At 42.8% G+C, this 134,673-nt stretch overlaps 1 protein-coding gene across 1 annotated transcript; it reads right to left on the bottom strand.

Moving 5' to 3' along the window:
- Positions 1–19,473: 19,473 nt before the first annotated feature.
- On the bottom strand, positions 19,474–84,154 carry LOC120029320 (TANK-binding kinase 1-binding protein 1-like). Its single transcript, XM_038974541.1, has 10 exons — positions 83,927–84,154; positions 75,223–75,348; positions 72,196–72,300; positions 71,305–71,449; positions 62,101–62,303; positions 61,844–61,905; positions 23,266–23,385; positions 20,328–20,857; positions 19,948–20,162; positions 19,474–19,602 (listed from the first exon to the last, which is right to left on the bottom strand). Exons 1-10 carry the CDS (start codon positions 84,152–84,154, stop codon positions 19,474–19,476), a joined length of 1,863 nt encoding a protein of 620 aa, XP_038830469.1.
- Between the last annotated feature and the right edge of the window lie 50,519 nt (positions 84,155–134,673).

Below are 134,673 nucleotides of genomic sequence, written 5' to 3'. Positions count from 1 at the left end.
GTGTGTTCCTGGTGTACCTGTCCCGCAGGTGTGATGTTTGGATGTACCGATCCTGTGCAGGTGTTGTTACACGTGGTCTGCCACTGCGAGGACGATCAGCTGTCTGTCCTGTCTCCCTGTAGCGCTGTCTTAGGCGTCTCACAGTACGGACATTGCAATTTATTGAGCAGGGACCCTGGGCATCTATCTTTTGGTGTTTTTCAGAGTCAGTAGAAAGGCCTCTTTAGTGTCCTAAATTTTCATAACTGTGACCTTAATTGCCTACTGTAAGCTGTTAGTGTCTTAACGACAGTTCCACAGGTGCATGTTCATTAATTTTTTATGGTTCATTGAACAAGCATGGGAAACAGTGTTTAAACCCTTTACAATGAAGATCTGTGAAGTTATTTGGATTTTTAAGAATTATATTTGAAAGACAGGGTCCTGAAAAGGGACGTTTCTTTTTTTGCTGAGTTTATGTGTTAGGTACTTATTGGCCTTTAACGAGCAGGTAGGGCAGCCTCAACAGATGTTGTCAGAATGTTTAAGTAACATTCCTCTAGCTCAACCTTTCCAATGCCTCTCTGCACAATCCTTATGCCCACAGTCAAGAGTGTTATTTTGCAGCAATTGGATTCAAAACTGTGTTATTCTTGTTGTGCATGTTAAGTTGTCCATGCAAGCCAAGTGTGAGTATAATCATATTCAGATGCAGTATTTCACACAAAACACCACTTAGATATAATTGAGGTCAAGTGGGAACAGTGCAATCCAGGCAGAAATATTACCCTTTTCACATGCAATTCATTCCTAAATGCTGATGGTAAAGCATGATACCATATGAAAGTGTAACACCAGCTTGCTGTTAGAAATCACTTGCCATCAAAGGATAAGGGAAATCCTTGTCATGGAAAGTATCAAAGTGACGCCATTTTAGTCTTCTACAAGATTGAAACGCCGCGGTTCTTTCCACACGTACATTTGTTGTTTGTAAAAAAGGATTACCCACAAAGACGACTGAGTCGGTGGAAGTCGAGGTATTACGCCGTCTTCCCTGCATGAGTAGAGACCTCACCGACATCCAGTGCGTCTCTCTCAACACATTATGGACTTTCAGAGACACTCTCGGCCTTCCATTTTTAGGTTTTGTTCGGATGAACCTGTCTGTGTGCATTCTATGCTGTAGAATTGATTTGTTCATCCATATAATCTACGCTATCCTCCTGTTGAGGCTGTTCATGTTCATAGCAGTTGTTCACCCAAGATGTGAACTTCCGCCCACCTTGACAGTCTGCTCTGCTCTACCCAGTGTCCCTTGATGCTGGTGTCCGTAGGTATGCAGTGGGGCCCCTGCCATAGTGCTGCAGTACACTGTCTGAGCTGTGGTAGCAGTGACAGTGTTGGTGGGGGATGTGTGATATATTGTGACAGCGGGAGCCAGAGCTGGCGGGCGATGACCGTGCGGCACCATATTGCCAGGCTCCCTGGGGACGGGGGATCAGCGTGCCAGCCTTACCAGGAAGTGCTAATAGGCACAACACGTCTTGCTTTCGCACATTAGGGCGAGCGAAGGGTGACAGATCGGAGCTGTGATACTGCCGTGTGGGGAAAAAAGGGCCTACACCACCTGTTTGCCATGCGGCGTCGCCTAATGATGAAAAGGAACGGCCCTAGTCGATCAACATGCCCACCCGGAAATCACCGGGCTGATGTGTTCTCAGATGGACATTTCCCTATCTCTCTGTTGTCATCAAACGTCAGCGGACATGACCCTACTATTCCTCAAGTGACAGTCACTGACTGTACATACTGTATCTGAGAATAAAGTTACAAGTGTGAGGATAGGCCTATACTCCTGAAAACAAGCTGTTTGACTACAAGTGCCAGGCTTGAGGGTACAACACGATTGTGATATCTGTTATTTGATACCCAAATAACAGGGTTGTTAACGGGTCTTTAAACCGCTGAACCGTGCTTTTCACAATGGAGAAAGAATGGCACTCCTGGATACAGTATGGAGCTAGGTGTTCGTTTTGGTAGATCCCACTTCTGACACCAATTGTGTTTAGCATTTTCACTCCCTCCACTTATTTGGCAATTGTTTTTGATATTAGGAATCTCATAGAGAACTGGGGCTGAGATCATTAGGTAGCTACAGTACCGTACCTGAATGTTCCTGACACAAAAAAGATCAGGGCCAATACTAACCTTAACTTAATAGTTTTTCTTCATAATTATTATTGGCCGGCAGTGTGCTGTACATGTGGGGTTGCTGGTGTGTAAATGTGTCATGGATATTGTGTCATTGAGGATACAGCGTTTCCCGGACTCTCTGTCTGTTTAATATTTCAGATAGAACTCTCAAGAATGACAAACATTGCAGCCAGCGCCTAATGCAAAATTTGAAAATGTACATGGAAATGAAATTAATGATTCATAGAGAGAGAGAGAGAGAAGCTCACCTCTCTGTCAACTGTGCTTGTGTAGAGAAGAATCCCTGCGAGTCTATGGCTCTGAGTGGTTCAGACAGGCTAGCAGCAGAACCGACTACAACAGGCACACACTACATTTACACCACACACACACACACACACACACACACACACACACACACACACACACACACACACACACACACACACACACACACACACACACACACACACACACACACACACACACACACACACACACACACACACACACACACACACACACAACTTGTGATCAACCACACTTTTGTCTGATCATCCTAAGGCTATATTTGTTATCTGTGTGCTTGCTATGCCTTTCAAACATCCTACAGTGCCTTCAGAAGTATTCATACCCATTGACTTTTTCCACATTTTGTTGTAAAAATGAAAAGCTGAAATGTCTCGAGTCAATAAGTATTCAACCCCTTTGTTATGGCAAGCCAAAAATAACTCCAGGAGTAAAATTGTGCTTAACAAGTCACATGATAAGTTGCATGGACTCACTCTGTGTGCGATAATAGTGTTTAATATTTTTGAATGACTACCTCATCTCTGTACCCCCACACATCACTTATCTGTCTAGGTTCCTCAGTCGAGAAGTGAATTTCACACAGATTCAACCACAAAGACCAGGGAGGTTTTCCAATGTCTCACAAAGAAGGGCACCTATTGGTAGATGGGTAATGTAAACAAAAAAGAAGCAGATATTGAATATCCCTTTGAGCATGGTGAAGTTATTAATTACACTTTGGATGGTGCATCAATACACCTAGTCACTACAAAGATACAGGCGTCCTTCCTAACTCAGTTGCCAAAGAGTTAGGAAACCGCTCAGGGATTTCACCAAGAGGCCAATGGTGACTTTAAAACAGTTACAGAGTTGAATGGCTGTGACAGGAGAAAACTGAGGATGGATCACCTACGTTGTAGATACTCCCAAATACTGACCTAATTGACAGAGTGAAAAGAAGGAAGCCTGTACAGAATAAAAATATTCCAAAACATGCATCCTGTTTGCAACAAGGCACTAAAATAATACTGCTAAACATTTTGGCAATGCAATCAACTTTTTGTCCTGAATACAAAGCATTATGTTCGGGGAAAATCCAATGCAACATATTATTGAGTTCCACTCTCAATATTTTCACGCATACTGGTGGCTGCATCATGTTATGGGAATGCTTGTAATCGATGGGAGTTTTCCAGGATAAAAAAATTAAAGGAAGGGAGCCAAGCACAGGCAAAATCCTAGAGGAAAATCTGGTTCAGTCTGCTTTCCAAATTCACATTTCAGGAGGACAAAAGCCTGAAACACAAAGCCAAATCCTGCTTACTAAGAAGACCGTTACAGTACATTGAATGTTACTGAGTGGCCGAGTTACAGTTTTGACTTAAATCTACTTGAAAAACTATGACAAGACCTGAAAATGGTTGTCTAGCAATGATCAAGAACCAATTTGACAGAGCTTGAAGAATTTTGAAAAGAATAATGAGCAGATGTTGCAAAATACAGGTGTGGAAAGCTCTTATAGAGACTTACCTAGAAAGAGACTTACCCAGAAATTCACATTTCATATTTCATTTTTCAATTTGCAAAAAATTCTAAAAAAGTTTTTTCATTTGGTTTTCATGGGGTGGGGTATTGTGTGTAGATGGGTGAGGCAGAAATCTATTTAATACATTTTGAGTTCAGGCTGTAACACAACAAAATGTGGAATAAATCAAGGGGTGTGAATACTTTCTGAAGACACTGTATGTTTATCCTCTGCTGCAGTATGTATTTCTGCCAAGCTTCCCCTCTCTACCCCTGCACCATAGCCCTGTTTCCTAGCTCTAATTTAGCATGTTGAACTGGGGACAGAAAGGCAGGGCATGAGTTTAAACTGTAGCATTATCCAGTTAACTTTCACTAACCCTGCCTGGGGGGCACATTGTGTGCTCATTGTTCTCTCTCTCTCTCTCTGCATCTTTCCTCTTTGCCTCAGTAATTATTGCAGTGTAAAAATTCAACATATCAACCCAACTCTCCTCCGCTGGCAGACTGGCACTCCTGCCTCTGTTTTTGACTCGGGCTCATCTCTCTCTCTCTCTCTCTCTCTCTCTCTCTCTCTCTCTCTCTCTCTCTCTCTCTCTCTCTCTCTCTCTCTCTCTCTCTCTCTCTCTCTCTCTCTCTCTCTCTCTCTCTCTCTCTCTCTCTCTCTCTCTCTCTCTCTCTCTCCATCCCTTCCCCACACGTCTCACTCCCCCTCCACTCTGACACCCAGTGCCCCTTGGGCCATGCTGTGCCTGCTGAAGCGCTATGCTGTGAGTGAGCGAGAGCGTGGCCCGCCATCAATAGGGGTGAGTTACACAGGTCGGCGGTTCAAACGCAGGTCACAGCGTCACGGCGACGCTCGACATCTCTACCCGAGCGCGCCTGTGTGTGTGTGTGCAGCTCATCATTTATGCCAACGTGTGTTTACTGACTGAGTCTCAGCATCCAGGGTTCGATCCCTTCACTGGGCTAGTTTCCAATTAACATGCAATGAACATGTGATGGGGGCACAATCAGAGGCAGTGATTCTCCGATGCTGTGTTGTATATTTGCTGTTCATCAGAGATCTTAGACTGTAAAATAAATAGTAGGCTAACTTTTATAAGCACATACTGGGGGGCGGCAGGTAGACTAGTGGTTAGAGTGTTGGGCCAGTAACCGAAAGATTGCTGGATCGAATCCCTGAGCTGACAAGGTAAAAATCTGTCATTCTGCCCCTGAACAAGGCAGTTAACCCACTGTTCCTAAGCCATCATTGTAAATACAAATTTGTTCTTAACTGACTTGCCTAGTTAAATAAATAAAAATACTGACTGATAAAAGAGCAACGGTCATAATGTGAATGATGATAGACGGAATAATCACATCTTTCTCATCCTTATTACCATGATCAACATATTTGTGTCCTTTTGCAAATATAACTGTAACACTTTTGGGAAACCCTATTCTCTGATTTATATAATTACTTTCTCATTATCATTGAAATAATACTGTTTTATATCCTGCTTGAAATTAAATGCTATTTGAACGTGCAAATGCTACATGATGTACATGTTGTACGGGTTATGTTTGACATTCAATAGGTTATGATGACAGTGGAGTTGGAGGTTGCCCTGTGTAAGGTGGTTGTTGTGGTCTGGATGGCCACCTAGTGGGCTGTGTGGAATGTTCTGGCCATGGATACAGGACAAGACAGGGATGCATTGGAACAGCATCAAACTCTTAGAAAGAAAGTGCTATATAGAACCTAAAACGGTTCTTCAGTTGTCCCCATAGGAGAAGCCTTTGAAAAAATCCTTCTGGTTCCAGGTAAAAACCCATTTGGGTTCCATGTAAAAACCCTTTCCACAGAGGGTTCTACATAGAACCCAAAAGGGTTATACCTGCAACCAAAAAGGGTTCACCCTGGAAACAAAAAGGTTTCTCCTATGGGAACAGGCAAAGAACCCTTTTGGAATCCTTTTTTCTAAGTCCAGGCATGCTAGACTTAGAAAAATATATGCTGAATATAGCTTAGCATTGAATACATTTTCAGGAGTGTAGTGCACAGCAATCATTTTGCAACTAACTACTCATCTTACAAAACATTTCACCCAGTGTTGATCCCGCAGTGGTTTCTGTTTGAAGGTAGAGCACAATGTGGCAGAACAGTCATGTCAGAAGTGAAAGAAGGAGCATTAGAGAGCAGAGACAGGGCAGAACCCGCTCACATTCTACAGTGATAGAAAGTAACACTTTACAGTCCCTTAATTATCTGGAAATTACTTACAAATCAGTGCATTTGGAAAGTACTCAGACGCCTTCCCTTTTGCCACATTTTGTTACATTACAGTCTTATTCTAATTTTTTCCCAAATCAATATACACACCATACCCCATAATGACAGAGCAAAAACAGGTTTTTAGAAATGTTTGCAAAATTCTTACAAATAAAATACGGAAATATCACATTTACAAAGTATTCAGACCCTTTACTCAGTGCTTTGTTGAAGCACCTTTGGCAGCGATTACAGCCTCAAGTCTTCTTGGGTATGATGGTACAAGCTTGGTACACCTGCATTTGGGGATTTCTCCTATTCTTCTCTGCAGATCCTCTCAAGCTCTGTCAGGTTGGATGGGGAACGTCACTGCACAGCTATTTTCAGGTCTCTCCAGAGATGTTCGATCGGGTTCAAGTCCGGGCTCTGGCTGAGCCACTCAAGGACATTCAGAGACTTGTCTCGCAGCCACTCCTGCATTGTCTTGGATGTGTGCTTAGGGTCGTTGTCCAGTTGGAAGGTGAACCTTCGCCCCCAGTCTGAGGTCCTGAGAGCTCTGGAGCAGGTTTTCATCAAGGATCTCTCTGTACTTTGCTCCATTAATCTTTCCATCGATCCTGACTAGTCTCCCAGTCCCTGCCACTGAAAAACATCCACACCGCATGATGCTGCCACCACCATGCTTCACCTTAGGGATGGTGCCATGTTTATGGGATGTTTATGAGTAATGCTCACTAACAGGGATGTAAACAAATTTGTGCACAACATTTTTGAGAAATAAGCTTTTTGTCCGTATGGAACATTTCTGGGATCTTTTATTTCAGCTCATGAAAACATGAGACCAACAGTAAACATTATGATTTGTTATTAATAGGTATTCACTAAGAATTACTTCTCGGGTACATAGGGACTTTTTGTTGAATCATTTCAAGTAATTGTTAATACCAAATGAGTGTAAAATTAAGGATTGTAAAATAAAACAAAATTGTTTTTTTTTGCTGTACAGCTAAAAGCTAGGGCTGACTCAGACCCTGTGATAATGAGGACCAACAGAGAAGAGAGGATTACTCTTTTGGTGTTAGGCTGCATAGCTCTAAATTAAAACAGTGGCTGAATAAAATGAATATGTTATTGGCTAAGGTGAAATGTTATAAAAAAATGTGTCGAACAGCACAGCTTCTCTTTACTCAGTTCCTGTTTCCTTTTCAAGAGACATGAAAACATGTTCTTCCTCTTCTTTCTTTGCCATTTTAAAATGTTAAAATCTGTCATTCATGCTACAATATTAATTTATTTAAAAACAAGTTTACGCGACACATTTTATTTAATATATTTGTAATACTTTTTTCGACCAAATATATATTTTGGAGCTGTGATCAATTTGGGCCCACATAAAAGTCGAACACTTAGTGTATATACTGATTGAGAAATGGCAATTGTTTGTGCTTAGGCCCACTCTGTATTCTTAAAAAATGTGAAGGATCACACTTTTAGATATTCTTCGCACTTTAGGGTGCAAGCTGACAGACCACAACACAGTAAAATACTTTTACCGGTGTTAACCTCACTACGAGCTCTTCTTTAGTTGTTGTTTAAAGGAAATTGTGTAGTTTTAAAGCATCTAACCACAGCACACTTCAAATACAGCATTTAAAAAATGTTTTACAGATTCATTGATGTACTTGTCATACAGACTAGTATGAAGGTATAAAAGTAGATAACATGTATATATACACACACGTATGTATATACAGTGCTGTGAAAAAGTATTTGCCCCCTTCCTGATTTCTTATTTCTTTGCACATTTGTCACACTTAAATGTTTCAGATCAAACAAATTGAAACATTACACAAAGATAACCCAAGTAAACACAAAATGCAGTTTAAGTGATGATTTTATTTAGTAAGGGAAAAAAAGCTATCCGAACCTTTATGGCCCTATGTGAAAAGTAATTGCCCCCTAAACCTAATAACTGGTTGTGCCACCCTCAGCAGCAACAACTGCAATCAAGTGTTTGTGATAACTGGCAATCAGTCTTTCACATCGCTGTGGAGGAATTTTGGCCCACTCTTCTTTGCAGAATTGTTTTAATTCAGCCACATTGGAGGGTTTGAGCGTGAACCGTCTTTTTAAGGCCACGCCACAGCATCTCAATTGGATTCAAGTTCGGACTTTGACTAGACTAATTTTTTATTTTTTTTAAGCCATTCAGAGGTGGACTTGCTGGTGTGTTTTGGATCATTGTCCTGCTGCAGAACCCAAGTGCGCTTCAGGTCACGAACTGATGGCCGGACATTCTCCTTCAGGATTTTTTGGTAGGGAGCAGAATTCATGGTTCCATCAATCACAGCAAGTCGTCCAGGTCCTAAAGCAGCAAAGCAGCCCCAGACCATCACACTACCACCACCATATTTGACTGTTGGTATGGTGTCCTTTTTCTGAAATGCTGTGTTACTTTTACACCAGATGTAACAGGACGCACACCTTCCCAAAAAGTTCAACTTTTGTCTCGTCAGTCCACAGAATATTTTCCCTAAAAAGTATTGATGATCGTCTAGATGTTTTTTGCCAAAAGTGAGACGAGACTTTATGTCCTTTTTGGTCAGCAGTGGTTTTTGCCTTGGAACCTTAACTGAGGCAAGTGAGGCCTGCAGTTCTTTAGATGTTGTTGGTTCTTTTGTGACCTCTTGGATGAGTTGTCGCTGCGCTCTTGGGGTAATTTTGGTAGGCCGGCCACTCCTGGGAAGGTTCACCACTGTTCCAAATGTCCTCATTTGTGGATAATGTCTCTCACCGTGGAGTCCCAAAGCTTTAGAAATGGCTTTGTAACCCTTTCCAGACTGATAAATGTCAATTACTTTGTTTCTCATCTGTTCCTGAATTTCTTTGGATCGCGGCATGATGTCTTTCTTTTTGAGATCTTTTGGCCTACTTCACTTCGTCAGACAGGTTCTATTTAAGTGATTTCTTGATTCAACAGGTCTGGCAGTAATCAGGCCTGGGTGTGGCTAGTGAAATTGAACTCCGCTTTCCAAAAAATGTGATTAACCACAGTAAATTCATGATTTAACAAGGGGGGGGGGGGGGGGGGGGGGCAATTACTTTGTCACATAGGGCCATGAAGGTTCGGATAGCTTTTTTCCCTTTATAAATAAAATGATCACTTAAAGTGCATTTTGTGTTTACTTGGGTTATCTTTGTGTAATATTAACATTTGTTTGATGATCTGAATCATTTAAGTGTGACAAATGTGCAAAAAAATAAGAAATCAGGAAGGGGGCAAATACTTTTTCACAGCACTGTATATATATATATATATATATATATAGTACCAGTAAAAGGTTTGGACACACCTACTCATTCAAGGGATTTTCTTTATTTTTACTATTTTGTACATTGTATAATAGCGAAGACATCAAATATCATCATCGCTATTGTATAATAGCAAAGACATCAAAACTATGAAAAAACACATATGGAATCATGTAGTAACCAAAAAGTGTAAACATTTTTTTTTTTTTTTTTTTTTTAAATGTCATTCTCTCAACCAGCTTCATGAGCTAGTCACCTGGAATGCATTTCAATTAACAGGTGTGCCTTATTACAAGTTTATTTGTGGAATTTCTTTCCTTCTTTATGCGTTTGAGCCAATCAGTTGTGCTGTTACAAGCAAGTATACAGAAGATAGCCCTATTTGGTAAAATATATTATGGCAAGAACAGCTCAAATAAGCAAAGAGAAACGACAGTCCATCATTCCTTTAAGACATGAAGGTCAGTCAATATGGAACATTTCAAGAACTTGGAAAGTTTCTTCAAGTGCAGTCGCAAAAACCATCAAGCGCTATGATGAAACTGGCTCGCCACCACAGGAAAGGAAGACACAGAGTTAATTAGAGTTACCACCCTCAGAAATTGCAGCCCCAAAAAAGTAACAGACACATCTCAACATCAACTGTTCAGAGGAGACTGCGTGAATCATGGTCGAATTGCTGCAAAGAAACCACTACTAAAGGACAAGGACACCAATAATAAGAAGAGACTTGCTTGGGCCAAGAAACATGAGCAATGGACATTAGACCAGTGGAAATCTGTCCTTTGGTCTATTCAGTCCAAATTTGAGATTTTTGTTTCCAAACGCCGTATCTTTGTGAGACGCAAGGTGAACGGATGATCTCCGCATGTGTGGTTCCCACCGTGAAACATGGAGGAGGATGTGTGATGGTGTGGGATGCTTTGCTGGTGACACTTTCTGTGATTTTTTTTAGAATTCATGGCACAAATAACCAGCATGGCTACCACAGCATTCTGCAGCGATACGTCATCCCATCTGGTTTGCGCTTATTGGGACTATCATTTGTTTTTCAACAGGACAATGACCCAAAACACACCTTCAGGCTGTGTAAGGGCTATTTGACCAAGGAGAGTGATGGAGTGCTGCATCAGATGACCTGGCCTCCACAATCACCCGACCTCAACCCAATTGAGATGATTTGGGATGAGTTGGATCGCAAAGTGAAGGAAAAGCAGCCAACAAGTGCTCAGTATATGTGGGAACTCCTTCGAGACTGTTGGAAAATCATTCCTCATGAAGCTGGTTAAGAGAATGCCAAGAGTGTGCAAAGCTGTCATCAAGGCAAAGGGTGGCTACTTTGAAGAATCTCAAATCTCAAATATATTTTGATTTGTTTAACACTTTTTTGGTTACTACATGATTCTATATGTGTTATTTCATAATTTTGATGTATTCACTACTATTCTACAATGTAGAAAATAGTAAAAATAAAGAAAATCCCTTGAATTAGTATGTGTGTCCAAACCTTTGACTGGTACTGTATGTATGTGTGCGTGCGCGGAGTTTAGGAGTTTTTTTTCATTAGAGAGGAAGGTATGGCCTGTATCACTATTTGAATAGGTCAATACGTGTGGCGTTTTTCTTGGTACTGTAGCTCTTCAGTCCAGACTATACATGGGTATGTACGCACATCCTGTGCTCAGCTCTGCTAGGGGTTTGTGGTTAGTAAGGACCGGATGGGTGGATGCTCTGAGGTATAGCTCGAGAATAGCGGCAGAGAGCTGAAGCTAGGAAACGGGGCTATGGTGCAGGGGTAGAGAGGGGGAGTTTGGCAGAAATACTTACTGCAGCAGAGGATAAACATACAGTGCCTTCAGAAATATTCACAGCCTTCGACTTATTCCACATGGTGTTGTGTTACAGCCTGAATTCAAAATGGATTAAATAGATGTTTTTTTTCTCTCACCCATCTACACACAGTACCCCATAATGACAAAGTAAAAACAGGTACATTTTTTTTGCAAATGTATTTAAAATGAAATACAGAAATATCTAATTTACATTTACAAGTATTCACACCTGAGTCAATGCATGTTAGATTCACTGTTGGCAGTGAGTACAGCTGTGAGTCTCTCTGGGTAAGTCTCTAAGAGCTTTGCACACCTGGATTGTACAGTATTTGCACATTATTCTTCAAGCTCTGTCAAGTAGGTTGTTGAACATTGCTAGACAGCCATTTTCATGCCGATTTAAGTCAAAACTGTAACTAGGCCACTCAGGAACATTCAATGTCATCTTGGTAAGCAACTCCAGTATATAATTGACCTTGTGTTTTAGGGTATTGTCCTGCTCAAAGGTGAATTTGTCTCCCAGTGTCTGTTGGAAAGCAGACTGAACCAGATTTTGCCTGTGCTTAGTTCTAGTTTATTTTTACCCTAAAAAAACTCCCTTGTCCATGCCAATGACAAGCATACCTATAACATGATGCAGCCACCACCAAACTAGAAAATATTGAAGAGTGGTACTCAGTGATGTGTTGTATTAGATTTGCCCCAAACATAACACTTTGTATTCAGGACATAAAGTTTATTTATTTGCCACATTTTTAACAGTTTTACCTTAGTCCATTGTAAACAGGATGCATGTTTTGGAATATTTATATTCTGTACAGGCTTCCTTCTTTTCACTCTGTCATTTAGGTTAGTATTGCGGAGCAACTACAATGTTGTTGATCCATCCTCAGTTTTCTCCTATCACAGCCATTCAACTCTATAACTGTTTTAAAGTCACCATTGGCCTCATGTTGAAATCCCTGAGCGGTTTCCTACCTCTCCGGCAACTGAGTTAGGAAGGACGCCTGTATCTTTGTAGTGACTGGGTATATTGATACACCATCCAATGTGTAATTAATGCTCAAAGGGATATTCACTGTCTGCTTTTTTCTATATATACCCATCTACCAATAGGTGCCCTTCTATGCGAGGCATTGGAAAAACCTCCCTGGTCTTTGTGATTGAATCTGTACTTGAAATTCACTGCTCGACTGAGGTTAGGTAGTCAATTCAAATAAAAATAAAATACAAATAAATGTTATTTGGCACATGCGCCGAATACAACATTTGTAGACCTTACCGTTGAATGCTTACTTACAAGACCTTAACCAACAACGCAGTTCAAGAAATACAGCTGAAAAAATATTTACTAAATAAACTAAAGTAAAGAAAATCGAATCAATCAAAAAGTAACACAAGGAATGTACATAACAATAACGAGGCTATACACAGGGGGCACTGGTACCGAGTCAATGTGCGTGGGTGCAGGTTAGTCAAGATCATTTGAGAGCTGCTCTACAGAGGTTAGGTAGTCATAAAAAAAGATGTTAAACACTATTATTGCACACAGAGTGAGTCCATGCAACTTATTATGTGACTTGTCAAGCAAATGTTTCCTCCTGAACTTATTTAGGTTTGCCATAACAAAGGGGTTGAATACTTATTGACTCAAGACATTTCAGCTTTTCATTTTCTATCAATTAGTTGTGTTTTTTAAAATCTAAAAACATAATTCCACTTCGACATTGTGGGGTATTGTGTGTAGGCCAGTGACACAAAATCTAAATGTTATCCATTTTAAATTCAGGCTGTAACAGAACAAAATGTGGAAAAAAGTAAATGGGTGTGAATACTTTCGGAAGGCACTGTGTTTTGCTCATGTAACAAAGATGTGGATTTGCTTTTGTCCTATTTTTATGCACAGTGGCTACGGTGGACGACTATAGTAAGTGAGAAATGGAGCCTAGGTTATTCTTTTATACAGAGGAGGAAAGAAAGAAAACAAGAGCTGAGATATTTTTGGTGTCTGTATATAAAGTGGTATACGCTGTGGTGGAGTGTAGGCCTATGTGGTCCAGCAAAGTATTTTTGTGTAGATTCACCAAGAACAAACAATCACATCAGACTAAGAGTTGTAAATTGGCAGGCAAATTAGCATAAAAAAAGACATTGGTCCCTAAACCCACTATAAATGCATTGCACTATCAATGCAAACTAGTTATCACATAACCTTACTATAAACTATAGTGGAATCATCTGGATTGTTTAGTGTGATACAACAGCAGAGCTCTCCTCAAAGTTGATTACTTCTGAAACAGTATGTTTTGGGTGGGCTGAAGAACATGTTTTCACAGTAAGCTCAGCTCTCTCTCTCTCACAGTGTGTAGTCAGCACTGGGCTCGAATGAATGTGTCTGATTACAGCTGCTGATGACCCACTGCTCGTGACAGCTGCATGCACAGTGCAACACAGCCCACACATTTCATCACACCTTGTGTGTGTGCATGTGATCTTGTTCTTCTACCTCGTGGGGACCTAAAACCCCACAAAATCTCCACAAGGATAGTAAAACAAGGAAAATTCTCCCTAGTGGGGACATTTCCCACGTCCCCACGAGGACAAAGGCCATTTTAAGCTTAGGGGTTAGGTTTAGGGTCCAATTAGGGTTAGCATAGGTTAAGGGGTTAGGGTTTAGGGAGGATAGAAAAACAAGTGTGTGCATGCGAGAGAAAGAGAGCTCGATTGGGTTTATGCCTATCTGTAGTTTACGAAATAGACAGTAAAGAGAGTGGATTGTAATTCCCAATGTGATTCCGTCTGTCTGCTTCCCTCTTGTGCTCAGATTCCGCTCTGCAGTTTGGAGTGGCTCTGGGAGGGATAGATAGAAATATGGGAAATAGACACTACAGCAGCCTGGTAAAGCTTAGCACTGACTGGCCTGGATAACTGTTAATCTCTGAATATTCACCACACCATAATTTTAGAGATACAGAATAAATGTGTGGAGATGCACAATAAATGCTATCTTGACTACTAAATAGCATTCATTGTGTATCTCTACATATTTCTCCTGTATCTCTAATATTATATCTCCACTGTGGTGAATATTCAGAGATAAACAGTTATCCAGGCCAGTCATTGCTAAGCTTTACCAGGCTCCTGTGAAACCAACCAATTCCAAGAGTAATTTCAGTGCAAGTTACAGTTTATTCATCAGAATATTTACATACTTACAGAAAAAAAGAAGTCCTTATGCATCTCTTTTTATTCGAATTTTTTACACATTGTTGAAAGTCCTTGAAAGCCAGCGGTGTACTCACAAAATACCTCCATTATGATTATTCTTCCTCGTTAGCGGCCCTTTAGCTTGCTAGACATTTCTGATGAGTTCTTATCAGTCAGTCGTCGCGGGGTCCCCAGAGCCACAGAGAGGCCCCAAGAGAGGAGCCAGATTCACAAAGCTTTGCCCCCGGAGTCTTTCCAGACGAGGGTTTCCTGTTATCATCAGATCAGTCTCAGAGTTAGAAATCACAGGCTGAGGGATTGAGGATTGTTTTTAGACTGCTAACGCCAGCGCTCGATCTGATTTGATTCTTGCTGGAGGATTTGAGGGAAAAAGAAAAGCGAAAGAGGAAATCTTTACACATCTCCCGAGTTGACTCTTTGTGAATAGTGGCTTGAGTGTCGGACTCCTATTCCAACGACGTGTCTGTGTATATGTGGCCATTGAAATGACAACATGCTGTACCGGTATATACATTTCACTGCTTAACATTGTGAGCTGACAGGCATGTTTGCTATGCGCTACAGCTGCTGGTCAACATATTTTGGTCATGAATGTGTTCCCCGGAACAGTGTAATCTATCTATTCATATCTACTGTATGTATCATCTCTCCATTCATATATGTGAGCATGATATGATCAGTTGGTACTGAGTCATCATCAAGAGAGATAAGCGTGTATATGCTGTAGACATACCGTGCAGAGCCTTCAGAAAGTATTCATACATTCTGTTGTGTTGCAGCCTGAATTCAAAATGGATTACATTTTTTTTTCTCTCACCCGTCTACACACAATACCCCATAATGACAAAGTGAAAACATGTTAATCATTTCTTCTCTCAAATGTATTTAGAATGAAATACAGAAATCTCATTGACATAAGTATTCACACCCGAGTCAATCCTTTGTAGAAACACCTTTGGCGCCGATTACAGCTTTGAGTCTTGGGTATGTCTGTGTCAGCTTTACACATCTGGATTTGGGGGTTTTCTCTCATTCTTCCTTGCAGATTTTCTCAAGTTCTGTTAAATTAGATGGGCAGCGGTGGCGAACCACAATCGTCAAGTCTTTCCACAGATTTTCAATGGAATTCAAGTCTGGGCTTTGGCTGGGCCACTCAAGGACAAACATTCTTGCTCTGAAGCCATTCCAGCATTGCTTTGGTTGTATGCTTGGGGTCATTGTCCTATTGGAACGTAAATCTTCGCCCCCAAGTCTAAGGTCATTAGAACTCTGAAGCAGATGCTCATCAAGGATTTGCCTGTATTCACCTCTATCCTTACCAGTCTCTGCCACTGAAAAGCATCTCCATAGCATGATGCTGCTACCACCATGCTTCATGGTAGGGATGGTGTTAGACGGGTGATGAGCTTCATGCATTCAGGCCAAATAGTTACATTTTTGTCTCACCAGACCACAGAATCTTTTGCCTTATGCTCTCAGAGTCTTTCATGTGCCTTTTTCTCAGGAGTGGCTTCCATCTGTCCACTCTCCCATAAAGCCCAGATTGGTAAAGTGCTGTAGAGACTGTTTTCCTTCTGGCAGGTTCTCCCATCTCAGCCAAGGAACTCTGTAGTTCTGTCAGAGGTCATTGGGTTGTCCAGGGATGTGACCAATGCAGGTCACCTGCATTGGTCACATCCCTGGACAACTCCCAAGGTCCTTCTTGATCTGCGTCACACAAAATGGGGAGCGTCACAAACACCAGGAATCCTCAACTTAAATTGCTCCAGCTCCACACTTAACGCTACCCCAGGAATCATTCCCTTCAACACTGCCCTGTACCTCAGCGCAAAGCAAGATACAGGTCTTTCCTCAAGTTGATCAGCAAAAAAACCCTGGTTCCACCCTCTTCAAAAATCTCACTCGCACTGGACCAAACGTATCTTTGCCATAACCATGTCCATCAATGCAAAGCTCAGGCTCTGAGCTCCTCACAACACCTTCTACCCCTTCCATTACACCTCCAGAACTCGAACTGACATCCGGCTCACTCCGTTTGATCTTGACACCAATCTTTCTCGACATACCCTCTCCCTTGTTATTGCTAGCTTCAACAGATTCAAACCTATCCTCTGCCTCCCTCAGTCTTTTCAACCTCCTCTCTCTTTCCCTGCAATCTTCCTCCCTTAACTAATTACCCGACTCCTCCTGAAAATATTAAACTTTTCCAAGCCAAAATCTATTTTTAGCCTTCTTGAGAGACATGCTAAGCCCTGTACTCACTCCACTTCAAACTCGAGCCATCCCTAGCAACAAAAAAATCAAAAACTGTGAAGCTTGAATCTCTGACATGCACTGTCAACTGTCGGACCTTATATACTGTACATAGGTGTGTTTCTTTCTAAATCATGTCCAAAACAATGAATTGGCCACGGGTGGACTCCAATCAAGTTGTAGCGACAATTGGAAATTGGATGCACCTGAGCTCAATTTGGAGTGTCATAACAAAAGGGTGTGAATACTTGTAAATGAGATATTTCTGTTCTTCATTTTCAATAAAATTGTAAACATTTCTAAAAACATGTTTTCACTTCGTCATAGTTTTTCTAAATCAATTTTGTAATCCAGGCTGTAGCACATCAAAATGTGGAATAAGTCAAGGGGTCTGAAGGCACTGTATCTAATCTAGCTTTCTTTGGTTATAAAAGAGTAGTGACTGATCCTTCAGTCAAAGCAATCAAAAGGTATACAATCTAACACGGAATTCTGTACACAGTCAATGATAGCCAATATTGTCTGTGTGGGCGTGGAAGTAATTAATACTATTAATCTAACTGCCCAATCACATATTGTGATATCGTTGTTAGTTTCAAATTAGAATATAGATGTACTGTACTACCAGGGGTGGAAGTGGGCGGGAATTCCCAAAGTGAAATAATTTGAGATTTAAAAATGTGTCGTTTTTTTTTTTACATAGAATCATAGGAATATACATCAGTAAATTCTCAGAGGCTGCGTTTACACAGTCAGCCCAATTCTGATATTTTGTCCGCTAATTGGTCTTTTGACCAATGACATCAGATATTTTAACATCAGATCTTTTTCAGAGCTGATTTGATTGGAATTTAATTTTCCCACCCCTTTGTACTAGGCTTTAGAACATATAGTAACCAGAGCCATACACATACATACAGAACCAGTCAAATGTCTGGACACACCTACTCATTCAAGAGTTTTTCTTTATTTTTTACTATTTTCTACATTGTAGAATAATAGTGAAGACATCACAACTATGAAATAACACATATGGAATCATGTTGTAACCAAAAAAGTGTTAAACCAATCAAAATATATTTTATATTTGAGATTCTTCAAAGTAGCCATGCCAAGACTGTGCAAAGCTGTCATCAAGTCAAAGGGTGGCTACTTAGAAGAATCTCAAATATAAAATATATTTTGATTTGTTTAACACTTTTTTTTGGATACTACATGATTCCATATGTGTTATTAGATATTAGATATATATTAAATATAAAATGCAAAGTGTGCCAGCTTCAGACTGTAAGATGGAGAAATCTTATAAATACTTTATCAGATGTGTTTGCAGGTCGGTTCTTCAGGAAGACTAAAGAGACTCCCAGTTGAATCATTGTTATCATATACAAATATATTCCATTCCCTCTTCCATGTACAAACTCCTGTCCCACTAGCTATATACAGTATTGTGCAAGCTTAGGAGGGGGACATTTCACCAACATAAGACATGTTCAGCACAAATATTATTTTTTTTACATATTTTTTTTGCCTCATTACTTACAGATATATCAAATGATACATTAAAGGGCAATCACGACACTTTTCAACCTCATATTCATTTTCTCCAGCACCAAACCAGTGTCTGCATATGTGAAAACAGCGCGTTTCTATGATCTGTGGTTAAAAAGAGAAGAACCAAGGTCCTAAAAAAATGCTTCTCTGTGACATCACAGGGTAGCATAATAAAAAATAAAAAAAACATTGATTAGCCAGAGGGCATTTTCTTGCTCCTCACTTCACTGTGTTTGAGAATCACAGTTTTTTAAAATGTTGGAACTTTTGATGATGTCATCTGGGAGAACTTTTAAACTTTATATTTATATCTACAAAAGCATAGATATGCACCATTTTCACATATGTAGACACTGGTATTGTGCTGGAGATAATGACAATTAGGTTAAAAAGTGGTGGAATTGCCCTTTAACCCATTACAGTCTAAGCCCTGTCTAAGCCGGGGAGGTGGGGTGGGGTTCTACTAAGCTATATGTAATTGTTTAAAGAAGGTCATACCAAGCATATTTTTGCTATATGATTTTGAACTTTAAAACCCTTTGATGTATCCCCAAAAATATTACAAAATAATTTTGTGCAAAAAAAATGTTTGGCCTTACTGCTATTAGCCCATACCAACGCATTGAATAACATATTCACTACATGGAACAACAGATAAAGGAAGTTTGTTCTGAAGTGTCTGTCCTATATCTGAAAGATATAAGAAAGATCAGGAAACATTATATATATATATTTTTTACATGTATTTAACCCCTTATTTTTGGCACTAAACAGTCTCCAGATATACAGTACTTCCATTTTTTTCCAACTGGTACGGGGAGAACTTCAACTGATATGTTCGTGAGAGTCTCACCTTTCCACAGAGGGGTCATATGAGCGTGTAGCGCAAACTGTTCGGACGCTAAAGACAGAAGTTGGCAGATTGGCTGTAAGCCCTCTTGTCTTGTCAAACAAAAAGGCACCCAGCTATAAAACCAAACCTAAAATCACTCCACAACGTAAGTAAAGAATTGTTGCAACTAAAAAGAGGGTGCAGTGTTGCCGTGGTGATCAGATCTTGCTGTTCTCCAGGTGCGAGTCGATGTGCTTGATTAGGGCGTCATCAGGGTAACCCATGGGAAAGATCAGCTGGCACAGAGGGCAGCTCCTCATGTCACTCTCTTCTGTCTCCATCCACAGCTGCAATGAAAACACACACACACAACATTCAGGTCAACAAGCAGTGTGGGTCTATGGCAACAATCAATGATAATAGTTTGACCATTTAGGTAATTTCTTGAAGAAAATAAGCTTATATGTAGAGGTGCATCAGAACATATGTCATGTTACACAGAGCATTTCCCATGAAATAGCACAGTGTAGGAAGACATTGGCAAGTCAAGGGCAGTTAATTTACAAAGAGAGAGATTTTGACTGATCGGAATAGCAAGCTAACTGACCCATTTTACAATTTTAGAGAATGTTTTGATATAACAAAGATATTATTATACAGTATATTTGGGATAGAGTGTGCGTGTGACTCACATTGATGGAGGGCCAGGACTGGGCGTGGTCTGTGTGCAGGTATCCTGGCGGGTGGCAGGTCAGTGTGTTGGGTCTGGATGGGATGGGGAAGGCCGAGCAGGACGCTGGCCCCTTCATGACCCCATGAGCTGACACATTGTTGGGCACGCCCAGCGTCCGTGGGGGGCTGATGGGGTGCGGACAGGTCCACTCTTCCTCGTCTTCGGAGGACTGCGTAAGCTGGGGGGCAGGCGTGGGGGGTGGCAGGGGTTCAAAGTGCAGGTGAGACCTGGGAGAGACCTCGGACAGGGGGAAGGGCAGCTCTCGAGAGTGGCAGGAAATTTCGTGGAGGCCCACCTCACTCCCTGCCCTCTCTAGCCCAGACTGGGAAGCTCGGAGCTGGCCTCCTCTGTGGGGTGACCCTCCATGCTGGGAGCCTCCATGCTCATGCTGCTGATGCTGCTTTGAGTAGCCGGAGTCCCTGTAGGGCCGGGGTTTGGGCAGGGTGGACACGGGGTCCAGGCTGAAGCGCGGTGGCCGCTGGTAGGCCGAGGGGTCGGCCACCTCGGAGTAGCTCCGTCGGCCCTGGAAGCTGGCCCTCAGATGGTGGCTGGCTGGCCGGCAGGAGTACGAGGCAGGCCCATCGTTGACGTCCAGCAGCGGCGAGCGGCGGTGCATGTCCGGGGAGAGGTGCTGCGGCTGGAGCACCGGGGAGCGGCACTGGGCAATGGGGGAGTGGTGCTGAGGAGGGACGGGGGAGTGGCGTTGGGGGATGGGGGAGTGGCGTTGGGGGATGGGGGAATGTCGCGGGGGCACGGGGGAGTGGCGTTGGTGAGGGATGGGAGATGGGGGGTGGGAGTGGCGTTGGACTGAGGAGACAGGAGAGACACGGGGAGTTAGAGAGCAGCACACGAGACAAGACTGCCTGTGGCTGTCTCTGGAAGATCAAAATGATAGATTCTCACCAAAATAGGACTAGAGCCTGTTGTTATTCATAATTACATATGAGAAGTAACTAGGGTCAGTGTAATATATTTTTGATAATGATGAAGAAAAAGTGTATTATCTTTCATGTCTATTTTCTTGAGTAACATTCCTGTACTTCTCTCTACTGTGTGTCAGACATGCTGTGTTGCTCTGGATTTGCAGTGCAAATGTTTGTCTGATCAAAAGACTCAATTCGCAACAAGCGGCACACCCGACAAGATATGCAAAAAAGAAACACCCTTGAATAGATTTATTTTCCGCTTACCTAAGACACAGATCTCAGATGATGTAGACAATTTTTACAGTACATTATGTTGTGCTTCCTGTAATCATCAGATAACTATCAGCCATCTAGCTAAAAACAAGACTTGCATCGGTGAATCAGAAGCATCTCAAAGGGGAAACGTATGGTTCTGTGGTTGAGTGAAAAAACTATAAAAAAAAAAAAGAGGGGGGTTGCTGTGCTCTCAAACTATCCACAGAAACTTGAAATACAGAGAAAACATAGACTCAAGGAAGAGGATTTTTTGTTGTTGTATTTCAGTACATATACTGTAGTTGTAACTCTGCAACCCCAGGAGAGTAAAAAAACAGCTGCAGGCCTACTTATATCCCAATATAGTCTAGGTCATTCTTCTATTTTTCATCTTGAAACAGGGCTGAGTATGAGCTGAGTATGTAGTTAGAGAGGCAGGCCAGTAACCGGAGGGTTGCTGGTTCAAATCCCTGAGCTGACTGGGGGGAAATCTGCAGGGAGTGAGCTGTAAGCCATAGTATACTGTACACTACCGTTCAAAAGTTTGGGGTCACTTTTTGAGAGAAAAGCACATTTTTTTGTCCATTAAAATAACATCAAATTGATCAGAAATCCAGTGTAAATTGCTTCTTTAATCAGAACAACAGTTTTCAGCTGTGCTAAAATAATTGCAAAAGGGTTTTCTAATGATCAATTAGCCTTTTAAAATGACACACTTGGATTAGCTAACACAACGTGCCATTCGAACACAGGAGTGATGGTTGTTGATAATGGGCCTCTGTACGCCTATGTAGATATTCCATTAAAAATCAGCCGTTTCCAGCTACAATAGTCATTTACAACATTAACAATGTCTACACTGTATTTCTGATCAATTTTATGTTATTTTAAAATGTGCTTTTCTTTCAAAAACAAGGATATTTCTAAGTGACCCCAAACTTTTGAATGGTAGTGTATGTCCCATATACTATCTACCTCTGTTTTTTTTACCCCTCATTTCTCCAGGGGTGTTGCTCTGCAGCAGCCAATGTGCTGCTCCCAGCCTGTGACGTGTGTGTTGTGTCAGGTTGAGTACTGTGACAGCACAAAATTAAGAATATCTGTGCAAATGGACCAATAAAGCAAGTATTGTATTGTAAGGTGAGCATGACAATGCTGATTTCAAGATGTGCGTGTAAAGCTTACTCATTTCCCACCCTGTATTTCAGTATATGTACAGTATAACAATATACTGTACAAAACATTATGAACACCTGCTCTTACCATGACACGGACTGACCAGGTGAATCCAGGTGAAAGCTATGATCCCTTATTGATGTCAGTTGTTAAATCCACTTCAATCAGTGTAGATGAAGGGGAGGAGACAGGTTAAAAAAAGGATTTCTAAGCCTTGAGACAATTGAGACATTGTGTATGTGTGCCATTCAGAGTGTGAAGGGGCAATACAAAATATATAAGTGCCTTTGAAATGGGGTATGGTAGTAGGTGCCATGTGCACTGGTTTGAGCGTGTCAAGAACTGCAACGCTGTTGGGTTTTTCACACTCAACAGTTTCCCGTGTGTATCAAGAATGGTCCACCACCCAGAGGACATCCAGCCAACTTGACACAACTGGGGGAAGCATCGTAGTCAACATGGGCCAGCATCCCTGTGGAATGCTTTCGACACCTCGTAAGAGTCCATGTCCTGACGAATTCAGGCTGTTCTGAGGCAAAGAGGGGGGGGGGGGGGGGGGGGGGCTGTGTAACTCAATATTAGGAAAGTGTTCTTATTGTTTTGTACACTCAGAGCATGCATTAGGGATAGGGAGCAACACCTTTTCGGATTGGGGTTTGCGGTAAAGAGATAGGTGAGAGAAAAGTCTGTTGATACGACACAGGAAGAGAAAGGTGTTGATTGAATGTTTCCAGTGGACAAAACTGGTTGCAACAATGTTACTTTAGCGTCTTTTGTGATGTCATGGTAAAGTTGTATAGTGATTGTGGATGTTTTAAATATTTTCTATACGTTATTAAGATGTAAACTTCTATAGGGATGCTGCTAACCTGGGCTAGCCTGTTTAATGTGGGCCATATATCATTTTCTAGGGATGTTACTAACCTGGGCTATGCTGCTCCTGAGAGACCATCCTCAAGATCTCGTTTTGTTTGGAGCTCAGAGCCTGGAGACGTCCCAACTCCTCAGTTAGCTCTGTGTAGGCTAGCGCCAAATTCACCCTGCAGGGGGAAAGAACAGAGTCAATCAATCAATTGGAGAGATTGACTGCATCACTTCTAGATTTGATTAGAAATATGAATGTGTTAAATTAAAAATGGTCTATTTAATCAACTAACATACAGCTCTGACAGACCCTTGTCTTCGTCTCCAGTATCTATGCTTCAATAGTCTATGTGCTGGGGGGGGCTAGGGTCAGTCTGTCCTGGTGTAATCTGATTTTAAGTATGCTCCCTCTAATTTTCCCATCTCTCTCTCCCCTTCCGGAGGACCTGAGCCCTACGACCATGCCTCAGGACTCCCTGACCTGACGACTCCTGTCTGTCCCCATTCCCAGTCCACCTCGTCGTGCTGCTGTTCCAGTGTTTGCTGTTCTGCCTGCGGCTATGGAATCCTGACCTGTTCACCGGACGTGCTACCTCGTCGTGCTGCTGTTCCAGTTTCTGCTTTTCTAGCCTGTGCTATGGAACCCTGACCTGTTCACCGGATGTGCTACCTTGACCCGGACCTGCTGTTTCGACCCTCTATAACCACCCTGATTATTATTTGACCCTGCAGGTCATCTATGAACGTTTGAACATCTTGAAGAATGATCTGTCCTTAATGGCCATGGACTCTTGCAATCTTTACCAGGCACAGCCAGAAGAGGACTGGCCACCCTCAGAGAGCCTGGTCCTCTCTAGGTTTCTTCATAGGTTCCAGCCTTTCTAGAGAGTTTTACATAGCCACTGTGCTTCTACAGTATATCTGCATTGCCTTCTCTTTAGGGTTTTAGGCTGGGTTTCTGTATCACTTTGTGACATCTGCTGATATAATCTGCTGTATAAATAAATGTGATTGATTGATTGATACCCCACAAGGCATTCAGGTTTCAAGTTTTAATGCCACATGCACAAGTACAGTGAAATTCCTTTCTTGCAAACTCAAAACCCAACAATGCAATAATCAATATCAATGTAATACTAGAAAAAAAACACACAAGAAATAAGAAGAAATATGAAGAACACAATAAGTAAGTAAATAAGCATACTATATACAGGGTCTGTTCCAATACCATATTTAAAATGTGCAGGGATACTGGCGTGATGTAGGTAGATACTGTATGTATAGCGGTAAGGTGACTAGCCAACAAGATATAAGATAAACAGAGTAGCAGCAGCTTGTATGTGAGTGGGTGTGCATGTGTCAGTATAAATGTATGCGGATATTACAGTGCATTCGGAAAGTATTCAGACCCCGACACTTTTCCACATTTTGTTACGTTACAGCCTTATTCTAAAATTGATTAAATACATGGTTTTCCTTATCAGTCTAAACACAATACCCCATGAGGACAACGCAAAAACAGGTTTTGAGAATTTTTTGCAAATGTATAATAATAAAAACATTGAAATAAATTATTTACAGGAGCGGCAGGTGGTTAGAGCATTGGGCCAGTAACCGAAAGGATGCTATATCGAATCCCCGAGCTGACAAGGTAAAAACTGTTGTCCTGCCCCTGAACAAGGCAGTTAACCCACCGTTCCTAGGTCGTCATTGTAAATAAGAATTTGTTCTTAACTGACTTGCCTAGTTAAATAAAGGTAAAAAAAAAAATTTACATTCACATAAGTATTCAGACCCTTTGTTATGAGACTCGAAAATGAGCTCAGGTGCATCCTGTTTCCATTGATCATCCTTGAGATGTTTTTACTTTTTAATTCAGATTTGACATGATTTGGAAAGCTGTCTATATAAGGTCCCACAGATGACAGTGAATGTCAGAGCAAAAACCAAGCCATGAGGTCGAGGAATTTTCCGTAGAGCTCTGAGACAGGACTGTGTCGAGGCACAGATCTGGTACCAAAACATTTCTGCATCATTTAAGGTCCCCAAGAACACAGTGGCTTCTATCACTCTTAAATGGAAGAAGTTTGGAGCCACCAAGACACTTCCTTGAGCTGGCCGCCCAGCCAAACTGAGCAATCGGGGTCACTGACAGAACCTCCAGAGTTCCTCTGTGGAGATGGGAGAACCTTTCAGAAGCACCACCATCTCTGCAGCACTTCACCAATCAGGCCTTTATGGTAGAGTGGCAAGACGGAAACCACTCCTTCGTAAAAGACACATGACAGCCTGCTTGGAGTTTTCAAAAACGCACCTAAAGACTCTCAGACCATGGGAAAATATTTTCTGTTCTGATGAAACCAAGATTGAACTCTTTGGCCTGAATGCCAAGCGTCACGTCTGGAGGAAACCTGGCACCATCTCTACGGTGAAGCATGATGGTGGCAGCATCATGCTGTGGGGATGTTTTTCAGCGGCAGAGACCGGGAGACAAGATTGAGGCAAAGTACAGAGAGATCCTTGATGAAAACCTGCTCCAAAGCACTCAGGACCTCAGACTAGGGCAAAGGTTCACCTTCCAACAGGATAACGACCCTAAGCACACAGCCAAGACAATGCAGGAGTGGCTTCGGGACAAGTCTCTGAATGTCCTTGAGTGGCCCAACCAGAGCCTGGACTTGAACCCGATCAAACATCTCTGGAGAGACCTGCAAACAGCTGTGAAGCGATGCTCCCCATACAACCTGACAGAGCTTGAGAGGATCTGCAGAGAAGAACTCCCCAAATACAGGTGTCATACCCAAGAAGACTCGAGGCTGTAATCACTGCCAAAGGTGCTTAAAGAAAGTACTGAGTAAAGGGTCTGGAAATGTCTAAAAACCTGTATTTGCTTTGTCAATATGGGGTATTGTGTGTAGACTGATGTGAAAAACAAACAATTTAATCCATTTTGGAATAAGACTGTAACGTAACTAAATGTGGAAAAAGTCAAGTGGTCTGAATACTTTCCGAATGAGTAGATGATGGAGTCAGTGTGTGTGTGTAGGGCCCTGTGAGTGTGCATAAAGACAGTGCAAAAATAAAAATAAAAGGTCAATAAAGATATAAGGTTAACTCAGATAGTCTGTATAGCTATTTTGTCAGCTACTGTATTTATCAGTCTCATTGCTTGGGGATAGAAGCTGTTCAAGAGCCTGTTGGGGCCAGACTTGATGCACTGGTACCGCTTGCCGTGTGGAAGCAGAGAGAATAGTCTATGGCTTGGGTGGTTGCCTGATATAGAGGTCCTCGATGGCAGGGAGCTCGGCCCCAGTGATGTACTGGGCTGTATGCACCACCCTCTGTAGCGCCATGCAATTGAGGGCGGTGCTATTTACATACCAGGCAGTGATGCAGCCAGTCAAGATACTCTCAGTGGTACAGCTGTAGAACGTTTAGAGGATTTGAGGGCATGCTCACCACCACTCCCCATTTCCAGTAGTCCACGATCAGCTCCTTTGTCTTACTGATGTTGAGGGAGAGGTTGTTGTTCTGGCACCACATTGCCAGGTCAATGACCTCCTCCCTGTAGGCTGACTCATTGTTGCCGGTGATCAGGCCTACCACCATTGTGTCGTCAGCAAACTTGATGATGGTGTTGGAGTCGTGGGTGAACAGGGAGTACAGGAAGGGACTACGCACACACCCCTGCGGGGCCCCCGCGTTGAGGGTCAGCGTGGCAGAGGGGATGTTGCCTACCCTCACCACCTGGGGTCGGCCCGACAGGAAGTCCAGCATCCAGTTGCAGAGGGAGGTATTCAGACCCAGATTCCTAAGCTTAGTAACGGATTTAGAGGGGACAGTGTTGTTGAAAGCTGAGCTGTAGTCAATGAACAGCATTCTCACATAGGTATTCCTCTTATCTAGGTGGGGGAGGGCAGTGTGAAGAGCAATTGAGATTGCGTCATCTATGGATCTGTTGTGCCGGTATGCAAATTGTAGTGGGTCTAGGGTGTCTGGGATGGTGGAGTTAATGCGTGCCATAACCAGCCTCTCAAAGCACTTCATGATTACAGAAGTGAGTGCTACAGGGAGGTAGTCATTGTGGCATGAAGCCTTAGAGTTCTTGGGAACAGGAATGATGGTGGTCATGTTTAAATATGGGGGGATTACAGACTGGGACAAGGAGAGATTGAAGATTACAGTGAATATGCCTGCCAACTGCTCTGCAGTGAGAACACGCCTTGGAATGACGTCGGGCCCAGTGGCTTTGCGGGTGTTGACCCGATGAAAGACCTTTGTCACGTCGGCCTCGGAGAGGGAGATCACCCAGTCCTCTGGGCCGGTGCGGGCCCTCACACAGTGTTGTTATTGTTGAAGCGTGCAGGAAATGCATCGAGTTCGTCTGGAAGACAGGCATCGTTGGGCAGATCACGGCTGGGTCTTTCTTTGTAATCCGCAATGGACTGTAGCCCCTGCCACATGCAGCAGGCGTCGGAGCCTGTGTCGTACGATTCCACCTTATTCCTATATTGTCCTTCTGCTCGTTTGATGACTCTGCGGAGGTCATAGCGGGACATCTTGTACTTAATCCTGTCCTCGGCCGTAGCCTCAGAGTTGTCTATGACAGCTCTGTGTGTGGTAACCATGTCCTTTAGTTCAGCTCCAACCTCTGTATTAATCCAGGGCTTTTGATTAGGGAAGTAACGAACCCTCACCGTGGGGACAACGTCACTGATACATTTTTTATACTCTCCCAGGGGTCTCTTCATAGACCCCAAGTCCAAAACAAATTCAAGGCAACGCACAGTATTATATAGAGCCATGATTGCATTGAACTCCCTGCCATCTCAAATCACTCAAGCAAACAGCAAAATGTGCATTAAAAACACATTAAATAGCACCTCACATCACAACGCCTCTCCCGTTTCTGACCTAAATAACTTGTAGACCTACAGTATGTACACTGAGTATACAAAACATTAAGAACACCTGCTCTTTCCATTACTGACTGACCAGGTGAATCCATGTGAATGCTTTGATCCCTTGTTGATGTCACTTGTTAAATCCACTTCAATCAGTGTAGATGAAGGGGAGGAGACAGGTTAAAGAATAATGTTTAAGGCTTGAGACAATTGAGACATGGATTGTGTATGTGTGCCATTCAGAGGGTGAATGGGCAAGACAAACGATTTAAGTGCCTTTGAATGGGGTATGGTAGTAGGTGCCAGGTGCACCAGTTTGAGTAAAGAACTGCAACGCTGCTGGGTTTTTCACTCTCAACAGTTTCCCGTGTATATCAACAATGGTTCACCACCCAAAGGACATCTAGCCAACTTGACACAACCGTGGGAAGCGTTGGAGTCAACATGGGCCAGCATCCCGGTGGAACGCGTTTGACACCTTGTAGAGTCCATGCCCCGACTCTACAACAGAGGCTGTTCTGAGGGCAAAAGGGGGGAATGCAACTCAATATTTAAAAGGTGTTCCTAATGTTTGGTATATGCAGTGTACTGTACAGTATATGTACTGATATGTACATACTGTATGTACGCGTGTATTCTTATTTTACATCCATGTAGTTCAGTCCTTGAGCTGTTCTTGTCTGTTAATGTTCTGTATTATGTTTTGTGTGGACCCCAGGAAGAGTAGCTGCCGCTTTGAAATCATGCTACTACATTGCTTCAAATGTGTACACACTAATGCGTGAGGTTACCTGACCTAATGCATTCCAGTTTTCAAATGTCTACGGTTAATTCACATTTACCGTCTATCCAAGCAGTTCCTACATGCATTTCTTCCTCATCTCCAGATTGACTGAATACCAATGACATTGTTGATATCATTACGTAATATAAAGAGTATTTTTTAGAATACCAATCATACAAATCACACATGAATCACACTATTGTGTAGCAGTTAGCCAGCCGTACAGTAACTCTCGCAGGGTATATATTGACAGAGCAGCTCTATTTCCAGCTGCCTAAATATTACACACAGGCATTTGCTTCACCATGGCAACGAGGCAGCTATTTCAAACAGCTCTGTTACAAGGCAACACCGGTGGTAATCGAAAACATAGAGAGAAAGGGAGGTGGTTGTGGCAGATAGATGCCAGCAGTGTGTGTCTGCTATCCAGACTAAGATCTGACAAAAACATAGCCTATCTGAACTTACAAACCAATTTCCCAAAAGCTTTTTGTTATTTATGTGGACTTGAACACTATCATTTCACATATTGATGATGGTGGTAGATAAAGATGGTAAAATGACTGGTAAAAAACGGACACCTTACTGAATAAGGTGCTACAGTAGTAATGGAAAATGTGACGCTTGGAGAAAGAAATGAAAGTCTCACATTCTATGGCTGTGTTTACATGGGAAGCCCAATTCTGTATGTTTTTTTCCCTCATTTATTGGTCAGATCAGATCAGCTCTGAAAAAGAGCTGATGTGAAAAGATCTGATGTGATTGGTCAAAATACCAATAAGTGGGATAAAAGATCCGAATTGGCTTGCCTGTGTAAACGCAGCCTATTGGTCTTTGCTGTGTGATTTATTTTATTGTTTAACTTCAGCAGCGTTTTAGTAATATTTTACAGACGATAGTTAAATAAAGCGGTGTGATAAATGCGACTGCAGTGAAAAATAGAGTGCACCTTTCATCTCCTTTTCAGAAATACAAGATGGCAAATAATAGTTTGTTTGGACTGGACCTGTAGAACATCTTTCTTGGCTCTTTATCCAGAAGAGAAGCAATGATTTAGACAACTGACAAAGGTCATGACCTATACTGTATGAACCATGTACTGTATCATATTTTCGAGCAGAAATATTGCCCCAAACCTTATGTAATATTATAAAATTGATTGACTTCTGACATTTGTGTAAGCACAACCCCATTTGGGGATGAAAAGAGGGAACTAGGGAGGAATTAGAATACATTCAGTGCCTATCATAAGTATTCACCCGCTTTGATTTCTTCACATTTTAGTATGTTACAAAGTGGGATTAAATTGTCATTTTTGTAAACAATCTGCACAAAATACCCTAATGTCAAAGTGGAAGATTTGTTTAATTCTGGGAGGGGGGGTGAATGATAAATAAAACACTAATATACTTTGATTAGATAAGTATTCACCCTGCTAAGTCAAAACATATTAGAACACCTTCTTGGGTAAGAAGGTAACACCTTATTGAGCTTTGCACACGTGGAGTGTGCAGTATTTGCCCATTATTATTTTCAAAAATCTTCAAGCTCTGTTAAGGTGTTGGGGATCATGGCTAGACAGCGATTTCAAGTCTTTCCATAGCTTTTCAAGCAGATTTAGGTCAGAACTTGGCCACTCAGGAACATTCAGGAACAGTCTTCTTGGTAAGCAACTCCATTATAGACTTGGCCTTATGTGGTAGGTTATTGTTCTGCTGAAAGGTGAATTCCTCTCCTAGTGTCTGGTGTAAAGCAGACAAGCAGGTTTTTCTCTAGGATTTTGCCTGTGCTTAGCGCCATCCAGTTTTTTTTTATCCTGAAAAACTCCCCAGTCTTTGCCGATGTCAAGCATACCCATACCATGATGCAGCCACAACCATGCTTGAACATATGGAGGCAGTTACTCGGTGATGTGTTGTTGGATTTGCCTCAAACTTAAGGCTTTACATTAAAGCCAAAACGTGTATTCCTATGCCTTGTTTTTTGTTGTTGCAGTATTAATTTAGTGCCTTGTTGCATACAGGATGCATGTTTTGGGAATATTCTGAATTCTAAAAAATATTTTCACTCAGTCATTTAGGTAATTACAACTACAATTACAACTACAAATCTTGTTGATCCATCCTTAGTTTTCTCCAATCAAAGCCATTGAACTCGGTAGCTGTTTTAAAATCACCAATGGCCTCATGGTAACATCCCTGAGCAGTTTCTTTCCTGTCCTGCAGCTCAGTTCAGAAGGACAACTGTATCTTTTGATGTGTCTGGGTGGTTTGTCCATCATCCACAGCAGAATTATTAACTTGGCCATGCTTAAAGAGATATTTAATGTCTGATTTGTTATTGTTACCCATCTACAAATCACTGCTCTTCTTTATGAGGCTTTTTTTAAAAGCTCCCTGGTCTTTGTAGTTGACTCTATGCTTGAAATTCAATATTTGACTGAGGAACTTTACAGATGTTGTATGTATGGGAGACAGAGGAAGGATTAGTAACACAAATATCATGAAGTGAGTCCATGTAACTTACTATGTGATTTGTAAAGGCACATTTCACTCCTGAACTAATTTAGGCTTGCTTAAACGAAGGTGATCAATACTTATGCAACAACTATATTTTCGTTATATAATTTGTATTAATTTGATAAAAATATATAATTTTCTTTTCACTTTGACATTATGGAGTATTTTGGGTAGATCAATGAACAAATTATATATTTTAAAATCTACTTCAATCCCACTTTGTAAATCAACAAAATGTGAAAAAATCCAAAGGGGAAGAATAAGTATGATATCTTCTGTATGTACTGTAGATATGCTGTGGTAGATAGGTGCCAGTCTGTATCCAGACAGATCTGTTAAAGCTTATCTGAGCTCTCGAACCAATATCCATAAAAAATCTGACTCAGCTAACTCTACATAGTGATAGCAAGACATATAGAGAAAGATTTTCAACGGACAAACAACTTCTTCTTCAGACTTCAACTGTACAACGGCGAATCTGGAAACATCTCAATTAATTTATATGGTCATGCCAATTATAGAGCCAACAAGAGAAGTCTCACCTTGTCATAGGAAAATGATGAGTACTCTCCACAACCCACTGAATAACTTCATTGAGTCTTAATGTGTTAGGTTTTTTGTGTGTAGGAGGGGAGAGGGAGGCAGTAGAAAACATACCCCATTTTGCCTGGAGGTTTTTGACCAGTAAACACTGAACCATTAGCTAAAGGAAATGGCAGTCATCATGAGTCATTATTGTTGAATCTTTTCCATGAACACATGAACTGTCATCACAATATATTTCAGCCAGGAGAATGGTGTTGACCCCAGAAATGAATTACAGCTAGATCTGTTTACCGAAGAAACATGTCATCACATTTCCATTTTAGGGTCTCGATAGAACCTCTATTTTGAGGAAAATTGAGAACTTCAACAAAATCATTTCGACCACAGACAACGCATTCATACATTCCATCACTTAGTTAGTCCTTCAGACAGACCTACCAAGTCCTCCCACTATGTTTCTGTATGACTCAGACAGGGCTATTGAGTGGGCTTTTGAAGCCCCTTCAACACCTTCACAACAACCTGAAAATAGAAGAGATCATACATAACTTACAGGAACCGTGGAAGCCATTGATGAGAGTAGGAGCCCTTATTCCCTCCTTCCTAACTGCCTCTATCGAACGCTTTCATGAATATGGAAGTACCGGTATTCTATTTGAGAGCTGAAATCTCCTTTCCTTCTTTTACAGTCCAAGGGGGATGTCTGAGTGACTATCTACACCTCGGTTACAGTCTCAAGTCTCTCGGATTTTCCATGCACCAAACTGTATTTATTGACTATTTTGACATCCGCGACTCTTCCTTTTCACACTTCTGCACACACAATTCTCAACTTCGCCTGGAGCCTCTCGACAATCTTTGAAAAGCACGGCTTGGAATGCAACACATTTCACTCACACGCGTGTGATCTCTTATGTTTGCTCATCAAAGCTACCAAGACTTCAATTTGCACTGTAGCCCCCTTTGCTTTGGAAAAGCTTTTTGGAGGTGTGTGTGTGTGTGTGTGTGTGTGTGTGTGTGTGTGTGTGTGTGTGTGTGTGTGTGTGTGTGTGTGTGGGAGGAGAGATGATGAGTGTGTATCTAGCGAGAGGAGATTCATGACAGCCAATCTATATGCTGGTGTGTGTGGGAGAGGAATTGTGTGTGGGCCGTATGAGCTGGAGCTGACCTCTGAATACACATTAGAGAGTACGGACTGTAGGCTTGCTGTTTCTGTAACTGCTACACAGCTTTTTGTTTGTGTGCTCTAACATCTATTTTGCCATACTACTATTGAGTACAGCCTGTCTGCTGTCACTCAACTGTAAGTAACGCAGATCCTAAACATAACTCAACATATCCACTACCGTTCAAAAGTTTGGGGTCACGTAGAAATGCCATTGTTTTCCATGAAAACCTACATGAAATGAGTTGCAAAATGAATAGGAAATATAGTCAAGACATTGACAAGGTTCTAAATAATGATTTTTAATTGAAATAATAATTGTGTCCTTCAAACTTTGCTTTCGTCAAAGAGTCCTCCATTTGCAGCAATTACAGCCTTGCAGATGTAACAGGTGAAAAATATACTTTATGTATTTCACCGAAAATCCCTCATATTTATTTACATTTATTATTTTAAGGTTATTTTAAGATGTATTTCATTACTTTCAAGAGTGAATTATTTTATTGTATTTCTTTTCTAAATTGTGTTAATGCTGTGATGTCATCAAAGGGAGCCATGCTCTTACTCCTCAGTTTGCTCAGAGCGTGATGAGGAGAGGCAAATATACTTGTATGGAGTCCAGACTACAGCAGTAACTTTTGCCTTGTATTTGTATCCATTCCATGCAGTCATTAAGCGAGAGACAACCGGCTGAATTGTGTCCAGAGTCTTATCTTCCACCTACACCTTACCAGAACACAACGCAGAAAGGTACCGGTGCAGAACCGGTTACATTGGTGCCGTGACCCAGATCAACGTGGATCATTGTGAATTTCCGTTTATCAACACCAGCTTGGTCGCCGGGAGTTGCTATGCTATAAATAGGTTGGAAGTGAAATCTCTTACACACGCAAGGGAATTTTTTTAAATGTTTCGTTAGGTCTATCTCTTAGATTAACTGATTCATTTGAAATTGTTGATACATATATTTCATTTTATTTGTGTATATTGATAGTGAATATGACTTATATTGTTGGAAAAGGAGACTGTGTTTTCAGTGATGAGCTTGAACTGGGTCTTGGGAGAGGGAGGTTTTTCAGGGAGTTGCCTCAGACCCCAGCTAGAACTATAGATGTAGTAGATTGACCAAAGTTTTGCTCTACTCGGGTGCCTAACGACACACCCTCAGCTCCTGTAATTATGCCGTGTGACACTCACTCAGATAGTTCAGAGGTGGCCAGTCCTGACTTGGGAAATCTTACCACACGACTCGCCCATCAGATAGGACAGTCTATATCAGCTCAAATTAGGAAGGAAGGTGAGAGGAAGGATGATAGAGGCGCACATGCTCAGAGCACCAGTGCAGGCCAGGCATTCACTGACACACCCTCCTTTCATTTATCTGGTATGAAGTTGGTTATGCAGTCTGACGTGAGAGAGCCTCCATGTTTCAGAGGGGATGGTACTCAGTACATGAATGGGAGGAACTCATGTACGTTTACCTGAGAAAGAGGGGCGTGCCGGTCATAGAACAGTCACAGGAGATCATATCCAAGCTTATGGGTAGAGCTAGAGACATCGTAAAGATAACACTCCCCAGCAATACATCTCTGAAACCTCACGAGAACCCTAAAGTGTTAATAGATATACTGAAACAACATTTCAGTGAGTTAACATATTCATCCATGCCTCTTGCCGATTTGTATAACACTGTGCCAGTACTAGGGGAAAATGCCATGGAGCACTGGATCCGGTTGAACAAGGCAGTAGATGTGGCCGATGAGTGTTTGAGGAGGCAGGGTCGGAGCATCGAGGACTCCAGCCGAGAGGTAACGATGATGTTTGTGAAACACTGCCCAGATCCTTCTCTTTCTGCGGTTTAAAGTTCAAAACAGCTGATAGGTGGACAGCAACTGAGATACAAGAACGTCTAGACGAGTATCAGTCTGAAATGAAAGCCCAAATGTTGACCAGGTCAAAGCGCCCTGCTGCTGTGAGACAGGTGGCCGCACATGTCCAGACACCTGTACTTGAAGATGAAGTGACATCCTGTCCAGTGTCTCCTAACCAGAGTGAGGTAATTGTCACACCCTCTAATCAAACTTTAGGGAAACTGCATGCAAACGTTGATAAGTCTACTTGATCGTGTGCTAACGCAGAACACTCAGACAGCAGTAAGACCACAGAACCCACCTAACCAAGGGTAATCTTACAGGAAATACTGCAAGGTGTGTAACGGTTCAAACCACTCTACACTTGCACACTGTAGAAGGGAGGGTGTTTGTCATGCTTTGAGTCAGGTCACTGGAAGAAAAACTGTCTGACGTCTGGGCCTAGATACAGTGAGGAGCACACTCAGAGCCATTAAACTAGCGGGCCCGCATTTGGAGGGGGGATATGCGGGTCAAGAGAAACAAACCCTTGAGTGTGATGAAGATTTAGAGCGACAATATGTGAACGCATGTAGTACAGCACCAGAAGGGGTTCGGGTCATAGCGCAGAATATACAAAGAGTAACGCCATTTGATGAACTGTTTTATGCACCAGTCACTGGAAATAACCAGTTCCAATTGAAAAGGATGCTTGACACCGGCTCCATGGCCTGTACTTTAAGCGAAGCAGCCGAACAAAGAATGCTTGCGGAAAATATTAGTCTAGAGAAGAAGCCACTATCAGAGCCAGTCATTCTCGTTGGTGTAGGGGGAAAACGGCACAACCAAAATGCATGTATGAAGTTGACCTTAACGTGTATGGGATTAGTTGTTTAGTTCCTGTGCTCATAGTCCCAGGTCAGCATCATGATCTCATTCTCGGTACAAACTTGATAAAACACCTTATGCATCAAATGAAGGGTAATGACGTGTACTGGAGACTCATATCAGAATGTACTCCGCAGCCATCACCTGCAGGTGAATACTTCTTGAACATGATGTCTAACCTGACATGTTGGCAGAGTGAAGAAATTCCCAGAAAAATAGGGACAGTCAAACTCAACCAGGCAGTCGCACTCCTCGCTAAACAAGAGCATCTAGTATGGGGAAGGCTTCCCAACAGCGTGCCAATGTCTCCAGGGAGCACTATTTTGGTCAAACCCACATCATCCAAGACCATGCCACGAAATATCATGGTGGGTCGAGTCATCACACCCATGTGGGGCGACAGGTGGGTGCCCATGAAAGTCACTAACCTATCGGACAAACCTATCACTCCAAAGAGAAACTGCAAGCTGGCTGATGTGTCTCCCTGTCTGGATGTGGAGGACTTCACCATTTTCCAAGGCTCCTGCAAGATGGAAGGGTGAACTCTAGGGAAGCAGCCCATCACAACTGACTCCGTGGATTTGAAGCAGAGACTGCTAGATGTAGGGTTGGGAGAGATTGACATCGAACCCTGTAAAATCAGTCAAGCATCAAGAGAGGAATTAGTTCAGTTACTTATTAACTACAACGATGTGTTCTCCAAGAGCGCTCTGGATTGTGGCGAAGCCAAGGGCTTTGAGCATCGCATTCGACTCACAGATGACAGACCATTTCACTTACCATATCGGAAGGTTCCGCCTGCCCATTACCAGAAACTACGACAAGTGTTGACGGAAATGGAGGAACAGGAATTAATCAGGAAATCCGTTAGCGAATATGCTTCCCCTCTAGTAATGGTGTGGAAGAAAGACGGTGGGCTTCGTATATGTACAGATTTCAGATGGCTAAATGCAAGGACACTCAAAGATGCACATCCACTTCCACACCAATCTGACTGTCTTGCAGCCCTAGGGGGAAACACTTACATGGACTTGACGTCAGGCTTTTACAACATACCTGCAGTTGAAGTCGGAAGTTTACATACACTTAAGTTGGAGTCATTAAAACTCGTTTTCAACCACTCTTGTTAACAAACTATAGTTTTGGTAAGGGTTAATGATGCTGTTGACCGTAAAGGCCCAGTGCAGTCAAAAACGTGGTTTCCTGTGTTTTATATACAGTTGAGGTCGGAAGTTTACATACACTTAGATTGGAGTCATTAAAACTCGCTTTTTAAACACTCCACAAATTTCTTGTTAACAAACTATAGTTTTGGCAAGTCGGTTAGGACATCTACTTAGTGCATGACACAAGTAATTTTTCCAACAATTGCTCACAGACAAATTATTTCACTTATAATTCACTATTCCAGTGGGTCAGAAGTTTACATACACTAAGTTGACTGTGCCTTTAAACAGTTTGGAAAATTTCTGAAAATTATGTCATGGCTTTAGAAGCTTCTGATAGGCTAATTGACATCATTTGAGTCAATTGGAGGTGTACATGTGGATATATTTCAAGGCCTACCTTCAAACTCAGTGCCTCTTTGCCTGACTTTCAAAAGAAATCAGCCAAGACCTCAGAAAAAAAATTGTAGACCTCCACAAGTCTGTTTCATCCTTGGGAGCAATTTCCAAACGCCTGAAGGTACCACGTTCATCTGTACAAACAATAGTACGCAAGTATAAACACCATGGGACCACACAGTCGTCAGACCGCTCACGAAGGAGTAGCGTTCTGTCTCCTAGAGATGAATGTACTTGGTGCGAAAAGTGAAAATCAATCACAGAACAACAGCAAAGGACCTTGTGAAGATGCTGGAGGAAACAGGTACAAAAGTATCTATATCCACAGTAAAACGAGTCCTATATCGACATAACCTGAAAGGCCGCTCAGCAAGGAAGAAGCCACTGCTCCAAAACCGCCATAAAAAAGCCAGACTACGGTTTGCAACTGCACATGGGGACAAAGATTGTACTTTTTGGACAAATGTCCTCTGGTCTGATGAAACAAAAATAGAACTGTTTTGCCATCATGACCATCGTTATGTTTGGAGGAAAAGGGGTGAGGCTTGCAAGCCGAAGAACACCATCCCAACCGTGAAGCACGGGGGTGGCAGCATCATGTTGTGGGGGTGCTTTGCTGCAGGAGGGACTGGTGCACTTCACAAAATAGATGGCATCATGAGGATGGAAAATTATGTGGATATATTGAAACAACATCTCAAGACATCAGTCAGGAAGTTAAAACTTGGTTGCAAATGAGTCTTCCAAATGGACAATGACCGCAAGCATACTTCCAAAGTTGTGGCAAAATGTCTTAACCTCTCTGGGATATGTGGGACGCTAGCGTCCAGCATGGCCAACATCCAGTGAAAATGCAGAGCGCCAAATTCAAATAAATTACTATAAAAATTTAACTTTCATGAAATCACACATGCAATACACCAAATTAAAGCTACACTTGTTGTGAATCCAGCCAACGTGTCAGATTTCAAAAAGGCTTTACAACGAAAGCAGGTCAGTACATAGCCACAGAAAAACACAGCCATTTTTCCAGCCAAAGACAGGAGTCACAAAAAGCAGAAATAGAGATAAAATTAATCACCAACCTTTGATGATCTTCATCAGATGACACTCATAGGACTTCATGTTACACAATACATGTAGGTTTTGTTCGATAAAGTTCATATTTATATCCAAAAATCTCAGTTTACATTGGCGCGTTACGTTCAGTAATGTTTTGCTTCCAAAATATCCGGTGATTTTGCAGATGAATGTTGATGAAAATACATGTGTTATGCATGGAACTTTAGATAAACTTCTCCTTAATGCAACCGCTGTGTCAGATTTTTAAAAGCTTTACCGAAAAAGCACACCATGTAATAATCTGAGTACAGCGCTCAGAGCCCAAACAAGCCAAACAGATATCCGCCATGTTGTGGAGTCAACAAAGTCAGAAATAGCATTATAAATATGAACTTACCTTTGATGATCTTCAACAGAATGCACTCCCAGGAATCTCATTTCCACAATAAATGTTTGATTTGTTCGATAAAGTCCATCATTTATGTCCAAATACTTCCTTTTGTTCGCGCGTTTAGTACACAATCCAAACTGACGTCGCGGGCAGGTCCAGGCGAAAGTTCAGACGAAAAGTCATATTACAGTTCGTAGAAACATGTCAAACTAAGTATAGAATCAATCTTTAGGATGTTTTTAACATAAATCTTCAATAATGTTCCAACCAGAGAATTCCTTTGTCTTCAGAAATGCAATGGAACGCAAGCTAACTCTCATGTGAATGCGCTTGACCAGCTCATGGCACTCTGCCAGACCTCTGACTCAATCCCCTCTCATTCCCCCCTCCTTTATAGTAGAAGCATCAAACAAGGTTCTAAAGACTGTTGACATCTAGTGGAAGCCTTAGGAAATGCAATACGACCCCATTTCCACTCTATCTTGGATAGACAAAGAGTTGAAAAACTACAAACCTCAGATTTCCCACTTCCTGGTTGCATATTTTCTCAGGTTTTTGCCTGCCATATGAGTTCTGTTATACTCACAGACATCATTCAAACAGTTTTAGAAACTTCAGAGTGTTTTCTATCAAAATCTACTAATTATATGCATATTCTAGCTTTTAGGACCGAGTAGCAGGCAGTTTACTCTGGGAACCTTTTTATCCAAGCTACTCAATACTGCCCCCCTGTCCCAAAGAAGTTAAACAATTTAAAGGCAATGCTACCAAATACTAATTGAGTGTATGTAAACTTCTGACCCACTGGGAATGTGATGAAAGAAATAAAAGCTGAAATAAATAATTTTCTCTACTATTATTCTGACATTTCACATTCTTAAAATAAAATGGGTGATGCTAAGTGACCTAAAACAGGGAATTCTTACTTGGATTAAATGTCTGGAATTGTGAAAAACTGAGTTTAAATGTATTTGGCTAAGGTGTATGTAAACTTCCAACTTCAACTGTATGTGTGAGGAGGACAAAAAATATACAGCCTTCACTACCCCACTGGGTCTGCATGAATACAATCGAATACCACAGGGCCTATGCAATAGTCCAGCCTCATTTATGAGGATGATGCTTAGCATTTTTGGAGACCTAAACTTCAGTAGCCTGCTGTGCTACCTAGACGACCTCTTGGTGTTTGCACCAAGCGAAAGACAAGCCTTGGATAGATTAGAGCTAGTGTTCCAGAGACTGAGACAGCACTACCTGAAACTGAGCCCAAAGAAATGCAATTTCTTGCGGACGTCTGTAAGATTTTTGGGTCATGTCATTAATGGTGACGGGGTGGCAGTGGACCCGACCAAGGTGGATGTGATATCCAAAATTACAAAGTTGGATCTATGGGTGCACGCCTTCAGTACAAAGGATCAAACCCTTCCTAGGAATGATATTCTAGTATCAACATTTCATTCCAAACGGTTCCGCTATTGCCAAACCGCTCTTCGCTCTCACTGCAGGTCAGAAGAGAAGGGGGAAGGTGAAGCCTGAGAAGCAAGCTGGCAGCTTCAGAAAGTTGAAACCTACTGACTGGACTAATGAGTGTGATTCTTCACTTAACAGCCTTAAGGAGAAGTTGTTAAACTGTGCTGTTCTTGGTCATCCGGATTTCACAAGGTCATTGATCCTGTCAATTGATGCCTCCCTGGACAGGTTGGGTGCAGTACTGTCTCAAATAGCTGCTGGTGAAGATAGAGCACGTCCCATCGCTTTTGCCAGTAAAACATTGAGTGGCTCACAAGAAAGATATCCTGCCCACATACTCAAGTTTTTGGCCTTGAAATGGAGTGTGTGTGAATAGTTTAGCCACTGGCTCAAGGGACATTCATTTACAGTTTGGACTGATAATAATCCCCTCACATACATAATGACGAAACCAAAACTCGACGCCTGCAAACAACAATGGGTAGCCAAATTGGCGCCCTACTCATTCGATCTGAAGCATATAGCAGGTACAAAGAACGTTGTGGCTGATGCCCTCAGTAGGGACCCATTTGCCAAGTTAGTTAGTCACAGGTTGATCAGTGAGAACTATGTCAGTCTGCTTGCTGAAGCCCGATGCTATAGGAGAAGATGGGATTCAAGAGGTGTTTCGCTTGAAGGTCCAGAGTCACATAGTGAAAAAACAAGGATAGGCAATCTCTGGAAATCAGTCTGACAGCTGTCCTTTAACCTGTGGCTCTGCAGTAGTGAAAGCGATCTGTGAAGTCTATGATCAGTGGGATGTAACGACCGAAGCTCGGGCAGTACAGTTAGTGCAGTCTGTGCAACAACTCATATCTCCAAGCCAAGACTCCCTTCCTGCGATCTCTTTTGAGGAGCTTCAGTGGAGTCAAGAACTTGATCCTACGATTTCTAAGGCTATCCTGTTTGTCAACCGCAAAATACGTCCTTCAAGGCGAGAGAGGGATGGATTTGATTCACAAACCCTTGCACTCATCAAGCAGTGGGAAAGGCTCTGGATACAAGATGGAGTGCTTTACAGGGTGACAAAGGATCCCCTGAGCAAACAAAAGAGACATCAGTATGGGTTGCACACAAATATGAAGGAGAAAGCATTGAGTGGTGTGCATGACCTTGCTGGCCACCAAGGGCAAGCTACAACTCTTCATTTGGCAAGGCAGCGTTTATTCTGGCCCAAGATGGAGCATGATGTGAAGGAGTATGTCAAGTGCTGTCGGAGATGCATCCTGGCTAAGTCTCCTGAGCCGTCTGCTCGAGCTCCCCTCGAAAGCATCAGAACCTCCGCGCCTATGGAGTTAGTATGTCTCAACTTTTGGAGTGCTGAGGACAACAAGCAATGCTCAGTGGATGTCTTGGTTCTGACAGATCACTTCACCAAGTTAGCTCACGCCTTTCCATGCTCAAATCAAACGGCAAAGCAAGTAGCCAGAAAGATATGGGACAACGTATTTTGTGTTTATGGATTTGCTGAGCGGATCCACACGGATCAAGGGGCCAATTTTGAGAGTGAGCTAATCGCAGAACTTCTCAAGCTCTCTGGTGTTGCCAAGTCACACACAACTGTGTATCATCCCATAGGGAATGGGGGAACGGAAACGTTCAATCAAACTCTGGGAAATATGCTTCGCTCACTCCCTCTAAAAGCTAAAGAGAAATGTCCACAGCAGATACAAACTCTAACGTTTGCCTACAATGCTACTGTACACGAAACCACTAGCTATGCTTCATTCCAGCTCATGTTTGGTCGCGTTCCGAGACTCCCTGTTGATGTAATGTTCAAGCAAGTTTTGAGGGATCCTGTGGGTTCTTGACTATAGTAGCTATGTCAAAACACTGATGTCCCATGTCCATGAAGCAGCGAGCATCGCTCAACGGCATACAGTTAAAGAACAGAAACAGGCCAAACAATATGACAGAAAAGTCAGAGGCACTCGCCTGAACAAAGGAGACGGAGTGCTTCTCGCTAACAAAGGAGAAAGGGGAAAAAGAAAACTTGCCGACAAGTGGGAAGCTAAGGTGTTCACGGTCATTGACAAAAAACTACATACACACATATATAAGCTGGTGGATGATAAAGGAAACACCAAGGTGGTACATCAGCCTAAGGATGATTCACGTGAATCTCAATCAGATGGAGCTGTAGATCCAGAGTATGAGGGTCAGTCAACGAACCTTTCAGGCTTTGATGAAGAGGAAAGCTCTGGAGATATGACCAGTTCATGGATACTCAGTGGAGTAGATGACCCCGCAAGTCAGGAATCTTCGGAGAGACAGGAGTCAGTCAGAGATAAAATGGAGCAACAGCTGCAGTCAGCGTACAGCTGCAGGGACAATCCAAATCAAGACCGTCAAGCTCAGCTATCTCTCGATAATGAGACTGCTATTAGCATTCCTGACTATGACAGGGTAGCAGTAGTCCCTGACACAGAACCTTCAGGTTTTCCTGACTCAGTTGCACCAGCTGATTTAGCTAGTGACCAAGACTTACAAAGACCGGGTTCACATGATTCGCAAGATTTGGTCAGAACACGCACTGGCAGGGTAGTGAAATCTGTACGTCGTCTTATTGAGACAATGGCTCAGAGACCATTCACTATGGAGGGCTTAGCCACCAAACTAGGAAAGAAGTCCCAGTCTCTTCTAACTAAGTTTTAAAAAGGGGTTTCTTTATTTCTTCTATTGTTCTGAGGAATATTCATGGATATGTAAAGCTAGTCGTGGCCAAAAGTTTTGAGAATGACAAAAATATGAATTTTCACAAAGTCTGCTACCTCAGTTTGTAGGATATTGTTGCCAGTAAGATTGCACCTAAATCAACCATTTATCGGATCACCAAGAACTTCAAGGAGAGCGGTTCAATTGTTGTGAAGAAGGCTTCAGGGCGCCCAAGAAAGTCCAGCAAGCGCCAGGACTGTCTCCTAAAGTTGATTCAGCTGCGGGATTGGGGCACCACCAGTACAGAGCTTGCTCAGGAATGGCAGCAGGCAGGTGTGAGTGCATCTGCACGCACAGTGAGGCGAAGACTTTTGGAGGATGGCCTGGTGTCAAGAAGGGCAGCAAAGATGCCACTTCTCCACAGGAAAAACATCAGGGACAGACTGATATTCTGCAAAAGGTACAGGGATTGGACTGCTGAGGACTGGGGTAAAGTCATATTCTCTGATGAATCCCTTTTGTTTGGGGCATCCTGAAAAAAGTTTGTCCGGAGAAGACAAGGTGAGCGCTACCATCAGTCCTGTGTCATGCCAACAGTAAAGCCTCCTCAGACCATTCATGTGTGGGGTTGCTGCTCAGCCAAGGGAGTGGGCTCACAATTTTGCCTAAGAACACAGCCATGAATAAAGAATGGTACCAACACATCCTCCGAGAGTGTCACGTTCCTGACCTGTTTTCCCTTGTTTTTGTATTTGTTTAGTATGGTCAGGGCGTGAGTTGGGGTGGGCATTCTATGTTGTGTGTCTAGTTTGTCTGTTTCTGTGTCCAGCCTAATATGGTTCTCAATCAGAGACAGCTGTCAATCGTTGTGCCTGATTGAGAATCATATATAGGTGGCTTGTTTTGTGTTGGGGATTGTGGGTGGTTGTTTCCTGTCTCTGTGTTTGTGTTCTGCATCAGATAGGACTGTCTCGGCTTTCACGTTTGTTATTTTGGTATTTGTTAATGTTCATCGTTTATCGTCTTATTAAACATGTTGAACAATAACCGCGCTGCATTTTGGTCCTCTCCTTCATCCCAGGAAGAAAGCCGTTACAGAACCACCCACCTAACCCGGACCAAGCAGCAGCAGCAGAAGAGGCTGCAGCAGCAGCAGCAGCAGCAGGAGAGGCTGCACTATTTGGAGGAATGGACATGGGAGGACGAATTAGACGGCAAAGGACCCTGGGCAGAGCCAGGGGAATATCGCCGCCCCAAAGAAGAGCTGGAGGCAGCGAAGGCGGAGAGGCGCTATTATGAGGCGCTAGCACGGCAGAGCGGCTGGAGGCCCGAGAGGCAGCCCCAAAAATGTATTGGGGGGGGCACACGGGGGGTGTGGCAGAGTCAGGAGTCAGACCTGAGCCAACTCCCCCTACTTACCATAAGGAGCAGTTGGCGAAATTGAGGTACGAGTCGGAGAATGTGGAGGAGTTATTGGACAGATTGGAGGAAAGTGAAAGGATGGGAGATTATGAGACATTTGATGAGTTGTTGGTGATATTGGAGGAGAGTGAAGAGAGAGAGATGTTGGTTTGGCGTAGTATACACGGTACTCGCCCTGAGGTGTGTGATTACCGTGGAGAGCGGGAGTACGGGCAGACACCGTGTTATGCGGAAGAGTGCACGGTGTCTCCTGTACGTGTGCATAGCCCGGTGCGGGTTATTCCACCTCCCCGCACTGGCCGGGCTAGATTGAGCATTGAGCCAAGTGCCATGAAGCCGGCTCTACATATCTGGCCTCCAGTACGTCTCCTCGGGCCGGTGTACATGGCACCAACCTTACGCATGGTGTCCCCGGTTCGCCAACACAGCCCAGTGCGGGTTATTCCATCTCCCCGCACTGGACAGGCTACGGGGAGCATTCAACCAGGTAAGGTTGGGCAGGCTCGGTGCTCAAGGGAGCCAGTACGCCTGCACGGTCCGGTATATCCGGTGCCACCTTCCCGCCCCAGCCCAGTACCACCAGTGCCTAAACCACGCACCAGGCTTCCAGTGCGTCTCCAGAGCCCTGTTCCTCCTCCACGCACTCTCCCCGTGGTGCGTGTCTCCAGCCCAGTACCTCCAGTTCCGGCACCACGCACCAAGCCTCCTGTGCATATCCAGAGTCCTGTATGCACTGTTCCTTCTCCCCGCACTCGCCCTGAGGTGCGTGCCCCCAGCCCAGTGCCTCCAGTTCCGGCACCACGCATCAAGCCTCCTGTGCGTCTCCAGAGCCTTGTGCGCACTGTTCCTTCTCCCCGCACTCGCCCTGAGGTGCGTGCCCTCAGTCCGGTACCACCAGTTCCGGCACCACGCACCAGGCCTATAGTGCGCTTTGAGAAACCAGTGTGCCCTGTTCCTGCTCCTCGCACTAGCCTTGAGGTGCGTGTCTCCAGTCCGGTACCACCAGTTCCGGCACCACGCACCAGGCCTACTGTGCTCCTCAGCAGGTCAGAGCCGGCCGTCTGCCCAACGCCGCCTGCACTGCTCGTCTGCTCAACGCCGCCTGCACTGCTCGTCTGCCCAGCGCCGTCTGAACTGCCTGCACTGCTCGTCTGCTCAACTCCCCACTGTAAATATGAACTTTACCGAACAAAACATACATGTATTGTGTAACATGAAGTCCTATGAGTGTCATCTGATGAAGATCATCAAAGGTTGGTGATTAATTTTATCTCTATTTCTGCTTTTTGTGACTCCTCTCTTTGGCTGGAAAAATGACTGTGTTTTTCTGGGACTTGGCTCTGACCTAACATAATCGTTTGGTGTGCTTTCGTCGTAAAGCCTTTTGAAATCGGACACTGTGGCTGGATTTACAACAAGTGTATTTTTAAAATGGTGTAAAATACTTGTATGTTTGAGGAATGTTAATTATGGGATGTTTTGTTTTGAATTTGGCGCCCTGCAGTTTCACTGGCTGTTGATGAGGTGAGACGCTACCGTCCCACATACCCTAGAGAGGTTAATGCTGTGATGTCATCAAAGGGAGCCATGCTCTTACTCCTCCGTTTGCTCAGAGCGTGATGAGGAGAGGTAGGTGTTACGTATGCTCCGGTCTTTTGAATGCACATGTTCGCAAATGTTCACAAATTCACAAGAAAAGACAAGCAAAAGTTATATCGTCACTGATTTAGTGTTGCATTACTGTTTATAGGAATATATATATTCATTTGAATGGGGATAATGTTCGAGTGCAACTTTGCAAGGCTAGCTCAACTATCGTTAGCTTTGTGGCGGGAGAGGGTCTCTTTCAGGTGCAGTTTTTAAAATTATTTTCTCCTTGGTTTTCTGCACTGTCTTTTGTCTTTTATCAGGCAAATATACTTGTATGGAGTCCAGACTGCAGAAGTAACTTTTGCCTTGTATTTGTATCCATTCCATGCAGTCATTAAAAGAGAGACAACCGGCTAAATTGTGTCCAGAGCCTTATGTTCCACCTACACCTTACCAGAACACAACACAGAAAGGTACCGGTGCAGAACCGGTTACACAGACCTTTGGCATTCTAGTTGTCAATTTCTTGAGGTAATCTGAAGAGATTTCATTCCAAACTTCCTGAAGCACCTCCTACAATTTGGATTGGCTTGATGTGCACAATTTACATACCATACGGTCAATCTGCTCCCACAACAGCTCAATAGGGTTGAGATCCGGTGGCTGTGCTGGCCACTCCATTAAAGAGCACACCAGCTGACTGCTTCTTCCCAAATAGTTCTTGCATAGTTTGGAGCTCTGCTTTGGGTCATTGTCCTGGAAGTTGGCTCCAATTTAACGCTGTCCACAGGGCATGGCGTTGCAAAATGGAGTGATAGCCTTCTTCAAGATCCATTTTACCCTGTACAAATATCCCACTTTACCACCACCAAAGCACCCCCAGACCATCACATTGCCTCCACCATGCTTGACAGATGGCGTCAAGCACTCCTCCAGCATCTTTTCATTTTTTCTGCGTCTCATGAATGTTCTTCTTTGTGATCCGAACACCTCAAACTTAGATTCGTCTGTCCATAACCAATCTTACTCTGTCCAGTGTCTGTGTTCTTTTGCCCATCTTAATCTTTTATTTTTATTGCCAGTCTGAGATATGTCTTTTTCTTTGCAACTCTGCCTAGAAGGCCAGCATCCCGGAGTCGCCTCTTCACTGTTGATGTTGAGACTGGTGTTTTACAGGTACTATTTAATGAAGCTGCCAGTTGACAACTTGTGTTGTTGTTTCTCAAACTAGACACTCTAATGTACTTGTCCTCTTGCTCAGTTGTGCACCGGGGCCTCCCACTCCTCTTTCTATTCTGGTTAAAGCCAGTTTGCTCTGTTCTGTGAAGGGAGTAGGACACAGCGTTGTGCCAGATCTTCACTTTCTTGGCAATTTCTCGGATGGAATAGCCTTCATTTCTCAGAACAAGAATGGACTGATGAGTTTCAGAAGAAAGGTCTTTGTTTCTGGCCATTTTGAGCCTGTAATTGAACCCACAAATGCTGATGCTCCAGATACTCAACTAGTCTAAAGGCCAGGTTTATTGCTTCTTTAAACAGAACAACAGTTTTCAGCTGTGCTAATATAATTGCAAAAGGCTTTTCTAATGATCAATTAGCCTTTTAAATGCTCAACTTGGATTAGCTAACACAACGTGCCATTGGAACACAGGAGTGATGGTTGCTGATAATGGGCCTCTGTACGCTTATGTAGATATTCCATAAAAAATCAGCCGTTTCCAGCTACGATAGTCATTTACAACATTAACAATGTCTACACTGTTTTTCTGATCAATTTGATGTTATTTTAATGGACAATTTTATTTTTTCCCCCTTCAAAAACAAGAACATTTCTAAGTGACCCCAAACCTTTGAACGGTAGTGTACATACGCACAACGCATCACCGGGGGCAAACTACCTGCCCTCCAGGACACCTACACCACCCGATGTCACAGGAAGGCCATAAAGATCATCAAGGACAACAACCACCCGAGCCACTGCCTGTTCACCCCGCTATCATCCAGAAGGCGAGGTCAGTACAGGTGCATCAAAGCAGGGACCGAGAGACAGAAGCTGTTTTTCAATCTCAAGGCCATCAGACTGTTAAACAGCCACCACTAACATTTAGTGGCCGCTGCCAACATACTGACTCAACTCCAGCCACTTTAATAATGGGAATTGATGGAAATTATGTAAAAATGTATCACTAGCCACTTAAAACAATGCCACTTAATATAATGTTTACATACCCTACATTACTCATCTCATATGTATATGTATATACTGTACTCTATATCATCTACTGCATCTTGCCATCTTTATGTAATACATGTATCACTAGCCACTTTAAACTATTCCACTTTATGTTTATATACCCTACATTACTCATCTCATATGTATATACTGTACTCTATACCATCTACTGCATCTTGCCTATGCCGTTCTGTACCATCACTCATTCATATATCTTTATGTACATATTCTTTATCCCTTTACACTTGTGTGTATAAGGTAGTAGTTGTGGAATTGTTAGGTTAGATGACTTGTTGGTTATTACTGCATTGTCGGAACTAGAAGCACAAGCATTTCGCTACACTCGCATTAACATCTGCTAACCATGTGTATGTGACAAATACAATTTGATTTGCTTTGATTTGCTTTGAGGGCCAAACTCACAGACAATTACTCACATGCAACACGCGACCAGTTTCACAAGAATCTAAGAGCCGTTTACATTAAACAAGAGCACTTACAAGAAGTCAGTTCTCATTCAGAAAGAAAATAGGGTGAGTAAGGCAGTGAAACCAAGATGTGACTGAGGTCTGGAAAAGTAGTAGGCTTCCCCTCCCTGGCCTTTGCCCCACTCAATCTCAGCTCCTCTGCAGTGCAATTCACATCCACTTTCTTATAGAAACAGTATTCACGTTTCACATGTTGGTTTTTCATACAGCTAGTGGGCGAGCTGTATGTGGTGTGACTGATGTGTGTAGGAGGATGGGGAGAGTGAACCGGGGCAGGGGGGCGCATAGTCCCCACAGAGGTGTCAGTGTAGGTTCCCCTGAGAAACAACATGACGAACTGCTGTCAGGAAACGCTGTGCTCACACTGCCCTCTACTGTTGTCTTATGTATTACCACACAAGACAAAACTGTCCCCCACATGGAAAGACACTGAGGTCCACAAAATGATCCAGTGCAAGTTGTATGGGCACTAATGTACTAGTAATATCAATGCATGCAAATGCAATGGAGAGACCATTATTCTAGGCAGAGTTCTACTTTAAGATGGGCCTGGAAAAAAGCTCATTTAGATTCTAATGAGTTCTCTAGAGATTACCCTTTAGACCCTGTAATGTCTAGACCAGGGATGGGCAACTAGCGGCCAGCAGACTAATTTAAAGCATAATAATACATCAATAGAATAAAAATGTTTGGCGGAGGGGAACTCAGTCATGGTCTCAACTTACTGTTGAAAGTTAGAATAATAGAATACACAAGGTGCAATTTCAAAATTTGGTTGTGCATCAGCAGTCACTTAATTAGCCCATGTCAGCATTTTATTTTAGATTGGTAAATGAGTCTAGCTGTCAGCTACACTATACAGTGGGGCAAAAAAGTATTTAGTGAGCCACCAATTGTGCAAGTACTCCCACTTAAAAAGATGAGAGAGGCCTGTCATTTTCATCATAGGTACACTTCAACTATGACAGACAAAAGGAGAAAAAAAATCCAGAAAATCACATTGTAGGATGTTTAATGAATTTATTTGCTAATTATGGTGGAAAATAAGTATTTGGTCAATAACAAAAATTTCTCTCAATACTTTGTTATATACCCTTTGTTGGCAATGACAGAGGTCAAACGTTTTCTGTAAGTCTTCACAAGGTTTTCACACACTGTTGCTGGTATTTTGGCCCATTCCTCCATGCAGATCTCCTCTAGAGCAGTGCTGTTTGGGGCTGTTGCTGGGCAACACGGACTTTCAACTCCCTACAAAGATTTTCTACTGGCTAGGCCACTCCAGGACCTTGAAATGCTTCTTACGAAGCCACTCCTTCGTTGCCCGGGCGGTGTGTCGTGGATCATTGTCATGCTGAAAGACCCAGAGACGTTTCATCTTCAATGCCCTTGCTGATGGAAGGAGGTTTTCACTCAAAATCTCACGATACATGGCCCCATTCATTCTTTCCTTTACACGGATCAGTCGTCCTGGTCCCTTTTGTAACGGTGGTTCTCCTCCTCTTCAACCGAAAAGGAGGAGTAGTGATTGAACCAAGGCGCAGCGGGTTGTGAATACATAATTTAATAAAGACACGACAAAACAATGAAGACAGAAAACGACCTAGACTTGAATAAACTACAAAATAACAAAACCGAAATGTATAGACAGACCTGAACAATACGAACTTACAAATAACGCGAAGAACGCACGAACAGGTAAAAATAGACTACACAAAATGACGATGTACAAAACAAACCGAACAGTCCCGTATGGTGCGACAAACACTGACACAGGAGACAACCACCCACAACGAACACTGTGAAACAACCTACCTAAATATGACTCTCAATTAGAGGAACGCCAAACACCTGCCTCTAATTAAGAGCCATACCAGGCAACCCTAAACCAACATAGAAACAGACAACATAGAATGCCCACCCAAACTCACGTCCTGACCAACTAACACATACAACAAACTAACAGAAATAGGTCAGGAACGTGACATAACCCCCCCCATAAGGTGCGAACTCCGGGCGCACCAGCACAAAGTCTAGGGGAGGGTCTGGGTGGGCATCTGACCACGGTGGTGGCTCAGGCTCAGGGCGAGGTCCCCACCCCACCATAGTCAATCCCAGCTTACATCTCCCCCTACAAATGACCACCCTCATCTTACACCCACTAAATCTTTTAGGTAACATCGACACAAGGGGCAGCACCGGGATAGAGGGATAGCTCAGGACAGAGGGATAGCTCAGGACAGAGGGATAGCTCAGGATAGAGAGGTAGCTCAGGATAGAGAGGTAGCTCAGGATAGAGGGGCAACTCCGGACTGAAAGGCAGCTACGGACAGAGAGACAGCTCTGGACTGAGGGGCAGTTCTGGATAAATAGCCGCTCTGGGCTGAGGGACAGCTCATGACTGGCTGACGACTCTGGACGCTCATGGCTGGCTGACGGCTCTGGACGCTCATGGCTGGCTGACGGCTCTGGACGCTCATGGCTGGCTGACGGCTCTGGACGCTCATGGCTGGCTGACGGCTCTGGACGCTCATGGCTGGCTGACGGCTCTGGACGCTCATGGCTGGCTGACGGCTCTGGACGCTCATGGCTGGCTGACGGCTCTGGACGCTCATGGCTCGCTGACGGCTCTGGCAGATCCTGTCTGGTTGGCGGCTCTGGCAGATCCTGTCTGGTTGGCGGCTCTGGCAGATCCTGTCTGGTTGGCGGCTCTGGCAGATCCTGTCTGGTTGGCGGCTCTGGCAGATCCTGTCTGGTTGGCGGCTCTGGCAGATCCTGTCTGGTTGGCGGCTCTGGCAGATCCTGACTGACGAATGGCTCTAGCGGCTCCTGACTGACTAACGGCTCTGACGGCTCGGGACAGACGGGCGGCTCTAATTGCTCGGGACAGACGGATGGCTCAGACGGCGCTGGGGAGACGGATGGCTCAGATGGCGCTACGGAGACGGATGGCTCAGATGGCGCTGCGGAGACGGATGGCTCAGATGGCGCTGCGGAGACGGATGGCTCAGACTGATCCTGTCTGGCGGAAGGCTTTGGCTGCTCCTGTCTGGCGGAAGGCTCTGTAGGCTCATGGCAGACGGGCAGTTCATGCGGCGCTTGGCAGACGGACAGTTCAGGCGCCGTTGGGCAGACGGCAGACTCTGGCCGGCTGAGACGCACTGTAGGCCTGGTGCGTGGTGCCGGAACTGGAGGCACCGGACTGGAGACACGCACTTCAAGCCTAGTGCGGGGAGCAGGGACAGGGCACACTGGACTCTCAAAACGTACTATATGCCTGGTGCGTGGTACCGGCACTGGTGGCACCGGGCTGAGTGCACGCACCTCAGGACGAGTACGGGGAGAAGGAACAGTGTGTACAGGGCTCTGGAGACGCACAGGTGGCTTAGTGCGTGGTGCCGGAACTGGAGGCACCGGACTGGAGACACGCACCATAGAGAGAGTGCGTGGAGGAGGAACAGGGCTCTGGAAACGCACTGGAAGCCTGTTGCGTGGTGTAGGCACTGGTGGTACTGGGCTGGGGCGGGGAGGTAGCGCCGGAAATACCGGACCGTGCAGGCGTATTGGCTCCCTTGAGCACTGAGCCTGCCCAACCTTACCTGGCTGAATGCTCCCCGTCGCCCGACCAGTGCAGGGAGGTGGAATAACCCGCACCGGGCTATGTAGGCGAACCGGGGACACCATGCGTAAGGCTGGTGCCATGTAAGCCGGCCCGAGGAGACGTACTGGTGGCCAGATATGTAGAGCCAGCTTCATGGCGCTTGGCTCAATGCTCCATCTAGCCCTACCAGTGCGGGGAGGTGGAATAACCCGCACTGGGCTATGCACACGTACAGGAGACACCGTGCGCTCTACTGCGTAACACGGTGTCTGCCCGTACTCCCGCTCTCCACGGTTAGCCTGGGAAGTGGGCGCAGGTCTCCTACCTGCCCTTGGCCCACTACCTCTTAGCCCCCCCCCAAGAAATTTTTGGGTAGTACTCACGGGCTTTTCGGGCTTCCGTGCTAGACGCGTCCCCTCATAACGCCGGTTCCCTTCTCCGGTTGCCTCTGCTCTCCTCAGTGCCTCCAGCTGTTCCCATGGGAGGCGATCCCTTCCAGCCAGGATCTCCTCCCATGTGTAGCAACCTTTACCGTCCAAAACATCCTCCCATGTCCATTCCTCCTTCTTGCGCTGTCCCTTCCTCCGATTACCCCGCTGCTTGGTTCTGGATTGGTTTAGGTGGGTGGTTCTGTAACGGTGGTTCTCCTCCTCTTCAACCGAAAAGGAGGAGTAGTGATTGAACCAAGGCGCAGCGGGTTGTGAATACATAATTTAATAAAGACACGACAAAACAATGAAGACAGAAAACGACCTAGACTTGAATAAACTACAAAATAACAAAACCGAAATGTATAGACAGACCTGAACAATACGAACTTACAAATAACGCGAAGAACGCACGAACAGGTAAAAATAGACTACACAAAATGACGATGTACAAAACAAACCGAACAGTCCCGTATGGTGCGACAAACACTGACACAGGAGACAACCACCCACAACGAACACTGTGAAACAACCTACCTAAATATGACTCTCAATTAGAGGAACCCCAAACACCTGCCTCTAATTAAGAGCCATACCAGGCAACCCTAAACCAACATAGAAACAGACAACATAGAATGCCCACCCAAACTCACGTCCTGACCAACTAACACATACAACAAACTAACAGAAATAGGTCAGGAACGTGACACCTTTGCAGAAAAACAGCCCCAGAGCATGATGTTTCCACCCCCATGCTTCACAGTAGGTATGGTGTTCTTTGGATGCAACTCAGCATTCTTTGTCCTCCAAACACGACGAGTTGAGTTTTTACCAAAAAGTTATATTTTGGTTTCATCTGACCATATGACATTCTCCCAATCTTCTTCTGGATCATCCAAATGCTCTCTAGCAAACTTCAGACGGGCCTGGACATGTACTGGCTTAAGCAGGGGGACACGTCTGGCACTGCAGGATTTGAGTCCCTGGCGGCGTAGTGTGTTACTGATGGTAGGCTTTGTTACTTTGGTCCCAGCTCTCTGCAGGTCATTCACTAGGTCCCCCCGTGTGGTTCTGGGATTTTTGCTCACCGTTCTTGTGATCATTTTGACCCCACGGGGTGAGATCTTGCGTGGAGCCCCAGATCGAGGGAGATTATCAGTGGTCTTGTATGTCTTCCATTTCCTAATAATTACTCCCACAGTTGATTTCTTCAAACCAAGCTGCTTGCCTATTGCAGATTCAGTCTTCCCAGCCTGGTGCAGGTCTACAATTTTGTTTCTGGTGTCCTTTGACAGCTCTTTGGTCTTGGCCATAGTGGAGTTTGGAGTGTAACTGTTTGAGGTTGTAGACAGGTGTCACGTTCCTGACCTGTTTTCTCTTGTTTTTGTATGTGTTTAGTTGGTCAGGGCGTGAGTTGGGGTGGGCATTCTATGTATTGTGTTTCTATGTTGGGTTTAATGTGTTGCCTGATATGGTTCTCAATTAGAGGCAGGTGTTTGACGTTTCCTCTGATTGAGAACCATATTAAGGTAGGCTGTTCTCACTGTTTGTTTGTGGGTGATTGTCTTCCGTGTCTGTATGTTCGTACCACACGGGACTGTAGCGTTGGTTTGTAGTCTGTACCTGTTCGTGCGTTCTTCGTGTATTTGTAAGTTCTCATGTTTTATGTCAGTCTACGTCGTTTATTTGTTTTGTAGTTTGTTTAAGAGTTTTCGTGTTTCGTCGTTCCGTTAATAAATATTCATTATGTCTTCATCACCCGCTGCGCCTTGGTCCGCTCATTCACCACAAGACGTCCGTTACAGAATCACCCACCAAACAAGGACCAAGCAGCGTGAAAAGCAACAACAGCGATCGCAGGATTTCTGGACATGGGAGGAAATACTGGACGGTAAAGGTCCATGGGCTCAACCTGGAGAATATCGCCGCCCTCGTGAAGAGCTGGAGGCAGCTAAAGCCGAGAGTCGGCGGTATGAGGAGGCAGCACGGAAGCAGGAGAAGGATCTGGGCTACACTACGTGGGAGGAGATTGACAGGTGGGCGATCGACCCAAGGAGAGTGCCGGAGCCCGCCTGGGATTCTCTGGCACAGTGTGAGGAGGGATACCGGCGAATGGAGGCAGCACGACGACGCGGTAGGAAGCCTGTTAGTCAAGCCCAAAAATGTCTTTGGAGGGGGCTAAAGGGTAGTGTGGCGAAGTCAGGTAGGAGACCTGCGCCAACTTCCCGATCTTACCGTGGAGAGCGAGAGTACGGGCAGACACCGTGTTATGCGGTAGAGCGCACGGTGTCTCCTGTACGTGTGCTTAGCCCGGTGCGGGTTATTCCACCTCCCCGCACTGGCAGGGCTAGATTGAGTATTGAGCCGGATGTCATGAAGCCGGCCCAACGCATCTGGCCACCAGTGCGTCTCCTCGGGCCGGCATACATGGCACCAGCCTTACGCATGGTGTCCCCGGTTCGCCTACATAGCCCAGTGCGGGTTATTCCACCTCCCCGCACTGGTCGGGCTACGGGGAGCATACAACCAGGTAAGGTTGGGCAGGCTCAGTGCTCAAGGGAGCCAGTACGCCTGCATGGTCCGGTATATCCGGCGCCACCTCCCCGCCCCAGCCCAGTACCACCAGTGCCTACACCACGCACCAGGCTGTCTGTGCGTCTCCAGAGCCCTGTTCCTCCTCCACGCACTAGCCCTGTGGTGCGTGTCTCCAGCCCATTACCACCAGTACCGGCACCACGCACCAAGCCTCCTGTGCGTCTCCAGAGCCCTGTTCCTCCTCCACGCACTAGCCCTATGGTGCGTGTCTCCAGCCCATTACCACCAGTGCCTACACCAAGCACCAAGCCTCCTGTGCGCCTCCAGAGTCCTGTGCGTCCTGTTGCTGCTCCCCGCACTAGCCTGAAGGTGCGTGTTCTTAGCCCGGTACCTCCAGTTCCGGCACCACGCACCAGGCCTACAGTGCGTCTCAGCCGGCCAGAGTCTGCCGTCTGCCCAGCGGCGCCTGAACTGCCCGTCTGCCCAGCGGCGCCTGAACTGCCCGTCTGCCCAACGCCGTCTGAACTGTCCGTCTGCCAAGCGCCGCATGAACTGCCCGTCTGTACTGAGCCTTCAAAGCCGCCCGTCTGTACTGAGCCTTCAAAGCCGCCCGTCTGTACTGAGCCTGCAAAGCAGCCCGTCTGCCATGAGCCTTCAGAGCCGTCCGCCAGACAGGAGCCGCTAGAGCCTTCCGCCAGACAGGAGCAGCCAGAGCCTTCCGCCAGACAGGAGCAGCCAGAGCCTTCCGCCAGACAGGAGCAGCCAGAGCCTTCCGCCAGACAGGATCAGCCAGAGCCGTCCGCCAGACAGGACCAGCCAGAGCCGTCAGCCAGCCATGAGCAGCCAGAGCCGTCAGCCAGCCATGAGCAGCCAGAGCCGTCAGCCAGCCATGACCAGCCAGAGCCGTCAGCCAGCCATGACCAGCCAGAGCCGTCAGCCAGCCATGACCAACCAGAGCCGTCAGCCAGCCATGACCAGCCAGAGCCGTCAGCCAGCCATGACCAGCCAGAGCCGTCAGCCAGCCATGACCAGCCAGAGCCGTCAGCCAGCCATGACCAGCCAGAGCCGTCCCTCAGTCCGGAGCTGCCGTCCCTCAGTCCGGAGCTGCCGTCCCTCAGTCCGGAGCTGCCGTCCCTCAGTCCGGAGCTGCCGTCCCTCAGTCCGGAGCTGCCGTCCCTCAGTCCGGAGCTGCCGTCCCTCAGTCCGGAGCTGCCGTCCCTCAGTCCGGAGCTGCCGTCCCTCAGTCCGGAGCTGCCGTCCCTCAGTCCGGAGCTGCCCCTTAGTCCGGAGCTTCCCCTCATTCCGGTGCTGCCCCTTAGTCCGGTGCTGCCCCTTAGTCCAGTGGGGTTAATTTGGAGGGTGGTCATTGGGAGGAGGCTACAAAAGCGGGGATTGACTATGGTGGGATGGGGACCATAACCCTAACCCACCATAATTAGCAAATAAATTCATTAAAAATCCTACAATGTGATTTTCTGGATTTTTTTCCCTCATTTTGTCTGTCATAGTTGAAGTGTACCTATGATGAAAATTACAGGCCTCTCTCATCTTTTTAAGTGGGAGAACTTGTACAATTGGTGGCTGACTAAATACTTTTTTCCCCCACTGTATATACTAGCTAGGGTCAGTCTGTTATATCTGGAGTACTTCTCCTGTCTTATCCGGTGTCCTGTGTGAATTTAAGTATGCTCTCTCTAATTCTCTCTTTCTTTCTCTCTCTCAGAGGACCTGAGCCCTAGGACCATGCCTCAGGACTACCTGGCATGATGACTCCTTGCTGTCCCCAGTCCACCTGGCCGTGCTGCTGCTCCAGTTTCAACTGTTCTGCCTGCGGCTATGGAACCCTGACCTGTTCACCGGACGTGCTACCTGTCCCAGACCTACTGTTTTCAACTCTCTAGAGACCGCAGGAGCGGTAGAGATACTCTTAATGATCGGCTATGAAAAGCCAACTGACATTTACTCCTGAGGTGCTGACTTGCTGCATCCTCGACAACTACTGTGATTATTATTATTTGACCATGCTGGTCATTTACGAACATTTGAACATCTTGGCCATGTTCTGTTATAATCTCTGGCCATGTTCTGTTATAATCTCTTCTGGCACAGCCAGAAGAGGACTTGCCACCCTGGTTCCTCTCTAGGTTTCTTCCTAGGTTTTGGCCTTTCTAGGGAGTTTTTCCTAGCCACCGTGCTTCTACACCTGCATTGCTTGCTGTTTGGGGTTTTAGGCTGGGTTTCTGTACAGCACTTTGAGATATCAGCTGATGTAAGAAGGGCTATATAAATAAATTTGATTTGATTTGATATAGAAAAGTATGTGGAAACCCCTTCAAATTAGTTGATTCGGCTATTTCAGCCACAGCTGTTGCTGACAGTTGTATAAAATTGAGCACATAGCCATGCCGTCTACATAGACAAAAACATTGGCAGTAGAATGGCCCGTACTGAAGAGCTCAGTGACTTTCAACACGGCACCGTCATAGGATGCCACCTTTCCAACAAGTCAGTCTAGCTCTGCTAGAGCTGCCCTGTAAATGTTGTTATTGTTAAATGGAAATATCTAAGAGCAATCATGGCTCAGCTGCAAAGTCTGTCCTCGGTTGCAACACTCATTACCGAGTTCCAAACTGCCTCTGGAAGCAACATCAGCACAATAACTGTGAAGTGGATTTCCATGGCAGTGCAACCGCACACAAGCCTAAGATCACCATGCGCAATGCCAAGTGTCAGCTGGAGAGGTGTAAAGCTTACCGCCATTGGACTCTGGAGCAGTGGAAATGCGTTCTCTGGAGTCATGAATCGTGCTTCACCATCTGGGAGTCTAACGGACGAATCTGGGTTTGGCGGACGCCAGGAGAACGCTATCTGTCCAAATGCATAGTGCCAACTGTAAAGTTTGGTGGAGGAGGAATAATGGTCTGGGGCTGTTTTTCATGGTTCGGGCTAGGCCCTTAGTTCCAGGGAAGGGTAATCATAACGCTACAGCATACAATGATATTCTAGACGATTCTGTGCTTCCAACTTTGTGACAATAGTTTGGGGAATGCCCTTTCCTGTTTCAGCATGACAATGCCCCCGTGCACAAAGCGAGGTCCATACAGAAATGGTTTGATGAGATCGGTGTGGAAGATCTTGACTGGCCTGCACAGAGCCCTGACTTCAACCCTATCGAACACCTTTGGGATGAATTGGATCGCCGAGCCTGGTTGCCCAAAACCAGTGTCAGACCTCACTAATGCTCTTGTGGCTGAATGGAAGCAAGTCCCCGCAGCAATGTTCCAACATCTAGTGGAAAGCCTTCCAGATGAGTGGAGGCTGTTATGTCAGCAAAGGGGGGACCAACTACATGTTAACTTCTTATGGATCCCTTCGGGATAGCGGGATCGATTTGACAACACCCAGTGAAATTGCAGCTCGCCAAATTCAAAAACAGAAATACTCATAATAAGAATTCATAAATCATACAAGTGTTATACATCGGTTTAAAGATGAACTTCTTGTTAATCCAGCCGCAGTGTCAGATTTCAAAAAGGCTTTACGGCGAAAGCAAACCATGCGATTATCTGAGGACAGCACCCAGCATGCCAACACATGAAAATCAGATTTCAACCAGGCAGGTGCTACACAAAAGTCAGAAATAACGATATAATTCATGCCTTACCTTTGAAGATCTTCTTCTGTTGGCACTCCAATATGTCCCATAAACATCACAAATGGTCCTTTTGCTCGATAAATTTCGTCGTTATATCCCCAAAATGTCCATTTATTTGGCACGTTTGATTCAGAAAATACACCGGTTCCAACTCGCCCAACATGACTACAAAGTATCTAATAAGTTACCTGTAAACTTGATCAAAACATTTCAAACAACTTTCCTAATCCAACTTTAGGTATTTTAAAATGTAAATAATCGATAAAATTTAAGACGGAATATACTGTGTTCAATAGCGGATAAAATGAAAGTGGAGCGAGTTTCAGGTCGTGCGCACCAAACAAAACAGTCCACTCGGCTCTACACTCAGAAAGGAAAGGGCTACTTCTTCATTTCTCAAAGGAAAAACATCAACCAATTTCTAAGGACTGTTGACATCTAGTGGAAGCCATAGGAACTGCAACCAGGTCCCTCATAAATCTAGTTCCCCATAGAAAAACAATTGAAAAGACAGTGACCTCAATTTTTTTTTCTCCCTGGATGGTTTGTCCTCAGGGTTTTGCCTGACAAATAAGTTCTGTTATACTCACAGACATAATTTTAACAGTTTTGGAAACTTTAGAGTGTTTTCTATCCAAATCAACCAATGATATGCATATCCAACTTCTGGGCCTGAGTAGCAGGCAGTTTACTTTGGGCACATTTTTCATCCGGACGTGAAAATAGTGCCCCCTAGCCCAAAGAGGTTTTAATGCCCATGATTGTGGAATGAGATGTTCGACGAGCAGGTGTCCACATACTTTGGTCATGTAGTGTACTTCGAGTAAACATGGTCAAATTACCGACCGGGGTGGGAAAAGGGGGAAAGGGGGATACATAGTCAGTGTATAACTGAATGCCTTCAACTGAAATGTGTCCTCCGCATTTAACCCAACCCTTCTGAATCAGAGAGGTGCGGGGGGGCTGCCATAATCGACATCCACGTCTTCGGTGCCCGAGGAAAAGTGGGTTAACTGCCTTGCTCAAGAATAGAAGGACAGATTTTGACCTTGTTGGCTCTGGGATTCGATCCAGCAACCTTTCGGTTACTGGCCCAACGATCTAATCACTAGGCTACGTGATCATCAGTTATCATATTAAAAACTGCAAATATTTGCCTCTACCCTATGGCAAAATGTGTAGAATTGCAGAAAATTAGCTGTAAAACGGACAATGAACACAATTGCCTTTTATCGATGGCATTTTGAATGCACAGAGATACCGTGACGAAATCCTGAGACCCGTTGTCGTGCCAATCATCCATCCCCATCACTTCATGTTCAGCATGATAATGCACAGCCTCATGTCACAAGGATCTGAACACAATTCCTGAAAGCTAAAAATGTCTTCTTCCATGGCCTGCATACTCACCAGACATGTCACCCATTGAGCCTGTTTTGGATGCTCTGGATTTACGTGTACGACAGTGTTCCAGTTCCCGCCAACATCCAGCAACTTCGCACCGCCATGGAAGAGGAGGGACAACATTCCACAGGCCACAATCAACAGCCTTATCAACTCTATGCAAAGGAGATGTGTTGCACTGCATGAGGCAAATGGTGGTCACACCAGATACTGACTGGTTTTCTGATCCATGCCCCTACCTTTTTTGTAAAGGTATCTGTGACGAACAGATGCATATCTGTATTCCCAGTCATGTAAATCCATACATTAGGGTATAATGAATTAATTTAAATTGACTCATTTTCTTATATGAACTGTAACTCCGTAAAAAACTATTTCATGTTGCGTTTATGTTTTTGTTCAGGGTACATTATTGCCACCGTGGTCCGCCAGTGTAACTGCTAAACTGCTTACTGACTGTACACTGTACTGCATGATTGTAGCGGGTTTACTAACACGTTATTTCTATTAGACTATGTTGACTATGACATTACTTTAGCGAATGTGGTGACAACGATGTAGGCCTTGTGTAGCGGTTATGATATGAAGTTTTGGCTTGGAAATGTTTTTGCGCCTGGTCACAGACAGCTGATGTGTTGTGCATTAAAATGCACAAGCAAAGGGAAAAGGTGAGAGGAGGAGAGCACGTAGATGTGAGAAGGAATCCGACGAGCTGTTTTGTATGTGGCTATGAAAGTGAACTGTTTGCGTGTGTTCAGGTGTGTATTCAGTCTGCCCGATTCTATTGAAAAACCTTTCTTAAATGGAAGCGAACGGGGAAAATACATACCTGAATTTGTCCAATAGGTACTCTCCTTTGCAACCATTGGACTACTGATTACAGCCTAGATCAGCTAGATGCAGGTAAGAGTGTGCAAGGCATGACTGTTCTCTTGACCTGTGTGCACCTACGTTGTAAGCTTCCATTCATTGGCTAGGTTGCAGCAACCTCATGATGTAATAGCCTCAACCTATCGATGTTACGTTGAGCTGAGTGAATGGAATATGAATGAGAGTCATCCAATATGCTGTAATAGAAATAAGGCCTTGCTCATTAAAAAGCACTGCGGACCTCATGATGAGTGAGGTTTTTTTGTGGCCCCCGTCCCCATCAAAGTTGCCCATCCCTGGTCTAGACCTTCAGATATGAGTCAGGTACAGATCCTAGTGAAACATTACTGTCTGCTACTATTCTCTCTCTCTGTCTCTCTCCCTCTCTCTTTCTCCCTCTGTATGTCTCCCTGTCTCTCTCTCTCTCTGCCTCTCTCTCAAACTATTTATCTCATAGTCCCCTCTCGCTTTCTCTCCCTCCGTCGCTCCCAACCTCTCCCTCTCTCTATCCGGCAGATAAAAAGTTGCAGGTCTTATGGTGTCACATAGTAAATGGTTGTTTTCGTCACTTACTGCTCATCTCCCACCTTCTTTATCCACTCCACATCACACTGCTCACACGGCGAAGTCATTTCCTGCCGAAGTAGAGCATGAAATTACATTAGCAGGCAGGTGCTCGAAGTGGATTGGACAAGATGGGACAGCAAGAGCCAGGTGAGAACAAGAGTTAGACAGAACTGACTATGCTTAAATTTTTTTTAGGGAGAATATATCAGTTTGTTATACATACCAGTGTGTTAGGTGTGTGTGTGTGTGTGTTGTTCACTGACCCTCCCTATGTGGTTGTTCTGGATCTGTCTCAGCTCCTCCTGCAGTCTCTCACACTCGGCCTTCACTTCCTCTTCCCTCTGACACGCCCGCTCTGCCTCATGCCGCGCCCTCTCTAGCTCCGCCTCCAGACGCTGCAGCTTCAGGTCTGACAGAGTGTCTAGACTACGAGAGCTCTGCAGGGTCAGCGCAGGACAGTCCAGCACTGGGGAGGGGGAACACACACGCACAAGCGCAAACACACACACTCACAGCATCAATCTAGAGGGACTTAATTATCCCAGTGTTTATAACATCCATCATTGTACTTTGATGTGAAGGGATAATAAGGGATAGAGAAGTGGACTTAAGGCCAGATAAGAACTCCACGTTTCTTAATTTTCCACTTCGGTGGTTGCGCGTGCGTGGGAACAGCCATGGAGCCAAGCTCATACCGACTCCGTCCTTAAACCAGTATGGATTGTTCAGCAGGAGACGTCTTTATTTCATCTCACCCAGCCAGCCAGCCTAAAGAAGGGCAGTTTAATTGCAAAGGGGTTTTCTAATGATCAATTAGCCTTTTAAAACGATAAACTTGGATTAGCTAACACAACGCGCCATTGGAACACAGGAGTGATGGTTGCTGATAATGGGCCTCTGTACGCCTGTGTAGATATTCCATAAAAAATCTGCCGTTTCCAGCTACAATAGTCATTTACAACATTAACAATGTCTACACTGTATTTCTGATCAATTTGATGTTATTTTAATGGGAAAAAAGCTTTTCTTTCAAAAACAAGGACTTTTCTAAGTGATCCCAAACTTTTGAACGGTAGTGTATAATAATTTAAATAGAAAAACATGAAGTTTTGAATCCAGCATTGTTTTGTATATCAGTTTATAAACCATAAGCCATGGAATTGGCACATCAAAAATCTCACTATTTTGCAACCTTTATGGCGCAGCTGTAATTTTTTGGGGTCCTTAATGGAACTGGTTAAACATTCTTATTTGTATACATACTGCTGCTCTTTAATTAATTGTATTTCTTATTCTTATCCATATTTTTTTTAAACTGCATTGTTGGTTAGGGATTCGTAAGTAAGCATTTCACTGTATTCGGCGCATGTGAGTAATACGATTTGATTTGATTTGTAAGGTGCCAGTCAAAAGTTTGGACACACATACAAGTTTGGACACAAGTTTGGACACACCAAAAAAGTGTTAAACAAATCAAAATATATTTGAGATTCTTCAAAGTAGCCACCCTTTGCCTTGATGACAGCTTTGCACACTCTTGGCATTCTCTCAACCAGTTTCATGTGGTATATTTGTTTAACACTTTTTTGGTTACTACATGATTCCATATGTGTTGTTTCATAGTTTGTGACATGCTACGCAGCATGCGTTAGCATATAACAAGCAGCAGGGCCAGAGAAATATATTTATTTACAGTGCCTTCGGAAAGTATTTAGGCCTCTTGACTTTTTCCACATTTTGTTACGTTACAGCATATTCTAAAATTGATTAAATACACATTTTTCTTCATCAATCTACACACAATACCCCATAATGACAAAGCGAAAACAGGATTTTACACATTTTTGCAAATTTATAAAAAATAACAAACAGAAATACCTTAAGTATGCAGACCCTTTGCTATGAGACTCAAAGTGAGCTCAGGTGCATCCTGTTTCCACTGATCATCCTTGAGATGTTTCTACAACTTGATTGCAGTCCACCTGTGGTAAATTCAATTGATTGGACATGATTTGAAAAGGCACACAATTGTCTATGTGAGGCACAGAAGGTTACCAAAGAATTTATGCAGCATTGAAGATCCCCAAGAACATAGTGGCCTCCATCATTCATAAATGGAAGAAGATTCTTCCTAGAGCTGACCGCCCAGCCAAACTGAGCAATCTGGGGAGAAGGGTCTTGGTCAGGGAGGTGAACAAGAACCCGATGGTCACTCTGACAGAGCTCTAGAGTTCCTCTGTGGAGATAGGAGAACCTTCCAGAAGGACAACCATCTCTGCAGCACTCCACCAATCAGGCCTTTATGGTAGAGTGACCAGACGGAAGCCACTCCTCAGTAAAAAGCACATGACAGCCTGCTTGGAGTTTTCCAATAGGTACCTAAAGAATCTCAGACCATGAGAAACAAGATTCTCTGGTCTGATGAAACCAAGACTGAACTCTTTGGCCTGAATGCCAAGCGTCACGCCTGGAGGAAATCTGACACCGTCCCTAAGGTGAAGCATGGTGGTGGTAGCATCATGCTGTGGGGATGTTTTTCAGCAGCAGGGGCTGGGAACCTAGTCAGGATTGAGGCAAAGATGAAGGGAGCAAAGATCCTTGATGAAAACCTGCTCCAGAGTGTTCAGGACCTCAGACTGGGGGCAAAGCTTCACCTTTCAACAGGACAACGACCCTAAGCAAACAGCCAAGACAACGCAGGAGTGGCTTTGGGACAAGTCTGAATGTCCTTGAGTGGCCCAGCTAGAGCCCGTACTTGAACCCGATCGACCATCTCTGGAGAGACCTGAAAATAGCTACAGGTGTGCCAAGCTTGTAGTGTCATACCCAAAAAGACTCGAGGCTATAATCGCTGCAAAAGGTGCTTCACCAAAGTACTGAGAAAAGGGTCTGAAAACTTTTATTTAAAAGAAATGTTGGCCAGCTCTGGCCCGTGCTGACAATATTTTTTTATGCAGTGGCGTGTATTCGTGGATGCCAAGGGAAGCCAGGCTTCCCAAATATTTGACCAATAGAAATATTAAAATGATAAAATAATTGATCTTTCGTCTCTCTGTTTTTTCATAATTTTCAGTCAATTTGCAAGTGGCTGAATCTCACAAATCAGAGCGAAGAAATCAGTGGTCCTCTGTATGAGTATGAGTACTCAGTATGAGTACTCAGTATGAGTAGCCCATGTATCTGACGCTGTCTGGACCAAAAGAGTATAACATGTTGCCGCCGTAGCATTTGATTGATTGATGCCAGCAAGAATTTGGCCTCCCTTGATAATTCACCAATTAGCGTTGAGCTGAGCTCAACTGTGGGTTGTTCTGGTGCAGCAAAATGCCCCCCAAGGGAGGCCAGTTTGGATTTGGCTTCAGACCAATCAAATCACTTCCTAAGCAAAACGTAATTTTCAGAAAAATGTGTCTGTTTCTGGTCCGCTTATGTTGATGTCCTGCAGTAGCTAATTTGCTAAATTGTCCCTTTCCTAATCTATGGATGGAGATGTGGATTTGGACTTGTGGTTTTGACTTCAGTCTCTGTACAGGCCAACGATTATGATGCCGATTCTGATCTAACGATACATTTATATGTTGTGCCACTGGCCTGAGATGATTGAAGTTCAATATGTAGCCTAGATGTAGCCTAGTAGGCTCACGTTAACTAGCTAGCTAGCTAACTTAGCTGGTTCATTGTTGCCCATGTGAGGAACTTCAGCTAGTAGCAAGCATTTTAGCTAGCCTCTGACAACAAAAACTACAAAGTCTACTGTATGACAGCGCCATTAGACCGTTTAGCCAACATGAAAGAGAGGAGGATGGCATTGGCGTTCAACTAGTCTACAAGTGGGATGAGTCAACGCAGGCACAAATTCAAACGCAGACACACACACGGACACACACAGAAATCAGTACCATGGACAGCCACATGATATTTAGCAACATTGATTGGACTAAATTATTTTTGGTATCTTTAAGTTTGTTTTCACTGTATTAAACTAAGCATATATAGCCCTGTTGATCTGTTTAAACGTTTAAGTTGAAATGGTGCTGGAATAGCGGAGGCAAGGGCTCCTGTGGTCTTTGTGCTGATTTGCGGAAACGCCGTGGTTCTAAATCAGTAGCTGTTTAGTAAACTGTTCGAAAACATGAACTTGCTTGACCATGCTACAGGTGATATAACTGTTTGTTACATGCATTATTTGCTTCTCGGACTTCACCGGACAGATGTTACTCTCCGGTTTTGTGATGAAACAAACGAAAGTGTAGTTGAGTTTATTCCTCCACTGTGTGACTGTTGTCTTTTTGTTGTCACGGCCTCATTGTATATCACGGGGGGGGGGGGGGGGGGGGGTATGGACGAATATGTTATAGAGCAAACAACGCAATTATCACAACATAGTGTGTAATATGGCTTCTTTTTTTTTTTTTTTTTTTTTTTCTTCTTTTGGGGGGTGGATCAGCTTAATATTGCGGAAAGAATGTTGCTTCCAATGTAATTGTCTGCATCATTTCCAATCCCCCATATTTTTTTGGGTAAATATATATATCCATTCACGTATGCATACATATACACATATATACATACACATACCTACATAGACATACATACTTTTTTTAAAGAGTATACCTTTATTATTATTCCCCGCAAACCCTACCACCGATCCCCCAATTGGAGTAAACTGATAAACATTTCTGTTTTTACCTTCAATTTATACATCTTATACACATTTTACAGACACAGTCTACTTTATAATAGTTCTCTCTTGTTTGTTCTTAGTCCTTCCTCTATTTCTGTTGTCCATCCAGTTTGATTTCCACTTGTAACTGTGCTATTTCACAATAGCTCCGCACCTATACACATTTCACAGATCCCGTATGCCCTACATTGTTTATCTTGTTATTAGTCCCACCCTTCAGCTCCACTCAACCTTTCCCATCTATCTTCCAACATCATCCATTTCGGATTTTTATTTGCCATATATTTTTCAACTGTGCTGTGATGCTTCACAAAAGATTTGAATCTTCCTATTCTCATAGCTTCCACGGATTGTAAATTAAAAATAAACATTTTTGCTAAAATAATTATTATATTATTGATTGATTGACTATGGCTTTTCAAATCCCCCAGTATTGCTATCTGTAGCGTTAGTTCTACGCAAATGTTGCAATTCTTCAACCATTCCTGGACCTGTGACCAAAAACGAGCTACATGCGGACAATACCAAAATAAATGGTCTAATGACTCTGCCTCCTCACAGCAGAATCTACAGAGCTGGGAAGATTGTATCCCCCATATATATAACATTCTATTAGTTGCAAGAATTTTGTACAATAATTTAAATTGAAAAATTCGAAGTTTTGAATCCGGCGTTGTTTTGCGTATCAATTCATAAACCATGTGCCATGGAATGGGTACATCGAAAATCTCTTCCCAACTATTTTGCAATTTATATGGCACAGCTGTAAGTTTTTTGGTCCTTAAATGAAATTGGTATATGTTTTTATTTATCACACTTTTCTTTAACCATTTATGTTCTTTAATATAAGGCCGACATACAAGTTCCTTACTTTTATCCCCTTCCACCTGCCTCTTCCATTTTTGTGGTAATGCCGCAATTAATTGGTTGTAATTTTGGGTAGAGCAGACATTTCCATATGTCTGTGTTAGCTGCATGTGTGACATTACTCCACCAGTCCTATTTATGATATCATTCACAAAAATTATACCTTTTTTAAACATTTCTTCGATAAATACAGTTTTTTTATCAATTACTATATTTGAATTTAACCACAAGATTTGTTGTACTATTTGTTCCGTCCTTTCAGGTGGATTAAACTGAAATTGCAACCAACTTTCTAAGGCTTGTTTAAAAAATAAAGATATTTTGGAAATTATTTCCTTTTCAAGCAACCGAAAGTGAGCAGGTGTAATCTGAATAAAGGGAAAAAGGCCCTTCTTGAACATAGGATGAGACATTCGTACCAATCTACTAGAGAACCAGTTTGGATTTAAGTATAACTTTTGTATGACTGATGCCTTTAGTGAGAGGTCTAATGCTTTAATATTTAATAATTTCTGCCCTCCGAATTCATATTCGTTATATAAATAGGCCCTTTTAATTTTATCTGGCTTGCCGTTCCAAATAAAATTGAATATTTTTTGTTCATATAATTTAAAAAGCAGGTCACTAGGTGTAGGCAAAACCATAAGCAAATAGGTAAACTGTGATATGATTAAAGAGTTAATCAGGGTGATTTTCCCACAAATAGACAGGTATTTTCCTTTCCATGGTAGCAAGATCTTATCTATTTTTGCTAACTTTCTATAAAAATTTATTGGAGTGAGATCATTTCTTTCTTTTGGGATTTGTATACCGAGTATGTCCACATCACCGTCAGACCATTTAATTGGTAAACTACATGGCAATGTAAAATGTGTATTTTTTAGTGATCCAATACGTAATATGGTACATTTATCATAATTTGGTTTTAATCCAGAGAGGATAGCAAATGTATCTAGATCCTCTAAGAGGCCGTGGAGAGTTTCTAGTTGTGGTTTTAAAAGAAAACATGAATCATCAGCGTACAATGACACCTTAGTTTTTAGGCCCTGGATTTCTAATCCCTTAATATTAATGTTTGATCTAATTTTAACAGCTAACATTTCGATGGCAATAATAAATAGATATGCCGATTGTGGACAACCTTGTTTTACTCCTCTAGATAGTTTAAAACTTTCTGAGATGTAGCCATTATTTACTATTTTACACCTAGGGTTACTATACATAATTTTTACCCATTTTATAAGAGATTCCCCAAAATTGAAATATTCTAGGCATTTATATATAAACTCCAGTCGTACTTTATCAAAAGCCTTTTCAAAATCAGCTATGAAAACCAGGCCTGGTGTCCCCGATATTTCATAGTGTTCCATTGTTTCCAGTACTTGCCTTATATTATCTCCAATGTATCGTCCATGTAAAAAACCTGTCTGATTAGGATGAATAATATCTGACAAAACTTTTTTTATTCTATGCGCCAAGCATTTTGCTAGGATTTTTGCATCACAACACTGAAGTGTAAGAGGTCTCCAATTTTTTAAATGGACTGGATCTTTATATATACCACTTGGGTCCTGTTTCAGTAATAATGATATCACACCTTCTTGTTGCGTGTCTGATAATCTATCATTTATATAGGAGTGGTTAAAACAAGCTAATAATGGTCCTTTGAGTATATCAAAAAAATGTTTGTATACTTCCACTGGTATGCCATCCAGTCCTGGAGTTTTCCCATCCTTAAAGGCCCCAATTGCATCAAGTAGTTCCTCCTCTGTAATTAGGCCTTCACATGAGTCTTTCTGTACAGATGTTAATTTTACATTATTATTAGGGAAAAAATCCATACAATTAGTTTCAGTTAGTGGAGATGGAGGAGCCTGAAACGAAAATATATTCTTAAAGTACTTTACTTCCTCTTTCAAAATATCATTTGGTGAATCATGCGTGACTCCATCATTTGTAACAAGTTTTAATACGTTTTTTTTGGTAGCATTTCTATATTGACGATTGAAAAAGAATTTGGTGCATTTTTCCCCATATTCCATCCAGTTCGCTTTATTTTTGTAATATATTACACTGGATCTTTCTTGAATAAGTTCCTCCATTTCTTTTTGTTTTTCCTCTAACTTATTCTGTGCCTCTATGGTACCGTTTTTATTGTTATCTAACTGTACTGTTAGTCCTTCAATTTCCTTTGTTAATATGGACTCTTTTGATCGAAATTGCTTTTGTTTTATAGATGAGTACTGAATTGCATGGCCTCTAAAGGCACACTTAAAAGTGTCCCATACAATATGGGGATCTGCTGTACCTATGTTATGTCTAAAAAAGTCAGTTATAAATTCTTCTGTCCTAGTTCTAAACAATTTATCATCTAGTAGGCTTTGATTAAATTTCCAATATCCTCGCCCACGTGGAAATTCTGTAAGAGTAATATATATGCCAATTATGTGATGGTCCGACCGCATTCTGTCCCCTATCAAACACTTTTTAACTTTTGGTGCCAGAGAGAATGATATAAGAAAGTAGTCAAGGCGACTAGCTCGATTAAGCCTCCGCCATGTATATCTCACTAGGTCAGGGTATTTAAGTCTCCATATATCCACTAATTCCAATACATCCATGACATTCCTGATTTCCTTAAGTGCCTGAGGGTGATAGTTTGTAGTGTGATTTCCTTTCCGGTCCATAGAGGTATTTAAGACCGTATTAAAATCTCCCACTATAATAATAGAGTCTAGTGTTGCTTGTAGAGTTGATACATTCTTATATATATTGTCAAAGAAGCTTGGATCATCATTATTCGGACCGTATAGGTTAATAAGCCATATATGTTTATTGTCCAATAACATATTTAAAATAATCCATCTACCTTGAGGATCTGTTTGGACAAGTTGCACATTTGGATCAAAGTTATTATTAATTAAAACCATCACCCCTTTTGAATTTCTTTGCCCATGGGAGAAATATATTTTGCCCCCCCAGTTCTTTTTCCACAAAACTTCATCTAAAACTGTCGAATGGGTTTCCTGTAAACAGTAGATATTATAATCCTTCTCTTTTAGCCAGGTAAATACTGATCGTCTTTTCTTATTATCTGCTAAGCCATTACAATTGTAACTGGCTATACTTATTTCACCACTTACCATAATGAGACACACCTTTCAATTATTTTTATCAAAATATATGTTTGTAAACGTCCTATTAAAAAGTAACATAATGATTGAGTGTCTATATAGTTGTACCATGACATTTGCATCTCCACTAAGCAAACCTCCAATTGGTCCCCACTATTCCACCCGCCAAAAGCCCCCATCTCGAGTTGGGTTGTCATCCCAATGCCCGGCAGACCACCCCCGACCCACCGCATCGCACAGCCCCGGACCGACTGGGATCCATCCTTCGAAAAGTGCACACAGCACCATCCACCGAACCGAAGCAGATCCATTGCCAAATGCATTTCCATCGCCCTCACCTCGATTTTTATTACATATTGCTGTGAATCATCCTCTATAGTCCCTAACATCTTTTACTTCTTCCTTCGCAACAGTTGTGGGATACACACATACACCCACACACATTCAGCCCTTACCCCCACACAACCAAAAGCTCACCCTCTCAACAATAATATGGCTTCTTTACTGGCTTGGCTTCCTCAGTGATTTTACCCACGCACCACTACTGTTTTTATGAGAACATTGACTAATCCAAATCAGCTCCTGAACTAAAGTGTATTGAAATGAACAATCTAATTCGATCCTGCAAGTGTCAGCTGACAATATAGAGTCTGAGAACGGTATCATCTATCCTACAAGTGCCAGTAGAAAAGAGAGAGTGAGAAGGGTATCTATCCTGCAAGCGCCAACATAGAGTGTGTGAGAAGGGTTTCAAGCCTTATGTCACACCCATAGGGACTCACTGTGATTGTCTGGGCTGTGTAGCTGCAGGTATTGGATGTCCTTGCTGTGTAGCTGGGTGTTGAGCTTCTGTAGCGAGTTGCCTCTCTGTCTCAGAGCAGACTCCAGATCCACGATATGCTCCACGTGCTTCTCCACTAGACTGGTCTAGGATCAGATACAGAAACACACACAGACGTCATTGACAACAATATTCTGAGCACAGACAGATCTGGAATCAGACTAGGCTTATTAGTGTCCTGGTTAGGGTTTGATAGATAGCATACATAGTGGCAGGTCTAACATAGTTAAAATCTTAGACAATGTAAAGAAATTTTATGGGATTTCACATTTACTGTAAATTGTTCAGGGCTTGGCAGGTGATCTCTACAACCAACCTCTTTCGGACACTTGATCTAAAATCATTTGGAACACATGCAAAATGCTGAGACTGCAGAGTGTTGCTTTTCAATTTCAGATAACATTTTCTTAGATTCGTTTTTTTTGAAGTAATCTTGAAAGTAATCTTGGGCATCTCTGCTTCATTGGGCTTCAAGTTGGCTTATAACCAGGTAGAACACAGGTGGGGGGTAGAACCATGGCCTCAATCATAAGAGACTGATATACTGTAGGGGTTTCTGAACAGCTACTTATGGTGGTTAAGTAAGGCTCTAGCCACCATGTCGCCATTGTAGCTTAGAGCTCATTAAATAATAAATGTTCCTAGAAAGTTTTAATGTGAATATTTAAGATCATGATATGGATGTTAAAAAAGCATTTTAGGAACATTTGGGAGCATGTTTTAGATTGAATGGATGGAGGGATGGAGGGATGGAGGGAGGAAGAACACGGATGGAATATTGGATGGATGGGAGAGTGGAGGGACGCAGGCATGGAGGTATGGGATGTCTGACCATTTTGTCCAGGTCTCTCTGGAGGTTGTTCTTCTCCATGTGGATCTTCTCATAGGCCTGGATCACATCCTCCAGCTGCTCCTGGCGCTCTTTCCTCTTCTGGAGCTGAGAGAGGGAAAGAGAGGGCGAGAACGAGAGAGACGGAAAGAGGTAGAGGGAAAGAGAGAGACAGAAAAAAAAGTCCAGTCGCTGGGACCACAAATACAAATTCTATCTAGACACAGATGCCCTAGAGCACACAAAAAACTATACATACCTTGGCCTAAACATCAGCGCACAGGTAACTTCCACAAAGCTGTGAACGAGCTGAGAGACAAGGCAAGAAGGGCCTTCTATGCCATAAAAAGGAACATAAAATTCAAAATACCAATTAGGATCTGGCTAAAAATACTTGAATCAGTTATAGAACCCATTGCCCTTTATGGTTGTGAGGTCTGGGGTCCGCTCACCAACCAAGAATTCACAAAATGGGACAAACACCAAATTGAGACTCTGCATGCAGAATTCGGCAAAAATATCCTCCGTGTACAACGTAAAACACCAAATAATGCATGCAGAGCAGAATTAGGCAGATACCCGCTAATTATCAAAATCCAGAAAAGAGCCGTTAAATTCTACAACTACCTAAAAGGAAGTGATTCCCAAACCTTCCATAACAAAGCCATAACCTACAGAGAGATGAACCTGGAGAAGAGTCCCCTAAGCAATCTGGTCCTGGGGCTCTGTTCACAAACACAAACATACCCCACAGAGCCCAAGGACATCAACACAATTAGACACAACCAAATCATGAGAAAACAAAAGATAATTACTTGACACATTGGAAAGAATTAACAAAAGAACAGAGCAAACTAGAATGCTACTTGGCCCTAAACAGAGAGTACACAGTGGCAGAATACCTGGCCACTGTGACTGACCCACTGTGACTGACCCAAACTTAAGGAAAGCTTTGATTATGTACAGACTCAGTGAGCATAGCATTGGCTCTCAAGACAAGACAGGCTATGTGCACAATGCCCACAAAATGAGGTGGAAACTGAGCTGCACTTCCTAACCTCCTGCCAAATGTATGACCATATTAGAGACAAATATTTCCCTCAGATTACACAGATCCACAAAGAATTTGAAAACAAACCCAATTTTGATGAACTCCCATATTTACTGCGTGAAATACCACAGTGTGCCATCACAGCAGTAAGATTTGTGACCTGTTGCCACAAGAAAAGGGCAACCAGGGAAGAACAAACACCATTGTAAATACAACCCATATTTATGTTTATTTATTTTCCTTTTGTACTTTAACTATTTGCACATCATCACAACACTGTATATAGCATAATATGACATTTGAAATGTCTGTATTCTTTTGGAACTTCTGTGAGTGGAATGTTTACTGTTCATTTTTATTGTTTATTTCACTTTTGTTTATCATCTATTTCACTTGCTATGGCAATATTAACATATGTTTCCCATGCCAATAAAGCCCTTGAATTTAATTGAATTAAAAGAGAAAGAAAGGGAGACGAGGAATTAAATGATCGAAGAGCCCGTCCCAATCTCCTGTTTTCATTAATTTCACTGTTGAAACTTCTTTTTAGAAGCAAAATAACTAAACTTGTTCTATTATAGTTTGTTTTTTATCTAATGCTTCTCTCAGTCTGAAGCCTAAAGAAATACTCCATAATGATTCTCATGCAGGACACAAACATAACTTCAGACAGTGCCGGTGTCTCCCAGACAGTCTAGACAGCCATTACATGCATTTCCATTCCAGCAACTACTTGTAATATTGAGACAAGAACATTTGCAACAATAGTATCTTGACGACTTTCACACCCACAGATCAAGGCCCGTAATTCAAGCATCTCAGAGTAGAATCAGGACCCGCTGTCCATATAATAATTTATTATTATCTAAAAGGCCAACCTGCTCCCATATCAGCACCCCTACTCTGAGACTCTTTATGAACATGGGCCCTGTCTGATGTCAAAATCATAGACACTCAATACTGTAAATTATATCCAGTGATTTAAGTGGGAGACATGGTGGACAAATGGATAGATGACTGAGGAAGAAGACAAATGAATAAGATGAAGATGGAAACGAAGGAGGGGATTGGGGGTCACTGGAGGAAACGCTGACAAAGAGAGGGAAACTGAATGAATCTGACGAGAAAGGAAAACGGAGAGAAAGAGGGAGAGAGAAGGAGAGGGGGGAGAAGAGGTCCAGAGAGAACGAGGGAGTGAGAGAAAGAGAGAGACAGTCACACAAAAAAAGAGAGGGAAAGAGAGAAAGCAACTTAGGACAAAGAGAGATATGACAGTACAAGATGCTTGAGCAGTGGAGAATTCAGCAGAAGCGTGTCTATGGTAACACATTGAAATCACGGCCAAGGTGAGCCAGGCAGTCAACATCGTGACAAAGAGCCAGGCAGTCAACATCGTGACAAAGAGGAGTGGAGACAGATTACCGGTGAAGCAGACTCGCTCGCTGCCCTCCTGGCTGTGTGGATAGAAAACGTGGTTTCCTAGGTGGAAGCCACTGTTTCAGGTTGGCAGGGGAAGCAAATATTGCCTTGACTGTGTATGGGGCTTGCTCATTGAGGCGTGACACTAACAATCTTTATAAAGGCCTTTGTCGAAGCGCTCTGACCTTGTGTGTTCAAGGGACAAAGCGCATCCCTTGAACATGTTCCCATAAACCTCTTCCTCCCCCTCGCTCTTTTTTTAATCACGGCTTCGTATTCTTCCTTCACACCACTCCCCCTCTCCTCACCTCTCCTCTCCTGCCTCTCCTTCCGCCCTCTCAACAATAGACAAAGAGATATATAAATTGTTCAGGGAAGAATAGAGTAGTTCTTTCGTTTTATAGCTAGCTATAGCAATGTTTACACTGTGTACTTGCTAATAGCTAATAGTTTTTCACAGTACTCCTCATCCTGTGATTTTACATGCCACGCAAAGGAAATTATAAATACTGCATTGTGGGTAGGATTAAATGAAGCCCCAGGTGTTTTCTCAGTCTCACCTCGTGGGTGAGGGTGCTGACTTTCTGCTGCAGGTTGCCGTTCTCTGACTGCAGTAGAGTTGTCTCCTTGGACTCAAAGCTGCAGTAGGAGTTCCTGTCCTCCCCAAACTCACTGATCATAGGGAACTGGAGAGGGAGAGAGGAGCATAACATTATTTATAATTCGTACGATACAGGTCTTGTCATGTAACTTTTTTCCCACACATTCTCCATACATAACAGTATACAATAATCTTTCAATCTTGTTAGACATTACTCTTATAACTCCTATATTGTTTGAGAAATACAGAGAAAAACAGCGCACCGAGCAACAGCATAGAGTGAGTTGAGCATCTGTTTACTTGGGGAAACTCATGGTCCAAACACACCAGGACAGTCGTGAAGAGGGCACGACAATGCCTATTCCCCCTCAGGAGACTGAAAAGATTTGGCATGGGTCCTCAGATCCTCACAAAGTTATACAGCTGCACCATTGAGAGCATCCTGACTGGTTGCATCACCGCCTGGTATTGCAACTGCTCGGCCTCCGACTGCAAGGAGCTACAGAGGGTAGTGCGAACGGCCCAGTAGATCACTGAGGCCAAGCTTCCTGCCATCCAGGACCTCTATACCAGGCGTGTCAGAGGAAGGCCCTAAATATTGCCAAAGACTCCAGCCATACTATTCATAGACTGTTCTCTCTGCTACCGCAAGTGGTACCGGAGTGCCAAGTCCGTGTCCAAAAGGTTTCTTAACAGCTTCTACCCTCAAGCCATAAGACTGCTAAACAGTTAATCAAATGGCTAACCGGACTATTTGCATTGACCCCCCCCCCCCCCACACTTTTTTTTCTTAAAAAACAAAATCATTATTATTATATATTTTTGGGGGTATTATTATTTACGCTGCTGCTACTCACTGTTTATTATCTATGCATAGTCACTTTACCCCTACCTACATTTACATATTACCTAAATTACCTCGACTAACCTGTACCCCCGCACATTGACTCGGTACCGCATGTATATAGCCTCGTTATTGTTATTTTATTGTTACTTTAATTTTTTTTTTTACATTCGTATATTTAGTAAATATTTTCTTAACTATATTTTCTTAAAACTGCATTGTTGGTTAAGGGCTTGTAAAGTAAGCATTTCATGGTAAGTGTAAAAACGGCCAGCTCATCTCCTTTCCAAGACCCCAACTTTCTTTTGGTTTTCCTATTAGCCAATCAGCAGCCGTTTTTCCCGGGACTTAGCATAATGCCTGGCCAGGCAGGGTCTGTAGTGTCCAGTCTGATAACCAACCTGTTTTTCTCCTGCTTATTCTACCTCCTTTTAAGAAATTGCTTTTCTTTCTGATGTTTATTGTGCGTGCAGCTAAATGTAAGTGCCAAAATCCTGATGTCTTGTTGTTTGGAGCTAAATAGTGTCTGTTGTAAATATGTACCATTTGTGTTAAACTTGCTAGCTAATGCTAGCTTGTGTACTCCCGCTAGCATTAGCATTGTCATCCAGAATGCATTACTATTTAGCATGCTTATTAGCGATTAGCATTTGTTAGCATTTGTCTGTGGTGCTAGGCTATTTTTGGTTGTAGATCGATCATGCTTATTATGTTTTATAATGTTTAGATATTTCTACATTGCTCTATTGTTCTTTGTGCATCCAGCATGTGTTTGGGTCCACATAGCCTATTTAGTTGTTGACATGCAAATAGGCATATTTTTCAATACTGTGCTATAGCCTAAGTTCTCCTCTTTTCTTTACAGAGAAGATCCTCCATAAGTTGTGGTTCATCCCCGCCATCAGACTCGCCCTCCACATCGTCTGGTTGACTATGAGGTAAGCTACGAGTCAAGGCAAACACCACACACAACAACACACCACTCCAGCGAGGGACCACAAGCAGAGGGCACTGTGAGTGGAATTAATTACTCTCACAACAAGACGAGCAGCAGCTATCCTCCTGTACAAGATGAGAGAAAAACCCGTTCTTCTTCCAGAACAGTCGTAACGTGCCTGAAGCTGGTTGGAGAGGAAACTGAGAAGTTGACACAGGAGATACTGGAGCTATCGGAAGAGCTAAATTCATCGGTTCCAATGGGCCCCACAATTGCTCACACATCTCCCGCCTCTTAGCTAAATTACCACACAACCTAAGAGCCAGCTTCAAGAGATATGTGAACCCCATCAAGACACCCATTCCAACCCTCCTTCACCTGGCAGAGGGGCTCGAGTATGAGGCGCGAGTGCAAGTAGATGGCACGCAGTTCAGTAGCAACCAAAGCAGGGACCACCCTAGCTCACGCCGAGATCAGTGTAAAGCTAATCCTTCCCCAAGACCACCACCATCCTCCACGGAGGTGAGCATAGAAAGGATGAAGTCAGTCTCTGCATAGAACCAGTCTCCGCAGTAAAAGTCACGGGAGAAGCCAAAAAATTATTGTCTGTTCTACATCACCACCGAGCATTACATGAATCAATGCACCAATTTTCAGCTCCTTTCCAAAGAACAGAAAGAATCCTGGATCAAGACAAATGAAAGATGTTGGAAGTGTGAATGCGAACACCAAGCAGCTCAGTGTACTCTCAAGGCTAAGTGCAAGAAGTGCGAGAAGAAGCATCTTGAGATTGTCCACGAGGTCAACACTAGCCCGACTGCTACAAAGAACGCTAGCACGAATGCAATGAAGACCGCCAGCACACTGTCGCCAACAGAGAGCATTTGCCTGGTGAGCTCCACTGCAGGCTCTCTACGTTGATCGACCTTGCGGCAGCAGCAAGGTGCTGCTGAAGATGAGTCAAGTCATCTTGCGGAGCAGCAACAAGTCACTTGACACGTACGACCTGTTGCACTATACTTCTACACAAAACAGCAGAGCAGCTAGCCCTCCAAGGCAATCAAGAGGACTTGGCACCTTGTACGGTGCATCAAGATGTCAATCAACCATGGAGCTTCTGTGTCATTCTCTGTGGACCCTGTTACTCAACCAAACAGGTCCTTTGACATCCACAGAGCCTTCACAGCTGAAGAGTTGGGCCTTGCACCGCATACCTTCCCGATCAAAGCCCTTCAGAAAAGATATCGGCACCTCAAAGGCCTACCCCTTCAACCACTGGATCAGGTGCAGCCGTTACTGCTCATCGGATCAGATTATCCCCATCTAATCACTCCGACAGAGCCAGTGCATTTTAGTCCCCCTGGCGGACCTGCCACCATCAAGACTCAGCTCGGATGGACCCTTCAAGGCCCTTCAAAGTCTTGCTCCACAACAGTGCCTTCATACATCCCTTGTCTCTCCATCCAGCTCTTCAGCCATGTCGAGAAGCTCTGACAGTTGGATACTCTACACTACAGGAGTGAGAAGCTCGTCACATGGTCCAGACAAGATGTAGAAGCCATGCATCTACTGGAGGAGAAGACAGTCAGAGTCGAAGTTGACGGTGTTCAAAGGTACTCCACTCCCTTAGAAGCTCCGAAGGAGGCAGTACTGGCTCATCTGCGAGGGACAGAGAAGCGTCTGTCCAAGGATCCAGACAAACCAGTAGTGTACAACACAGAGGTTCACAAGCTGGTGGAGTCCGGCCACGTTAAGAAAGTATCCCCAGTAGCAGTCGAAGAGTACCAAGGTTGGTACATTCCCCATCATATGGTCCATCTCAATGGGAAAAACAGAGTCATCTTCAACTGTTCCTCAACTACAGGGGCAAAAGCTTGAACAAACAACTCTTTCCCGGACCTACCTTGGGAGCTACTCTGCTTGGAGTCCTTCTCCGTTTCCCGGGAACACTCTTTGGCCATCAGCAGTGACATAAAGGGGATGTTCCCTTCAAGTCCACCTGCTACCCAAAGACCAACCTCTTCTCCGGTTTTTGTGGCGAGACCTAAACCGTGATGATTAACCTGATGTCTATGAGTGGCAGGTTCTTCCCTTTGGGATGACATGTAGCCCCTGCTGCACCACGTTTGCCCTTCAGAAGCATGTGTTCGACCACAGTGAGACCGTAGAAGATGTGCACTTTTCTGTAGAACGCTGTTTCTATGTAGACAACTGTCTACAAAGCCTCCCCTCTGCAGATGAACCCAAGAAACTGGTGGACAAGCTGAAGCACCTTCTTGCTGAGGGAGGATTTGATCTACGCCAGTGGGCCAGCAACCTTGCAGCAGTCATCGAACACCTACCTCAAGATACAGGTCGGAGAGCAGTGTGCTGTGGTTCACCCAGGATGGCGTGGAACCCCAAGAGCACACCCTTGGATTATGATGGTAATGTCTGTCTGACACTCTTGGCTACAAGCAAGGTCACATGGAGAAAGTTGAACCCACCATGCGCAACATATATCGGATCCTTGCCAGCCAGTACGATCCACTTGGCCTCATTGTCCCATACACCACACAGGCCAAGGTTGTGGTCCAGAGGCTCTGGACCAAGAAAAGAGTGTGGGATGACCCAGACCTACCTGAAGATCTTCCCCAAGCATGGCTTATTTGTGAGAACAAACTTCCACAGCTGTCTCAGGTCACACTACTAAGATGTTACATCAGCCCCGACATGGATCTCCCAACGAGCAAAAGAAGTGTTTAAGTCTTCAATGATGCCTCAGAACGTGCATACGGTGCCATCGCGTACCTCTGTACTGAAGACACCAATGGACAGATCCAAGGGTATTCCTTACAGCAAGATCAAGAGTGGCCCCGAAATGACAACAGTCGATGCCAAGACTCGAGCTCTGCGCTGCACTCACTGGTGCGCAGCTGGCCATGGTCATCAGAAAATAACTCACCCTGGAAATCCATGAGGTCACGTACTGGTCAGATTCTACAACAGTCTTAACCTGGCTCCAGTCACACTCCTGCAGGTACAAAGTATTTGTAGACACAAGCGTCGCAGAAATACAGGAGCTCAGGCCTGGCATTGCGTGGACACGGGGAGAAATCCGGATGATGATATCACATGCTGCAAGATGCTGTCTCAGCTTTCAGAACACAACCGTTGGAGTCAAGGTCCTCCATTCCTGTGGCAGGTCCAGTCATCCTGCCGAGAAGACCAAGTATCTCCTGACAAAGCAAAGGAGCTGCGGAAGCCTACCTTCTGTGGACTCCTGTCAGCGGCCTTCATGTTGTCTCTCTCTGATGTTGCCCAGTTCAACACTTTCCATGAGCTGTTGGAAGCCACAGTGCAGTTGCTACACGGGGCGGCCAGTAGTGCAGACAGCCCTTCAGTCGATGATTTCAAGCAAGCAGAACTCGAAGTACTCAGGCATGCTCAGTCTGAGAGCTTCCAAGAAGATCTCTCCCTACTAGAGGCAGGGAAGCCAATCCCTCCGAGCAGCCATCTGGTGAAGCTGGCCCCAGAGTATGACAATGACAACAGACTGATTCTGTGTTGGAGATTGCCTTTGGAGGTGGTTCTGGACCCAGGTCATCCACTCACCAGGTTGTAGATCAAGAAATATGATGAGCAGCTGAGGCACCCGGGACCAGAGAGGGTGTTTGCTGAGTTACGTCGAAGGTTCTGGATTCTGAGAGGGAGGGCACCCATTCACTGTTTTCAGCTTGGCTGCACCGGATGCAGGATGTGGCGAGGCCAGCCAGATGTGCCTAGGATGGTTGACCTGCCTCCAGCTCGACTGTGGCTCCACAAGCCCACATTTTATTCTACAGGCGTGGACTGCTTTGGACCATATATCATAAAGATTGGCTGAAGAATTTTCATATTTAAGTCCATGACCACCCAGGCTGCACAAGTGGATCTACTGACGAACATGGATTCCAGTTCCTTAATCGCTCAAAGAGGAAGGCCCTTTGAGTTCCTGTCCGATCGAGGAACAAATTTCAAGGGAGTAGAGCGAGAGCTACAGGAAGCCTTCACGAGTTTTCACCCACAGTTCCAGGAACAGTTAGCCAGTCAGAAGATTCGCCTCGCCTTCAACCCACCAAGTGCACCACACTTTGGAAGATGCTGGGAGAGAGAGATCAGATCCATCAAGACTGCCCTGCAAACCACCATTGGTGCGCAGAACATCTCTGAAGAGGTGCTGAGGACTGTCCTAATCGAAATAGAAGGGATCTTGAACTCCAAGCCCTTGGGATATGTGTCATCGGACATCGTGGATCCGAATCCAATAACTCCAAACTCTCTTCTCATGGGGCGGCCAAACTCATCACTACAACAGGTGGTCTACCCAGAGTCTGAACTGCTCAGTCTCAAAAAATGGAGACACAGCCAGGTTCTAGCCGACCATTTCTGGCACTGCTTCACACGCAACTACTTACCTGCACTTCAAGGCCGCCATAAGTGGCACAAGGATAAGGAAGACCTTGTAGTTCGGACGGTTATGATGATCGTGTATGATCAGTCTCCTAGGGCACTCTGGCAAGTTGGAACTATCAAGTAAGTTATCCCTGGAGCAGACGGGGAAATGAGGACAGCAGAGATCCAAGTTAAGGACAGAACCTACGTCAGGCATGTTGCTCGACTCATCCAGCTGCTCACCCTTCCTCAAGAAGCTACTGACCCTTAGCTGGCTTGTCAGTTGAAGCAGATATGTATAACCCATTTGCGTGTGGCTGTAAAAACGGCCAGCTCATCTCTTTTCCGAGACCCCAACTTTCTTTTGGTTTTCCTATTGGAATAAGGTCACGCCAATCATTATAATTTTATTAGCCTATCAGCATCCTTTTTTCCCGGGACTTAGCATAATACCCGACCAGGCAGGGCCTCAGGCAGTCTGTAGTTTGCATTCTGATGACCAACCTGTTTTTCTCTCCTGCTTATTCTACTGCCTTAGAAGAAATTGCTTTTCTTTTTGATGTTTATTGTGCGTGCATCTAAATGTAAGTGCCAAAATCCTGATGTCTTGTTGTTTGGAGCTAAATAGTGTCTGTTATAAATATGTACCATTTGTGTAAACTTGCTAGCTAGCTAGCTAGCTTCCGTACTCCCGCTAGCATTAGCATTGTCATCCGGAATGCATGACTATTTAGCATGCTTATTAACGATTCGCGATTTGGTTGTAGATCGCTCATGCTTATTATGTTTTATAATGTGTAGATATTTCTACATTGCTCTATTGTTCTTTGTGCATCTAGCATGTGTTTGAGTCCACATAGTCTGTTTAAATGTTGACATGCAAATAGGCACATTTTCCCATACTGTGCTATAGCCTAAGTTCTCCTCTTTTCTTTACAGAACCACAATTAGTATCAGAGAGAGTGGTGTTGTATGTGTGTGTGTGTGGATCTTCATTAAACCCTTGAACTGGAACTACTGCTTCCTCGTGTTCTGAACGGAACACAATGTGGTGTTGCTACCGGCCAAAAATCCAGCACCTACATTTTTTATTCCTTTTTATTGGTCCTTTGAATTCATAAACAACCCATATTTTTCAGTATTCCTACAACTGTTGTATTCGGCACATGTGACAAATAACATTTGATTTGATTTGACTTCACACAAAGACGGAACAACACACGTTATATAATATAACCAGAAATCACAAGATTGTTTCTATCGTAATGCATATCTCTCTTTTGGAGTGCCTAAATTTGACTGACTTAAATCATCCAATGATATTGATGTTAGGACCAAACAAACATTTTCCATTTAGAGAAACATCTCTTTCTACTTAGACTGAATTAGCAGAGTGTGTTGTAGCTCTGGAAGGAACTCTTCAGGGCCACACAGTCCTCACACTGTGAGGCACCAGCTACTCTAAACTCTCTACTTGTCAGCCACCTTACTCTTAGCCAGTCTTAAAGTTGGAGAAAATGTTCCAACATTTTCATATCTGCTACTCAGATTCAGACCATTTATTCAATTTTGGAAAGACCAATCGCATTATCTTGCATGCGAACTGGCCAGCTATAAAATTGTCTCTTTTTCTGTCACAAGAGACAAAATTCAGTACTAACAAAATCAATACATTCGTTTTTTACGTGATTCAAACTGAACAAACTGTTCCTTTGATAAATAATTTATAACCATTCCACTGAAATGCAACCTAGTGGCAAAGCCTTGAGTGCCAGCTGCTCTGTTATGGACAGGTGTGTTAGTGAGTGACTGAGCGTACACACATCTGGGGAGGCAGTACAGACAAAACAAGCAATCTGGAGGCCCGATGGCACTCTCTTCATCACCCTCCCTCTCTCTTCTTCTCTTTCTCTCTCTCATGCCCTTCTTTTTCTTTTTCTCCCTCATTTGCACTCTCTGTCCTTTGTCATTCAGCCATCGCACTTCTCCCTCTCTCTCTCTCTTCCCTTCCTCCATCCCTCTCTCTCTCCCTCAACTGCTCTCTCTCCTCTTTCATCTCATCTGCAGCGTTCTCGCCCACATTACAGTCACCCTGCCAGGTGGGACAGCTCAGAGAGTTAATCTGCTGCACCAGCTGTGTCCCTCTACACCACTACTCTGCTACTCCATGCACGTAGAGAGCATGGGTGGCACATCACTGACTCAGCACAATACCACCACTGATGAGATACAGAGACCCTCATCCCTCACACACAACATGCAACAGCGTTAGTCGTCAATATAGGGAATATGGAAGCTAGATTAGCCAGTAAGTGAGACTTATTCCACTCCTCTAACTTCTATTCCAGGAGTTTTTCCTTCCCAGAAAAATCTCAGAGCTCTCTCTAACTAGAGTTTAGATTATTTCCTGGTCAAGTCACATGGTCAGGATCAGGAAAAGCTCATATGCCAATCGGCTCTTAGCCCTACCTTGATCTCGTACATCTTGAGCTTCCTCTTGATGCCACTGTTCTCTCTCTCCAGGCCCGCGAGCCGTGTCTTGATGTCCTGGTAGGCGGTGATGAGGGCGTAGTGGGAGACGGAGTACATATCATCAGGGAGGGATGAGGAGGACCAGCCCACGTCGCCACAGCTGTCCTCCTTCAAGCCCTCGCCACCTCCCAGTAGCCTCAGCTCACCACCGAATAGAGATTCCATTGCTCAGAGCCTCAACCTGTCAGGATAGAATGAGACAGAGAGAGAGAGAGAGAGAGAGAGAGAGAGAGAGAGAGAGATGATTAGTATGAAGATACATTATGTAGAAACACTATGTGTGGTGTGGGGCCAAGAGATTTTTTCCTGACCATATTTCCTGGAAAGGAACAACTCTGGGCCCTAGTTATAGTCTGTGAAAAGGGTACGTGTCTCAGTCTTAACTTCTTATGGCTGCAGGGGCAGTATTGAGTAGCTTGGATGAAAGGTGCACAGAGGTGCCCATAGTAAACTGCCTGCTCCTCAGTCCCAGTTCCTAATATATGCATATTATTATTCGTTTGGGTAGAAAACACTCTGAAGTTTCTAAAACTGTTTGAATGATGTCTGTGAGTATAACAGAACTCATATTGCAGGCAAAAACCTGAGAGAGAATTCAAACAGGAAGTGGGAATTCTGAGAATGGTCGATTTTCAACCAAGGTCCTATTGAATTCACAGCAAGATATGGATGAGTTTGCACTTCCTACGGCTTCCACTAGATGTCAACAGTCTGTAGAACCTTGTCTGAGGCCTCTACTATGAAGGGGGGGCGAATGAGAGGGGAATTAGTCAGGTCTGCCATGACCTGACCATGCTCTGACCATGCGCGTTCACATGAGAGGGAGCTCTGTTCCATCGCTCATCTGAAGTCAATGTAATTCTCCGGTTGGAACGTTATTCAAGATTTATGTTAAAAACATTCTAAAGATTGATTCAATACACCGTTTGACATGTTTCTACTGACTGTTACGGAACTTTTGGACATTTCGTCAGCTTTTAGTGAACACGCTTCCTGACGTTGGATTTGTTTACCAAACAAGCTAACAAAAATAGCTATTTGAACATAAATGATGGACATTACCGAACAAAACGAACATTTGTTGTGGAAGTGGGAGTCCATTCCGACGAAGATCAGCAAAGTTAAGTGAAGATTTATAATGCTTTTTGTGAGTTTTGTTGACTGCACAATTTGGCGGGTAACTGTATGGCTTGCTTTTGTGGCTGAACGCTGTTTTCAGATTATTGAATATTGTGTTTTACCGTAAAGCTTTTTGAAATCTGACACAGCGGTTGCATTAAGAACAAGTGTATCTTTAATTCTATGTAAAACATGTATCTTTCATCAAAGTTTATGATGAGTATTTATGTTATTTGACGTGGCTCTGCAATTTCTCCGGATATTTTGGAGGCATTTCTGAACATGGCGCCAATGTAAACTGAGGTTTTTGGATATAAATATGAACTTTATCGAACAAAACATATATGCATTGTGTAACATGAAGTCCTATGAGTGTCATCTGATGAAGATCATCAAAGGTTAGTGATTAATTTTATCTCTATTTCTGCTTTTTGTGACTCCTGTCTTTGGCTGGAAAAATGTCTGCGTTTGTCTGTGATTTTGCGGTGACCTAACATAATCGTTTGTGGTGCTTTCGCTGAAAAGCCTATTTGAAATCGGACACTTTGGTGGGATTAACAATAAGATTACCTTTAAAATGGTATAAAATACATGTATGTTTGAGGAATTTTAATTATGAGATTTCTGTTGTTTGAATTTGGCGCCCTGCACTTTCACTGGCTGTTGTCATATCATCCCGTTAACGGGATTGCAGCCATAAGATTAAGGGCAATTGTGCAGCAGGAGGCAAAACAATATTTTCCCATAATGCCCCTTCATCCTGGCATATGCTTCAAAAGATATTAAAGTTAGGGGAGTTAGTGTCCTTGCCTGTTTTTGATCGACAACACTGTTTGTGATAGCTGCAGTTGTTTCTAATATTCAATTGTATCCGTAACTTGTGACACTTTGTCTTTGTGTGTATTTTGTATTTTTTTGTAATATTTCTATTTCCCTGTTTTGCCTTCTTGCCAGGTCGCCCTCGCAAAATAGTTTTTTAACCTCAATGGGAACTACCTGGTTATATAAAGGTAAAAAATAATAATAATAATTAAGTTCAAGGTGTAGAATCTGGTGCAGGTTTATTAAATAAAAGGTGCTACAAAATTAAGGTGGGCAAAATATTTACAAAAACCCTCACAAAAGTACAAAAACACAACAACAAAAGAAGAAAACACTGAAAGGGTCCATAAAGGATCTGAGCACCCTCCCCATGAGCAATGCTAACACTAGCAAAAACTACAAACTTTACCTAAACATACACTACCGTTCAAAAGTTTGAGGTCACTTAAAAATGTCCTTGTTTTTTAAATAAAAGCAAATTGCCAAGAAACTGAAGATCTCGTACAACTCTGTGTACTAATCCCTTCACAGAATAGCGTAAACTGGCTCTAACCAGAATAGAAAGAGGAGTGGGAGGCCCCTGTGCACAATTGAGCAAGAGGACAAGTACATTAGAGTGTCTAGTTTGAAGAACAGAAGCCTCACAAGTCCTCAACTGGCACCTTCATTAAATAGTCCCCGCAAAACATCAGTCTCAACGTCAACAGTGAAGAGGCGAATCTGGGATGCTGGCATAGGCAGAGTACCTCTGTCCAGTGGCTGTGTTCTTTTGCCCATCTTAATCTTTTATTTTTATTGGCGAGTCTTAGATATGGCTTTTTCTTTGCAACTCTGCCTAGAAGGCCAGCACACCAGAATTCCTGGCACCACTCCGCCAGGGCCCTTACCTCCTCCCTGTAGGCTGTCTCGTTATTGTTGGTAATGAGGCCTACAGCTGTTGTGTAGTCTGCAAACTTGATGATTGAGTTGGAGGCATGCATGGTCACGCAGTCATTGGTGAACAGGGAGTACAGGAGGGGGCTGAGCAAGCACACTTGTGGGGCCCCTGTGTTGAAGATCAGCGTAGTGGAGGTGTTGTTTCCTACCTTCACCACCTGAGGGCAGGCGTCAGGAAGTCCAGGACCCAGTTATACAGGGCAGGGTTCAGACCCAGGGCCCCGAGCTAAATGATGAGCTTGGAAGATACTATGGTGTTGAAGAATAAGCTATAGTCAATGAACAGCATTCTTCCATAGGTATTCCTCTTGTCCAGATGGGATAGGGCAGTGTGCAGTGCAATGGCGATTGCATCGTCTGTGGATCTATTGGGGTGGTATGCAAATTAAATGGGTCTAGGGTGTTAGGTAAGGTAGAGGTAATAAGATCCTTAACTAGCTTCTCAAAGAACTTTATGATGACAGAAGTTAGTGCTGTGGGGCGATAGTCATTTCGTTCAGTTACCTTTGCTTTCTTGGGTACAGGAACAAGAGTTGAGATCTTGAAGCAAGTGGGGACAGCAGACTGGGATAGGGAGAGATTGAATATGTCTGTAAACACTCCAGCCAGCTGGTCTGTGCATTCTCTGAGGACGCATCTAGGGATGCCGTCTGGGCCTGCAGCCTTACAAGGGTTAACACGTTTAAATGTATTACATACGTCGGCCACGGTAAACGAGAGCCCGCAGTCCTTGGGAGCGGGCCACGCCGGTGGCACTGTGTTATCCTCAAAGCGGGTGAAGGAGGTGTTTAGCTTGTCCGGGAGCAAGACGTCGATGTCCGCAACATGGCTGGTTTTCCCTTTGTAATCCGTGATTGTCTGTAGTCCCTGCCACATACATCTCATGTCTGAGCCGTTGAATTGCGACTGTTTGATTGTGTTACGGAGGGAATAACTGCACTGTTTGTATTCAACCATATTCCCAATCACCTTGCCATATTTAACCTGTTTGGGCTGCAGGGGCAGTATTGAGTAGCCGGATAAAAGGTGCCCATTTCAAACGGCCTCGTACTCAATTCTTGCTCGTACAATATGCATATTATTATTACTATTGGATAGAAAACACTCTCTAGTTTCTAAAACCGTTTGAATTATATCTGTGAGTAAAACAGAACTCCTTTTGCAGCAAACTTCCTGACAGGAAGTGGAAAATCTGAAATCGATGCACTGTTCTAGGGCCTGCCTATTAAAGTCCTTGATATTTATTAGTTTAGATGCACTTCATACGTCTTCCACTAGATGTCGACAGGGAGTGAGAGAAGAAATGGAGTGTGTAACTTGATCTGGGGTCGCATAATAGCTTTCGGCATGACGTGTCACCAGTTTCCTGTTTTCTGGAGAGCGCGTGAAGGGACCTGGATTTGCTTTCTGATAAGCTGTCGTTATGGACGACTAATATCTCCGGCTTTGATTTTATTTGATACATGTGACAATATCATCGTAAAGTATGTTTTTTCAATATAGTTTCATCAGATTATTGAAATTTTTTCGGGAGTTTTGCCGTGTTCCGTTCTCTGAGTTTGTTGACGATGGAGAGATTCGCGCCACTTGGCAAGTGTGCTTGCTAAATCGAGAGGGAAAAAGGCCGTTCTAAAACCAAACAACGATTGTTCTGGACAAAGGACCCCTTGTACAACATTCTGATGGAAGATCAGCAAAAGTAGGACCCATTTTATGATGTTATTTCATATATCTGTCGTACATGTGAACTAGTAGTTTGCGGCCAGGTTTTGGGCACGCTCTCGCCATAACGTAAACTGCATATCGTAATGAAGTTATTTTTAGAATTCTAACACGGCGATTGCATTAAGAACTAGTGTATCTATCATTTCCTATACAACATGTATTTTTTAGTTATGTTTATGAATAGTTATTTGGTCAGAATATGTGTGTCAGAAAAAGTGTCAGAAAAATATCCGGACGTTGTGGGAAAAAGATGCTACGTTAGCACAATGTATAACCACTGATTTCAGCTCTAAATATGCACATTTTCGAACAAAACATAAGTGTATGTATAACCTGATGTTATAGGACTGTCATCTGATGAAGCTTATCAAGGTTAGTCAAAAATTATATATCTTTTGCTGGTTTGTTACGATCGCTAACTTTTGCTGCTGGGGAATGGCTTGTGTTTCTGGCTATTGTGGTAAGCTAATATAATGCTATATTGTGTTTTCGCTGTAAAACACTTAAGAAATCGGAAATATTGGCTGGAATCACAAGATGCCTGTCTTTCATTTGCTGTACACCATGTATTTTTCAGAAATGTTTTATGATGAGTATTTAGGTATTTGACGTTGGTGTCTGTAATTACTCTGGCTGCTTCGGTGCCATTTCTGACGGTAGCTGTGATGGTAACTGCAATGTAAAACTGATTTATAGCTCAAATATGCACATTTTTCGAACAAAACATAGATTTATTGAATAACATGTTATAAGACTGTCATCTGATGAAGTTGTTTCTTGGTTAGTTTGGTTGGTTCTTGGTTAGTTAGGTTGGCTTTGTGCATGCTACCTGTGCTGTGAAAAATGTCTGTCCTTTTTTGTATTTGGTGGTGAGCTAACATAAATATACGTGGTGTTTTCGCTGTAAAACATTTTAAAAATCGGACATGTTGGCTGGATTCACAAGATGTTTATCTTTCATATGCTGTATTGGACTTGTTAATGTGTGAAAGTTAAATATTTCTAAAAATATTCGGAAAAATGAGGAAGTAAGAGCAGTCTGAATGAGTGGACCCTAAAGTGTCACAGAGCTTTTTCATGCACGAGACCGAGAGAGTGCCTTTCTTGTTGACCTTTTATATTGATGACGTTATTGTCCAGTTGAAATATTCTCGATTATTTAGGCTAAAAACAACCTGAGGATTGAATATAAACATCGTTTGACATGTTTCTATGAACTTTACGGATACAATTTGGATATTTTGTCTGCCTGTTTTGACTGCGTTTGAGCCTGTGGATTACTGAAGAAAACCCGCGAACAAAACGGAGGTTTTTGGATATAAAGAGACTTTATCGAACAAAAGGAACATTTATTGAGTAAATGAATGTCTGCTGAGTGCAACCATATGAAGATCATAAAAGGTAAGGGATTCAGTTTATCTCTATTTCTGACTTGTGTAACTCTTCTACTTGGCTGGTTACTGTTTGTAATGATTTGTCTGCTGGGCTATGTTCTCAAATAATCGTAAGGTATGCTTTCGCCGTAAAGCATTTTTAAAAATCTGACACCGTGGTTGGATTCACAAGAAGTTCATCTTTAAACCTATGTAAAATATATTTTGTTTTCTGAATTTTTATAAATTGTATTTCTGTATTTGAATTTGGCATCCAGCAGTTTCACTGGCTGTTGAAGAGGTGGGACGCTAACGTCTCACGTACCCAAGAGAGGTTAAGGTTCGGTTTAAGGTTAGGTTTAAAATCCGATTTTATGACTTTGTGGCTGTGCCAGCTAGTGACCACTCTGCAAAGCTGCCTCCAGTACATGAGTCATTCCAATAAATGCCAACCTGCAACACAAACTGGCAGAAGCTGAATTGACATAAATAGGGAACTTCATGCAGAATGTCTGTGTAACACCTGGTCTAGTATCCACTAATTATACAAAGAATACTCATGTTACAGTAACATTCATAACTGGACCATTTGGCTGCTCTCAAATCATGACTCCATGCATTCAGCGTCCTGTCGAAGACATTGCTAAAATGTCATTAAGGCTAATGCAACTCCTTGCATGTCTATAAACTCTCTCTAACATGCTGACCACACCGCCTGCGCGAGGGTTGCAAAATGAATTTACACATACATGCTATTAAATCACTGCTCGCGCGGGTCAACGAGCGTCCGCGTAGCCAGGTGCTAATATTATTTTTTTTAACTTGGTTCTATTTGTGACGCTTGACGCGCTGCAAGTCTTGTCTCTCCCATCTCCTCATTGGTTTTTAGGAGCTATGGTTGTGTCACGGACGTGTGGAGAGACGGACCAAGGCGCAGCGTGCTCTGAGTTCCACATATTTTAGTGAAACTTTTAATAAAACAAATAAAGAAACAACGAAACGTAACATAAGTGGTGCAACTAGCACACACACAAACAATATCCCACAAAACACAGGTGGGAAAAAGGCTACCTAAATATGATCCCCAATTAGAGGAAACGATTACCAGCTGCCTCTAATTGGGAACCATACCAAGCACACCAACATAAAAATATGAAAACTAGAACACCCCCTTAGTCACGCTCTGACCTCAACACCATAGAGAACCAAGGGCTCTCTATGGTCAGTGCGTGACAGGTAGAAAATTACAAGATTATGTTATAGTACTGTTTTTGAATCAAATAGCTTTGATGACTACTCTCTTATCTGTGTCTGTGGGACTGAGTTGGGCCTCTGGGGCTTGGTGCTGGAAATTGATTTATGATGGCTTGGTGATAAAACTTACAGCCTGCATTCCATTGAATGAGTTGGTATTTGTATACTGTGAGGTACCAGGGAGAAGATGTCTCTGGTGTGGACGACTGATTGGAGGAACCTTGTCTTTGGGGCCAACCCCCTGATTTCTATACAATTAGAACAGTCTTCACAGCAAATGTTATCTGGCTGGGGGGTTACTTCTTTCTCACATACAAAACCTCACCTTTGACCCATTCCACACATCTGTTCTTTGTCACATACTCAGAAGGATGTGCTTAGTCTATAAAGGTTGCAACCCAACTCTGCTCATTGTGCTCTCAACAATCCCCTCCCGAGGTGGCTTTTGACGGCTCCATTACTGCAGTAATGTTGTTGTGAAGAAATCTAAAAGTCTCTCTCCTTTGGTTAGAATTATTTCCACAACAGAGCATATACCCATGTGGAGGATTGAAAGATGAACTGAGGTCCACACTCCAGTCCAGTTGTTGGTGGTAATGCACCTTAAAGTTGGTTGCCAACCGCCATATAAAGTCCAAAGAACGAGAAGAAGCCTGAAGGAGGAGCGATTACTAGAAACTAACTCGGTTTACCCTTTTATCTGTGGATTAATTGTCAGAGTAGAGGATCTTGTGCATTTCAGGTAAAATAACAACCCAATGTTTATATCCCCAACACAAATTAGCTAGCAACAGCAAGCTAGCTAGATAAATTGTCCTACATGTTTAATGCTTTTCGACCTGTCCCCAAATTAATAAAGTTGGTTCAGAGTTCCTTTTGATATTTCATCCTGCGTGTCCTGATCACGTCTGGTGTGGGTGGACAAAATCAACATGTGCGCGAGCGGTCTGGTCAGCATGTAATGGGAACATCCAGACTCTTCTGGCATAGACACTGTCAAATATTCAGTGAGGGAAAGGGAAGTGAGAGGCATAGAAGTCAATGACGAGTAGACAAGCCGCCTCACCACAGTATGTCATGATATTGTACCATTTGCCCTAGACATCCTATGCGAACACTCTAGGCTAGCCTCATGCTCTGTGCTAGCTAGCCAAGCTAACTGACCACATGCTAATTCACAGTGACCAGCCCTCAGTCCCCTCACATTCCACCATGACTTTGGGCAGTTAGTTGTCATGGGAAGATGAATTGCACCAATGATGATATCAACACCTTCTATTTATTTCACTGCACAAGCATCACATTGCTACATAGGCCTACAGAGAAGGATGTGTAATCCAATCATTTCAAACAAACAGTAGGCAAGAGAGTGTGGGCATAACCAATGCGAGACCAAATAGAAATGTCCATTGAGGTTTTCAGAAATCAAGTCTTTGGTGTACTGTATATATACTACTTAACAAGAATAGTATAACTGGCAGTGGATACTGTAGTCCATTTGGCTTGTAATAGAGGTGCGCAAAATGTTGTAGTGCTGCTTGCTTCCTGACTCAGGTTTTGCACACTGAGCTAGGTTGATCATTCTATCTGCTTTACTGCTGTATCCCTTGTGTTGCCATTAAATAGCCTAAGCCAAGTTATTTTTCTAGCTGGCCTTCGGAGTTAACGCAGAAGCACACCCACACGGACACAGACACACATACTGACAGACAGGTTCCCACACACAGACTCACGGCAAACACACAGACGCACGCACACATGCACACAGACCTTGGAGAGCAAACAGAACATTTGCACAGCAGCATCCTAGTCTACTTGCTACTGCTTGGACATGGATATTGACATCGATGTGTGCGTGTGTGTGTATGAGCGATATCAAACTCTCTACACACTTTCAATATAAACACAGCCGGTGTCTTCAAACCTGGCTGTTCCATATGGTCCTATCCTTATTACTAGCCTGATAGGCTACACTTGACTGTTTTTTTGGCTGTCCCTGTAGGTGTAGGAGTACCCTTTTCACCCAACAAAGGACCCTTTATGAACCATCTACCTGGAACGGAACGGCAACATTCCTTTCACAGCAGGCGGTGCTACACCTGGGGTTCCAACACCTTCCGATAAAGACCTACGCTGATCAATAGCCAAAGCCATGACCACAGACTCCCTCCGGAATAAAACAAAGCACAGGGAGACAGAGCATCCATCTTGTCCGTTCTGAATTTATGGCAGTGTAGAGACTGAGAATTTACCACAGACTGGCCATTCTCTGGCTGCTGCCTCCTCAGCTAGCTAGCTACCCTCCTCACCCCTTACATCTCTCTCTCTCTCTCTCTCTCTCTCTCTCTCTCTCTCTCTCTCTCTCTCTCTCTCTCTCTCTCTCTCTCTCTCTCTCTCTCTCTCTCTCTCTCTCTCTCTCTCTCTCTCTCTCTCTCTCTCTCTCTCTCTCTCTCTCTCTCTCTCTCTCTCTCTCTCTCTCTCTCTCTCTCTCTCTCTCTCGGGCTCATTTGCTGGTACTCTGGTTGGAGCCCTGGTGGACTCAGTGTTATGAAACTGGCCGCCTCCCCTCAATGCCTGCTTCATTAGAGCGATTATTACAGGAAATCATACATTACATTAAACTGAGATGGCACACATTGCACTGGCACAGAGACATAGCAGCACCTTCTACTGCCCTATATGACTGTACTACCACCACCATTAGAACCAGACACTGTGTATACTGGTTGGGTAGCACACTACACTAACACGCCAACATAATAGTAGGCCTGTGTTCATGTTCATTAGGCAAGAAGAGAATGCTTTATTGACAGTTACTGGAGAATGACGGTATCAGCATGCATAATATTACAGAATCAGTATCTGTCGTCGCCATCAGCCTGTTATCTTGTGTAGTGTACCTGCTATGTGGGGTTAGATGTAAAATCATACAGTATATCACACATACTGTGCTGTATGTATCCCATAATATGAGGATCTGTATTAATCATGGGCAGCCATTCGGAGTAAATACATGAAGGATGTGAGAAAAGCTATGCTCACAGTCCCACTAGGATGTATTGAGACAGTCTATGTATACAGAGTTGTGGACATATTTCATTTCTTCACATTTGTTTTTCTGTCCAGCACCTGAACCATTGGGATGTGTGTACTTTTACATTTTTCATGGGTCATTCTGAGTAAAGTTGCTTTTAGTTTTTCTCTTTTCTAAAAGATAACTAAAAGTTATCTTATGAAAACTCACAAAGGTCACAAAGGCATCTCCATTCCCCAGCGGCTTTGGGGCCAGAAGAGAGATATTTCTGGGTATTTTGTCCAGATGCTGCAGCTCATAATTCTGACGTTAGAATAATTCATAAGTTATTCTTCCTCTAAGATGCAATCCGTTTAGTGTGTTGTTGGCTCCGGGCATAAATAATATGTGAAAGAAACGAGAAACCCTTGCCAGACGGGTCAAGCTGAAGGTATTCCAATGGCAACAGATTCAGAATCAAAGAACTTTGGGAGTGAGTCACTGTGAGTGTGTGTGTGTGTGTGTGTGTGTGTGTGTGTGTGTGTATTTGTTTGTGTGTGTGTGACTTTATGTGTATGCCAGAGATGGGAAAAGCAGGGATACAATGGCATGCAGATGTCCTGCATGTTCACATCTTTACAGTTCTTAAACTGGGTTAGCTGGTGTCAAGCATGAAAAGCCCATTGATGGCTCCTGAGTGAACATATACTTTTTGTATTTGTTATGGATACCCATTAGCTGCTGCCAGAGCAGCTGACCACACGACTGAACAGTGGTCCAGGTGCGACAAAACTAGAGCCTGTAGGACCTGCCTTGTTGATAGTGCTGTTAAGAAGGTAGAGCAGCACATTATTATGGAAAGACTTCTCCCCATATTAGCTACTGTTGTATGAATATGTTTTGACCATGACAGTTTACAGTCCAGGGTTTATTCAAGCAGTTTAGTCACCTCAACTTGCTCAATTTCCACATTATTTATTACAATATTTAGTTGAGGTTTAGGGTTTAGTGAATGATTTGTCCCAAATACAATGCTTTTAGTTTTTGAAATATTTAGGACTAACTTCTTCCTTGCTACCCATTCTGAAACTAACTGCAGCTCTTTGTTAAGTGTTGCAGTCATTTCAGTTGCTGTAGTAGCTGACGTGTATAGTATTGAGTCATCCGCATACATAGATGTAAGGGACCTAGACAGCTACCCTGGGGAATTCCTGATTCTACCTGGAGTATGTTGGAGAGGCATCCATTAAAGAAAACCCTCTGTGTTCTGTTAGACAGGTAACTCATTATCCACAATATAGCAGGGGGTATAAAGCCATAACACAAACGTTTTGCCAGCAGCAGACTATGATCAATAATGTCAAAAGCCGCACTGAAGTCTAACAAAACAGCTCCCACATTCTTTTTATCATCAATTTCTCTAGGCCAATCATCAGTCATTTGTGTGCTGAGCTTGTTGAATGTCCTTCCCTATAAGCGTGCCGAAAGTCTGTTGTCAATTTGTTTACTGTAAAATAGCATTGTATCTGGTCAAATACAATTGTTTCCAAAACTTTACTAAGGGTTGGGTAACAGGCTGATTGGTCAGCTATTTGAGCCACTAAAGGGGGCTTTACTGTACTTAGGAGCGGAATGACTTTTGCTTCCCTGCAGGCATGAAGGTACACACTTTCCAGTATGCTTATATTGAAAATATGGCAAATATGGGTGGCAATATCGTTCCCTCAGTAATTTTCCATCCAAGCTGTCAGACCCTGGTGGCTTGTCATTGTTGATAGACAACAATAATTTTTCCACCACTTCCACACTCACTTTACGGAATTCAAAATTACAATTCTTGTCTTTCATCATTTGGTCAGATATAAACTCAGCAATAAAAGAAACGTCCCTTTTTCAGGACCCTGTCTTTCAAAGATAATTCATAAATATCCAAATAACTTCACAAAAGAAAGATGTCCAGGGTCCCTGCTCACCTGCGTGAACGTGCCTTAGGCATGATGCAAGGAAGCATGAGGACTGCAGATGTGGCCAGGGCAATAAATTGCAATGTCCGTACTGTGAGACGCCTAAGACAGCGCTACAGGGAGACAGGACGGACAGCTGATCGTCCTCGCAGTGGCAGACCACGTGTAACAACACCTGCACAGGATTGGTACATCCGAACATCAAACCTGCGGGACATGTCCAGGATGGCAACAACAACTGCCCGAGTTACACCAGGAACGCACAATCCCTCCATCAGTGCTCAGAGTGTCCTCAATAGGCTGAGAGAGGCTGGACTGAGGGCTTGTAGGCCTGTTGTAAGACAGGTCCTCACTAGACATCACCGGCAACAACGTCACCTATGGGCACAAACCCACCGTCGCTGGACCAGACAGGACTGGCAAAAAGTGCTCTTCACTGACGAGTCGCGGTTTTGTCTGACATGGGGTGATGGTCGGATTCACGTTTATCGTCGAAGGAATGAGCATTACACAGAGGCCTGTAATCTGGAACGGGATCGATTTGGAGGTGAAGGGTCCATCATGGTCTGGGGCCGTGTGTCACAGCATTATTGTTGTCATTGCAGACAATCTCAATGCTGTGCGTTAACAGGGAAGACATCCTCCTCCCTCATGTGGTACCCTTTCTGCAGGCTCAACCTGACATGACCCTCCAGCATGACAATGCCACCAGCCATACTGCTCATTCTGTGCGTGATTTCCTGCAAGACAGGAATGTCAGTGTTCTTCCATGGCCAGTGAAGAGCCTGGATCTCAATTCCATTGAGCACGTCTGGGACCTGATGGATTGGAGGGTGAGGGCTAGGGCCATTCCCCCGAGAAATGTTCGTGAACTTGCAGGCTCCTTGGTGGAAGAGTGGGGTAACATCTCACAGCAAGAACTGGCAAATCTGGTGCAGTCCATGAGGAGGAGATGCACTGCAGTACTTAATGCAGCTGGTGGCCACACCAGATACTGACTTACTTTTGATTTTGAACCCCCCTTTGTTCAGGGACACATTATTCCATTTCTGTCAGTCACATGTTTGTGGAACTTATTCAGTTTATGTCTCCGTTGTTGAATCTTGTTATGTTCATACAAATATTTACACATATTAAACTTGCTGAAAATAAATGCAGTTGACAGTGAGAGGACATTTCTTTTTTTGCTGAGTTTACTTGGATGTGTAGTGTCAGCGTTTGTTGCTGGCTTGTCATGCCTAAGTTTGCTAATCTTGCCAATGAAAAGCTAATTAAAGTAGTTGGCAATATCAGTCGGTTTTGTAATGAATGAGCCATCTGATTCAATGAATGATGGAACTGAGTTTGCCTTTTCTCCCAGAATGTAATTGAAGGTACTCCAAAGCTTTTTACTATCATTCTTTATGTCATTTATCTTTGTTTCATAGTTTCATCTTCTTTTTATTCAGTTTAGTCACATGATTTCTCAATTTGCAGTACGTTCGCCAATCGGTTGTGCAGCCAGACTTACTTGCCATTCCTTTTGCCTCATCCCTCTCAACCATACAATTTTTTTCATTCCTCATCAATCCACAGGGATTGAAGTTTTTACAGTCATTTTTTTAATGGTGTGTGCTTAATAGTAACTGGGATAAGCAATTTCATGAATGTGTCAAGTGCAACGTCAGTTTGCTCCTCATTACACACCACAGACCAACAAATATTATTTACATGAACAACATAGAATCACTACAAAACTCATTCTATGACCCCTTATACACTATATTAGGCCCAGCCTTTAGAACTTTGGTTTTCTTAGATATGGCTACTATATTGTGATCATTACATCCGATGGATCTGGATACTGCTTTCAAGCACCTTTCTGCAGCATTAGTAAAGATGAGATCAATACATGTTGATGATTTCATTCCTGTGCTGTTTGTAAATACCCTGGTAGGTTTATTGATCATCTGAACCAGGTTGAAGGCACTGGTTACAGTTTGAAGCTTTTTCTTGCATGGGCAGCTTGATGAAAGCCAGTCAATATTTAAATCACCCAGAAAAAACGTTCAAAAGTTTAGGGTCACTTAGAAATGTCCTTGTCTTTGAAAGAAAATCAATTTTGTTGTCCATTAAAATAACATAAAATTGATCAGAAATACAGTGTAGACATTGTTAATGTTGTAAATGACTATTGTAGCTGGAAACGGCTGATTTTTTATGGAATATCTAAATGGCACGTTGTGTTAGCTAATCCAATTTGATCATTTTAAAAGGCTAATTGATCATTAGAAAACCCTTTTGCAATTATGTTAGGGCAGCTGAAAACGGTTGTTCTGATTAAAGAAGCAATAAAACTCGCCTTCATTAGACTAGTTGAGTTTCTGGAGCGTCAGTGTACCTCTCTGTTGATATCACATATATTATCAAGCATTTCACACATGTTATGACCTGACTTTAAGCAAAGTAGCCTACCACATACTTCAGGATAGATCCTCCAAATACCCAATTCCCCATGTTAAAGATAGTTCACTTCACAATCAATGTTTGTCAGATGATTTAAGAGCTCGAAAGTCCAATGTCAAGATACGGCTACAATGCCTTCGGAAGGTATTCAGTCCCCTTGACTTTTTCAAAATGTTGTTACGTTACAGCCTTATTCTAAAATGGATACACTTTGTAAAAAATCCTCAAATCTGCACACAATACCCCATAATGATAAAGCAAAAAATGTATTTTAGAATGTTTGGCAAATTTATTAAAAATAAAAAACAGAGATATCTTATTTACATAAGTATTCAGGCCCTTTGCTATGAGACTCGAAATTAAATTCAGCTCAGGTGCATCCTGTTTCCATTGATCATCCTTGAGATGTTTCTATAGCTTGATTGGAGTCCACCTGTGATACATTTAATTGATTGGACATGATTTGGAAAAGCCCACAGCTGTCTATATAAGGTCCCACAGTTGACAGTGCATGTCAGACCAAAAATCAAGCCATGAGATCGAAGGAATTATCCATCGAGCTCAGAGACAGGATTGTGTCGAGGCACAGATCTGGGGAAGGGTACCAAAAATGTATGCAGCATTGAAGGTCCCCAAGAACACAGTGGCCTCCATCATTCTTAAATGGAAGAAGTTTGGAACCACCAAGACTCTTCTTAGAGCTGGCCTCACAGCCAAACTGAGCAATCGGGGAGAATGGCCTTGATCAAGGAGGTCACTCTGACAGAGCTCTAGAGTTCTCTGGTCTGATGAAACCAAGATTGAAATCTTTGGCCTGAATGCCAAGTGTCACATCTGGAGAAAACCGGGCACCATCCCTAAGGTGACCTGAAAATAGCTGTGCAGCAATGCTCCCCATCCAACCTGACAGAGCTTGAGAGGATATGCATAGAAGAATGGGAGAAACTCCCCAAATACAGGTGTGCCAAGCTTGTAGCGTCATACCCAGGAAGACTCGAGGCTGTAATCGCTGCCGAAGGTGCTTCAACAAAGTACTGATTAAAGGGTCATTGAACAGGCAAAGTGTTGATACAGGACTAAGATCGAATTATACTACACCGGCTCTGATGCTCGACAGATGTGGCAGGGCTTGCAAAATATCAAGGATTACAAAGGGAAACCCAGCCGTGAGCTGCCCGGAGACACGAGCCTACCAGACGAGCTAAATGCCTTCTATGCTCACTTTGAGTCGAGCAACACTTAACCATGCATGAGAGCACCAGGTGTTACGGACAACTGTGTGATCTTGTTCTCCATAGCAAATATGAGTAAGACCTTTAAACAGGTTAACATTCGCCACGCCACAGGGCCAGACAGAATACCAGGACACATACTCATAGCTTGCACGTAGCAGCTGGCAAGTGTCTTCACTGACATTTTCAACATTTCCTTGACCCGGTCTGTAATACCAACTTGTTTCAAACAGATCACCAAAGTTTGTTGATGACACGACGGTGGTAGGACTGATTATCGACGACGATGAGGCAGCCTATAGCAAGGAGGTCAGAGACCTGGCAGTGTGGTGCCAGGAAAACAAACTCTCCCTCAATGTCAGTAAGACAAAATGACTGATAGTGGACTACAGGAAATGAAGGGGCGATCATGCCTCCATCCACCATCGAAGTGGCTATAGTGGAGCGGATCGAGAGCTTAAAGTTCCTCTGTGCCCAAATCACTAAGGAATTAACATGGTCCACACACACCCATACAGTTCTGAAGAGGGCACAACAGCTCCTCTTCCCCCTCAGGAGGCTGAACAGATTTAGCATGGGCCCTCAGATCCTCAACAGGTTCTACAGCTGCACCATTCAGAGCATTTTCACTGGCTGCATCCCCACTTGGTACTGCAACTGCAAGGCACCCGACCGCAAGGCGCTACAGAGGGTGGTGAGTACGGCCAAGTACATCACTGTGACATGTCAGAGCAAACACCAAGCCATGAGGTCGAAGGAATTGTCTGTAGAGCTCAGAGACAAGATTGTGTTGAGGCACAGTTCTGGGGAAGGGTACCAAAACATTTCTGCAGCATTGAAGGTCCCCAAGAATACAGAGGCCTCCATTCTCAAATGGAAGAAGCTTGGAACCACCAAGACTCTTCCTAGAGATGGCCACCCGGCCAAACTGAGCAATCGGGGGAGAAGGGCCTTGGTCAGGGAGGTGACCAAGAACCCGATGGTCACACTGACTGCGCTCCAGAGTTCTTCTGTGGAGATGGGAGAACCTTCCAGAAGGACAACCATCTCTGCAGCACTCCACCAACAAGGCCTTTATGGTGGAGTGGCCAGACGGAAGCCTGTCCTCAGAAAAAGACACATGACAGCCTGCTTGGAGTTTTCCAAAAGGCACCTAAAGGACTCTCAGACCATGAGAAAAAATATTTTCTGTTCTGATGAAACCAAGATTGAACTCTTTGGTCTGAATGCCAAGCAGCACGTCTGGAGGAAACCAGACACCGCTCATCACCTGGCCAATACCATCCCTACGGTGAAGCATGGTGGAGGCAGCATCATGCTGTGGGGATGTTTTTCAGCGGCAAGGACTGGGAGACTCGTCAGGATCGAAGGAAAGATGAACAGAGCAAAGTACAGAGAGATCCTTGATGAAAACCTGCTCCAGAGTGCTCAGGACCTCGGACTGGGGTGAAGGTTCACCTTCCAACTGGACAACGACCCTAAGCACACAGCCAAGACAACGCAGGAGTGGCTTTGTGACAAGTCTTTGAATGTCCTTGAGTGGCCCAGCCAGAGCCCGGACTTGATCCCGATCTAACATCTCTGGAGAGACCTGAAAATAGCTGTTCAGCGACGCTCCCCATCCAACCTGACAGAGCTTGAGTGGATTTAAAGAGAAGAATGGGAGAAACTCCCCAAATAGAGGTGTGCCAAGCTTTTAGCGTCATACTGTCATTGCTGCAAAAGGTGCTTCAAAAAAGTACTGTGTAGAGGGTATGTAATGGGACCCACGTCATCCAAAAAGTTATACTTTTGACTAATCTGTCCATAGAACATTCTTTCAAGAGTCTTGATGATCATCCAGGTGCTTCCAGGTGCTTTTTGGCAAACTTGAGTCAACTTTTTGGATGAGATGGGTCCCATTATGTCTGGCGAAAACCGAACACTGTATTCCACAGTAAGAACCTCATACCAGCGGTCAAGCATGGTGGTGGTAGTGTCATGGTTTGGGGATGCTTTGCTGCCTCAGGACGTGGACGACTTGCCTTAATAGAAGGAACCATGAATTCTCCTCTGTATCAGATAATTCTACAGGAGAATGTCAGTCCATTCATCTGCGAGCTGAAGCTAAAGCTCAGCTGGGACATGAAAATGAGCAACACATTTTAATTTTTAGAATGGCCTAGTCTTAGTTCAGACCTAATCCCAATTGAGATGTTGTGGCAGGACTTGAAATGTGCAGTTCAAGCTTGAAAACCCGCAAATGTTGCTGATTTAAAGCAGTTCTTCATGTAAGAGTGGGACAAAATTCCTCCACAGCGATGTGAGAGACTGATCAACAACTACAGGAAGCATTTGGTTGCAGTCAATGCAGCTAAAGATGGCACAACCAGTTATTGAGTGTAAGGGGGCAATTACTTTTTCACAAAGGGGAATTGGGTGTTGCATAACTTTTGTTAATTAAATAAATAAAATAAGTATTTTTTGTGGGTATTTGTAAACTCAGGTTCCCTTTATCTAATATTATGTTTTGGTTGAACATCTGATAACATTCAGTATAAAAAAATGTCTAAAATGTCTAAAATCTGATGAACTGCATGTTCACACTGCACAGCCACCACATGTAATTCTGTGCCGAGCCATTCCATGCCATGATTCATCCCTCTTCATCAGCGTAGGCAGTTCTGGCAAAATGCAGCAGCAGGCTCCAACCTTAGTGCGTGTGTGTGTGTATGTGTAGGGGGTTTGTGTGAAAATGTAGAGGCGGGCGTCACCAAAGAAATTGATGGATGGAGCAGGGGGTAGACAATGTGCTATCTCTCTCTCTCGCTCTCTCTCTCTATGTCTCTCTCTCTATGTCTCTCTCTCTCTCTATGTCTCTCTCTCTCTCTCTCTCTCTATGTCTCTCTCTCTCATTCATCTCCCCTGTCGTACTGGAGGGAACCCGCAGCTCCAGCAGCAAAGTTCATCACAGCCCCCCCCAAGGAGGAGGAATTACTCTCAGCACCAACGTTTCAATGAGAACTTTCCCACAACATACATTCATCTCCTTATTATTAGCATTGCAGTCCCTCCTTCTCAAGGCTAGCTCAAAGTCTGCAGCAGTCTCCAAGTGCAAAGAGAAAACTAAGAGATTCTGGAGTTTTTTTTATGTCGTTTTTTCATCCAATCACAACCCGCCCCACTCCTACACTTGCCACCTATAAGCTCTCCATCAAACTTGGGCACACACTCGCATAGAAGCACACACATACAAACATGCAGACCCATACACACACACACACACACACACACACACACACACACACACACACACACACACACACACACACACACACACACACACACACACACACACACACACACACACACACACACGTGCATGTGTACACACCCACCAAAACACACACACAGTAGTGAGATAGAGGCTCTAACCAGGAAGCATTCCTTCCCCATTATTTCAACTGCTCAGCTGTTACGAAGCAACATTAAGGCCACCAAGCACAGCCAAATGCACAGTAGGCATAAACACTGGAGTGAACGATTGCTACTTGGAAGAGATAAGATGGAAGGATGAGACAGAGAGGAGCAGAATCACTCAGAGAAGAGTGTGTTATTTTTGGTGTATTTTATTAGGATCCCCATCAGCTGTTGCGAAAGCAGCAGATACTCTTACTGGGGTCCACACAAAACATGAAACATAATACAGAATGACATAATACAGAACATCAATAGACAAGAAATAATGTAAAAGGCACACGTAGCCTACATATCAATGCATACACACAAACTATCTAGGTCAAATAGGGGAGAGGCGTTGTGCCGCGAGGTGTTGCTTTATCAGTTTTTTGAAACCAGGTTTGCTGTTTATTTGAGCAATATGGGATGGAAGGAAGTTCCATGCAATTAGGGCTCTATATAATATTGTACGCTTTCTTGAATTTGTTCTGAATTTGGGGACTGTGAAAAGACCCCCGATGGCATGTCTGGTGGGTTAAGTGTGTGTGTCAGAGCTGTGTGTAAGTTGACTATGCAAACAATTTAGGATTTTCAACACATTGATGTTTCTTATAAAAAGAAGAAGTGATGCAGTCAGTCTCTCCTCAACTCTTAGCCAAGAGAGACTGGCATGCATAGTATTTATACCAGCCCTCTGATTACAATTAAGAGCAAAACGTGCTGCTCTGTTCTGGGCCAGCTGCAGCTTAACTATGTCTTTCCTTGCAGCACTGGACCACACGACTGGACAATAATCAAGATTATACAAAACTAGAGCCTGCAGAACTTGCTTTTATGAGTGTGGTGTCAATAAAGCATTTCTTTATTACAGACAGACCTCTCCCCATCTTTACAACCATTGAATCTATATGTTTTGACCATGACAGCTTACAATCTAAAGTAACGCCAAGTAATTTAGTCTCCTCAACTTGTTCAACAGCCACACCATTCATTACCAGATTCGTCTGAGGTCTAGAACTTAAGGAATGATTTGTACAATGCTCTTAGTTGTAGAGATGTTCAGGACCAGTTTATTACTGGCTACCCATTCCAAAACAGACTGCAACTCTTTGTTAAGGGTTTCAGTGACTTCATTAGCTGTGGTTGCTGATGCGTATATGGTTGAATCATCAGCATACATGGACACACATGCTTTGTTTAATGCCAGTGGCAGGTCATTGGCAAAAAATAGAAAAGAGTAGAGGGCCTAGAGAGCTGCCATGCGGTACACCATACTTTACATGTTTGACATTAGAGAAGCTTCCATTAAAGAAAACCCTTTGAGTTCTATTAGATAGATAGCTCTGAATCCACGATACGGCAGAGGTTGAAAAGCCATAACACATATGTTTTTTTCAACAACAGGTTATAGTCAATAATATCAAAGGCTGCACTAAAATCTAATAGTACAGCTCCCACAATCTTCTTATTATCAATTTCTTTCAACCAATCATCAGTAATTTGTGTCAGTGCAGTACATGTTGAGTGCCCTTCTCTATAAGCATGCTGAAAGTCTGTTGTTCATTTGTTTATAGAGAAATAGCATTGTATTTGGTCAAACACCATTTTGTCCAACAGTTTGCTAAGAGCTGGCAGCAAGTTTATAGGTCTGCTGTTAGAACCAGTAAAGGTGGAATTACTTTGGCTTCCCTTCAGGCCTGAGGACATTCCAAAAGGCTCAAATAAAACATATGACAGATAGGAGTGGCTATAGATTCAGCTACCATCCTCAGTAGCTTTCCATCTAAGTTGTCAATGCCAGGAGGTTTGTCATTGTTGATCGATAACAATTTTACCACCTCTCCCACACTAACTTTACAAAATTCAAACTTGCAATGCTTTTCTTTCATTATATGTTTTTTTATGCATGAATACAATTGCTCACTGTTTGTTGTTGGCATTTCCTGCCTAAGTTCTCCCACTTTGCCAATGAAATAATCATACAAATAATTGGCAACATCAAATGGTTTCGTGATGAATAAACCATCTGATTGGATGAAAGATGGAGTTGAATTTGTCTTTCTGTACTCCAACGTTTTTTTCCCCCATCATTCTTTATATCATTGATCTTGGCTTCATAATACAGTTTCTTCTTCTTTTTGTTGAGTTTAGTCACATCATTTCTCAATGTGCAGTAAGTGAACCAGTCAGATGTGCAGCCAGACTTATTAGCCACTCCTTTTGTACCATCTCTTTCAACCATACAGTTTTTCAATTCCTCATCAATCCATGGAGCCTTAACAGTTCTAACAGTCAGTTTCTTAACAGGTGCATGTTCATCAATAATTGGAAGAAGCAATTTCATAAATGCATCAAGTGCAGCGTCTGGATGCTCCTCATTAATCACATCAGACCAACAAATATTTTTAACATCATCCACACACAACAACAAAAAATATATTTTATACAGTATTTTAGGCCCAGCTGTTGGAACTTTGGCTTTCCTGGATATAGCCACTATATTGTGATCACTGCGTCCATAGGGTACGGATACAGCTTTAGAACAAAGTTCTACAGTATTAGTAAAAAAGTGATCGATACATGTGGATGATCTTGTTCCTGTAGTGTTTGTAAACACCCTGGTAGGTTGATTAATAACCTGAACCAGATTAGAGGCACTGGTTACAGTAAGAAGCTTCCTCTTGAGCGGACAGCTTGATGAAAACCAGTCAATATTCAGGTCCCCAAGAAAGTAGACCTCTCTGTTTATCTTCTTTGTGAAAGGGGGCAGCATTTTCACTTTTGGATGAATAGCGTGCCCATAGTGAACTGCCTCCTACTCTGTCCCAGATGCTAATATATGCATTCTTTTTACTATTGGATATAAAACACTCTGCGTTTCTAAAACTGTTTGAATGATGTCTGTGAGTATAACAGAACTCATATGGCAGGCAAAAACCTGAGAACAAATCCAAACAGGAAGTGAGAATTCTGAGGCTGGTGGATGTTCAACTCATCGCCTATTCAAATCCCTGTATGATATGGATCTGTTTGCACTTCCTACGCCTTCCACTCGATGTCAACAGTCTGTAGAATGTTGAATGAAGCCTCTACAGTGATGTTGAGCCGGATGGGAGGTGTTTCAGTCAGTGGTCTGGCAGAATGCCAGTTCCTGGTCATGCGCATTCCAAATGATATCGTCTTGCTTTCCATTACTTCTAGAGACACAAAGGAATTCTCCGGTTGGAACGTTATTGGATAGTTAAGATAACAACATCCTGAAGATTGATTCTCCACTTAGTTTGACCAGTTTATTCGACCTGTAATATAACTTTTTGAAGTTTTCGTCCGAGTTCGCCTGCATCTGCGCGAGCGTTTGTACATGTGCACTAAACGTGCTAGCAAAAGTAGCTACTTGGACATAAGTAATGGACATTATCGAACAAAACAACGATTTATTGTGGAACTAGGATTCCTGGGAGTGCATTCTGATGAAGATCATCAAAGGTAAGGGAATATTTAGGATGTAATTTCGTATTTCTGTTGACTCCAACATGGCGGAGAAATGTTGTTGTATCTGAGCGCCGTCTCAGATTATTGCATGGTGTGCTTTTTCCGTAAAGGTTTTTTGAAATCTGACACAGCGGTTGCATTAAGAACAAGTGTATCTTTAATTCTATGTAAAACATGTATCTTTCATCAAAGTGTATGATGAGTATTCCTGTTATTAGATGTGGCTCTCTGCAATTTCTCTGGATATTTTGGAGGCATTTCTGAACATGGCGCCAATGTAAACTATGATTTTTGGATATAAATATGCACATTATCGAAACAAAACATACATGAATTGTGTAACATGATGTCCTATGAGTGTCATCTGATGAAGATCATCAAAGGTTAGTGATTAATTTTATCTCTATTTCTGCTTTTTGTGACTCCTATTTTTGGCTGGGAAAATGGTTGTGTTTTTCTGTGGCTATGTACTGACCTAACATAATCGTTTGGTGTGCTTTCGCCGTAAATCCTTTTTGAAATCAGACATGTTGGCTGGATTCACAACATGTGTAGCTTTAATTTGGTGTCTTTCATGTGTGATTTCATGAAAGATTGATTTTTATAGTAATATATTTTAATTTCTGGCTTTTGACCAAGTGGGACGTTAGCGTCCCACATATCCCAGAGAAATTATATCACATAAACTTTCAAGCATTTCACACATATTATTTATATACTGACTGTTTGCACTTGTTGGCTTATTGCAACACCCCAAAAAAAAAGGCTGATCCTGTGAACCTGCAACCACAACACCTCGATAACAGTTGACATTAGATTTTCTCCAAGCATTACAGGGATATGGCTCTGAATATATACAGCATGTAGAAGGGAAATAGTGCCATGCAGTCTGCAGGGTCGCACCATAGACACACACACACATACACATTGTGTTTCACTAACAAACCTACACAGACATTGATATATAAAGTCAGAAACACTGCACTGCACAAAACTTTTTCATCCTTGTCATATAAAGAGAAGTAATGAAGAGAAATTATAGATAAAAGGTATCGGTGCTCATCAGCCATTGGACAAACATTACACAACAAGTTGGAAATCACTTTCAACAAATCAATTCAACAATGAGTGGTTTGTAAGGAATCAGTGGCTAACTGCAAGCATTGCAAAGCAATCACTAGCCTGCTATTGCGTGGAGTGGGTGTGTGGTCCCAAGTCTGGGTTTAAGGGTCTCTTTTCCAAGCTTAAAAGGATAAACATTCAACATTAGCCATGGTGTCAATCCAGCATGACTTCTGCAGCACTCAAAACAACTGGAGACACAGAACTGGGAAATCTGATTTCAGTTCATTCAAGACAACTGGGAACTCGGGGAAAAAAACGAGCTCCGACTGGGAAAATACGTTTTGAACGGTCATCCAACTCGGAGTTGCAAGTCGGGAACTGAGGCCTCTTTCTAGAGCTCCGACCTGAAGATAACTGACGTCATCATGATTCTACCTTGATTTTTTCAGAGTTCCCAGTTGTCTTGAAAGAACCATAGTTTGATGTCTAAATTTGGCCACGAAGGACCGCCGCACCACCTTCCTGTTCAAGTGAGCACAGCACAACAAGGTGAGTCCAAAACTGTCTTGCATGCTGCTGCATAAATTATGTAATATGCCAGGGAGATATGTATACTGTAGTTAAGAAAGTAATACTAAGTGTATGTTGTGTAGTAAGATGTTAGTAGTGTCACGCCTGCTCTCACTTCCCCTTTCTGGCGCTCGAGGGCGCCAGGCTGCCCTTCATTACACACACCTGTCACCCTCATTATGCGCATCTGCGCTCTTTGGACTCACCTGGACTTCACGTTTTGATTGCCTTCCTCTATATCTGTCTGTCTCCTCGGTTTCATCCCCGTGTCAGCATTATTGTTATTTTCCTCTGTCCAGACGCTGACTATATTCTGTTTCTGTCCGTGTTTCATTAAATGTTCACTCCCTATACTTGATTCTCGTCTCCAGCGTCTGTCCTTACAGAATGCTGACACCAATATTTGAAGCATCAGGGAGGTTTTTTGTTTTGTTGGTGATTTCAGGTCCGGGTGCCGCTGCCGTAGGAACTGGCTCGAGAGGTTTCCTTGCATCGGTTGGCTCAGCAGGCGCCCATCCCACGTCATGCCTCAGCCAGCTCCTCGGGCTCCCATGCCTCAGCCGGCTCATCAGGCTCTCATCCCACGTCATGCCTCAGCTGGCTCATCAGGCTCCCACGCCTCAGCCGGCTCGTCGGGCTCCTCCCACGCCTCAGCCCGGCTCGTCGGGCTCCTCCCACGCCTCAGCCCGGCTCGTCGGGCTTCTCCCACGCCTCAGCCCGGCTCGTCGGGCTCCTCCCACGCCTCAGCCGGCTCGTCGGGCTCCTCCCACGCCTCAGCCGGCTCGTCGGGCTCCTCCCACGCCTCAGCCGGCTCGTCGGGCTCCTCCCACGCCTCAGCCGGTTCGTCGGGCTCCCACGCCTCAGCCGGCTCGTCGGGCTCCTACGCCTCGGCCCGGGTGGCGCAGCCCTCCCAGGCTGCCCTTCATTACGCACACCTGTCACCATCGTTACTTGCATCTGCACTCATTGGACTCACCTGGACTCCTTCACGTTTTGATTACCTTCCCTATATCTGTCTGTTTCCTCTGTTTCATCCCCATGTCAGCATTATTGCCGTTTTGTTTTCCCCTATCCAGACGCTGTCTGTATTCTGTTCCTGTCTGTGTGTCATTAAATGTTCACTCCCTGTACTTGCTTCTCGTCTCCAGCGTCTGTCCTTACAACTAGCCCATGTGCCTCACCCTAATAATTTGGTCCCATTTCCCCACCTAATTTCTCCCACTGTTCTGACTTGGTGGTGCACATGTAGCCTATAGCCTGTTTTAGAAAAATGTAATGATTGAATATTGTAAGAGCTTTCATTGTCTGCTTATATTCCCCTTTATTTATCTTACAGTTCTGACTTGGTGTACAGGGAGAATACTGTAAGAACGGCCCATGTTCTGAATTCTGTCGCTTTACATTTCAAAAGTGCTGAACAAATAGTTATATTGACTACGTCCATCCTAGCTCGCTCATTAATGTCTTAATTGAAATTACGCATTTCCTCTTATCCGCTCGTCGTCCCCTTATGCCATAAGTTGTACATCTCAATTGTCAGGAGAAACCACATTTGTTTAAGCAAATCAGCCATATCAGCGATGTTTTTATTTTTTAAAGGCAGTAAATGAGGCTGAATGAACTGTTTCGCTGCCAAACAAGGCTGTAGGAGTGGTAAGGTGTTGGGACTGCTACTGAGACTCTGCTGTTGGGACAGCTTCATGTAGGCCCTAACAGTGTGTGAGCACCGTTTGTCACCGTTATAGTGCATTTAGATGTATTGTTTAGAGTTGTGTTGTGTAGTGGGTTTGCTGACATGCATGTAAAAAAAAAACTATTTTTTTAGTTTGCCCCATCAAGATTTACATGCTAAAATCACCACTGTCAACTAGTATAATGATTCCCTGCCAATGTTCCTGACACTTCGCTGTGCTCTCACTTTGTCTTCCGCCAGACCACATCTAAAGACATTAACTCCACTTATCTTCTCTGATGTCAGGTTCGAGCTCAGTGTGCACTCAAATGAGATGGAAAAAACACACACTAAAACAGTGTTGTAAAATTCTGGTCCTGGGGACTCATAGGGTGTGCAGGCTTTCGCTCTAGTCAGTACAATCACACGAGAGTCAACTATTAAAAGGAAAGACTCACCCATTTTGAATGTTATATCATGATGCTAAACGTTGTCATATTGACTGTATTACTGCCTGCTTGAACAGCATTAGTTCAGATACACATAAAAACATGAAATGACCCCGGGAATCGACAGAACATCGCTCAGAGACGCACAAAAACTATATAACATTAAAAAAATGGGCGAATCTTTCCTTTAAACGCTTGGGGATTAGTTAACTAATGTTTTTAAAACAGTGTTAGATCAAAGCTTGAATTCCCTGTGGGTCCTCAGCACCAAATATAGAAGATATTGGAGTCCAATATTGCAAACTCCTCAAGTTCGATATTGCTAGCAAGCAATGACAAATGAGATTTAGTGAATCTATAACAATATGTGTGATTTAATTGACTTTCAGTGCTGTGACATTCTACCAGCAGATTAATTAAAACAGCACGTGTCTTTACGCTCCTCTCTGGCTGGAGCAGCAGGAGAGAAGGTGATGAGTGGGAAAGCAGTGGGTTGGATCAGGAATATTTGACGAACGTGAGCAATGTTCCTTTGTGTGTGTGTGCGTTTGCGTGCGGTGCAGTGTTTCTGACTTTATATGTCAACGTCTGTGTAGGTTTGTTAGTGAAGCACAATGTATCCAAGTGTGTGTCTCGGAGTGGGTGTGTACACGTGTTCCTCTCTGGCAAGGCGTTAGTCCATTACTGTGGTGAAAGGCCTGGAGTGTCCTTGTCAAGGACACATTGCTCTGCCTCCTCTCCCCCCACTACCATCCCTGTAATGCTCCGCTCATCTCCTTACAGACTGGGGGAGGGGGAGAGAGGGAGGGGGAGAGAGGGAGAAAGCCTGTGATGGAAGGACCCAAGGGAGCACAGAACACAAAACAGAGGAACCACTGCTGGAGGGATAGAAAAACACAGACCAGGAAAAGGTAGAGGAAAGAAAGAGAGAGAGTTATGGAGAGAAAGAGAGAGACAGACAGAATAAGGAGAAAGAGAGGGATAAAGACAGACAGACAGATAGACAGAGAGAGAGTGCGAAATATGGAGAGTGAGAGATAGAAAGGTAAAAAATATATATATAAAGAAAGAGATAGAAGGAGAGATGAATGGATGCAGGCCAAACAAACGGGATGTGCCTTCTAATTAGAGCGACAGAACGACGAGATGTAGATAGACAATTATTACCCACAGACACAGAAACAAACACAGGCTCGTAAAGGACCACTGAATGCACATGTTCCTGTCCAGTCTCAACACACATTCTACAGGCCTACATAGCCCTCACTGAAAATAGCACACTTGTTGTTAATTGAAGTTCATTAGTCACCAGACTCTCGGGAGAGGTTGCCATTAAGTGATGGTCTAGGATCAGTTCTCTCTACATCGTTTATAGTCTTACGTTATATCCTTAAAGTGGCAATCTGCAGTTTTTGGGTAAACTGCTTAGGGATGGGGCTAGAGAAATGTAACCACTCTCAAATTCATAGACGGGGCTATGAATACAAAGACTGACCATCCATGAGATCAAAGTGATAGTTTTGGCCATGTTTTTAAGCTATACATTGTTTGTTTACAATTATATTGTTTACAAACAATAGAGTAGAACGAGCTTATATTTTGGTTTCTGATGGGGTTAGACAGTTAAACTAAGCTCATGCCGCATTTATAAGTTATGTTCTTCAAGAATCATGGATATGTCATTTATTTAAAAGTTTTAAAAAAATGTATGTAACAATCACAAATGTGACCCGATTCAGGAAACTAGGCGTATGTCGCAAGTCACGACTTCACAGGAGAGCCTTTTGAACATAATTATTTTATTTTTTATCAAAATGTGTTTTTTTGCAGATATTATATGCTTCCAATTTTGTCAGAAAGTTGTTTTCATTGCAAGCGAAAGCTTGCTGTTAGCTAGCCAGCTGAAGTTCGATGGCTGGCTTGCTAACTAACAATGAACATTATTTGGTTAACTTTAGCTGGCTATGACAATCGGTTTGTATTGCTAGTAACGTTACTCTATTTATTGGGATTATATTTCATATTTTAGCTAAACAAAATACCCCAAGTTAAAGCTTGCTGTTAACTAGCTAACGTCAGCTGAGGTTAGGTGGCTGGCTGGCTTGCTAGCTAACATGAATTTATGTGTATGAAGTGTGTGCAACGTTAGTGTAGTTTTCTCAGAATGCCATTGCATATGGCTAGTTATAACCTAATGTTAGTTAGCTAACTAGCTAACATTGAACCTATTAAACCATAACTTTAGCTAGCTATGAAAATCGGTTTGTATTGCTAGTTAAAGCTGACTGTTAGCTAGCCAGCTGACGTTAGATGGCTAGCTAGCTACAGTAGCTAACATCCCTGTATGAACTGTGTGTAGTGATATCTCAGAATGCCATTTCGCATCTATGGTAAAATAATGCTAAAAAATGTGTATCTGGAATGTGTCTTTCAGCATCAATCAGTAGAACACGCCTGACTCTAATCCACCAGTCATAGTCATCAAAAAGAGAGCTGGCCCAGGCAAGCAAAGGCAGCAGCGGAGTCATCAACTACATGCACCATTTCTTCACCAACTAAGGAGTTAGGAAAACACGTGTGGACCTGAATTGTGATAACTGCAATGGCCAAAACAAGAACAAGTTTGTGCTCTGGTATTGTGCCCGGTGGACCATGCACAAGTTCCACCAGAATCTGGACCTTCGCTTCCTGATCACAGGCCACACCAAGTTTGCCCCTCACTGGTGCTTCGGCCTCATCAAGCAGCGCTTCAGAAAGACCAGAGTGAACACTTTGTCTGAGATTTCTGGTGTTGTGAAGGACCGCACTATGACAGGGGTCAAAATTCCACAGCTGGTTGGACTGGAGGATGGTACGGTGCTGGTGGAAAGCTATGGTTGGCAACAACACCTGACTCCGTACTGCAGGCCGCTGCCACAGATCAAGCAGTAACAGCACTTCAGGTAAAAAAATATTTTCATTGTATGAGTTTATTCTTATCTAAACTTGGGAGGTGAATTGATGTTGTGCAGGGTTGTAATGTCTTCTGAGTTTTTGTTATTCCCTGTTTTACAGCTTCGATGCTCTGGAGCCTGGAGTTGTCAATCAATCAATCAAATGTATTTATAAAGTCATTCTTACATCAGCTGATGTCACAAAGTGCTGTACAGAAACCCAGCCTAAAACCCCAAACAGCAGGCAATGCAAGGAGTAGAAGCACGGTGGCTAGGAAAAACTCCCTAGAAAGGAAGAAACCTAGAGAGGAACCAGGCTATGAGGGGTGGCCAGTCCTCTTCTGGCTGTGCCGGGTGGAGATAATAACAGAACATGGCCAAGATGTTCAAATGTTCATAGATGACCAGCAGGGTCAAATAATAATAATCACAGTGGTTGTCGCCAAGGAGCGTTCGGACTGTCGGGACAAGGTTTCAGCTGCTGCGCATCCACCTGGACTGGACACAGCTAGACAAAACTATATTTTTGACAAGATCAGGGAGTTTTGCGACGAAGAGGCTATGGACATCACATGCCCTGCACCAAAGTCAAGGGCAGGACAGAAACAGGCTCTCCGAATATAGATTCACTTGTTCATGCGTGGTTCGGACGGACCAGTCATCAGCCCTATCTGCAGTGCCTCTATTCACATGACTCTCTCCTAACCCACATGCCATACATTGCTGCTACTATATTTTTTTCTTCCTGCTGCTCAGCCACTTAACCCCTGATTGTATGCATATAACGTTGTCTATCACTGATATCCTTATTGATATTGTTCTTGTACACACTGTATTATGTTTTATATTGATACTATCTGTTTCTGATATTGCTACTATGCAAGTAACCGTTTGGCTGTACCGTTTACACCTTCTGTAGAGACCCATCCACTTAGCAAAATATTGATATACAGTTGAAGTCGGAAGTTTACATTTAAACTCAGTTTTTCACAATTCCTGACATTAAATCCTAGTAAAATTCAATGTCTTAGGGCAGTTATGATCACCACTTTATTTTAAGAATGTGAAATGTCATTATAATAGTAGAGAGAAATATTTCTTTCAGCTTTTATTTCTTTCATCACATTCCCAGTCGGTCAGAAGTTTACATACACTCAATTAGTATTTGGTAGCAATGCCTTTAAATTGTTTTGGGTAGCCTTCCAAAATAAGTTGGGTGAATTTTGGCCCCTTCCTCCTGACAGAGCTGGTGTAACTGAGTCAGGTTTGTAGGCCTCCTTGCTCGCACACGCTTTTTCAGTTCTGCCCACAAATTTTCTATGGGATTGAGGTCAGGGCTTTGTGATGGCCACTCCAATACCTTGACATTGTTGTCCTTAAGACATTTTGCCACAACTTTGGAAGTATGCTTGGGGTCATTGTCCATTTGGAAGACCCATTTGCGACCAAGCTTTAACTTCCTGACTGATGTCTTGAGATCTTGCTTCAATATATCCACATAATTTCCTCCCACATGATGCCATCTATTTTGTGAAGTGCACCAGTCCCTCCTGCAGCAAAGCCCCCCACAACATGATCCTGCCACCCCCGTGCTTCACGGTTGGGATGGTGTTCTTCAGCTTGCAAGCCTCCCCGTTTTTCCTCCAAACATAATGATGGTCATTATGGCCAAACAGTTCTATTTTTGTTTCATCCGACCAGAGGACATTTCTCCAAAAAGTACGATCTTTGTCCCCATGTGCAGTTGCAAACCGTAGTCTGGCTTTTTTATGGCGGTTTTGGAGCAGTGGCTTCTTCCTTGCTGAGCGGCCTTTCAGGTTATGTCGATATAGGACTCGTTTTACTGTGGATATAGATACTTTTGTACCTGTTTCCTCCAGCATCTTTACAAGGTCCTTTGCTGTTGTTCTGGGATTATTTTGCACTTTTCACACCAAAGTCTAGGAGACAGAACGCGTCTCCTTCCTGAGCGGTATGACGGCTGCGTGGTCCCATGGTGTTTATACTTGCGTACTATTGTTTGTACAGATGAAAGTGGTACCTTCAGGCATTTGGAAATTGCTCCCAAGGACAAACCAGACTTGTGGAGGTCTACAATTTTTTTTCTGAGGTCTTGGCTGATTTCATGGGAATGTTTTTTTGACGTTCCCATGACGTCACAAAAAGAGGCACTGAGTTTGAAGGTAGGCCTTGAAATACATCCACAGGTACACCTCCAATTGACTCAAATGATGTAAATTAGCCTATCAGAAGCTTCTAAAGCCATGACATAATTTTCTGGAATTTTCCAAGCTATTTAAAGGCACAGTCAACTTAGTGTATGTTAACTTCTGACCCACTGGAATTGTGATACAGTGAATTATAAGTGAAATAATCTGTCTGTAAACAATAGTTGGAAAAATTACTTGTCATGCACAAAGTAGATGTCCTAATCGAGTTGCCAAAACTATAGTTTGTTAACAAGAAATTTGTGGAGTGGTTGAAAAGCAAGTTTTAATGACTCCAACCTAAGTGTATGTAAACTTCCGACTTCAACTGTATAATGAATATTGATATGTGTGGTCGTAACATGATTCTGTGACATACCACAACAATATCATGTGACCGTATCAAGAGCCCACCACATAAATATATGGCGCATGCATCTGTTTATGTACTCTACATCTGCGCCTCACTCAGGTTTCAACTCAGGTTGCATGGCCTTAACCTATGTATGGAACACTGTGATAAGTGTATGTGTAACAGTATATAAAGTATGCTACTGTACTGGTGTGAAGGCATTTGGGCAGTGGCGTAAAGTACTTAAGTTGTACAGTACTTTCAAGTATTTTTACTTAAGTAGTTCTTTGTGGTATCTGTACATTACTTTACTATTTTTGGCTACTTTTACTTCACTACATTCGTAAAGAAAATAATGTACTTTTTACTCAATACATTTTCCTTGACACCAAAAAGTACTCGTTACATTTTGACAGGAAAATTGTCCAATTCACACACTTATCAAGAGAACATCCCTGGTCATCCCTACTGCCTCTGATCTGGCCGACTCACTAAACACAAATGCTTAGTTTGTAAATTTTGTCTGAGTATTGGAGTGTGCCCCTGGCTATAAAAAAATGTACTAATTGTGCCGTCTGGTTTAATATAATGAATTTGAAATGATTTATACTTTTACTCTATGACAATGTAGTACATTTTCCACCACTGAATGTGGCTGGGGGTTATTGCATTTATTTCACTTGACCCATCAATTTAGACAAGTGTTTCTGGGTAAGTGTCTAATGTTTATAAAAAAATATATCTCTGGACACAATGTTAACCTGGAATTGTTCCTTATTGTAGGCTACTACCACTTTTAGTCTTAATCTTTACTACACTACTCACTGTTTAGCACATGACCTCACATGTGAATCCTTAACGAGGTGGGTGGGGCTGGCTTAAGAGGGTGTGAACAATGCTGAATGGGTGTTGACAAAGGAGAGCACTCCAGTGGGTACCAAAACTTTCAAAGGCCAAGTTTACAAGTTGATCAACTTTCAAAGCAGAATTACTTTCCCATTGTTCCTCAATTGCAGTGTATGATATAGCATTTTGTAGCTCTGAGTCTCTACTTTTATCCAATGTAAAAAACACTATTTCAAATTTTGCTACATAAGACCGATTTGAGCAGCTCAGTCACAAATTGTCCCTTTAAGAGTAAAATCATAAAGCAGGTCCTGAGCCCTATGTTAGAAATGTAGTTTGAAGAGTTAGCAAGGTAACTTTGGTTAACTCTTGAGCTAAACTCAAGATAACCAGTACAACGAAGGAGGCTCACCTTTTAGCCTGGTACATTTCGATGGCAACAAATCCTTCAGATCTAACCTGCTTCAGGGCAGGCTGACTCAGGGCCAACTAGCTTTATCTGAGTGTCTGAGTTGGGGGCCAATGAAATCAAATTCACTCCCACTCGCGAATCATCCACTTCATTTGGGGAAGACAACTGAATAAAAATGTTATTAATCAAATGTGTTTTTGTGTGTTACATTTGTTATGTTCAAATATTTAGTCATGAGAAATGCATTTGAAAGTTAATTAAAGAATTTTATCAATAAAATGATGCTTGTGCATTGATGACCAAACCAAAGCGAACCAAAGTAATACAATAAAGATGGCACTTGACACGATAGCCGGCTGAATTAGCAAGATAACTTTTCTCTGTTTCAGGGTCGTCTCAATGAAGAGTTGGGCGTTCGACTAGCTATGTGAGACATGCATGCGCAGTTACAAGCCTGCTAGAGTTAGCGGCAGGCAGACAAGCAATAGCCACCGCCGTAATACGGATGAAGCCTGATCTGGAATTGGGAAGCTAACTGAAGCTAGCTAGCTTTAGAAAACTGAGTAGATCTAACTTGCTTTGTTGTATAACCCTCTGGACGAGTATTTAGGGAAACAGCATAATCACCTAAATATATATGAGTCGTTTGTTTCTTTCATGTAAGCACAATCACATAGATTCAGAACCATGGACAGTGGTCATACTTCACTGCAGGAAAGAACCGTTAAAAATGGATCCAGAATCAGGTATTTTTACTCCACTTAACCTCAACCAATGTGATCAAAACTGCCCCATGGTCTTTTGTTAAGAAGAACAAACACTAACACAGCTACGTGGCACAAAGAGAGAGAGTCCCAGTTTAGACTCTTCTCCGCTTGGCAAAACACTGCAACAAATTACATTTTAAGACAAGCCACAGCTTCCTCTTTTTATTTAACTTGGCAAGTCAGTTAAGAACAAATTCTTATTTACAATGACAGCCTACTGGGGAACAGTGGGTTAACTACCTTGTTCAGGGGCAGAATGACAGATTTTTACCGCGTCAGCTCGGGGATTCGTTCTAGCAACCTTTCGGTTACTGGCCCAACGCTCTAACCACTAGGTTCCTGCCGCCCCCCTTTGAAACGTATCGCTGTGTTTTTAAACTGTCAGACTATTTTCCACTTCCTCATGGATTATTCCATACGCAGTGCTCTGATGCGTTGGTGGGGTTAGTATTAGGACTGTTCACAATAGCTGTCACGGCACTGCTAACGTTGAAGAGTCCACCGAAGATTAAATGAAGTTGAAGGCTAAGTTGCTACGTTGAATCCATCCATAGAAGGAAAGAGGTTTTCCAGCTGAACGCAGCTGGAGGGGCATTCTGACAGCATTAGTGGCTATTTTTAGGGCCACCTGGGGGAATTTAGGCAGTCCAGCACAGCACCAAGTGACAGGCAAGTGGGTAACCTGGTTTTTCAGAGATACAAAAAGAACACTGTAAATCCCCAACGTGAACAAGGGCCTAAAGCAAACTCTCTCTCACAACACACACTCCCTCACACTCTCTTTTTCTCTCTCTCCCACAAACTATTTCTCTCTCTCTCTCTCTCTCAAACAACACACACAACTGCTCTCTATCAATTTCCCCCTACCTCTATTACACACACTCCTCTGCTCTCTCTCTCTCTCTCCCTCTCTCTTTCTTTTTACAGATTATTACATCACGCCTCCATGGACGGGCTCAGTGCCTTGACTGGGCAAAGAGAGAGGTCCGTCCCACAGTTCATTTGCATCACTCTCTCCCAGTCAGTCACAGATTGAACCAGGTGTTCTCTATATGGAGGTAGATTCATGACTTAATTATACAAGCATGTCAAGTATGATTTGCTCATGTAAAATATGAGTTGCACCTGTATACTGAGTTGTAGTTGCAAGTGTATAACATGATGTGTGAATAAATACAAAAACACTTGCAAACAGGTAAGTTGATATGTGAATAAATTCAATAAGATTTACAAGCACTAAACTTATGACTGGTGAATCTTCTGTGAATCAAAACTACACTTACAGATGTCAAATGTGTGCACTAAGAGTTTTGGCACTAATTTGACAACTAACCTGTGTCAAACTTTAACATGCTTACACGTTTTATAGAGTTCAGTCTGGAAGCACGCTTTCTACTGTGCTGAATATGGATCATATTTGTTCAAATTAATATACAAAAGTATGTGGACACTCCTTCAAATTAGGGGATTTGGCTGCTTACAGGTGTATGAAATCGAGCACACAGCCCATAGACAAAAAATACCTAAAGTTGTATTACAAAAGTAGTTTGAAATGTTTGGACAAAGCTTACAGGTAACTTTTGAGATATTTTGTAGTCACTTTGCGCCAAATAAATGGACATTTTGGATATATAATCGACGGAAATAATCGAACAAAAGGACCATTTGTGATGTTTTGGGACATATTGGAGTGCCAACAGAAGAAGCTCGTCAAAGGTAAGGCATGAATTATATCTTTATTTCTGCGTTTTGTGTCGCGCCAGGAGGGTTGAAATATGATGGTCTGTGTTTGTTTGCTTGGGTGCTATCCTCAGATAATAGCATAATAGCAACGTTTGCTTTCGCCGTAAAGCATTTTTGAAATCTGACACGTTGGCTGGATTCACAACAAGTGTAGCTTTAATTTGGTATATTGAATGTGTGATTTCATCTAAGTTTAATTTCTATAGTAATTTATTTGAATTTGGCGCTCTGCATTTTCACTGGATGTTGGCCAGTTGGGACGCTAGCTTCCCACATATCCCAGAGAGGTTAAATGTAACAGCCACAACATCATGATCATGTAGTTTACAGACCAGCGAGGAGGAGAAAAGCCTGCTTTGGGTGAGCTAGCTAGAACAACATCAACTAGCTAGCTATAACATCAGATTAACATGTTCAGGAAAAGCATGGCTATAGCTAGCTATCTGTAGTAATTGTACTATTTGAAACCACCACATACACATCATCTGTATGTGTTACATTCCGTATTATGTTTTAATTTATTTGTACTGTATTGCCACTTGTCTCAAGTTGTACAAATCATCAGCATGAAGAATACTGAATTCTGTTTGAATTATCAAGTGGACTGAATTCTCATTCAAATAATGTTGTTGCTCTCTTTTAGATATGCAAAGCACAACTCTGCCTCTGCTAGCCACACAACCGCTGTCTCAGAGTAGTTGGGTAAGCTTCTTCCTGGCTGGCCCTGTCCTGGGGTGACATTGGACAGGGCCACAGTGTCTCCCAACCCCCGTCAGTCCCCAGTAATTATTTTGCAATAGCTTTATGTGCTGGGGGCTAGGGTCTTATCTGGACCCGTATTCCCTAAGCGTCTTAGGGTAGGAGTGCCGATCTAGGATCAGTTTTTACCTTTAGATCATGGATTAATCAAATTATATTGCCTAATGGGACCTGACACGTGATTAATATTCCCTTGATTAACTTCACTAGGGTAGGGGGCAGCATTCGGAATTTTGGATGAAATGCATGCCCAAATTAAACTGCCTGCTTCTCGGGCCCAGAAGATATGATATGCATATAACTGGTAGAGTTGGATAGAAAACACTCTAACGTTTCCAAAACTGTTAAAATAGTGTCTGTGAGTATAACAGAACTGATTTGGCAGGCGAAAACCTGAGAAAAATCGATTCAGGAAGTAGTTTTATTTTTGGTTTTGTAGTTTTCTATTCAATGCCATTACAGTATCCATTGACTTAGGACTCAAATTGCAGTTTCTATGCCTTCCACTAGATGTCAACAGTCTTTAGAAATTGTTTCAGGCTTGTATTCGGAAAAATGAAGAAGTAAGAGCAGTCTGAATGAGTGGACCCTAAAGTGTCACAGAGCTTTTTCTTGCGCACGACCGAGAGAGAGTCTTGTTTACCTTTTAAATTGACGACGTTATTGTCCGGTTGAAATATTATCGATTATTTAGGCTAAAAACAACCTGAGGTTTGAATATAAACATCGTTTGACATGTTTCTATGAACTTTACGGATACAATTTGGATTTTTTTGTCTTCCTGCTTTGACTGCGTTTGAGCCTGTGGATTACTGAAGAAAACGTGCGAACAAAACTGAGATTTTTGGATATAAAGAGACTTTATCGAACAAAAGGAACATTTATTGAGTAAATTAATGTCTGCTGAGTGCAACCATATGAAGATCATCAAAGGTAAGGGATTAATTTTATCTCTATTTCTGACGTGTAACTGTTCTACATGGCTGGCTACTGTTTGTAATGATTTGTCTAGTGGGCTATGTTCTCAAATAATCGTAAGGTATGCTTTCGCCGTAAAGCATTTTAAAAATCTGATACCTTGGTTGGATTCACATGCTGAAACAGTCTCATTAGTTTTGGGCTAGACACTGATCTGTAAATGTCTCCTCTTTTTAAAAAGTTGAGTGAAATTAGCACTCGTCAATCACGGATTTGTATTAAATATGGATGTGAAGTGGACTTGAGTGCTGAAAACCAAAACGTATAAAACTTAATTGACCAGGAGAGATAGCTGACAAACATAACTGGATGGCAAGAATCATCACAGACACCCTAAAGTGTTGTGTCATATGTTTCTTGTTGAATATGTTATAAAGTGAAACAAAATGTTTTATATATGCTTCAAACTACAGATGTAAGGGCATTGAAGTGGTAAACATAATGTCATAAAAGATGAGAAAATACATGTACAATGGTTCTCTGTATTAGTATTAGCCACATCAGCCCATTAAAACACCTAGGTAGAGCAGAGAGGACTTAGAGAGCATGTGGCTTTGCAACACACAGGTGTTTCATCTCAACACTGGGATGATGTTAACAATGAGATGCCACACAGGCCTCATGCCGCTCAGGTAGGAGGGTACCAGAAATAAATGAATAAAAACACAAAACGAATGAAAAAGAACACAGAGCCAAGGCACTTCAGGAACACACAGACATCAAAAATATCCCTGGCATCAATATTTTCAACTGGCTCGGCTTGCTATCACAGCACCGCCAATTTCCATTTATTAAAGGCGGATAGAATTCCTATTGCGAAACAGCCGATTAATCGGCCAAAGTCTGCCAAAAGCTCCAGCACTGTGTTTGTTAAAGTGAAAATCAGGAGATACCCCATTTGTTTGAGCTCCTCTACAAAAACCTGTTACAGAGTCTAGCCTTCCGTAGTGTGGCTCTGTCGTTGACTCCCTTGTGAAGAGGAAGAATATGAGCACCATGATCATGGTGAAGTAGAGGATGGTAATGGCTGCACTAATGATCTGCAGCTTGGAGAAGAAATAGTGCACGTCGTAGACAAATAGGTAGACTGCCATGAAGAGACTGGTCAGGAAAGAATGCAACCACCAGTGAGTTCTATACAAAACACAACACACTCTTTAGGTTAGGCTCAATACTAATTTTTGACACGAGTGAGGTCTAAGTGCATGGATCGATGAGCAGAGATCAATTGAGTGATATGAGAAAGAAACATTTGCACGATTTAGAACGTTTTCTAAACTAAAATAGATTTACTGTTGACACGAAGACTTCACACTTGGTATTTTAACATAAGGGCACACGTAATCTGGTCAACTGGAAATGTTGGAAATCCATTTTACAAATATTACACAATGCATTTACATGCAAAGAGAGAGAGCACAGTATGCCATTATTGTTCCAGATCCATGTATTTATTGCTCCACCCACCTCTTCACACAAGTGGAAGTACAACTTTCATTGTATTACCACGACTACCGGCAAAACAGTTCGCCTTCCTATCACCCACGTGGGTATAACCAATGAGGAGATGGCACATGGGTACCTGCTTCTATAAACCAATGAGAAGATGGCACGTGGGTACCTGCTTCTATAAACCAATGAGGAGATGGGAGAGGCAGGACTTGCGGCGCGATCTGCGTCAGAAATAGGAACGACATCTATTTTAGCCCTTGGTGTCGCAGACGCACGTTGGCGCGCGCAAGCAGTGTGGGTGCAATAATTGAATAACATGGATTTCTACATTTATTTTGCGACGCTCGCGCATGCGACATGTCCGGTCTGGTCAGCATGTTACCCCCTGTATGAAAGTATGTTCCAGAATGATAACCACAAACTAGAATGGAGCTATTAGCGAAGTAGCCTGTACGCAGTTACCAAAACAGCTTGGACAAGCAGTAGAGTTGGTTCTTATTAAGAGTAGCAAAACGGAGAATGAAGGAAAGGTGAGGCCTCTCCCATCCAGAATGAATAAGTCATAGCAGAGACTCATCTGAAGCAAGCGTTCTGATGGAGGAGCACTGTGTCAGCCCGTGGCAAGCCCTACCCAGCTAGCACAGTGGATCTGGGACGATTCCGTCTGAGAGTCAGAGCACTCGGCTGAGAGTCAGACTCGGCCGACGTCATGTGGCCCAAGTGTTGTACCAGTTTAATAAGTGGTTTTATCCTTATGTTGATGAAGGTTAAACACCTAATTTGTCCAATGCCAGTTCTACAATCTTTGTAAGAGCTTGGAATGACCAAGCGCTGCACTGTTAAGAGGTTACTGTGCATTGTCCAGTAACGTAATAGCAGTTAGTAAATGGGAATAACACTAGTGAGGTCCAGAAAACTTACTGTCAACTTGCTGCAAGTAGTTATTGTAAAAATCACCATAACTTACTGTGGCTGATCTCTGTCACACTCACTGACCTGATGGTGTGGCAGGAAGGTAATTTCGCTGCCAATATAGAGGTTGAGGCCTGGTGAGGCTGGGTCCCAAGTGTGCTCACCACAAATAAAGCTTAACAGTTGTCACCTAATGTCATAAGCTTTCTTGTAATCAGAAAAGGTAATTGAAGGTGCAGTGAGCTACTGCAGCTAGTTGCAAGTATGTTACTGTGCATTTTACAATAACTTACTGACACTTAAGTTGCCAAAGACTAGCAGTTAGTTACTAGCAGTTACTGGCTATTAAGAGACTGTGAATTGTACAATAACTTATTGACAGCTGGTTGACAACTCACTAACACAAAATTCACAGCAACTTCCAGGCAACTAACTTCCATAAAGTTACTGTGAAATGCACAGTAACCTCTTAATAGTGCAGTTCTTTCATGTTACAGTGTTAAAACACTTCCACTAACGGTTTGTACAAATAAACATACACTACAATAGGCCATCATTGATTTTGGACCAATAGGCCTGGCATTTTTCCACATTCAAGGAGCTTTCCATTTTGATCGAGTTATTTTGCCTATAAACATTTAGGCCTACCTATAGATTTTCTTTTTAAACAACTCTGAATCTCTGCTCAGCCTGGCATGAGTGGCCAAAGGGATCTCTGCAAGTGTGGAGAGAATATTCTCAGCTGCTGGCCTGCTCTCCAGGCACCATCGCATGAGCATGAAACCACAAACTGGCCAAACTCATCTTTCTAAAAATGTATTACAAACATGTATTCAAAGGCACTAATAAGTAAGTATTAGTAAGTCAAAGCCTATATGCGCAAATTCTAGACTATAATGATTTAATAAAACAAAGTGTTGTTTAAATGTTGATCGCATTATGTCCCTACCTGCAAATTGTGTCGCACTCGCAAATGCTTCACAATGTATTTATTTGTAGGCTATAGCCTTCAAATAATTGAAATAATATAACCAAAATAATTCATTTTAGTTTTTTCTTAGGTTCCCTGTCTGACTCCTGACCTATTTAGAGTGTTTATATGTTGTGTCGTGGTAATTTCCTGTATTACTCAATAAAGAGAGAGAGAGAGCCAACCACACACAAGTCAGAGTTAAATGATATATTCCATCTTTAATATATATACAAGCTTCACCAAAGCCCTTTAATGACTCTCAGATCAATTCAGTGTCTATAAATGAATTCTCTGAGAGTGCTTACAAAACAATTCTTAGTTTCATTTATAGCCAAGATACACCCCTCTCAACTTACAAAGAATGCTTTACCCGAAAGAGGAGTATCCTATCGCTAGACAGCATCAGCTATAAATCATCGTTCAGTTTGATCTCCCAAGACAAGGTTTAAGTCTCATGCTTGGTACTTCACTGTCTACCAACCATTACCTCATCCAATGGCATATATCAATTGTCATTTCTAGATATTCCCAAACCTGGACAAACTCAAAATCAGACAGTGAGCCCCTTAGGTCAAATACTAGGTCAAGATAAGGGCAACCTCAGAGGGGACATACAATGGTTCCAAACACGGCCAAACTCCTTCCCCCTATGAGAAAAGTAGGGAGTGACTGGCGTACAGACATTGTATGAGATAACTAACTGGTTCCCCAATTAATAACTCCATCCCTTCACATGGTTTAGGAATAGTTACAAACAACATTCCCATAAGAAACCAACGTTCCACTCTGTCCTCCTCCCCTTCTGATATTCTACTTAGTACCACATGGTTTAACAGATACATTGACTTATGAAGACAAGCCTGACCTCTCCCCTCTCTGGCCCCAAGTTACCAATCCCTAGCTCAGAAGATTCTAATGACAAGTATCTCACAAGTATATGATGAAAATAACATCTTATCTATCTATGTTACTTAGCTAAATCTGATTCTGCCACGACAGTTGTTTAAAATGACATGTAGCCTATTTGAAATTGTGTGCTTCTTACATTCATCTCATATTTATTCAAATATTTTACATTCAAATCCATATGCTTTGGTTTGAATGCTTCAAAACCAAATGGTAGGTCCAGGTCGTCACAAAAATAGATGGGTGTTGGTTGTGATTTTAATGAATGGAGCGAATTTGGAGCGGATTTTTTTTTTTTTCTCCGAGATCGGTGTGGAAGAACTTGACTGGCCTGCACAGAGCCCTGACCTCAACCCCATCGAACACCTTTGGGATGAATTAGAATGCCAACAACACACACAAATCTAAAAAGTTAAAGAATGGAATTAAAAATATAGAAGTATTAGGACGAACAATGTTGGAATTCATAGTATAAATACACTACCGGTCAAAAGTTTTAGAACACCTACTCAATCAAGGGTTTTTCTTTATTTGTACTATTTTCTAATAATATGGAAGACATCAAAACTATTAAATAACACATGGAATCATGTAGTAACCAAAAAAGTGTTAAACAAATTCTTCAAATAGCCACGCTTTGCCTTGATGACAGCTTTGCACACTCTTGGCATTCTATCAACCAGCTTTATGTGGTAGTTACCTGGAATGCATTTCATTAACCTTTCTGGCGCAGGCGTTCCGCTAGCGACCCACCTCGACAAAATCCAGTGAAATTGCAGAGCGCGAAATTCTAATTACAGAAGTAGAAATATTTAACATTCATGAAAGTGTCATACATCAAAATAAAGCTTAACTTCTTGTTAATCCAGCCGCTGTGTCAGATTTCAAAAAGGCATTACGGCGAAAGCACACCATGCGATTATCTGAGGACAGCGCCCCGCATACAAGAGCATGAAAAACATTTTTCAACCAGGCAGGTGCGCCACGAAAGTCAGAAATAGCGATATAATAAATGCTTACCTTTGAAGATCTTCTTCTGTTGGCACTCCAAAAGGTCCCAGCTACATCACAAATGGTCATTTTGTTCGATAAAATCCTTCTTTATATCCCCAAAAACTCAGTTTAGCTGGCACGCTTCATTTAATAATCCACCGGTTTCCCTCCTTCAAAATGCATACAAAATGAATCCCAAACGTTACCAATAAACTTCTCCAAACAAGTCAAACAACATTTATAATCAAACCTTTGGTACCTTAATACGTAAATAAATTATACAGTTTAAGACGGAGAATCGCTATTGTCTTTACCGGAGATGAGCAACAAAGAACGCGCTCTCATCCTTGCGCATGTGTCACGCCCTGACCATAGTTTGCTTTGTATGTTTTATGTTTTGGTTGGTCAGGGTGTGATCTGTGTGGGCATTCTATGTTGTATGTCTGGTTTGTATATTTCTATGTGTTTGGCCTGATATGGTTCTCAATCAGAGACAGGTGTTTTGCGTTGTCTCTGATTGGGAACCATATTTAGGTAGCCTGTTTTGTATTGTGGGTTGTGGGTTATTGTCTATGTTATGTTGCATGTTAGCACAGTGTTTATTATAGCGGTCACGTTCGTCTTATTCGTTTTGTTGTTTTTTGTTTAAGTGTTCTTCATTAAATATAGAAGAATGTATTCAAACCACGCTGCGCTTTGGTCTGCTTCTTACGACGATCGTGACAGCATGAAAACACTACAGCCAAAATGGGAGCCACTTAGGAAATACTACAAATTCTAGCTCATTTTTCGTAAAACAAGCCTTAAACTCTTTTTAAAGACTGTTGACATCTAGTGGAAGCCCTAGGAACTGCAATCTGAGAGGATTTCGCCTCATAATAAACATGACAGCCATTGGAAACAGTGGTAGGCTGAACATTTTTCTTTTTGGATGGTTTGTCCTCGCGGTTTCGCCTGCCATATCTGTTCTGTTATACTCACAGACATTATTCGAACAGAAACGTCAGAGTGTTTTCTATCCAAATCGACCAATTATATGCATATCCTAGCTTCGGGGCCTGAGTAACAGGCAGTTTACTTTGGGCATGCTTTTCCCTAGCGCAAAGAGGTTTTAATACGTTTGAGCCAATCAGTTGTGTTGTGACAAGGTAGGGGGGTATACAGAAGATATTTGGTAAAAGACCAAGTCCATATTATGGCAAGAACAGCTTAAAGAAGCGAAGAGAAACAGTCCATCTTTACTTTTAGACAAGAAGGTCAGTCAATACAGAAAATTTCAAAAACTTTGTACGTTTCTTCAAGTGCAGTTGCAAAAACCACCAAGCGCTATGATGAAACTGGCTCTCATGAGGACAGCCACAGGAATGGAAGACACAGAGTTACCTCTGCTGCAGAAGATACGTTCATTAGAGTTACCAGCCTCAGAAATTGCAGCCCAAATAAATTCTTCACATAGTTTACGTAACAGACACATCTCAACATCAACTGTTCAATGGAGATCAATGGACATCAACTGTTCAATATTGTATGGGACACTTTTAAGTGTGCCTTTAGAGGCCATGCAATTCAGTACTCATCTATAAAACAAAGGGAATTTTAGATCAAAAGAGTCCATATTAACAAAGGAAATTGAAGGACTAACAGTACAGTTAGATAGCAATAAAAACGGTACCATAGAGGCACAGAATAAGTTAGAGGAAAAACAAAAAGAAATGGAGGAACTTATTCAAGAAAGATCCAGTGTAATATATTATAAAAATAAAGCGAACTGGATGGAATATGGGGAAAAATGCACCAAATTCTTTTTCAATCTTCAATATAGAAATGCTACCAAAAAAAATGTATTAAAACTTGTTACAAATGATGGAGTCACGCATGATTCACCAAATTATATTTTGAAAGAGGAAGTAAAGTACTTTAAGAATATGTTTTCGTTTCAGGCTCCTCCATCTCCACTAACTGAAACTAATTGTATGGATTTTTTTCCTATTAATAATGTAAAATTAACATCTGTACAGAAAGACTCATGTGAAGGCCAAATTACAGAGGAGGAACTGCTTGATGCAATTGGGGCCTTTAAGGATGGGAAAACTCCAGGGCTGGATGGCATACCAGTGGAAGTATACAAAACTTTTTTTGATATACTCAAAGGACCATTATTAGCTTGTTTTAACCACTCCTATATAAATGGTAGATTATCAGACACGCAACAAGAAGGTCTGATATCGTTATTACTGAAACAGGACCCAAGTGGTATATATAAAGATCCAGTCCAATTAAAAAATTGGAGACCTCTTACACTTCAGTGTTGTGATGCAAAAATCCTAGCAAAATGCTTGGCGCATAGAATAAAAAAAGTTTTGTCAGATATTATTCATCCTAATCAGACAGGTTTTTTACATGGACGATACATTGGAGATAATATAAGGCAAGTACTGGAAACAATAGAACACTATGAAATATCGGGGACACCAGGTCTGGTTTTCATAGCTGATTTTGAAAAGGCTTTTGATAAAGTACGACTGGAGTTTATATATAAATGCCTAGAATATTTCAATTTTGGGGAATCTCTTATAAAATGGGTTAAAATTATGTATAGTAACCCTAGGTGTAAAATAGTAAATAATGGCTACATCTCAGAAAGTTTTAAACTATCTAGAGGAGTAAAACAAGGTTGTCCACTATCGGCATATCTATTTATTATTGCCATCGAAATGTTAGCTGTTAAAATTAGATCAAACATTAATATTAATGGATTAGAAATCCGTGGCTTAAAAACTAAGGTGTCATTGTACGCTGATGATTCATGTTTTCTTTTAAAACCACAACTAGAGTCTCTCCACGGCCTCATAGAGGATCTAGATACCTTTGCTATCCTCTCTGGATTAAAACCAAATTATGATAAATGTACCATATTACGTATTGGATCACTAAAAAATACACATTTTATATTGCCATGTAGTTTACCAATTAAATGGTCTGACGGAGATGTGGACATACTCGGTATAAAAATCCCAAAAGAAAGAAATGATCTCACTCCAATAAATTTTTATAGAAAGTTAGCAAAAATAGATAAGATCTTGCTACCATGGAAAGGAAAATACTTGTCTATTTGTGGAAAAATCACCCTGATTAACTCTTTAGTCATATCACAGTTTACCTATTTGCTTATGGTTTTGCCTACACCTAGTGACCTGCTTTTTAAATTATATGAACAAAAAATATTCCATTTTATTTGGAACGGCAAGCCAGATAAAATTAAAAGGGCCTATTTATATAACGAATATGAATTCGGAGGGCAGAAATTATTAAATATTAAAGCATTAGACCTCTCACTAAAGGCATCAGTCATACAAAAGTTATACTTAAATCCAAACTGGTTCTCTAGTAAATTGGTACGAATGTCTCATCCTATGTTCAAGAAGGGCCTTTTTCCCTTTATTCAGATTACACCTGCTCACTTTCGGTTGTTTGAAAAGGAAATAATCTCCAAAATATCCTTATTTTTTAAACAAGCCTTAGAAAGTTGGTTGCAATTTCAGTTTAATCCACCTGAAAGGACGGAACAAATAGTACAACAAATCTTGTGGTTAAATTCAAATATAGTAATTGATAAAAAAACTGTATTTATCGAAGAAATGTTTAAAAAAGGTATAATTTTTGTGAATGATATCATAAATAGGACTGGTGGAGTTATGTCACACATGCAGCTAACACAGACATATGGAAATGTCTGCTCTACCCAAAATTACAACCAATTAATTGCAGCATTACCACAAAAATGGAAGAGGCAAGTAGAAGGGGAAAAAAGTAAGGAACTTGTATGTCGGCCCTGTATTAAAGAACATAAATGGTTAAAGAAAAGTGTGATAAATAAAAACATATACCAATTTCATTTAAGGACCAAAAAACTGACAGCTGTGCCATATAAATTGCAAAATAGTTGGGAAGAGATTTTCGATGTACCCATTCCATGGCACATGGTTTATGAATTGATACGCAAAACAACGCCGGATTCAAAACTTCGAATTTTTCAATTTAAATTACTGTACAAAATTCTTGCAACTAATAGAATGTTATATATATGGGGTATACAATCTTCCCAGCTCTGCAGATTCTGTTGTGAGGAGGCAGAGTCATTAGATCATTTATTTTGGTATTGTCCATATGTAGCTCGTTTTTGGTCACAGGTCCAGGAATGGCTGAAGAATTGCAACATTTGCCTAGAACTAACGCTACAGATAGCAATACTGGGGGATTTGAAAAGCCATAGTCAATCAATCAATAATATAATAATTATTTTAGCAAAAATGTTTATTTTTAATTTACAATCTGTAGAAGCTATGAGAATAGGAAGGTTCAAATCTTTTGTGAAGCATCACAGCACAGTTGAAAAATATATGGCAAATAAAAATCCGAAATGGATGATGTTGGAAGATAGATGGGAAGGGTTGAGTGGAACTGAAGGGTGGGACTAATAACAAGATAAACAATGTAGGGCATACGGGATCTGTGAAATGTGTATAGGTGCGGAGCTTTTGTGAAATAGCACAGTTACAAGTGGAAATAAAATTGGATGGACAACAGAAATAGAGGAAGGACTAAGAACAAACAAGAGAGAACTATTATAAAGTAGTCTGTGTCTGTAAAATAGGTATAAGATGTATAAATTGAAGGTAAAAGCAGAAGTGTTTATTAGTTTACTCCAATTGGGGGAGCGGTGGTAGGGTTGCGGGGAATAATAATAAAGGTATATTCTTTAAAAAAGTATGTATGTCTATATAGGTATGTGTATGTATATATGTATATATGTATGCATGCGTGTATGGATATATATATTTACCCAAAAAAATATGGGGGATTGGAAATGATGCAGACAATTACATTGGAAGCAACATTCTTTCCGCAATATTAAGCTGATCCACCCCTAAAAAAAAAAAAAAAAAAAAAAAAAAAAAAAAAAAACTGTTCAATGGAGACTGTGTGAATCAGACCTTCATGGTCGAATTGCTGCAAAGAAACCACTGCTAAAGGACACCAATAATAATAATAAGAGACTTGCTTGGGCCAAGAAACATGAGCAATGGATATTAGACCGGTGGAAATTTGTCCTTTGGTCTGGAGTGCAAATTGGAGATTTTTGGTTCCAACCACCGCATCTTTGTGAGATATGGTGTGGGTGAACGGCTGATCTCCGCATGTGTGGTTCCCACCATAAAGCATGAAGGAGAAGAAGGTGTGATGGTGTGGGGGTGCTTTGCTGGTGACACTTTCTGTGATTTATTTAGAATTCATGGCACACTTAAACAGCATGGCTACCACAACATTCTGCAGTGATACGCCATCCCATCTGGTTTGGACTTAGTGGGACTAGCATTTGTTTTTCAACAGAACAATGACCCAACATACCTCCAGGTTGTGTAAGGGCTATTTGACAAAGAAGGAGAGTGATGAAGTGCTACATCAGAAGATCTGGCCTCAACAATCCCCCGACATCAACCAAATTGAGATGGTTTGAGATGAGTCGGACTGCCGAGTGAAGGAAAAGTAGCCAACAAGTGCTCAGCTCAACTCCTTCAAGACTGTTGGAAAAGCATTCAGTGCCAGTGAAGCTGGTTGAGAGAATGACAAGAGTGTGCAAAGCTGTCAAGAGTGGCTATTTGAAGAATATCAAATATAAAATATATTTGGATTTGTTTAACACTTTTTTGGTTACTACATGATTCCATATATGTTATTTCATAGTTTTGATGTCTTCACTATTATTCCACAATGTAGAAAATAGCAAAAATAAAGAAAAACCCTTGAATGAGTAGGTGTTCTAAAACTTTTGACCGGTAGTGTATATTTGTATATGATGGAATGTATAGACATTATGGACAGTATATGGACAAAATATGTTGTATATCTGTAGAATTTGTACGATATAATAGTATATGTACAGCAAAAGTTAAGTAGGATAGGCAGACTAGAATTCAGTATATACAGTGCCTTCGGAAAGTATTCAGACCCCTCGACTTTTTCCACATTTTGTTACGTTACAAGCCTTATTCTAAAATGGATTACAAAATTATAACTCACAGCAATCTACAAACAATACCCCATAATGACAAAGTGAAAACAGGTTTTTGAAATTTTTGCAAATAAAAAAAACAAAAAAAACAACTGAAATACCTTATTTACGTAAGTATTCAGACCCTTTGCTATGAGACTCAAAATTGAGCTCAGATGCATCCTGTTTCTATTGATCATCGTTGAGATGTTTCTACAGCTTGATTGGAGTCCACCTGTGGTAAATTCAATTGATTGGACATGATTTGGAAAGGCACAAACCTGTCAGGCACAAAAACCAAGCCATGAGGTTGAAGGAATTGTCTGTAGAGCTCCGAGACAGGATTGTGTCGAAGCACATATCTGGGGAATGGTACCAAACAATTTCTGCAGCATTGAAGATCCCCAATAACACAGTGGCCTCCATCATTCTTAAATGGAAGACGTTTCAAACCACCAAAACTCTTGCTAGAGCTGGCCACCCGGCCAAACTGAGCAATCAGGGGAGAAGAGCCTTGGTCAGGGAGGTGACCAAGAACTCGATGGTCACTCTGACAGAGCTCTACAGTTCTTCTGTGGAGATGGGAGAGCCTTCCAGAAGGACAACCACCTCTGCAGCACTCCACCAATCAGGCCTTTATGGTAGAGTGGCCAGACGAAAGCTCCTCAGAAAAAGGCATATGACAGCCTGCTTGGAGTTTGCCAAAAGGCAAAGACTCTCAGACCATGAGAAACAAGATTCTCTGGTCTGATGCAATCAAGGTTAACTCTGTGGCCTGAATGCCAAGCGTCACGTCTGGAGAAAACCTGGCACCATCCCTACGGTGAAGGATAGTTCTATGCAGCATCGTGCTGTGGGGATGTTTTTCAGCGGCAGGGACTGGGAGACTAGTCAGGATCGAGGCATAGATGAACGGATCAAAGTACAGAGAGATCCTTGATGAAAACCTGCTCCAGAGAGCTCAGGACCTCAGACTGGGGTGAAGGTTCACCTTCCAACAGGACAATGACCCTAAGCACACAGCCAAGACAACATAGGAGTGGCTTCGGAACAAGTCTCTGAATGTCCTTGAGTGGCCCAGCCAGAACCCGGACTTGAACCCGATCGAACATCTCTGGAGAGACCTTAAAATAGCTGTGCAGCAACACTCCCCATCCAACCTGACAGAGCTTGAGAGGATCTGCAGAGAACAATGGGAAAAACTTCCCAAATACAGGTGTGCCAAGCTTGTAGCGTCATACCCAAGAAGATTCAATGCTGTAATCGCTGCAAAGGTGCTTCAACAAATACTGAGTTAAGGGTCTGAATACTTATGTAAATGTGATATTTCAGTTTTTTATTTGTTATCAATTAGCAAATTTAAAAAAAAAAAAAACAGTTTTTGCTTTGTCATTATGGGTACTGTGTGTAGATTGATGAGGAGAAAAAACGAATTAATCATTTTTAGAACAAGGCTGTAACCTAACAAAATGTGGGGGTCTGAATACTTTCCAAAGGCACTGTACATATGAAGTCGGTAAAACAGTTTGTGAACATTATTAAAGTGACCAGTGTTCCCTGACTATGTACATAGGGCAGCAGCCTCTAAGGTGGAGGGTTGAGTGCTGGGTGGTAGCCGTCTAGTGACTGTGACTAAATTTCAGGGCAGGGTACTGGGCGGAAGCTATGACTATTTAACACTCAGATGGCCTTGAGATAGAAGCTGATTTTCAGTCTCCCTGTGTCAGCTTTGATGAACCTGTACTGACCTCGCCTTCTCGATGATAGAGGGGTGAACAGGGGCCAAGTCAAATTTCTTCAGACTCCTGAGGTTGAAGAGGCACTGTTGCG

Source organism: Salvelinus namaycush, chromosome 35, assembly GCF_016432855.1.
Source record: "Salvelinus namaycush isolate Seneca chromosome 35, SaNama_1.0, whole genome shotgun sequence".
NCBI classification, from domain to species: domain Eukaryota; kingdom Metazoa; phylum Chordata; class Actinopteri; order Salmoniformes; family Salmonidae; genus Salvelinus; species Salvelinus namaycush.
The sequence above is the reverse complement of the archived record's forward strand: the minus strand, read 5'-3'. Positions and strand labels throughout refer to the sequence as shown.

Coding starts and splice junctions, on each gene's coding strand:
- LOC120029320 (XM_038974541.1), bottom strand. CDS start 84,154: ATGGAATCTCTATTCGGTGGTGAGCTGAGGCTACTGGGAGGTGGCGAG. Junction 75,349..83,926: donor TCAAGATGTACGAGATCAAG/GTAGGGCTAAGA, acceptor CTCCCTCTCCAG/TTCCCTATGATCAGTGAGTT. Junction 20,163..20,327: donor GTCACCCCACAGAGGAGGCC/AGCTCCGAGCTT, acceptor CCCCCCAGCTTA/CGCAGTCCTCCGAAGACGAG.